The sequence below is a fragment of the Chionomys nivalis genome, chromosome 18 (genome assembly GCF_950005125.1).
Source record: "Chionomys nivalis chromosome 18, mChiNiv1.1, whole genome shotgun sequence".
Classification (NCBI taxonomy): Eukaryota; Metazoa; Chordata; class Mammalia; order Rodentia; family Cricetidae; genus Chionomys; species Chionomys nivalis.
In genome coordinates this window covers 40152001-40288286 of record NC_080103.1, presented here as the reverse complement: position 1 = coordinate 40288286, position 136286 = coordinate 40152001, and the positions used below count along the sequence as shown (strand labels likewise).

Below are 136286 nucleotides of genomic sequence, written 5' to 3'. Positions count from 1 at the left end.
GTGAGATTGCTAGTGTCTGCTCCTAAAAGACAGGACAGAGATTTTTTTTATTTCAACATTTTTTTTTTTTTTTTTTTTTTTTTTTTTTGGTTTTTCAAGACAAGGTTTCTCCTGTGTAGTCCTGACTTCCTGGAACTCACTCTGTACACCAGGCTGGCCTTGAACTCAGAGATCTGCCTGCCTCTGCCTCCTCAGTGCTTTAATTAAAGGCGTGTACCACCACCGCTTTAAAAAATGTGTAACCCAGGCTGGCCTCAAACTCATGATCCTCCTGCCTCTGCCTCCTTCAACAAATCCTACCAGCATGCACCACCATAACCAGCCTGTGTATTTAATAAAACTGAGAAATAAATTTCATGTCCACATCTCTCTGCTAGTTTTTTTTTTAATGAGAAGAAGTCCACTCATAGTTTGCCTTCATTCATAATAACAATGATAATATACAAAAAAAAAATAAGAACCCAGAGTCTGGAGTCCCCAGACCAATAGGACCTGCATTAGAACCAGCTGCAGTCTGAAAACAAATGGCCCTTGGCATTAATTCCATTCAGCTTTAATAACCCTGTCATCTTGCCACCGATTCATCAGCAGGGTTGTGGGTCTTGAATCTAGAGACGTTAACATTGACAGTCTCACTGTTCTTCATTCCTGCGACTGTGTCTTCGAACCTCTCCTGAACACGCCCCTCCTTTCATTGCCTTCTCTCCCTCCCATGGTTTCTCCATTTCCGTATGTCATATCCCCTGAAACTTCCCGGCGCCCACACCTTGCCACCATCTTCAAAAGCACTGCATGTTCAGATCAACCTTGTGCACTGCTGTATCTATAATCCTTACCATCCCATCTGAGTCCAAGCGAATGCGTGCCTCCACTAGGGCCTCTGCTAGATCTATACTGTATCCCAGCTAAGGCTACAGAGACTATAACTCGGCTAGCTTACGTGGGTCAGTTTTGAGATGCTGCTCTGTTCAGCAGAAGCGTGAGGACAAGCCCTCGAGATATGAGGATCCATCCACAGAAGAACCTTTTTAAAAATCTTATTTGATCCAGAAAAGACACCTGACTGGTTGAGGCATCATGAGTATCTGCACCAGGTGTCCGGGATTGGCCGAAATCGCCATCAAGTCCCAGTGTAGGGGGCTTTCAGGTAGCTAATGAATGAACAATTGTTTGCAAAGATGGATTCCCCCAAAGCAGATCTGAACACAAAACTCTGTGTGCTGCAGCTGACCAGTTATCTAGCATCTCAGAGGGGAAAAAAAAATCAAAATGTAAAATTGGAAGTCAACGGTAGAATGTTTGTGATGCACACGGCACTCTGGGTGAGTGCCTACAACCTAATGGCTTGGGGAGCACCTGAAGTCATGGAGAATGGACGAGGGCAGCTATGATCTATGAGTAAGTCACTGGTGGGGACATTGCATCTCCAGTGTACCATGCCACCGGAGAAAGTCTAAAGTCTAAAATCACTCTACCTGTACACTACAATGACAAGGCAACCAGAAGTGGGCCAGGCATCAGTAAGACGGTTGCAGACACTCAGCCCCTTTGTGGTCCATGACTAAGAATCTCACTGCCTCAAATTTCAGAATTCCAGGCAACAGCAGGAGCCTATCTTGGTCCTTAGTTCTATGACCCTTGGCAGTCAGATCTAACAACAGAACAATCCCTCAAAATCCACGTATCCCAGAAATTTAGGAGCAGTTGAGCCATCAACTGTTTGTTCTCAGCTCTAAAACCCAGAAGTGCAGGACTGGTGTGTTGCTCAGCGGGTAGAGGGTTTGCCTACCATACAGGAAGCCCTGAGTTCCGCCTACAGCAACAACAAGAACAACACACACACACACGGTGTGATGGTACACACCTGTGATATTAACACTCAGAAAGTAGAGGAAAGAGGTTGTGAAGTTCAAAGTCATTGCCCTGCACCCAAGCATTGCCCTCCACAACATAAAAAACACTGTGAAAAGACCTTGCTGTTGATTATGACTGCATGAGTGTGTGCGTGTGTGCGCGTGTGTGTGTGTGCGAGAGAGAGAGAGACAGAGAGAGAGAGAGACAGAGAGACAGAGAGACAGAGAGAGAGAGACAGAGAGACAGAGAGAGAGAGAGAGGTGTTTAGAAACATGTACCACAGAGACAACCTACAGTGTGGGTCCTTGCCCTTCATACTGGCATACTGGTTTGAGTAAGCTCTCTTTGTTGTACACACTACAATGACCAGTAGTGAGCTCTGGGGATTTGAACTTACATCTTCATGCTTGTATGCCAAGCACTTCACCCACTGAGCCATCTCCCAGACCCCTATTAATCATTCTTTAAACATCCAACATTTAAACCAGGATGAGATACTCAATATATGGCTTTTAATTAAATGGATTAATAAATTGACAAGGCTACTTTGGATCATAGATTCATAGCCTATCTTCAGAGCCCCCTATTTGCTATTCTGGTCACTTAGCTCCAAAACCAAGCCTTTTCACTCTGTACTTGGGATGGGCTGCTTTGCCAGATCTGAGCTTTATTCCAGATATTGGTGAGCATTGCTATTTATCAGTCATAGCTGTGATGTTTGCTCTGCTAGTTAGAAGCTATGGTTACTACCTTTTAGGACCAGGAAAGAAAATTACTAAGAAGATTTAGTCCTGAACATTCTGGTACCTGGCTGCCTGATGACGGAGGAACACGTCTGATGCTCAGGGTAAGGCACTCTAGCGAGAAGACTTGCTGTGCTTTCTGACTGCAGCCCTTCTGGGGGTCTGTTTATCTGTCTCTTTGCTGCCTCTCTCACTGGACTACAAACTGTGGCAGAGAGCTGACGGCTAACTGAGTGTTTCCACTTCCTTCAGTATCCTCCCAAGAACCCAGGAGAGTGTTTGGCCCAGAAACCATGGTCAATAACCATGGACGATGGGAAGACTCTCCCTGCTAAGTGGGCGGAACAACCCTAAGCAGCGTTAATGGCCAGGATTCCTAGAGTCCTGAAAGCAGCCAGTGTGGAAAGCCTGGTAAACAGGGCCGCTTTGGGCCACACTGGGGCTCAGAAATGACTAAACATTTCATTTCTACAGTTTGTTTTCTTTCGCAGTCGTTTCCACCAGCCGATACACATACAGGGACCTTAATCTTTCACTTGTCCAGTCTGTGGGACATAATAGACAGTACCATAAGGTAGGCTCGAGGCACATTAATGGCTGGGATAAAGGCATTCATTCTGAGCACCGAGGGCCTCAAATTATGAGAAACAACTGAATTCTCTAAGAGCCCAGGAACCGCCCTAAGTGAGGTTTCGGTGGCGATATTGTATCCAAATCCTTTGCTCCCCAAGCTTTCTATTATTGGTTATCATAACTAAAATCAGGAGCAAATGCACAAAGTAAAATGAAGATGAAGGTCGGAGCTCCCGCACAACCCCTGTAATGTAATTTGATAGTGCAGGGAGCTAAGAGGAAGGATTCGATTTTCAGGAGCCCTGCAGCCCACCATGTGTTCTACTCGGGCTCGGCCTTGATCTGCAGTCGGGGCTGTTTATTATGTGACAGACAGCTGTTCCCTCACAGTGCTCCCTGGCTGTTCCTCCACTCCACACACCACCCCTTGTCAAAGGAGGCACCAGCCAGGGCCGCTGCCGCCGGCAGCAGCAGCCTGTGCCTGAAAGGCTCAATGGCAGGACTGAGACAGATCATTCCAGGCCCTCCCAAGGGAGAGAGAAAAATGCAGTCAGAAGAGAAAATTCCCTATTTTCAGGAAGACTACCATGAAACACAGCTTACAGTATGCCCCCCCCCTAAAAAAAACTGGCTTGTACTTTTTATCATAGTGGGTCCCATTTTCAGCTGTTACCATTTTCCCTTCACCCGCTGGGCTCCTTCTGAAATAAAAGACAGCAGCAGAGCAAACCACAGCACGGCTTCTGAGGGGAGCTTCTGTCTGAAGTGCGCAAATCTCACCTGGCTCCCAGGTGCCCTTGCATCTAGTACCTGATCCAGGCCTTGTCACAGGGCTGGGAAGGCTCGTGTGTGTGTGTGTGTGTGTGTGTGTGTGTGTGTGTGTGTGTGTGTGTGTGTGTGTGTGTGTGTGTATAGCATTCTAGTTTGCTTTTATATTGTTCGGATCTAGATGACATGATTAAAATGAAACAGAAAGGTTTTCAGTCTAAAATACAGAAAAATCATCTCTTCCTTGACGACTAATTTTTCTGTCTAACACAGTGTCTTTCTGTGTATCCCAGCCTGGTCTCAGACTTCCAATCCTCCTACTTCTGCCTCCTGTGGCTAAGATGACAGATACATGTAGACCACCAAACCTGCCTACTTTTAGCATTTTGATGACCAATTGAAGTCCAATTGGCTCTCTCTCAGAGAATGCCTGCAGCACTGGGGAGATTGAACCTTCTCCTGTTGCTCCCAGATTAGCAGTTCTGTGACTGCCTCGTGCTCCCTAAATTGCTTTTTAAATAAGCCCTTCACACTCAGAGCAACACTGATCCCGACATATTATTTTTAATGTGATTGGCATCTTTTCTGTTCTAACACAAAGAGGAGAGAGCAGCCGTTTCACGAACATGGAGCGATGGTTCCCGGGGTGACTGCAGCATCTGGATCCCAGCTTCACCCTTGCGACGCTGTCGTTGCCTGCTTGGGTTGACGTTTCCCTCAGAAGTCCCCCATTCGGAGCTGTGTGATTGATTTATGCCAAACTCGACATGACTGACTTCTGCCTGAGAAGAAATATTGCTATTCTCTAAAAGACTATGAAGTGTATCTTACCAACTTGTTTTCGAGGTGAGAAAACTGACAGAAAGGTGGAAAGCCTAGCAATGGTACTACAGTTTGAGAAATCTCTTTATCATGTCTAGCTCCATTAATGTACTGTGGACACTTGGCTCACATTTTCAGTTAAGAAAGGGACAGGGACCCACAAATGCACCAATGCCCATCAAAGGCAATCACAGAGCAAGTCCTATTATAATGACCACCAACTCAATAGAGTTCATGCTGGTGGAGCCTAAGAATTAAAAACCCAGACCAGTTTTGAAGATCTAAAGTTCTCTTTGGTTTTGTTTAGCATCAAATGAGAAATCTAGCTAGACAGCCATAGAAGAGGGCAATGGAGAGTAACAGTGTGCTGTTAGCCCCAAACCTGGGCACAACGGATGTAACACTAGCTCTATGGGTCTTCATGATTGCCATGAACTCTTCTTAGTACAAGTTGGCGGGATCAGCGGCCATGCCCTGCAGTGATACTTCTACCTCCTCTAAGCCAAGGTCTAGAACAATTCCCCACTTGACAAGGAGTCCTGAAAGAACAGTGTGAGCATCAGTAGAGTCATAGACAGATGCTGGAGACATTTTCTTCATCCTCCAGATGAAGGGCTTCCAGAACCCGAGAGATCTGGGTCACTGGCATGCCTGATGGTCACTCGCTGAATGAAGGAGGGATGTGCCGAAGGACTTCTTAGCTGGCCCTAGCCATTCAGGTCCACAGCCCGGCGTATGGAGAACAAGCAACTCCCTTTGATAGATTTCAAAACTCCTGCACTTCCCACCATGGACAACCTTTCAATCAATCAGCCCGGTGCAAGGGAGAGCTCAGTTTAAACTGTGTGGTTAAGTTGAGAAAGACCCCATCCCACAGGAACTCCTAGTTCCTAACTTATTACAGATCCATCCTTGTTGGGAGCACTGAGACCCCAGATCCTGAATTTCTTGTAATCCCCTGATCTGAGTGCCTACAGCTGCTCTGAGCACGAGACCTTCAGGAGTTCCTGATGGCAGGAGAGTGGTTTCTGGTGGGTTTGGCTGGGGCGTGGCTATCTCTATATAATCTGCCCCTGAACACAATAAAGGGGGCATTCTTGGGGAATTCAAGGATGACCCGTGTTGCTGTCTCTCTGTCTGTGTGTGTCTGTGTATTTTAACCTCCAGCCCCCTTGCCCGAAGCTCGCGAACTGGGTGCCAGCGCACAGAGCACAGGCACGGGGGCACGGTGCGTGGCACATCCTGATGGTTCAACAGGTAAATAAATGTGCTTGCCAGCAAGCCTGACGGCCCCTTTGTGCAATCTCTGGAATCCACAGCATGGAAGGAGAGAACTGACTCCTACAAGGTGTCCTCTGGCTTTCACGCATGCAATATGATACGCACACACAAAGCAAATAAAAATGTTAGTAACATAGACTCCCCTTTTCTGATTCACCGCAATAACTAGGATGTAAAACTCGAAGGAAGCGTACGAAACCCATGTGTTAAAGCAGTTGTTGCTCTAGCTGTTGGCATGTTTCCATCAGGATGACTTTTCTGGGGACGAAACAAGCTGAATGACTTTATTAACTCTTCCTAGGTAGCAAACATCACAGCAAGTATGTTCCTTGTAAAATTTCATATGTATGATAATGATGTTAATTACATCTATCGAGATTTTAATCACAAATGGGAATCAAATGACAGCAATCTCCAGGCACAGTGACACTGGCCTAGAATTCCAGCACTCGGGAGCCTGAGCAAGAGGGTCTTGAGCTTGAAGTCAACCTGGGCTTCATACAAACAGCGCCTCTAAAAATAAACAGGAACTGGGAGATTGCCCAGTTAGTAAAGTGTTTGCTGTACAACACGAAGGCTTAAAGTCAACCTCCCAGGACCCGTGTGTGTGTGTGTGTGTGTGTGTGTGTGTGGTTTACTGCAATGATTTTAATCCTCTCTCACACGTGTATGTTTATGTCTATCCTTAATTTTGTTAATTTTATGTTAGTTTTCATTATTTTATCTATATGTTTTGCTTGAGTGTACAGCTATACACCACATGCATGCCTGAGGAGCTTCCATATAGGTGCTGGGAATCAAGCCTGGATCCTTTGCCAGAACAAGTATTCTTAGCCCCTGAGCCAACTCTCCAACCGTATTTTTAATTTTTGTTGTTTGGTTTTAAGATTGTATTTTAATGACAACTTTTCTCTCTTCCCTTTCCTCCCTCTAAGGCCTCTCCTACACCCCTTTCCTCTATCCTTCAAATTCGTGGCCTCTTTTTTCATTGTTCTTATTATATGCATGTATGTATTTGCACATGTATATTCCTAAATATAACCTGTTGCGTTCATATAGTGTTATTTGTATGTATGTTTTCAGGACTGATGCTTGGGGCTGGTGTACTCTTCCCTGGGATGGACCATCTCTCCCACTCTTTTACTCAGCTGCCTGTAGTTCCTTGTGTAGGGTTAAGACTCATGGGCTTTCCCCCATTCAGTTTGGCATATTTGTTGGTGTCCCCCTTGTTCACCTCATTTTAGATAGTCATGTTGATGAGACTTTGCAGGTATAGGGTCTGGTATCATTAGGGAACAATCTCACAGTCAAGTCCCTAATCCTCCTCCTCCTATCGTCTTCCTACCCCCTCTTCTAAAACATTCCCTGAGCCTTGCTTAGGGGCTGGAGTGTTTTGTAGATGTATGACTAGGCTCCACAACTTTGCATTTTGACTGCTTGTTTTTTTTCTGGAAGCCACACTTATTGAATAGCTGAGTGCAATGATGTATGTGTGTAATCCCAGCCCTGGGAAAATAAAGACAGGAAGAGCCCTGGGGTCTGCCGGCCAGCCAGCCAAGTTAATTGATGAGCTCAGGGCTAAATGAGAGACTCTGTCTCAAAAAAAAAGTGATGAGCAATTGAGGGAGGCATCTGACTTAATTTCTCACCTCCATATATACCCATGCACATGCCCCTTCACACATGTGCGCGCGCACACACACACACACACACACACATACACACATACACACACGATGGCAGTTTGAGTCATCAGGGAGCATAGAAAAGATCCCTGCATAAAGGACCAGAATGGCAAGGGATTTCATCTCGGATTTCCAATGACCACCATAGTCAAGTTTCTTAAGCTCAATAAATATAAAGTCCTATTCCATGAAACACTAAATAACCTCTAACTCTGCCTAGCTATAAATTTCCATGATGCATACAGCATAGCATCTTACTGTATCAAAATTTTGGTGAGAGACCACCATTGAATAGTTTTTTAAAAACATAAGGGTTTGAAAAATTCATCGCTGACACTTTGATTATATCCACATGTTCCAACCTGTTCCTATAACACTGTGCTGTCTAACTTAAATCAGCAAACTTTCTCTCTATCTCTCAGAGCTAGACAGAAGGGAAAACGGAAAGCGCCCCCAAAGGGAATGAACTGAATGAACCGGTCGGAACTGAATGAGCACTAAATACTCCCAAACATATTGGGAGAAGGGCTGGGGAGCTAGAGTGCTCGGCGGATAAAGTGCTTGCCACACAGGTATGAGGACCAGGGTGCAGATTGTCGGAAGACACATAAATGATGGGTGTGGTGAGTGGCTATAATTCTAGCGCCTGGAAAGCAGAGACAAGGAATTCCCCAAAACAAGCTGGTTATACAGTATTAGTTGGCTCTGGGTTCAACTGAGAAATCCTGACTCCATGAATAAGGTTGGGAATAATTGAGAAAGACTCCTGATGTTAATCTCGGGCATGGACACACACACAAGCACACACACATGCACACACTCAACTGATTTACAAAACAGCTTGATTTCACAACTGAAGAACATTTTGCAAAATATCTGGCCTCCACACTTCAAAATTACTAAGATCAAAGAGAGGTTGGTGGAGCTGTGGCAGACTAAAGAGACTCGGTGATTAATTGCAATGTATGCTACTGGGTTGGATCCTAGACTGGAAGAAAGGAGATATAGACAGCACTCACTGAAAAACCTGATAACATTTAAATATGGATTACAGATAATAACAGGACAAAAATTCAATGAACATTCCAAGTGTATTGCTTAAGTTATACAAGGGAATTCCTTGGGCTCAGCAAATACACACTGAAACATTTAGGAGCAAAGGTGAATCGTTTCCCTAACATAGTCTAGAAAGATCCCAAAACTATATATAGAAATACAGTGTATATATGAAGACATTTGTATTCCATATGTATATACAGATATGGGCATAAATATAGAGGCAGAGGTGCATGGGAACAGATCTGGAGAAAGGAAAATTATAAAAATTGGTCCAAATCTAAATTTATGCTACACAATGAAGACCCCAGAAATAATCCACTTGTGTACAGATCTTTGACAAGACCAAGAGCACCAAGAACATAGATAGACTGGAGAAATTGCAGGATCTACAACAGACAGCTCTGGGGAGACAGGTCATCCCTATGCAAAGCAAATGAAGTGATATCCTTACTTCTTATTATACACAAAAATCCATCAGCCATTGGTTTGGGGAAGGCTCATCTTTCCTCCTGTGGTTGAAAACGCCCAGGCAACAACCACAAAACCCTGATCAATGAGATTGTCTCAAATAAGAAGCTTCTTCACGGTGAAGGACTCAAGCAGCCCTGTGAAGAAATGGCTGAGAAGATATTCATCTGAAAATGAATTAGTATGCCGAATATACAGGGAATTCAAATGCCTCGATTTTTAAAAGTTCAGTTTAAAAGCTCTGAATAGACGTTGAGCCAAAGGAGATATGCAAATGGCCAACAGCTATGTGACAAAATGTTCAGCACCACTAATTAGCTTATTGGGGAAATCTAAATCAAAACCACAATGAAGTATTGTGATGATTAATTTTGATGACTGAATTAATGGTCTGAGAAACATAGGCAAACGGTAAAGCACATCTGGGTGTGTCTGGAAGGGTGTTTATAGAGACCATTGGCAAGCGGAACAGCAACTGAGGGGGAAGACCCGCCCTGACTGTGCGCTGCTCTGTCCAATAGGCTAGATGCAATAAAGGTAGATGGAGAAGAGGGAGCCACCCAGGGTGCTGCGTCCTTCTTCCTGAGCAGGGGAGGGTACTGCTGCAGATGCAGCCAACGCTGAACTCCACATCCAGGCTCTTTGACTTTCACTGTAGACTCAGACGACAGTCCAAAAGCTTTCAGGCCTATAGCTTTGGGCTGAGACTGCACCATTTGTTCCTCTCATCTGGAGGCATCCAGATTCCTGGGTTGAGTAACTATGAGATTCTCCACCCTGAGAGCATGTAATAGGCCACTGAGATTTCCTAGGGTCCCATCTGCTGTGGAGTTCAGCCTCTAATTACATGAGGAACCCGACTAAATCCCTTTTTATAATGTGTGTATGCGTATGCATGAGAGAGAGAGAGAAAGAGAGAGAGAGAGAGAGGCAATCCCTAGGAGTTAGAGTGTTGATAACCTGGAATATCTGCCGAGCAAAGCTTCTGGCAGTGAACAGACACAGGCCAGGAGAAACACCATGCTGGCTACCCCAACCAAAGCCATAAATGTGGGGCTGCCCAAGTTGTTATCGGACTATACAATAGGTCCCAGATGCCAGCTGTTTCTGGGAGAGGCAAAGGTTTTTCTTTAAACAAAAGGAGTATTATGTAAATGAATCTGTCTGGCTAATGTTTATCTGGCTTAGCTTTGCTGTTACTATCAATAATGTATGTTTTGAATGAAATGTGTTTGTTGGGTATAAGGTTTGCACTAACTGAAAAAATGTCTGTTGGTGAAGGAAATCTAAAAGGAAGTTAAATGTAATTTAGCTTAGAAAAACAATCCCAATACTTTATTTTGGAAGGCAGGAAACAAAAATACATTTGTTTCCTGATTCTGAAAATACAGCCGTGTTTTGGGATGTAAGGGAGGTGGAGGATTTCAGTGGACAGCTAAGTTGAAAAAATAAAATAAAAAATATCAAAATAAATGCAACACACACTTACTTCATAGACAACCCATTAAAAACCAGTTCCCAGAATGCATTTTTACATTTCTCTAGAGAATTGGGAATTGATACTGCAGAAGCATTTGGGGAGTAGATGCAAGTTAAGACACGGTCAAGTCAATAGCACAGGAATGCGAGCTACGGAGCGGCAGTCATCACTGGTTTCCTTGCCCTCTCCAGAGGCTTAACTACGAAGGGTCTGCTTCTCAGCCTCTTTTTTCTCTCCTAGAGCAATATTTCAAATCCTTATGAAAGATATTTTAGTGTATAAGGGATATCTTATGAGTAACAGATAGTAATGCTTTAAACAAGGAGTCCTGTGTCCCAAGAGTCTCCCAGACCACACTCTCTCCTTTTCTATTTTCTCCCTCCCTTCTCTTGTCTGCCTTTATGCAAACAGGGAATCAAAACTGTCATGAATTTTGAAAATATGAAATAGACTTACTGTCTTACCACATCAATGCAATTATCAGAGCAAATTTTAGCTTTGAAAGGCAACTAAAAGCAGGTGGACTACAGATATAAATATATACAAATATATGCATGGTATGAATTAATTCATTTTTAGAAGGTGTGTGTGTGTGTGTGTGTTTGTGTGTGTGTGTTTGCACCAGAGGACAGAAGAAGGTAATGAACACCCTGGAATTGGAGTTACAGGTGACTGTGACTCCATTATGTGGGTGCTAGGAACTGAACTCCAGGCTTCTGGAAAAGCAGCAAGTGTTCTTAAGCACTGAGCCACAGTCTCCAGCCCCATGCATATAATTCTTCCTGCACTGTTCACTGAAGATGGTACATGACAAAAAAATAAAGCCTGATTCTCACTTTGAATTAACAGATAAATGAATATCTTTTTCTCTTTCATTCCCTAGTTCAAGACTTTTGGGTTTGGGGGTAGTTGCTTTTGTTTTTGTTTTTATCTTTAGAAAATAGTATCATGAGCTGGGCTGTGATGATAAATGCCTTTAATCCCAGCACTCTTGGGAGGCAGAGGCAGGTAGATCTCAGTGAGTTCAAGGTCAGCCTGGTCTACAAAGCGAGTTCTGGGGCAGTCAGATGTGTTACAAGAGAAACTCTGCCTCAGAAAACTGAAAGAGAAAAAGGAAATAGTAGCATGGTGTTCAGCAGGTGGATCGTGGAGCCACAAGTATTTAGCAAGCCACATAACCTCCGTGTGCCTCAGCTTCCACACGTGTAAAACAAGAATGTTAATAGCACTGAATTCACAATGTTGTAACAAGGATCAAATGAGATAAACTCAGTAAGATGGGGAAGAAGTAGCTGAAACCGGGTACTTGGAGAGATTCTTTGGACTTGAGCTCACAACAGGTTTACTCACGATAGACAAAGAGAGACACAAACACAAATTTGCATCATCAGATAATTGCTAAGCAAAATGGAGGGACGGGCTATATTAGTATTAAGAAGGAAAGAAATTCTGACTCACAACAAAACACAGATGAACCTTGAGGACATTCTCTTAGCTAAGGGAAGCCAGGTCCCAAGAACAAACATGGTACAGCTTGACTTGCCTGAGGAATCTAGAAGAGTCTATCTCGGGCACGGAGTAAGTGGCACTTGCCCAGAAATGAAGAATGGAAAGCTGCTGTTTCACGGGCACAATGCCTTCCACCTTTGCAAGACAAAAGAAAGTCCTGGAGGTGGCAGGGGAAAAAACGGCTCAGCCCTCAAGAGCTCGCACATCCAACTCTTGTTGAGGACAAGGGCTGGCTTCCCAGCACTCAGGGAGGACAGCTCTCATTTGTCTGCAACTCCAGCTACAGGGCACCCACCCAATACTTCTTATTTTGGGGGAGTGTCTGCATTCTTGTACATGTCCCCCCACATACACACACACACACACACACAGTTAAAATAATAATATTTTAGTTTTTCTAAGTTCTGAAGCCTGGTCGCATAACCATGTATATATACTTAATCTAAAATTAACACTTAAAATAATTGGGATATACATTTACATACATTTTACCACAATAAAAAAATTTTAAAAGCCTAAAGATTTTACCTTTAAAAACAAATTTACTTATAATGTAGAGAATTCTGAGTGATCTACTGTCCACTAGAAGCTAGATTTTACACTAGGCTTCTTCGCTGGGAGGGACAGCGAACAGGTTGGCTTCCAGCCTCCACACTGCCACCCGCAGCTTCTGTGTGGTCTCTGTTTGAACACGGAGTTCATAGAAAGGAGTTATTTTTTTTTTCTTTTTGAAATCTTATGATTCAAGACTAGGCTCCTATATATTCTCTGATGTCTTGTAGATGATTAATAAGCACAGGGGTGAGTGGCTAGGTTCAAAGTGAATGGAACCATGGTCCTTTTCTGGGTAGTTCAGGGGGCTCTGGGTAGGGCCAAGTCCTGGAAGAACGTGCCTGGAACTCCATGTCCAAACGAAGACCACACAGAAGCAGGGTCCCTCCCAGTGAAGAAGGCCAGAGGAAATCCAGCTTCCTGTTGACAGTAGGCCACTCAAAACTCTCCACAGACCAGGAAAGAAGGGAGAAACATAAGAAGCCACAAGCCAGGCACGGTGGCACAGACCTTTAATCCCAGCACTGAAGAGGCAGGTGGATCTCTGTGAGTTTGAGGCCAATCTGGTCTACAGGTGAGTTCCAGGTCAACCGGGGCTGGACAGTGAAACAAAAGGAAATGACTACATTTAAGCCTGAGAATAAATAACGTCTGGCAGACCAAAGACAACTGATGCTCACATAACTACCTCAAGAGCCCTGGAGTCCAGACACTAAGCAGCAGAAGGCGACACAGAGAACACAACAGGGTCACCTCCTCAGAGAAGAGGCTAGGAATTCCAAACACCTCTGAGGAAACTTAGGGAGACGTACACCAGGCTGACATAAACTAAATCAAATTTTTACTCAGGGTATCCTATTTTTAAAAGTCCTAAATAGAAATAGAATATTTCATCATCCTATGAAAAGAAATGGCGCAAATTTAAAATCTCCCAATTTGCATTTGCAAATGTAACTCCTTGAAAAATTTCAGATCCGAGGTTAGAGAGCAGAAGACTAAAGTGTGCAACCAAAATGTTTTCTCTTTTTAATCATTCACTCTGTGTGTATGGCTGTTTGCTTGCGTATATGTCTATGTTCCATATGTGTGTTTGAAGTGTATGGAGATATGAAGAGAGCATCAGATCCTCTGGGACTGGAGGTGCAGACAGCTGTGAGCCACCACATGGTGCTGGGAACTGAACGTGGGTCCTCAGGAAGGAGAGACAGGCTCTTAACCACTGAATATATATAAATATTCTAGAAAATATCCAAAAGATGATTCTGGCTAGGAAAATGGCTCAGTCATAAGGTGCTTGTTGAGCATCACTCAAGTCAGAATCTCCAACACCCACAGCAGCCCCTGTAACCCTACGAGATGTGGAAATAAATGGACCCCCCCCCCCCGGAGCTTATTAGCCAGTCAGCCTAACCAATCAGTAAGCTCCAGGTGGAAGGAGAACCCTGTCTCAAAAAGTAAAGTCAAAAAATATTGAGGAAGACACCTGATAGCAATCTTCAGCCTCCCTGCAGGGAGAAAAATGCTCATCAGCACACATGCACACCCATCACAGACACTCGCCACAGATATGACATCACACACGGAGAGAAAATAAAATCCCAGGTTTAATGATGCGTCCAAAGTACTTACATATTCAGAATTAGCTAACTGCTTTGCTTTATAGTGTTAGGTTGCATTTGTTTGTGTGTGTGTGGTGGGTCCACCCTCACAGAGGTCAGAAGACAACTTACGGAAGTCAGATCTCTCTTCCCACTGTGTGGGTTCCAGGCATGGTCATCGGGTTTGGTGGCAAGCACCTTGTCTCACTGAACCATCTCGAAGGCCCTGGTTGTTTTTCTAATCCAGAGAAAAAGGGTAGATTTAGCCCATATACTCGCCTGGAAGAAAACTCATTACATAACCCAGGCTGGCCTTGCAATCCTGCCAATCTTCTGCCTCCGCTGGAACTGTGAGTCCTGGAACTATAATTATAAAGGTGACCCATTGTGCTGGGCGGCACAGTTATTTTTAAAGATAAGAAATCAAATCGCCAGCATAACTTTGAAAATGTTCAAATTATTCCGATTTAAAGTGCAGATTAGAATAATGAAGTATGACTTTAGCTCATCCATTTAACGTGCTAGGAAATGGCGGCACACGTGCCAATGAGAGGTCAAGGCCAGAGGCATTTCCATCAGCGCAGGTGAGAGCACAGGCTACTGTCATTGTCTAACAAGCAATTAAGCAAATGCGCACAAAAGTTCAGACCCGTGTGCTTTTAGCAGCCTATTTAAGAAATAATGAGGTTGTGCCGGTCTTGAGCATACTGTCAAAATCCCAGCATGGGGACTGAAGAGGTGGCTCATCAGTTACGAGCAGTCGCTGCTCTTACAGAGGACCCAGGTTCAGATCCAAGCAACAGTGTGGGAGCCCACAACTGTCTACTCCAGTTCCAGGAAATCCAGTGCCTCCTTCTAACCTGTAGAGGCATTGCACACTGGCGGTGCACAGACACGCATGCAGGTAAACAATGATACACATAAAATTAAAAATAAATAAATAGCTAGGGAAGCGGTGCGACACACCTTTAATCCCAACACTCGGGAGGCAGAGGTGAGCAGATATCTGTGAGTTAGAGGCCAGCCTGGTCTACACAGCGCAAGTTCCAGGACAGTCAAGGCTATACAGAGATATCCTGAATAGGATAGATAGATAGATAGATAGATAGATAGATAGATAGATAGATAGATAGATAGATAGATAGATGATAGACAGATAGACAGACAGATAGACAGATAGACAGATAGACAGATAGACAGATAGACAGATAGATAGATAGATAGATGATAGGATAGACAGACAGACAGATTAAAATTAGCCTTTTAAAATTCCAGCAAGAAGTGGGAATGTGGACAAAATCCTAACCCTTGCTGAGGTGCAGTTGGCAACTGATGGCTGCTGGGTATAGTGGTAGTTCATTTGTATTTTAATAAATAAAGCTTTCCTGAGGATCAGAAAAGTAAAATAGCCACACTGGCCAGCCTTACAGATCAGACAACAATGACACACACCTTTAATCCCAGTAGCCACACTAGTTTGCCATAGGAACTATGCAGTAGTGGTGCATGCCCTTAATCCCAGAACTAGAGAGGATTATAAAACGGGAGGAAACAGCTCTCAGTCTCAGGCTGAGGTTTCCTGGAGGCAGAATCACCATTTTTCAGACTAAGGCTGCTGTAAGAGTCAGTGCCTGGCTTCTTTGCTTTTCTGGTCTTTAGGCAAGCTTTGTTTATTAAAAGACAAATGACATACCACTACAGCTGGGAAAGGAAAAAATCAGTTTTAAGAGTGTGTCCCTTAATAGGTGAACAAGCTTCAGTAGGCCACACAACCAGAGTGTACAGACAGCACAAATTGGACTTGATAGGGTAGAAGAGGATGCAAAGCTGAGAGGGGAGGGAAGGGAGGTAGGTGTGAGAGACTTGGGAGAAAGGACGAGTATAATCAAACTGCAGTGTACCAAATTCTCGAACTAATTAAAAAGGAGGAGCAGGAGGAAGGGGAGGGGAGGAGAGAGGGAGAAGGAAGGAAGGAAGGAAGGAAGGAAGGAAGGAAGGAAGGAAGGAAGGAAGGAAGGAAGGAAGGAAGGAGGGACTTCAACATCCAGCAATAATTTAACTATGTTACCTAGAAATCTTCCTTCTTCAAAATGTCTGGAAATGTTCCATTAAAAGCACTTTTAATATTTGGGAAAAGAAGGTGGGGAAGGAGAAAGAAAACTGAAAAACAGAAAAAAAGGTACTGAGTGGAATTGAATCAAGCAGCTTTGTAAAAAGACATTTTAAAATTTTGTTAGCACAGCAATTGTGCATCATTATGGAGTTCAGTCTGATGTTTCAAATATGTGTGAACACTGTTTAGTAATCAGATAGATGGCTGTCATTGATGCTCCTGTCACTTCAAACATTAGCTGTTTCTCGTGTTGGGACTATCCAAAGCCCTCTCTAGTAGCTAACATGAAAATAATAAATTATCATTGACCATAGTCACCTGCTGTGCTGTGGAACACTGGAAATTACCCCGGATCTAACAGGGTACCTGATAGCAGTCAGCTATCACCACTCCTTCCACCACGCCCTCCCCAGCTCCTGGTAGCTGTAATTCTGCTCTCCACGTGTGTGGGACCAGCACATTTTGGGTTCACATACACGCGAAACATGTGGTGTTTGTCCTTCTGGGCCTGACTTCACTTCACATAGTTTCTTACAGCTCGCTGCTGCAACAGACAGGATTTCAGGCTCTTTTCAACTCAGTGATATTCAGTTGTGAGTACACGCTGTATTTTCTGCATCCATTCACTTCCTGATGGACGTCTGGTTTCACGTGTTGGCAACTCTGAGTGATGTTTCAGTAAACACGGCAGTGCAGGATACTTGAAGCATACTGTTTTCATTTCAATGGATGTGTATCCAATAATGGGATTGTCTGATCATATAGAATACATATTGCTACTTTTTGAGGGACTTCTATAGCATTTTAAATATGGTACACCTACAGAAATATAGAAACATATTTCGACCAATAATATATGAGTGTTCAAGTTACTTTTTCAATTTTAGGAAAGGTTCAAATGATTCAAAATTCAAGTTTTACTTAAGAAAAAGAAGAAGAGAGAGAGAAAGAGAAGTTGGGTTGAAGACATGGTTAAGCAGCCAAAGGAACTTGCTGCCAGGCCTAATGACTGAATTCTATTCCCAGGTCCCATGTGTTGGGAGGAGAGAACCAATCCCTACGAGATATCCTCCAAGCTCTAGGCATACACACACACGCGCGCGCATGTGTACACATACACACACAAAATTGTAAAAGAACAAATAAATGTAAACAAAATCTTAAAATAGCTAAGAAATACTTAGACCAAGTCACCCCCCCCCAGTAACCAATGCATTCGGTCTCCCTCAGTTGCCCCCAGTCCACACTTATTGCTGTGAACATGCAATTGTAGGCATTTCAGTTCACATGGTAGCACACTGTTATGTAGCTTGCTCTCTTCTGTCTTGATGAGATTATTTCACTTCTACATATTTTTCTCATTATTTTACAGCCTACACACAGTACTTCGTCTAATGGTTGAATTATAATTTCTCTGGCAATATCAATGCTCCTTGATTATTGACATTATTTAAATCAAGCTTCAATAAAACTTTACTGAATGTGAATAAGTTTTACGTATTTGTTTTCAAAAATTCCAAGGAAGAAGAAGAAGAAGAAGAAGAAGAAGAAGAAGAAGAAGAAGAAGAAGAAGAAGAAGAGGAAGAGGAAGAGGAAGAGGAAGAGGAAGAGGAAGAGGAAGAGGAAGAGGAACAACGAGAGAGAGAGAGAGAGAGAGAGAGAGAGAGAGAGAGAGAGAGAGATGCTCAGGAGTGAAATTGCCACCAGGAATTCTGTGTAATTAGATATACTACTGACACATTATCTTAGCTGTTGCACTTACCATGTGTGGAAGAGGCCTTACTCTAAATTCTTCACTTTTTCTGAAATATTTAAATCTTTACCCAATTAGAGAGTGAAAAGCTAGTGTCACTGTTGTTTGAATTTGAATTTTTATGAAGGAGAGTGTATATCTTTCATAGACTTAAAAAATTATATCTTCTTTAAAGCCTGACAGTGGTGGCACATGCCTTTAATTACAGCACTTGAGAGGCAAAGGCAGGCAGATTTCTGAATTCAAGGTCAGCCCAGTCTACAGAGAAAGTTTTAGGACAGCTAGGGCTATACAGAGAAACCCTGTCTTGAAAAACAAACAGAAAGGAGGAAGAAAAAAAAGAAAGATTATACTACCACTACTTTACTAGACCAGCACAATCCCTTACTACATTCTAAATCCGATCCTTACACCCACAGAAAGTGTAGCCATCACACCTCATCAGAGAAACTTCTACTTACAGCAGATGGAGATCATCACCAAAAACCACAACTGGACACAGGGCAGGGTCAACAGATGGTGGGGAGCTCAGCCCCAGCGAATTCATCTACATCACAGCTCCTGCATCAGTGGCTCAGCAATCATCAAAGAAGTGGGGGTGGAAAATATGAAAGAGCCAAAATACCAGGAAGAATATCTCCTAGAAATGGCAGAATAGACAAGACCAGAAAAATGATAGCATCAGGAGACATGCTATCAGGGAAGGAGAAATTTCTACATCATCAGGCTTGCCCAGCAAGCACTTTGATCTACTCTAGAGCCTTCTTGCTCACCCACATCTAAAAAATGCTCAACAATTCTGTAAAAGTACAACTGACACGGAATAATCTGTATGTATTAGCTTGTGAGGTTTGTGTACACCTGTGAACTGTTACAATCAAGATCCTAAGAATATCCACGATCCAGAGAGGTTTCCTTGTAGCTCTGCCCCTGCCCGATTCAGCATGGCCAGCATCCCCTGAGAAAAATAAATCTGTTTTTTCTCACTGTCAATTGGTTTGCATCTTCTGTAGTTCTATACTTCCATTCAAACAGAAATACCCTCTTTTGTTGTGTACGGGTATTTTGCCCGCATATATAAACCATGCGCATGTCTGGGGTCATAGGAAAGTGATGAATCCCCTTCAACTGGGGCTACAAACCATTGTGAGCTGACATGTGAGTGCTGGGGATTGAACCCAGGTCCTCTTGAAGAGCAACAAGTGCACGTAAGTGTTGAGCCATCTCTCCAGCCCCAATATTCTATCTTTAATTATTTATTTATTTGTTTGTGTGTATGAATGTTTGCCTGAATGTACGCATTGCACCATGCACATGCCTGATACTCACGGAGATCAGAAACGAACATCAGATCTCCTGAACTGGAGCTACGGATGCAGTATCCTAGGAGCCAAACCCAGGTCCTCTTGAAGAGTGTGCTAGCTAGACTCATGTCAACAGTACACAAGCTATGTCCTCTGAAAGGAGGAAATCTCAACTGAGAAAGATGCATCCAGAAGATCAGTCTGTAGGCAAGCCTTAGAGCATTTTCTTAACTAATGATGGACCCAACCAAGCCCATTGTGGGAGGGGCCATCCTGGACTGGTGACCCTGGGCTCTATAAGAAATCAGACTGAGCAAGCCAAGAGGAGCAAGCCAGTAAGCAGCATCTGAAGCACGATTAATAAAAACTCAGGATCAGATATTGGGGTTGAACCTGAAGATCCCAAAAGCAACACAGCCAACCACTGGCACTTACCTTGACCTCAGTCTGAAATGGTGATCCTTCCTCCAGGAATCTCAGAATGAGACTGTGTCTGAGAGCTGTCTGCCTCATAGTATATTCCTCTCTAGGGCTAGAATCAAAGGCATGCACCACCTGATTTCTAGGGCAACTAGTGTGGCTACTGGGATTAAAGGTGTGTGTTACCATAACCTGGTCTGTAAGGCTGACCAGTGGGACTGTTTTACTCTCCAATCTTCAGGCAGTCTTTATTTATTAAATACAATTGAAATCTGCTACAAACACCCCTCCATGGCCACTGCACCAGCTCCTGCCTCCAGGTTCCAGCCTTTCTTGAGTTTCTGTCCTGACTTCCTTCAGTGATGGACTATGGTGTGGAACTTCGTTTAAGTTCCTTTCCTCTCCAAGCTGCTTTTGGGTCACAGTGTTTTGTCACAGCAGTGGTAACCCTAACTGAGACACAGAGCATCAAGTGCTCTTAACCTCTGAGCCACTTCTCCAAACCCCAATATCTAATCATTTGTCTAGATGTTTTCAACATAAACTTTATATATATATATATATATAATCAGTAATTCATTCTCACAGTGATGGGGAAGCTCTGCTAATTTGCAACGCAGTAGTGGTCCATGGAAGTCTACAATGATCTCAATGTTCTTGAAATGGGTTTGAAAGCTATAGACACACAAAGAGAGAACCAAAAGACGGGGGGAGGGGGGAGGAGTAAGATAAAAACAAGTGGTGTGATGGAGTGGGACGCAAGGCTGTTCCTTATACTGTTCTTACAAACACCCTAGCTGAAACCCAGCTCGCTCACCACAGAATTCACCATCCAAACGTGCACAGCAATTGTTTTCCCTGCCAATGTGTCTTGGGAATGTGGATGAAGGCATGTTCAGGAGGCTTTAAGCTGCCAGTTACAATATACATACAAATCCTTTGAGCTCTTAAAAGTATGCTATTTGCCTTTTTGCAACTGAGATGGGAGAACACTTTATATCCACTTTGGATTAAGTCCTTTGTCTGATAAACATTTTTGCCTATATTTTCTCCCATGCCACTTCTTTTTCTTTTATTTATTTATTTTCTGTGTATGAGTGTCCTGCACGCATGTTTGCATATGAACCACTTGCATGTCTGGTGCCACGGAGCTACTGGCTCCCTGAAACTGGAGTTACATACTGCTGGGAGCTGCCAAGTGAGTGCTAGGAGCCAAACCTGGGTCCTCTGAAAGAGCAGCAAGTGCTTTTAAGCACTGAATCATCTCTCAGGACCCTTAATTTTTTATCTTTTAATGAATTAGTAATAATTCCTTATTACTCTAAGTATTTAACTCTAAGAATGTTATTTCCATATGTGTATGCAATGCGCAATGATGAAATCAGCTTGGCCGGCAGCTCCATCTTTTTATTCATTAAATCTGGAGACCCCTGACTTCAGCTCCCCGCTCCTACTCCTTTGTAACCTGCTCTTGGGACAACACTCATGCTAATGGTTCCGGGACACTGGAATTCCTTCCTTTTCTCTCACCGTGTTTGGGAACATGTTATAAAGTTTCCCTCTTGCCTTCTCTTGTGGTCTGAATGTAAAACATCCCCATGCGCCGATGTGTGGAACGTTTGCTTTCTAGTGGGCAGTGCTATTTTGAGAGGCTCTGAGAGCTTCAGAAAAGTGGGGTCCACTGCTAAAGGAAGCACGAACTGGGGTGAGTCCTTGCAGACTAGGTCTTGCCCGAGGCTTCTTTGTCCTGCTCTCTGGTTCCTGGATACCTCAAGGGAAGCAACCCTTCCTCCGCACTCCCATCCTGGCGGCTGTCTCACCATTCAGTCGCCATGGAATCAGACACCAGCATTCACCTCGGCATCATGAGCCGAAGTCCTTCTTCCCTCTTTCTAAATGGTTTGCCAGCCTGGTGAGAGGCCTCAGTGGGTGAAGATGTTTGGGACCAAAGCTAACAACTCCAGTTACCTGCCCTGAGACCCATACTGTGGAAGAAAGAAACCTTCCATAAATGATCCTCCAACCTCCATTCAACATGCACAGTCTCTCTCTCTCTCTCTCTCTCTCTCTCTCTCTCTCTCTCTCATAAACACACACACGCATACAATAAATATTTTTTAAATATTCTATTTTTTATATCCATACTATGTAAAAGTTCAATGAAATATAAAGACTGACTTTATATCTGGTTAATTTCAGTGTATGGTATTTTTATTTACATATTTCTATAATTTCTTTTTAACACACGGCATCTCTGTGAAGCCCTGGTTGTTCTGGAACTTGCTCTGTTGGTCTGTAGACCAGAAATTCAATCTGTAGACCAGATTGGACTCAAACTCAAGAGATCCACCTCAAAGCCCACCCCCACAGTGACACACTTCCTCCAACAAGGCCACACCTAATAGTGCCACTGCCTTTGGGGGCCATTTTCTTTCAAACCACCACAGTCATAGACTTTATTACAGCACTTGAAAGCAAATTAAAGCAGCACCTGTGTGAATTTATGTGCACTAGGTACTTGCATTAGGTGCCTATGGAGGTCAGAAGAGGTTAGATCCTCTGGAGCTGGAATCACAGGCAACTGAGAAATGCAGATGTGGGTGCTGGGAGTCAACCCTGGGTCCTTTGCAAGAGCAGTAAGTGTTCTTAACTGATGAGCCATCTGTCCAGTCCCTACTCTTTGTTTGTCTTAGTGTTTTTCTCAAAAATCAGTTGGTTGGAGATACATGAATTTATTAATAGGATCTTTTATTCTCTTTCATTGGTCTATATGTCAGCTTTTATTCCAGTGCTATGCTATCTTTTTTTACCTTGTTCCTGGGGTATATCTTGAATTTAGGTGTCACGGCATCGCCATCTGTTCTTTTTGCTCAAGATTGCTTGATCTGTGTGTAGTCATTACTTCCATATGGATTTTAGCACTGTTTGTTCTAGTTCTACGGAAGCCAATGTTGGGAAGCTGGGTGTGGTTTGAAACTTGGAGGATAGAGGCAGGAGGGCCAGGAGCTCAAGATCATACTCTACTACATACCTTTCCCACATGAGACCCTGTCGAAAGAAAGAAAGAAAGAAAGAAAGAAAGAAAGAAAGAAAGAAGGAAGGAAGGAAGGAAGGAAGGAAGGAAGGAAGGAAGGAAGGAAGGAACAAAGAACTGCCATTGATATTTTCATGGTTATTGGATAAAATCTGCAAATTGTCTTGGGTAATATTGGAGTTTTCACTAAACCAATTCTTCCATTCCACAAGCATAAGATCTTTCCAATTTTTTTCTGTACTTTTCTTAGATTTATTTTTATTTTATGTATGTCTGTATACCATGTGTGTTTCTGGTGCGCTCAGAGGCAGACCACCTAGAACTGGAGTTACAAATGGCTATGAGGTACCTTGTGTGTTCTGGGAACCAAACCTAAATCCTCTGGACACAACCTAAAATCACCACAGGAAAGGCTGTTGTTTTAGATTTATTCTTATTTTTATTCATGTGCGTCTTCAGATGTTTGGGCAATTGCCAGCGGCAGGCAGGGGAGCAGGAGTGTTGATCCCTAGAATATTGGAGTTGTAAGCAGTTGTGAGCACTTGACAAGGGTGCTGAGAACCTAACTTGGCTCTTCCAGAGCTTGCTTGCTTCTTAACTACTGAGCCATCTCTCCAAACCTCATCAGAGTGTCTTATGAGGAACTAACTGTTTAGATAAGATCAGCCTGTGGAAATTGTCTTGGTTGTTAATTGATGTAGGAAGACCCAGTCCGTTGTGGGTGGCATCATTCCCTAAGCACAGTATGATTCAAGAAGTTGAGTAGAAGCAAGCAAAAACATGAATTTATCCTCTCTCTTCTCTGGACTGTGAGTATGATGCTTAATTTCTGTCCTGCCTTTCCTACAATAATAGACCTGGAATTGTAAGCCAAGTAAAACCTTTCTTCTTTAAGTTGCTTTATACGAATATTTCATTATAGCAATAGAAATGAAGCAAGAACATGTTAAGTTCAAGAAACGAATAAATGAGAAGTTGCTATCAATGCCCACAGCCCCTGAAAGTGTTGAACATGAGAAGCCAGCCACATCTTTGCTGCTTCAACAAGAGGAGAAGATGTTTCCTAGAGTAACTGAACCTAGAAAGCTGCGCACCACGAGCTGCTAAATCTGCACTGGATTTACAGTTGGTGGATTCCTCACACTGGATTTACAGTTGGTGGATTCTGAGCATGGATGCTATGCCTTTGTGAAGCGTAACGCTCATGTGGTCCATATTTAAGAAATCAGCTAGTCCATCTCCACAGCTTGAAGTGCTCTTACTGGAAATGTGTGCCTGAGCCCTCTAAGAAGGAGAACAATGACATCCTCGCCATGTATGGCCAGAGCCTGATGATGGTTAATTTCTTACTGCTGAATCAGTTTCAGAGGCCATGGTACCCTGCTGCTTACCAGAGTTCCTACCACCAAACTCATCAGGAGGACCAGAGTTCACATCTATATAAAACTGTGGCTATAGGATTTTAAGGGTTTAAAAGGTAATGGATAGCCCAGCAGTCTAATGTGCTGTGTTAAGCTTAGCATCACCCTTCGAGGTGTGAGTTTGACTAATTTGACAAAAACCACATTCCAGACAGGCTTGTGAGGACACACGTTTGTAATCTTAGCCCTCAGGAAGCTAAGGCATGGGGATGTCGAGCTTGAGACCAGCCTGGGTTACAGATTGAGACCCTGACTCAAAAAAAAAAATAAAAAATGGCCAGAGAGGAGGGGACCTGGGGGAAGAAACCTTCTTCCTGGTTCAGATGACCCAACCATGCAAACCTAGTTCTCTCTCCTGAACCCTGTGGCAGCATAATAAATCTTCTGTTTGGTCCCGAAGCCCATAAGTGTGAGGAAAACAGGAGAGGAAACAGCAGCGGCCAAATTTTTGGAATTTGGGAAGAAGAATGTGTGATCGCCGATTTAGTGTCCCAAGAAATTTAAACCCCCATCTGGCTGCAGGAGAGTTCACAACCGGCGTAACTGGTACCACAGTCCTCCAAACTCAAAATCAGACATTGGCAACACCAGGAAAACCTGAAACTGCATGAGAAAGTTTCCCAATAAGGAAATGTGGGCAGACATGTCTCAGATCCTTCTGGTGACCTACATCAAACAGACCGGTGGGGCCAGGGCGAGGTGTACTGTGAGACCAGACAGACCTCTACTGATCATAAGGCTAGCGCTGAATGCAGACACTCTGAGCCTTCGCCCTCAGCACAGCCACGGAGAACTGGCAGCCAGATGAATACCCTGCCAATGGCACATTCAAAACTCTCTTTTCCAAATATCTCACCTGCCCTGAGCAAAACCTAAAGTCCCAACCTGAGAGTGTCCCCTGCAAATGAGCCAGTCACTTCTGTGAAGCTCGGCGGGCCAGTCACTTTTTAAATTTTTCTTAGATTTATTTTTATGTGTGTTGGTGTTTGGCCTGCATGTATGTCTGTATGAGGATGTTGGATCCCCTGGAACTAAAGTTACAGACAATTGTAAGCAGCCGTATGGGTGCTGGGAATTGAACCCTGGTCCTCTGGAAAAACAATCAGTGCTCTTAACTGCTGAGCCATCTCTCCAGCCCTCAGTCACTTTTCTTTTTCTTGTTTTTTCTCAATTGTTTTATTTTTAATTATGTGAACATGTGTGGGTGTGTGAGTGAGTGTGAGTGACCTCAGAGACCAGGGGTGTTAGGATCTGCCTGGGGCCAAAGTTATAGGCGGTTGAGACTGCTAGGCATGGGTGCCAGGAACTGAGCTTGGATCCTCTGGAAGAGGAACAATGGCTCTGAACTGACAGCCATCTATCTCTCCAACCTCTGCCACTTTTCAAGTTCACGTTTTCTTGTTCGTGAAACAGTAAAGGAATTAACAAGCCCAGTGATGAAATCCCCCCCACAGAAGATAGAACCCCCACCCAACTGTAAGCCAATTGAAAAAGAACAAGCTTGGAAGAAAGGAAAACCTCAAAAATATCATTATAGGTTCAAAAAGACAAAGACCATATTCCACCACGAAACAAAAGCAGACACCATAGAAAAGAAACCTTCAAAGAATGTTGCAGAAAGTGCTAAGACTTTTAAAAATATAACAGAGAACTGGGAAAGGAAACAAAAAGCTAGCTTTGGCGGTGCATAGCTAGGCTACCACTTGGGAAACTGAGGTACGAGTGGCATGCATTTGAAGCCAGCTGAGTTTTGAAATGATGTCTCCAAAACCCAAAGCGACTGGAGAGACGGCTCAGTGGTGAAGAACATTGGTTGCTCTTCCAGAGGACTGGGGTTCAGTTCCCAGCACCCATGAAGCAGCTCACAACAGTCAGTGACCTTCAGTTCTAGGGGATCTGACACCCTCTTCTGGCCTTCACAAACACCATATACACATGGTGCACAGACATACAAGCAGGCAAACGCTCACAGACCTAAGAGGTTATTGTTTTGTTTTTGTTTTTTAATTAAAGAATCAAAAGGAAAACAAAACTATACAGAGATAACTGGAAACATTGAGCCAAGACATAAAACTGAGACAGTCTTTTAGAAAAGTAGATCAAGGAAGCTGGAGAGACAGCTCAGAAATTCAGCATGTACACTGCCCTGGCAGACAGCCTACGTTCATTTCCTAGCACCCACTTCAGGACGCCCAGAACTGCCTCTAACTCCAATTTCAGGGGGTCCTTGCACCCTCTTCTGATTCCCATAAGCTACTGCGCATGTGAGCGCACAGCCACACACAGACACACATTCTTACCATATAATTTTAAATGATTTTTAAACAAAGAAAGAAAAACAAAATATGTCAATGTCATAAAAAAAGCTGGAAAACCATCTGAGAGGTCCAATATCTGAGCAATGAAGAAGAAATAGCATCAATAAAAGCATTTAAGAGTATTTTTGGAAGCAAAGGGGATTCATTCGCACAAAGAAGGAGCCACAGAAATGGTTATACTAGTTATATTGTTAAATTTTAGAACTTTAGAAAAACCTTTCAGAGAATAAATGACCTACAAAAGAGCAGAAGTTTGATTCCTGATGGACATTTACCACAAAATAGTATGACTCTGGATTTTGATTCAAAATAATTAAAAATTTGTGCAGAAAGCTGTAGGCAGCCTTTAAATACAGTGTCATCAGCTGTGGAGTTGTAGCTGTGGAAGCCACATGATGAATACATGGAGCTTCGTTTCATTTGCTCTTTGAACATACTAAAATTTGTCTATAATGGAAGATTTTAGAGGAAAGAGGATAAGCTGGGCAGTGGTGGCTCACGTCTTTAATCGCAGCACTTGGCAGGCAGAGGCAGGTGAATTTCTGTGAACGCAAGGACAGCCTGGTCTACAAAGCAAGTTCCAGGACAGCCAGGGCTACACAGAGAAACCCTGTCTCAGAAAAAAAAAAAAAAAAAAAAAAAGAGAGAGAGAGAGAGAGAAAGAGAGAGAGAGAGAGAGAGAGAGAGAGAGAGAGAGAGAGAGAGAGAGAGAGAGAAGAAAGAAAGAAAGAGGGTACCAGGAATGATTTGATTTCTCGGCTACATGGTAAGCAAGACATCAAAATAAACAAGGATACAAATTCTCAAATGAAATGACTTCCAAAGTAGAATTCTGTACCTGGACAAGCTGTGGAGGAAGCGGGAATAGATGAGAGACTTCCGGCTGATCAATGGCCAATCATCCTTCCAGTTGATCAATGGCTGACCATCCTAGGGATCAAGGCAGCACATTTGAGGACACTTGGCAAAGAAACAGGAGTCAGCTGCCCTCAAATATTTTTAATTTAAAAAAAAAAACTTTCTTGCTTTTTATGTGTATGACTATTTTTCCTGAATTCATGTCTGTGCATTACATGTGTGCAGTGCCTGAAGAGGCCAAACAAGAGCATTAGGGAACCTGGATCCCTCTGGTGAACAGATGGTTGTGAGCTGCCATGTGGACCCTGGAAACCAAACCTGGGTCCTCTGCAAGAGCAACAAGTGCTCTTAGTGGCTGAGCCATCTCTCCTGTTGATCTTCAAATTTCTTTGTTGCTTCCTTTGCGGAGTTTAGTAATTTAGTACAGATGCTGTGGGTGTGTGCAAAAGAAAAACCTCTTAACTTTCTCCAGTGGAGCTTGGGCAGTGTCCTGTGAGACTATTGTCTTTGTGGCTTTTGGATTTGTGGGACAAGTGATGCTTAAAATAAGTCTTAAAGATGCCCAGCAGTTTCGCAAATGAAAAGAAGGAATATCAATTTGAGGTAGAAGGTATGACTGTAAGAAAACAGCATGGTATGTAGAGAACATTAGCACAGAACCAAGCATAAAGACTATGTGGGAACACCAGTTGGCATCCATGAAATAAACTGGTGTTCTCAGAGACCCGGCTTGGCTAGATGAATGGTCAGGAAGTATCTCTAGGTCATGTTTTAATATCGTTGTGGCAAAATATCACAGCCGAGAAATATGATCCTAGGGGAGTGAGAGACTTTGGAGCTCTGAGACCAACAGAGGATGTCTTCATCAAACCCCTCCCCTCAAGGCTCAGGGATCTATGCAGACAAAGAGGTGGGAAGACTGTAAGAGTCAGAAATGGTGGGCGCCTCTAAGGAAACAGAGTCCTCCCGACACAGCAGGACTGGTGCACGTGTGTGCTAACAAAGACTGTGGAAGCATGCATAGAACCTGCAGAGGGCCAATCCGGATGAGGACCCAGCACTGAGAGGAGGAAGGGATATGAGGTTCTAAGAAGCTGTTTGTCACTGCTATCTGCTGGAAAAGGGAAAATCAGTTTTCTTCTATCGAGTGCCACTGGGGTGTATCAACCATACTCCGGGGCAGGCCCAGTGCCCGGGAACAGTTGCCAACACAAAAAGAATTATATGTATTTTTGTGGGCATTTTGTTTGGTTTGAGCATTTTTTCATCTTACTGGATTTTTGTTTGTTTGGGTTTTGGTTTTTGAGAGAGAAACAGACAGAGAGGGGGTGGATGGTGGATATAAAGCTGGGTGAGTAGAGAGGGGAGTATATAGGATCTGGGAGACATAGTGGGAGGGGAAGCATGACCAAATACATTATATGAAAAAATTAAATAAACTTTTAGAAAAGAAATACGGTGCTGGGATCTGGCTCAGTGGGTAAAGTGTGTTCTGTACAAGTGTGAGGATCTGCGTGTGAATGAGAAGAACCTCCAGAACCAGGTGTGGTACTGCACGCCTGTAATCGGCTTGTTAGCCCAGGGCTTCTATGGCGAGATGGGAGGCAGAGCTAGGAGAGCTCCCAGGAGCCTGCAGAGCAGCTAGCCTGGTGCACACATTAGCAAACAACAGAAGATAGGAGTCAAACATGGTACAAGAAGAGGACCAACAACTAAGGTCACTCTAAGAAAAGAACCAGGTACTGAAAACTGTTTTGGAGGACAAGTTAAGGATGGAGAAAACTGGGGGTGGGGGGGGGATAACAAGGTGGCAAATTTCATAGTTTTAAATGTCTCTCCTACTGAAGGACTTCTGAACTCTGCCATATTCTTGATGACTTGTGCTGGCATTTCATATTCAATCACTAATGTTGAAGTCACCCTTCACGGATACTGCATTTATTGAATACTTATCTCCACTGGTATTTTATCTGCAAAAAGACATTTAAGCACCTGCTTCTACAGACACTTAATACATAGCAATGCTGATGGTGTTGGCCATCCAGTTAGTTACAGAGGCAGATGCTAAAGTAATCCATAAATGTGAAATATGTAAATGACATGTGTATATTCATGAGGAGGTCCCTGACATGTAACACTAATGTTTCAGCACTGCTAAGTTTGATTTCAATCTTAAAGATACTTCCTAAGGAGGCTGGAAGGTAGCTCTGTTGGTAAAGGGCTTGGCACAAAGGCAGGAGGACCTGACCTCCATCCTCAGCATTCACTTCACAAAACTGAGCAAGAAACGGCACACGTGTAATCCCAGCACTGGGGAGGCAGAGGCAGGCAGGTCCTTACTTGTCGGGTTCCAGGCCAGCAAAGGACCCTGTCATTTAAAAAAAAATGTGGATAGTGCCTGTGGGATGATGCCAAGGTTGCCCTCTTGCACACTTGCACATATGCAAGCCCACTAACAAATATGCACACACATATTTGCACACACATACATACACACACATACACACATACACATGTACACACACATACATACACACACACACACAAAGAGTAATTTAAAAATTTTTAAAGAACTTTTTAAAAAACACTTAAGTACAACCGTACTTTTTAATGCATGCCATAAAGAGTCAGGGAAAAACTTCAATATAATTTGGTGTTTGCTCATTTTTAATGAAAATGCAAGCCATTCTTGACCTACTCATGAGAACTCTTAGAGTTTTATTTATGATGCGTCCAGCCCTAATGGACTATCAGGGTTAGCAAAATGGCAGAATTACAGGGAAAATACGAGAAGGCATAGGTTCATTTATCTCATATTTTTAAAGGAGTCTTTAACTCCAACAGAGCTTCTATTTGGTGAATTAATAATCCATAACCAAATGATTGAAGTCACAGTTTAACTGAAAACCAGAAGAATAAAACTAGGAGACTGAACATCTAATACCCTTCTTTCTTCATCTTTGCTTCTGCAAGGCGTGTCTATCCCTGCAAGGCGTATCTATCCCTGTAAGGCGTGTCTTTCCCTGCAAGGCGTGTCTTTCCGCATAAGGCGTGTCTTTCCCCACAAAGCGTGTCTTTCCCGGAACTATGAGTCACCACCTCGAACCCTGCAAATCTGTTCCCTAAGGCCCTGCTTGTGGCTTCCCCACTCACAAGGACGAGGTGTGCAGTCCACAGAGTGCTCTCACCCACTAACTACGGTTACCTAAAGGAACAGCAGTGTTGAGGGAGGAACGTTCCACATTGCTTCCCTTCACCTAATTTATCCAACTCTGTGAAGACGGACATGACAACAGGCCTGGCCCGGCTGCCGCTGAGCCTTCTCCGGCTTACATCTTGAATAGTTTTTTCAACAGCACCATTGTAGAACTCCTGAGAATGGTTCCCCAAAGTGGGGTTCATACACTGTGCAGGCCGTGCTTGGTATTTTAGCAGCTACTGAAGTCCCACAGACTTGGCAAAAAGATATATAAAGATTTAAAAGTTGGCTTGCATTTTGAGTCAAACCAAAACTAAACTTTTCCTTTTCTTTTAAGACTTGGGTTCCTTAATACATAATTTTGGGTTTTGTAAATAATTTTTTTAAAAAGCTCTTGAGGCAAGGTCTCCCTCTGTTGCCCAGGCTGGCCTTAGACTCACGGTGATTATCCTGTCAATCTCTAGACTGCCGGGAATACAGGTGTGAATCATCAAACTCATCAGTATTAGTAATCTTAACTTAAGAAAAATTAATATTGCCAGAATGCAGCATTTCCTGAAGTCTACTTACATTATTTGCCTAATTTTTTACATCCCTTAATTTTTTTACATATTCCTTTTGATTGTTTTTCTAAAAAATAAACATTATAAGTTTGCTGCTCTAATAAAATACTTTTGTCATATCTGAGCAGAAGTTGCAAGAGGCGGCTGACACGAGACTGAACGGAAGTGAGTAGCATCTCTTCTGTGCCTTGGCAATGACGAGCCAATGGTCTGAACAATGGTGAAAATGAATTTGCCAGTAGAATTCTCTCTTGGTCTTTGCCTATTTGGGGCTAATTCAGGGTACAGCAGTGCCACCTAGTGGGAATTTGGGTGTTTTCCAGGAAGAATTATTTCACCACGAAAACCTGAAATCTGCTGGCTTTGCTTTATTTTCCACCTGACTTGCTTAGGGTTTTGTTTGACTTCATTTAAGGTCTTGGAGGTTTGCTTTGGTTTTGTTGAGAAAAGGTCTCAGGTTAGCAACTCACTTAGTTCAGGTTGGCTTTAAACTCGGGGTTCTTCAGCCTCAGCTTATGGAGTCCTGGGACCGCAGGTATGGGCCAGAGGAATGCAATGTGTGTGGGCCTTGTTGAATAACCTATTGCTTATGTTGGTCTCGTAAGCAAATGATGGGAGAATTTACAGAGTTCACCTACTAGAAAGAATGAGGGACTGGCAGATGACTCAGTGGGTAAAGGTGCCTGTCACCAGGCCTGACCCAAGTGCCATCCCCAGAACTCACAGGATAGAAGGAGAGAACTCACTCCCACAAGCTGCCCTCTGACCTCCATAAGCACACTTTGGTATGGGTGTGCACACCCTCACACATGAATAAAATGTTTAAATTAACAATAAACAATAGAAAACAATATTTAATATCACAATCATGGACTAATGATAAGAGACAAGTATTTTTAAGTGTGTCAAAACACACATGTAGTCTGTGCTTCAAATTTAGCTTCTATTCTTTCCTGCAGTGTGGGTTTATAAAGGAAGCAGAATGGGGAGTTGACAGAGCAGGGATGAAAATTCCCAGAGGAAGCCGCTCTTCCTCCTCCTGTCCTGAGCACCTGAGAAAGGTACCTAACAGGTGTACTGCTAATTCATGATAAAACACAGTGGAGAAAATGAGGAGATGGCCTCCCGGGAGCTGATATGCAAATGTGGCAGGCAAAGAGAAAATTCAAAAGCTATGCTAATGCCAATGCTCTCATTTCCCTCTGCTGCGGTGAGGTTGGCTTTGCCAGACATTTGATTAAAGCCAGTATGGGAGCAAGGACTTTGTATGTTTGTGGAGAGACACAAATGGGTGCCGTGTAAGTCCAGCTTACTATGATCTTCATAGTCTGACAGTTGTTTCTCCCCAACTAATTCAGAATTGCTGACTAAGTATAGGACTCTCCTGCTTTACTGGGCCAGGAAAACCCACATCATGGGGGCTGGAGAGATGGCTCAGAGGTTAGGAGTACTAGCCATTCTTCCAGAGGTCATGAGTTCAACTCCCAGGCACCATGTGGTTCCCAGTTACCTATAATGAGATCTGGTGCCCTCTTCTGGCATACAGGCATGCAGAACACTGTATACATAATAAATAAATAAATCTTTTTTTTTTTTTTTTTGATTTTCGAGACAGGGTTTCTCTGTAGCTTTTTGGTTCCTATCCTGGAACTAGCTCTTGTAGACCAGGCTGGCCTCGAACTCAAAGAGATCCGCCTGCCTCTGCCTCCCGAGTGCTGGGATTAAAGGCGTGCGCCACCACCACCCGGCTATAAATAAATAAATCTTAAGAAAGAAAGAAAGAAAGAAAGAGAGAGAGAGAGGGAGGGAGGGAGGGAGGGAGGGAGGGAGGGAGGAAGGAAGGAAGGAAGGAAGGAAGGAAGGAAGGAAGGAAGGAAGGAAGAAAAGACAAGTCATCACTGCCCGGAAACAGCCCCACGCTTTGAGGACTCACATGGGTTACCCCAGAACTCAAATTCACTGCAAATATTGGGACTTGAAAGGATGCAGGGAATAAGCATAGGATGCTGTCTTCATTTCTCTTACAGCTGCTGTGAAAAATACCCTGGCCAAAACAAAACAAAACAAAAAAAAAAAGCAACTTAAGGGAGAAAGGTCTCATTTCTACTGACAGATGGAGAGGGATATAGTTCTTCCATGTAGAGAGGCCCAGAGTCAGGAGCAAGGCTGGACCGTCACATCTCAGCTGCACCCAGGAAGCACAGTCTGAATGGGGAATAGATATGGAAATTACTATTTTGTTTTTACTTTTAAGATTATTTTATTTATTATGCAAAGTTTTCTGTCGGCATGTTTGCATGCATGCCAGAAGAGGGAGGGCATCAGACCTCATTATAGATGGTTGTGAACCACCATGTGGGTGCTAGGCATTGAATTTGGGACCTTGGGAAAAGCAGCCAGTGCTCTTAACCTCTGATCCATGTCTCTAGACTGGAAATTACCATTTTATAAGCTTTCCACAAACCTCGTTTTTTGGTTTTTTGTGGGTTTTGTTTTGTTTTTTTTAGAAAAAAAAAAGGAGTTTACATCCAGTTACTCTCAATGGCAGAGCCATTTAGGTTGTCAAATAAAAGTCAGAGGTGGGAGGGATACTTCCCTTTGAGTTGTAGTTGAGAGGGTCCCAGAGACTCCCCGAAAACAATACAAGCTGTTGACATTGCTCTTGGTTGCCCACCAGAGCTTGGTGGTAAGACCCTATTGCTGATGCTATGACACACTTGACCACAGGACATGGGGAAACCAAGCTGGGGCTGACATGGTGCCAGAAGCTGGCTAGCTTTCACAGTGCCGGAAGATGCCATGCAGGCTGCTGAGGGAGAAGAATAGTCAATGATTTTGCCCAGCTATGAACCTGTGAGCTACAATAACAAAAGACCTGGCAATATATGCAGTATAGGCCCAGTGGTGCAATTATGGGATGGTTATGAAGGTAACCAACCACTTTCTACTGGATTTCAGGCCTGCTCCACAGGAGGGAACCCATGCCTGGTACTGAAAACCTGGGCAAGATTTGTGACTTCCCAGGGTTGTGGAGCTCATAAGTCCTAAGGAAGAACCTAATACTTTCAATTAACCGAGTGGACATAGTATCAAACAACCTTCTAAATATTTATTTTATACCCACGGATTAATGCAACTCTCGGCAGAGAAGCTTCTGTTTGCTGTAGACAGCAGTTAATACAGACTCGAAAACGGTCAAAACGCAGAGAATATGGGACTAGTGCTTAGCCCAAAATGAAGCATCTGTCCACACTTGAGGGGAGCCCCAAGCCCCAGGAAACAGTGCAGAAGAAATAACAGAAGGATGGCAAGAGCCAGAGGCCAGGGAGGATTGCTGCGAAACAGCGTCTCCTGAACACGCGGAGCCTTCGCACTCATGAGCTCACAGCATCTGTGATTACCTGTGCCCGAGACCTGTCTAAGGCCAAGCCAAACCACATCCGAGCACTGCTGGAGGAGGAGCTGAAGAGGCCCCGCCCTAGGTGAGGAGTTAACAATTAAAGGCTACGGTGGGAGAGAGAGCTGGTGTTCTCTGGGTGTGTGGCCCCTGGTTGGTTTCCCAGGTTCCCATGGATCATCCCATATCCAGGCACTTACAGGCACCACTAAATAGATCCAGTGGCTTACATTGAGGAGGAGGAGGTAGACATGGGAATTGGGAGGTAGGCATACAGGAATTGGAGGGGGTCAGGGAGGGGTAGACATGCTCAAAATTCATTGTATGTGTGTATGAAATTCTCAATGAATAAATTTTAAATATTACATTAAAATAAACCTTACACTCCCCCATAGTGACTTACTCCAGCAAGAACCCCACACACACACCAAAGATTCCATAGCCTTCCCGAGCTTCTCCATCAGCAGGGCCTAAGTGTGGAAACACATGAGCCTATGGGAGACATTTCACATTCAAACTACAGCAGAGGTCATTTGTAGAAGATTGAAAATGGTGGGAAAGCCTAATCACCTGATCCCTCGTTTAATCAGACATTGCTCGGTGAGTTTCTACTCAGGAAACACTGGTCTGGACTACGTAACAAGATCAGTAAGCCACAGCCGATCTGAGGCCATGTTTTGTTCAACCTGTGAGTTAGGGCAAATGTGTGACGTAAGGGGGGGAGGCAAAGAGCTTGTGGCAGACTCATCAGTGGCAAAGTCTAAAATACTATCTAGCCCTCGACAGGGGCTGTTTGTTCTGTCCACTATAGGAAAAGATCCAACACTCGAAGAATCCATAGCCTAGAAAAGCAACTAGAGCAATAACTATTGTCATTCCCCCTTTTATGACAATAATGTCCATAGGGACATTCAAGGAAGACCTTTGACCCAGGTATCTTTTAAACCGAGCCATCTAGATAGCCCTGCAGAGTACATCAAACCACCTCGGATCAGCCTCGAAGAAGCCTCAGGTTACTGTGGGAATATTGAGTGTACCTGGAAAATAAGACAGAAGGTTCACAAAGAGAAGAGACTGCATACAAAAAATGGATCGCGGCCAGCTCATACAGGGCTTTTTGAAAAAGAAGGACATTAAACAAATGAGAACGACTGAATGTTTGCAGCCCAACAGTTGTGCCAGCCAGTTCTGTGCTCCAGGGAAGTGAACCATTCAAATGCACTGACTGAACAAGAGGCGGGAAAGTCAAGTAGGGTGACACTGACAATAATCCAGAGCTGAGACGGTGAGCATCTTAAGCACCGTTGAGCAGTCACATGGGGAGAGAAAGAACTATCTCGCCCAGATGCCAACTACAAAAATGACTGAGACAGAAAGAGGAGAGAGGCAAATAGCTTGGCAGCAACCATCTGTCAGGCTGCGCCCCTCGTGCACACACGTATATGCACACATGAGTTTTACTTGAGGTAAAACTATCACTCGACATTTATTTTAATGGGATTTTGCCTAAATAAGATGTCAGTATCTGGGAGCTGCGTGGGGAGGCGAGGGGACAGGACCACACTGTGTGATTCAGTAGATCCTCACACTACAGAAATAGTCCTGTAGGACTTATGATCCTATCCTAACCAACAGCTCACAAGTACCAACATGCTGGTCTTGGTTTGGTAGCTTGGTTGGTTTGTTGCTTCAAAAACTCAAGTGCTTATGCACAAGGGAAAGAAGAGAAACAAAATTCAGCTGCTCTTTCAACCAGTTTAAGGCTTAAAGTGCAAACAAGATCTATGTACCAAGAGATGACATACTATGATAGTACAGAACTATATTCTTCGAGTATTTGGGGAAAGTTTGTGTTTAGTTTTATGTTACTATTTGAAGTTGAACAATCTCAACAGATGAGCTCACACATTCAACTCTCTTTTTCAACTCCCTTTCCTGAATAGAAACTTCTTTAGAAAATGTGACTTGGGTTTTACTCCACCATAAAGAAAAGTGAGATTATGTCATTTTCAGGAATAGTGGTAGAATCATAGATTATCAGATTAGGTAGAATAAACAAGACCAGAAAGACAAACATCACATCTTTTCTTTCATACACAGAACGTGGGCCATATTATGTGTTTATATATGTGTATGGATATAACATGCAAATAGAAGGAAAGTATTTAGGAAGAGGAGGGAGATAAACAGGAGGCAGGGGGACAGGAGAGAGTCATTGAGAATGAAAAAGTCAAAGTGCATATTTTGACACAGTGTCATTATAGAACCCACTGTTTTATATAATACAACCTAATGAAAATATCTTTAGTGCTACTCATGAGCTGGGCATATACCCATATACCTCAGTGCTAGAAATCATGCCTAGTATAAGAACAGCTGGTGGCTCACACCATTGTGCCACATTCAGGTGGCCAAGGTGAGAATGTCAGGAGCTCAAGGCCAGCATGGGCTTCATAGTGACTCTGAAGCTAGCCTGGGTTCTATGTGACCCTATCTTTAAAAAATACTACCCATGGGAGCTGGAGAGATGGCTTAATAGTTAAGAGCACTGGATGCTCTTCCAGAAGTCCTGAGTTGAATTCACAGAAGCCACATGGTGGCTCATAGCCATCTATAAAGGGATTTGATGTCCTTTTCTGGTATGCAGGTTTACATACAGATAGAGTACATATACATAAAATAAATAAATCTTAAAAAATTTTAAAATGCTATTCACTATGACCACTTATTATTATTGTTGTTGTTGTTGTACAAAATAGTGGGTTTTATTATGATATTTTCATATACATGTATATATTTTGTATATGCATATAAGTGAATATACATCTATTTTATTTCTTAAGCATAATCTGGGCCTCACTGGAACAGACAGTTACTGAGTCCATCTTAAAGTCAAGAGATCAAAGCCAGAACACAGGATGTAGGGATGTAGCTCCATGGGAGAATGCTTGCCTAGCTTGCCCAGGGCCCTTTTCTATCTCAAGATCCCTCTGAATCCCAAGTCCCACTGCCCTCAAGGCAGGAGACACGACCCAGCCCGCAAGGAATGTTCCAGTAAAGGAAGTAATCAGGGCCGTTAGGCGCACTTTTCTGGGCCCTTCTCGTTCTTCGCTGAACACCACTTACTTCACTTCGTGGATTTATAATGCAGCAGTTGCATTTCAATTTCTCCTGTAAAGCTAGCTGCAGAGAAAAGCCATCAATTAAAACAGACAAAGAGAGACCACAAATTACTTTACCAGTTCCCCCAAGCTGACAGTCTATAGATTATAACCGAATCTTGAAGTGCTTTCCTGGTCAGTTTTGTTAGCCTCCTAAGTGTCTGCGCGAAGTCCTAAAGCAGGTGACGTTTTCGGCCTCATTCCAGAGTTTAAAATTTGTAAGACATACCGTAAGCTTATCTACAGTTTTATGAGAATTTCAGTTGAGCTTTTGGGGGTTTGGCCTGTGTGCTGTCATTCTTCCTTCCCTATGAATACGGTTTTGTTCTGCTGGTATTTCCCACATCTCCTCCCCATCATCAGCATCGTCTGTCCTGACTTATTTAGAAACTGCTGTCCAGCTCACACCAGCCTGCCTCACAGCGAACTGAATTTAATCCCCACCGCACCCCTGTCACCGAGGATAGAGAGCTTAGGGAGGCCCAGGGTGGGTTTGTTCTCTAGGGGAGATCTTCTGATGAAAAGGGGGGATTGGAGAGCGGCAGGTGGGGATCAGTTTCTGGCAACACAGCTTCACAAAGCGCCGTTCCACACCAGTGATGGAACGGCCATGCAAGGCTGCAGGGATGTCTCGTGGTGGGCGGCAGACAGGACTGCCCACAGAGACAGAGCGGTGACGCCTTGACCCCAGCCACAGACCTCGTTCTGCCTCTTCAAAATGCTGTCCAAAGATCTCCTTATCTCCTGACAAAACCTGAGGCTCCTGTGGGGCCAAGACACTTCACATATTCACCTCCCGGTAAGAAGCGTAGAGAGAAAGACTCCTCTCCAGCAAACTAGGAGACCTGCTCCTAGTCCTGATGGTACCTGTAACTAGCTGGGTGGTCTTGTTACTTGACATCCACGAGTCCCACTCCTACAGCTGTACATAAAGAAGTCATAACTCAAATTCTGACACTACCATGGACCCATGATCAGGGTGGAGCTGATAGTCTTGATACAGGTATAGTGCTCCTTCTAAAGATGCTTTGTCTACAGTCTTCTTCCAAACTCTTTGCTCCTGCCAACAGTCAGGAGCAAAGAGTTTGGAAGAAGAAAAAAAAAAGAAATAAAAAAGAAACATTCTCCCCCAACTAAATTAAATCTCACCGCTCCAAAATAATAAGATGCTATAGAAAGAAAATATCAACACCACCACAAATCAACATCTGAGGAACAGCCCAGAAAACATCTGGAAAACAGCATTAAAATGAACCGCGAGATAAAATATTTGATTTCCCACTCACTGATGTTACTAACTGCGAAAGCAGTTAAAAAGTCTTCCGAGGAATATCTTGGCACGCGATGAACAGCGAGAAAGCCAGCTGTTTGCACTTGCTGCATAGCCAGTGCCAACGCACAGACTGGAACCCACAGTCTGCAAAGCACGGAGAGCAAACCACACAGTGCGTGGAGGGGTCCTGACCCGGCTGGAACACTCCATCTGGCTGCCCAGCCTAAATGACAGGCAGATGCGTCCTCTTACTGCGGCAGCCTGCTTACGGGGAGGCAGTCTTATGAGCTGTGTTTCCTTGCTGTATTCTCCTTCGTTTGCTTTTACTGGAATTTTATATTGCGGTCTGGAAAGAACTTCTATTCCAGGCAAGAGTTCCTCTAAACCATAACAGATGTTGAAAACACCATGAAACTGGCCCCCAAAGAGAAGGGGCTGGGGGGTTCCAGGAAGACCGTACCAGTGATAGACAAGAGGCCCCAACTGAACAGGCATGAGGGAGAGAGAAGCAGAGAAGTAAGGTGTGTGGTTCAGCACTAGAGCACTCGGAGGCATGTGTGAGGCCCTGCTTTGATCCCACGTAGAAGGAAGGAGAGGAAGAGGAGAAAGGAGGAGGAACAGGAGGAGGAGTGGGCTGCAGCAAGCTTCTGCTAAAGTCAGATGGTATGTACCCTTCCAATCCCTACCTCCAGAAGACCATTGGGGGATGGGGAATGTAGCTTAGTGGCAGAGTGTTTGACTAGCAAGCATGAGGCCCTAGGTTCAATTCTTAGCACTGCAACTTAGTAGATAAATATAAGGGAAATCCATTTTTAAAAATGGGGGGTCCTGAGGATTGCACCCAGGTCAAAACTGATCTGCTAAAAAAGACTAAGGAAGCTTTGCGATTCTGAAGGGGAAGAGTGGCCAATGCCGCAAAAGCTCCCATTAAAATCAGCGAGTCTTTCTCATTTAGGAGAGGGCAGTCATTTCACTGAATGATTAATTGGTGATTTCCTCGTATGTACAAGGGAAGGTTTGAGGCTGGGCTTGGGAGACACAGTGAAGAGAAAACGCCATGGCTTGTTATGTCGTGTACATTATTCGAGTATCTGTCACCTGTGACCATCAATGTTATGAAAACTGAAAGTATCTGTGGACAAGGCATTTCTTCTGCTCTATCTACAGACTGCAGAAACGTGGGGATGATGTGAGCAAGGATTTCTTCGCTCCAGATTAGGCACAGGTGGCAGGAAATGAAATGATTCCACCCATGCCTAGTTTAGTGAACCAGTAGGTTTAATTGTGTTCTTCCCAGAAGCATGGGTGACTCCATGCAGCTTTGTTACAGAAAAGCCCAGCCCAGCACAAATGATTGCCCATGCGCACTGTGTCTCTAGAGCTCCCTGAATGACTTAAAGGGCTGCTGGGCCAATGGGAGGGTCTCCTCTTTCCAACCATTGTTTCTGCTTTACAGAACCTTGGGAAGGTCCTTGTGAACCTTGTAATTTTAGGAGTTTCCTGAGCCTTGTAAGTTTCCTGATTCTTATGGGCCTCCTCCACTCCTTGGGATGGAGTGCTTCAATTCAAAGAAAATAGCCACTCAATGGTAGCTCTAGCCGACCTGGAGCTCACTGTGTAGTCCAGATTGTCCTCAAATTCTCGCCTCTGCGTCCGAGTTGCTGCAATTACTGTGGCATATGCCAACACGCTGAGCTGAACATTAATTTTTTAATTAGTGATAACAAGATTAGATTTGGTGTCGGGATTGTGGCGCACACCTTAAATCCCAGAACTCAGAGACAGAGACAAGCGGATCTCTGTGAGTTTGAGGCCAGACTGATTCACAGAGGGAGTTCCAGGACAGACAGCACTGTTACACAGAGAAACCCTGTCTTGAAAAACCAAAAAAAAAAAAGAAAGAAAAAAAGAAAAGAAAAGAAAAAGATAGTGACCCAGCACCTATAAAACACCCATACACATAAAAAATAAAAAGAAAGGCTAAATATCAAGGGATGAGGAAGGACATTAAATGCACCCAAGGAAAATGGAGTTGTGGTAGCAGATATAAAGCCAATTGTTTCTCAACCTCTGCCATGAATGTTTAAGGTTTTGGTAGTTGAAAAGCATACAAAATATATTCAATAGTGAAAGTATTAAACCCAGTGTGCGGCTCACAGATTCTATTCCAAAGATTACTCTAAGTGTATGGAAGTTCACCAAACTGGGGAGTCTTCAGTCTGTTTAATTTCAGTGTGTGACCTTTTTTTTCCAATTTTTTAAATAATAAAGTTTAAAATACTTTCAAGTACAATGTTTAGACATTTAAATAAATCTCTTTTTTCTCCAATCCAAAGCACTTTGAGTTTTTGTGATGGAAAGGAGTACTTTTTAAAACCTTTGTGTCTGTTATTTCCTTTCCCAAAGACACTCTGATACACTATCAGTCTTTGCAGCCATTGACTTGGCAAGGACTGAGCACTGCCCCGAGCAGGCACTTGCGGAATGTGTTATACCCAATTCAGCTAGTGTTCATCTGTAAGCTCAGTGCCCAGGAAGCAGAGGCAGGTGGATTAAGAATTTGAGGCTAGCCTGGACTACATAGTGAGCTCCTGGTCACACTGACCCACATAGTCAGAACCAAAAGAATAAATAAATAAATAAATGCCAACCACCCAGTGAAAAGGGGTTTTAATGTGTTACATCTGGTTCTGGAGCTGAAGACATGGTTCAGTGGCTAAGAACACACACTATTCTTGCAGAGAATGATAGCTTGGTTCCCAGCATCCCCCTCAGGCTGCTCACAAGTGCTTGTGACTCCAGCCAGGGGAAGCCTATGCCTCTGGCATCTGAGAGCATTCACACACATGTTCACAACTCCCCCATACACATACATACGCATACTTCATAATAAAATAAACTTTAAAAATACTAATTCTGTAGTGGACTTATGAAGCGGTGCTGAAAACACCCTCTTTTATAACTTTATCAGGAAGCAGGCTAGAACCTTCCAATACTGGTTTACACTAGCTTGGTGTCAAATGCCCCCTACCAGATTAGTTTAAACAGAAAGAGGGGTTAGTTCTATATATAACAGGAACAGTATGACAACTGAGAGTTTGGAGCTGGCTGGCATCAAGCCATGCTGGCTGTGAGCCATTCTCTGCAGCCCTCTCTGAGAGGGCATCTCATTTAGCCTTTTTCCTAATTACAAGGCAGGGGAAATACCTCTGAGTCTGCATCCCTACAAATCCAGAACCCATAACCCATCGACTGCAGAGAAACTCCCAACTGAAACTGCATTATTTTACCCTCAGTCCTGAAGCAAGACTCAAGAGACTCTGCTTGTTGCTGTTGTTTAATTTTATTATTTGTGTGGCCTGTGTGTGTATGTGTGTGTTTGCATGTGTGTATGCATGTATGTGTGCATGTTCACAAGCATGTGTGTGAGCTCCTGTGGAGGTCAGAGGACAGCTTTTATGAGTGGATTCTCTCCTTCCACCGTGGAATCTGGGTATCAAACTCGGGTTACCAGTCTGGCAAGGCAAATGTTTTTACCTGCTGATCCATCTTGCCCACCCTGATTTGCTTTTCTAGGAACCCAGATTTTTGCTGGTTGAGTATCTCACTCATAGTCCTATGAACATGCAGCAAAAATATGGCTAAGCAGTGAATGCATGAAAAAGCATCCTGCCTGTAACTACGAGGAGGTGAGATGGGAGGAGGCAAACAAAGGAAGCCAAGTATAACCAGACAGACGTCACCAAGTTGCCAGGTCAGAGGCCTACAGTCTGGTCTTCTAGGAACACATCTCTAACTGTTGGACTTGCCCTAATTTTAAGCATTGAGCAGTCCAGTGTAGAGAGAGTCAGGTCCAATGTGACTTGCCACCACGAAGGTCTTAGAACACATGATAGTCATACGAGGAGACGCTACCATGTCCTACGTAGCTTACTTAGTAGCAGTTCATTGGCTCTTAGAAGGTCACATTACATTTTCTCCAGCCATACTTGCTAGAGCACAGCAAGAAAGTCTCTATTCAGGAATTGGCACAAGGTTAGAGCCCACGACAGAGGAGTCCCAAGAGAGGGACATAAGGTGGGCTCACTCAAAGATAGCATGGCAAGTAGGAATTTGTGAGCAGGGTGGGGTTCAGTGGGTGAAAAACCACTAAGAGAACCTAGGGGTAAAGGCAGTTCTGGCTAAGCCAGCCCAACGGGAAGCTTGCTGAAGCAGGTGAGGGCCTACCATCACCTGGCGCATGAGGCTGGTGAGAGAGTGACAATGTGAGACGTTCAGGGTCTGAGTTCTCACCGGAATGCCTGAGCTAAAACTGTCCTTTACAAGGAAGAACACAGACACTCCCCTCAAGAAGGTTCAGAAGCGTGAGTTCGTTATTTTCCTAGAATCACAGGGATTTTCATATTGTAATTCGTAGCTCTGTGGACCACCGCTGGATTCATAGCTCAACCTAGCCACCACGTGAACAGCCACATGCAGAAATGCTGGAAGAAGCTGGTTACCATCTCTGCCGATTGCTTTCCTCTCCTACACTTTCCCCAGACACCCGAACACTTAGCCAAAGCACTTTTGTCTTTTGAATCAACTTGTGGGCAGGCATATGCCTCCATGCGGATCAGCGCCTTCGTCTGGCCTTCCCCCTTTTTCATACAGTGGGGATTCCCTATCTTACAACACAGGGTAGGCCGGAAGAGCACCAGCTTGGTGGGGTCTATGCTATCTGCGGTCACCACCCTCTGAACCTTCTTGTTCTTCTCTCAGGTCATGACAGTGTTGATTCCTGCTCGAGGGACAGGCATCTCTTAAGTGGATACATCCCCTTTGCCAGCAGCCTCTGCTTCTTCTTATGTGTCTCTGTGCTGCACCTGTGGGCAAGCTTCTGCAGCTAGCTAGCTAGCCCAGGGCCTGAATAGGTCACTGCGTAGCTCTAATCTCTATAGGGAGTGCTTCCAGGTCCTTGTAGCGAGGTCCTTTGAAAAGGCAGGTGAGGTCGATTTGGGGCTGGTGACCTGTCTGTCCATTGCCAAAACTCCCAGGCTTTTTTCTCAAAAAGAGGACTTCCCATCTTTCTGGTCTCCTGTTTCTTTATGATAATGGAGACTGCGGCCACCTCCCTTCCCTCAGTCTTGCCTTTTTGCATCCTGCTTGGCTGGAGGAGAGGGAAGGAAATGGAACTCTTGCCAGGGTAGTTTCTTAATGCTGAAAATTCTAGATGCAAGACCAGAGAGCTAAATGGAACTGCAGGTAACACAGGCTTGCCTGTCCCCTGAATGAGACCTCCTTACAGTCAGCTCTGTTGATGTCGGGACTATTTACACAGTGTTACATGCTATGGTGTAAGTTGAAGATTTCCAGCAGAGTTAGAGGACTTTAACTATATTTGGTTCTATATCAAAATGCCTAGAATTGCCTCATTATGATTATATTATAATAATTATTACTTGGAAGTTAACTATTTTATCTATTTAGTTTTTTACATTCTGCATGTTCCTTTCAGATCCATTGTTATTTCAGATCAGATGTCTCTCCCTCAAGTCAGAGTATATCTGTCCACTAGATGGCAATGGAGGCCCACAAACATTTTCAGACCACCAGGCATACGACTCTCAAAGTTTCTGATGTGCTTTTAAAACTAATTTTTAGGTGCATGTAGTGGCACAAGCCTTTAATCCCACCCCCCTCAGGAGGCAGAGACAGGTAGATCTCTGTGAGGTCAAGATCAATCTGGTGCATGCTGAGTTTCAGGTCCTGTCTCAAAACCAAATAAAAAGGAATTGAAGAAGGTAGTTGCATGTTTGGGCCTCAAACGTTGATCTTTGTGTAAAAGGCCTTTTAAAATATTTTTAGAATTTGTTTTAGAAATCTCAATTTAACTTTTAAAAGTCCTCTTTTAATTAAGATATGTTAATAACTATTTTTAATACCCTAGCTAAGTTAACATTGTCTGGTTCTTTTCTTTATCACATATACAGTATCCTGCCTGCATTAATGCCTGCACACCAGAAGAGGGCACTGAATCTCATTACAGATGGTTGGGAATTGAACCCAGGACCTCTGGAAGAGCAACAGTGCTCTTAACCTCTGAACCATTTCTACAGTTCTCTTGTTCTTTTCTTAATGAAACAGAATGATATTAACCACCATGATCTTGGTAAAGTTTGACAAGGCAGATTTTGATTCTTTTTTTTCTCTGTCTATGGGGTGTTTGTTTTGTTTTGGGGGTTGTTTTGTTTTGATGTTGTTGTTCTAGATAACATATTCTTTGACGCTCCTAGCTGGTGAGGTGTTTCAGACTATCTGTACTGTTTGAAAGTTTATTGCTGTGATTGGTATGATATAAAGCTGACCAGCCAATAGCTAGGCAGGAGAGATAGGCAGGACTTCTGGACACAGAGAAAGGAAGAAGAGGGATCTAGATGCCTCAGAGACACAGAGAGGAAACAAGAGGTGCAAGATGGAAGAGAGGTAATGCCATGTGATTGAATGCAGACGAATACAAATGGGTTAATTTAAGTTATAAGAGCTAGCTATAAACAAGCCTAAACTATAGGCAGAGCTTTCATAATTAAAAAAGAAATCTCCATGTCATTATTTGAGAGCTGATTGATGGGACAGGAAGAGTTGTTTCAGAGAAGGAATAGAAAGTTCCATACCCCAGGATTCTTAAAATCTCATACTTTGCATGCCCAGCTAAGACTTTGTGAAGAAAATTATATTAATGGGCAGAGGCAGCAGGTACAGACTGGACATTTGCACTGGACTCTGGAGACTTCGGGGCAACTCTCCTTTCTTCATGGAAACTCCTATTAGCGGTGCATGATTTTGGGAGAATATTTGAATTTCAGTTGTCTATGTTATATGGAAATGTCAATATATATAAAATAATGCCTGAACGTGGTAAATGCTCCCCCAAAGTGGGAATAAGGTATGTAAGATGCCTCCATGAATAAAGTAGAAGAGGGTAAAAACACCATTTCCAAACATCAACCTAGGACCTCTACAGGCACACACATACACACCTGAACTAGCACACACACAAATGCCAACATTCATATACACATATGAACACTACACACAAAAAAATAAAAAACAAATAAAATAACCCATATATGAAAATAAAATAACCTTCTACAGGTTGGATCAATACATATCATATGCAAGTATCAAACTATCACACTGTACCCCCAAAACATGTACAATTATTGCATGTCAACTTTTAAGGACTGGATCAATATATATTATAGGCAAACATTAAACTATCACATTATACCCACCCCAAAATAGTTGTGATTATTACATGTCAATTTTTTAAAGTGCTGCTTGCAAAATAAAAACAAACAAAAAACTTGTAATGAAAGCTTACACCAATAATCCCAGCACTTAGAAGGCAGATACAGGAGGATCACCATAGATTTGAGGCCATCCTGAACAAAATTATTGTAATATGTTTTTGCTCTTTTGGCTTTTAAAAAAATATTTGTGTATTTATGATGTACATAGTATCCTGCCTGCATGTATGTCTGCATGTGTGCCTGTATGTGTGCCTGCATGACAAAGGGGGCACCAGATCTCATTCTAGGTGGTTGTGAGATACCATGTGGTTGCTGGGAACTGAACTCAGGACCTCTGGAAGAGCAGCCAGCACTCTTAATCCCTGAGCCATCTCTCCAGCCCTGCTCTTTTGGCCTTTTGAGAGGCCCACCACCCAGCTCCCAAATGAATCACACACAGAGATTTAGTTATGAATGCCCGGCCTTAGCCTGGCTTGTTTCTTGCCAGTTTTTCTTACTCTGACTACCTTTTATCCCGAGTACCTTTGGCCTCTGGGTTTTCATCTTTCTCTATTTCCGTATACCTTTTTTACTTCTGAGTGGCTGGCTCCTGATGTCCTCATTTCCTCGTTCTTTTGCTTGCTCCTTGCTCATCTCCCCTCAGAGGTCTCCTTCTGTTTATACTCTCTGGCTGCTTGCCCTGCCTATCCCTGCTCCTGTCTCACTATTGGCCATCCATCTCTTTATTAGGACCATCAGGTATTTTAGACAGGCACAGTAACACAGCTTCACAGAGTTAAACAAATGCAGCATAAACAAAAGTCACACACCTGAAAATAATATTCCCCAACACAAAACAGTACATTTCACTTCTCAGACCTCCCCATACCCAAACAAAAACGAACATGAAGTTGTGTAGAAACAAATATTTGAGGGACTGGAGATGTAGTTCAGTTGGTAGAATTCTGACCTGGCTTCTATGAGGCCGTAAGTCTGATTTCCAGCCTGACAAGAAACAGTAAGTAGCCCAGAAGCAGTCTGGGATGAGCATACTTATTGGTGTTAAAAAAAAAAAAAAGGGCAGCCTGAAAGCTAGAGAGATGGCACAGTGGTTAAGAGCACTGAATCCTCTTTCAGAGGACCCAGGTTCGATTCCCAACACCTACAGGGCAGCTCACAGAGTCGGGACCTGCAGTTCCAGAGGAATCTGACACCTTCTAACCTCTGTGGGTACTTCCCAAATGTGTAACATTCTCTCTAGCTGAATCAGTATTTCTAACTATTGTTTCTCCATTCCTTTTTTGTTCTTGTTCAAACGTATCTGTCTAGACATTTTGTCTGCATGTTCTGTACACCATGCACATGCCTAATGTCTTTGGAGGGCAGAAGAGAATGTGGGAGCCCCTGGATCTAGAGTTACAGACAGTTGTGAGCAGCTGTGTGGGTATTAGGAATTGAACCTGCATCCTCTAGAAGGAGCACCCAGTGCTCTTAACGGCAGAACCATCTCTCCAACCAAGTTTTTTAGATAGGGTCTCACTCTATGTAGTCCGGCCAGGCCCTGAACTCACAATCTTTCTTCCTCCACTTCTGGAGTGTTGGGATTACAGGATGTGTGCCATACCTGGCCTACCACTTTTGAAATCCAGTTGATTTTATTATTATTATTATTGGTGGGAGAAGTGATAAAGACACTTCAATACAGGCTAAAATGAACATGAAGATTAGGAAAGAGAAGTATTTGACAGATAAGACACACCCAAGAGCATGGTGTAAGCTTCTCTGAAAGTGAAATCACAAACCCTAGATAAACACCAGGAAGCAGAGGGCTCCTCAAGGGACAGTTGCTAAATCTGGTCCTTTTTTTTTTTTTTTTTTTTTTTGGAAGAAAAATGTTTAATTTCACATTGCTTCACATAAATCAGGGTTATTCTGTTTTTGGTTTTGTTTGTTTGTTTGTTTGGTTGGTTGCTTTGGTTTTTAGAGACAGGATTTCTCTGTGTAACCGCCTTAGCTGTCTCAGAACTAGCTCTTGTAGACCAGGCTGGCCTCAAACTCTCAGAGATCCACCTGCCTCTGCCTCCCGAGTGCTGGGATTAGACGTATGCACCACCACTGCCCGATACCTTTTTATTTTTTAAGATTTGATTTTTACGCATATGGGTGTTTTACCTGCATGCCTGTCTGTGCACCACATGCCTTCCTGGTGGCCTTGGAGGCCAGGAGAGGGCATCAGATCCCCTGGAACTGGAGTGGCAGATGGTTGTGAGCCACCATGTGGATGTTCTGAGTCTTTGGGAGACACCAGAGCTCTTAGCCACTGAGCCATCTCTCGGGCCCTGAATTTACCTTTTCCATGATCAAAAATTAAAAAATGTAACCAAATTTTTTGAAATATAAAAACAACCCCTCCTCCTCTTATTTCCAAGACATGGTTTCTTGTGTAACCTTGGCTGTCCCAGAACTAGCTGGGTAGACGATGCTGGCCTCAAACTTAGGGATCCCTTGCCCTTGCCTCCCAAATGCTGGGATTAAAGGCGTGCACCACCACTGCCAAGGATCCTGACTTTTTAATGGTTGTTTAATTTATCCCCTTCCAGGAGCAATGTTGTGTCCGTTTCACCCGTTCCCAGCAGGTGAACCTATAGCCAGATCTTCTGGCGGTATTTCTTCCATGGAGGCTCCTTCCTCTCTGATGACTCTAGCTTGTGTCAAGTTGACACACAAAACCAACCAGTAAAGGCGCCCATTATCACATTAGGAGGTGGCTGGAGAGTTTTTAAGGCCTAAGAAAGCAGTGGTAGCAGCTGTGGGTTCCACTACAGCTCAGGAGGGGCGTTCCTTTCCCTAATTGACTTTCAGCTGGAAATGACAGCAAGCCCTTTGGAACCTAGCTACTGTCCATACAAAAGTACAACTCCAATCTCAGGGGGAATGAAAGACAGTTTACCCTGGGGCCAAATATGTGTGGGCATAGTGTGTGAGAGCGTGGGATGGTAACAAGATTCGGGTACCTAAAATACAGTACTCCACCATGGAAACAGTTACATGAGATTTTACTAGTTACTGAAGAAAGAAAATAATAAATACCAAAATTCTCCAAACACTGTGGTGGGGACCCAGAGTGGGCAGTTAGAACAAAGGTGGGGTACTCTTCTATAGATCTCAGATGTTATCTGATGGCAGTTTTAGCTTTGGATTGGGGAAACTAATGGTTTGCTAAGTATATGGTTGTATTTTTAAATTTTATTTCTTTTTGTATGTTCGCAAAAGAATTTCAAGATAGGGTCTCTCTATATTGGTGATTCTCAACTTGTGGGTCGTGATCTTTTTCACAGGGGTCACTGCTACAAGCCGCAACATTATATGGTAATTGTCAGCCATCTTTTCACAAGTGACTTATTAGAACCAAGGGCTTTGATAAACGTTAAGCCAAAAGGCAAGGGTTTTTGTCAGCATTGCTTTCTGAATAAAGTGGCTATCTTTTGCTGTAGATTTTCACTGTAGCTAACTCCCCTTCTGTTACGGTTTGGGAATTAACTTCCACAGTTCAGAACTGTTTCCCATGCTTTTGGGGCTCACTGACCACATTCCCCTAGCTACATGTGAAAATGGTTTCCCACTGCCAGGCCTTGTTCCTCTCTCCTAGGTAAACATAGATATCTGCCTTCTGCAATTGTCTTTATCAGCAGGCATTGGTCAGCATTTAGATGGTACCGGAGGTCCTTCTGTCTATGTGTTGCTTTCATTGGTTAATAAAGGAACTGCTTTGGGCCTATAGCAGAGCTATAGAAGAACAGAGCTAGGCAGGAAAAACTAAATGGAATGCTGGGAAGAAGAGGCGAAGAGAGGAGCCATGAATCCTCTGCCTGAGACAGATGCCTGTTAGAATCTTGCCAGTAAACCATGACCTTGTGGTGATATACAGATTAATAGAAATGGGTTAAATTAAGATGTAAGAATTAGTCAATAAGAAGCTAGAGTTAATGGGCCAAGCAGTGATTTAATTAATACAGTTTCTGTGTGGTTATTTCAGTTCTGGGCAGCCAGAATAAACAAGCGCCTCCTCCTCCAACATTTAGCGTCTAGGCAAGAGCATTCCATTTAAGATATCCACAGATATCCAAAGACACAGAATTGCTGCTTACCCAAGCTGTTGATCCATAGCTGCTTAGAGAGATAGAAGAGTAAGCATCCCCTGGTTTTACCTCACTTATAGATAAATAAATAAACATGGACAGAAACAACCTGTTGTGAGTAGATCTTTTAACCTTCAGATTCTTGCCCCCTTCACTTATTGTGGTATCTTCAGTTGGACCCTGAGAGGAGATTCTTAAGAGCTGGACTCTTAGGGACACTGTTAGGTCACGTAAGACCATCTGAAAATACAGATGTTTACATTACAATTCATAACAGCAACACAATTACAGTTACTAAACGGCAAAGAAAATAATTTTATCTTTGGAGGTCACAGCAACATGAGGAACTGTGTTAAAGGTTTGCAGCATAAGGAAAGTTGAGAACCACTGCTCTGCATAGTCCTGGCTGTCTGGAACTTGCTATGTAGACCAGACTGGCCTTGTACATGGGAAAATCTGCCTGCCTCTGCCTCCCAAGTGCTGGGATTAAAGGCATGTGCCACCATGCTCAGCTGTTTTTAAAGGTGCTGAGAGTCACCAGGCTGTTAGAGAGGATGTATAGGTGGATAATAAATGACATTCAGAGGGACTAAAGTTGGCCCAAGGTAATTTGGTTTTAATAACTCGACATTATCAGAGGTGCGGTCATTCGGCCTTGGAGAGTCTTTTTAACATAGGTATAAATCTTTTTTTTCCTTCTGGGACTTCACTTAACCTAACTCAAAGTGTGGTCCATATACCAGCACTAATGCCAACATCATCACCTAGAAGCTTTTTAAAAATATTGACTGTGGTGACTCTTGCCTGTAATCCCACTACCAAAAATGCTGAGGCAAGAGAATCTCAAGAGGCAGTTTGAGCTACATAGTAAGCTAGAAGCCAGCCCTGGCTACAGCGTAAGACCCTGTCTCAACTAGCAGCACAACAAAAATGCAAAATATAATCTGTACTGTGTATTGTACCTGGACTCTCAGATACTTGAGAGTTGAGGCAGGATGATCATTTGATACCATTCAAAAGTTTGAGATCAACCAGGCCAACATAACAAGATCCTATCTCAATAAATAAATAAATGGAGACCATCAGGCCACCCCCAAACAAGCCATTCAGAGCCTATATTTTAAAAAGATCCTCAAGTAATCAACCAATTTTCTTGTTCATTAGAAAGGCACCAACATGTATCAGCAAAAAGAAGAGTGAGGCCGGGCAGTGTTTGCGCGTACCTTTAATCCCAGCATTGGAGAGGGAGAGGCAAATGGATCTCTGTGAGTTCGAGACCAGCCCCATCTACAGAACAGATGCCAAGACAGTCAGGACTGGTATACAGAAAAACCCTGTCTCAAGAGGAGTAAGAGTGAGCTTGGTTCTGACGTTTCAAAGTCCTGGCTCCCATCTGCCTGGCGTTGTGCCTATGCCCTGTGAGTATATACTTTTCCTAAGCATGGAACGGGAGAACTGAACTCTGAACTTCTAACCTGCTTGTATGCAAACAAATTCATATGACCCTAGAAATGAGCTGCAAATGCTTCCTGTCTTCCCCAAGGTATGTTCTTTGTAATCGAGGGTCAGAGCTATGCATATCTGTTTTGGTCCTGACGTAAGTTGCTATCCTCGGGCTGAGTACTCAGGCTGAGACACAGGTGTATTCAGTAAATTCTTCTTCAATCTATTCCCTTCAGACTTCCGGGCTATAATTCCCCAATGGCACAGACTTGTGGGCCGTCTCTCCTAGTCCGGGTGGAATACACGGGGTTGCTCAACTTCAGTTATTGCATCAGACAGCTGTGCATTTTTGATCCTCTGCTTCCCCAGTTCTCTTGTCTGCCCTGTCCTTAACCTGACAACTTGTAGTGATTGTTGCCCTCGCCATCACACTGCTATACCAACCCCATTTCCTTCCTCTGCTGTATGGCTCTACGTTTAACATGATGTGGGATGGAACTAGAGAATTGACAGCAGGCGAACAGCAATAATCAACGGATCTGGGTGAGAATGGAGGGCGTTTCCTTGTAAGTGCACGTAGGTTTAGGGTGACTACATGGCAAAACTTCCCTTCTGCGTATGTGGCAGGATTAGATTAAGTCATGGTGAGTCAGAGGGAGACAGGAAAATTATGGGGACTTGAGAAGGAACCCTAATGTAGAAGTCTGATTGAAGCCTCTCATCGGGTAAGAAGCTCAAACTCCAGCATGGTTAACAACATGTCCTGTGAAGACTGGTGACATAGAGCTAGTGTCCCATGCACACAAAGATTTTGGAGATTAAAACAACAACCATCCAGCTTAAGTCTGAATGCTTAAGACCTTGAGCCAGCCAAGGCGGTACACTGTTCCCAGTCATGGCAGTGCGCTGTTCCCAGCCATCAGAAAGAAAAGGCAGGTAGATTTCTGAGAGTTCAAGACCAGCCTGGTCTACAGAGAGAGGCCAGGGAGACACAGGAAGACCCTGTCCCAAAAAGTAACAAACAAATCTCGCAAGAACAACGAGCTGTGCCCACACTTGGGTATATCCGACATTTTTCTTAGCATATCTGTTTCTCCTCACCTTTGTGCCTAAGCCTGTATAATACCTTTCATAAAGCCTGTATAAAATACCTTTGATAAAACTTCCAACTCTACTCCGTAAACTGGCTAGTCCTGAAATTATTAAAGCTACTAATTGTTTTGACCTGAGCTGAGGTCCCTGAAACTCTAGTTACTCCTCAGGCTGCTGAAGGTGGCAGTGGGGAACTATGCCTCCTTCACCTATATGCTAAAACACAGATGACACTTGTTCCTCTCAGCACAGACTTTGCTCTAGCATCTACAACAGCCCTGCACAGCTAAGATTGACCTAGAAGCTGACATATTTGGTGTCTGTGCTACTTTAAAGCCAAATATCCTTTCTTTCCCATGGTTTTTCGAGACAGGGTTTGTCCGTGTAACAGCCCTAGCTATGCTGGAACTAGCTCTACAAGACCAGGCTGACCTCGAACTCACAGAGATCCGTCTGCCTCTGCCTCCTCTGCAGCGCTGGGATTAAAGGTGTACACCACCACCACCCAGCATCCAAATATCCTTTTTAAGGGTTAGCAGAAGGTTGGAGAGTTGACCTAGAAAAGGGACCTGAAGCCTCTCTCTAAGCGAAAATGAACAAACCAGTTTAGCTTAATTTTGCTATTCAAAAGCTGTAGTTCTCAAAACAGGGGTGTTAGAGAGTGTGTGTAGACTCTTCATCACTCTGATAAAAACAGAAAAAGGAGGGGAGGGGATAGGAACCCTTCAGCAAGACTCATTTTGCCTCAGGTTCTCAGATGATGCTTCCGTTCATGGTTGGCCAGTGCTTTGGGGCCTGTGGTAAGTCAAAAACATCCTAATAGGAGAAGGAAATGTCGGAGCTTTTCACCTCGCGGCAGCCAAGGAGCAAGGAGAAATTACAATAGCAAAAGACCAGAGCCAAGGCTAGCTTGTGAGAGCAGGCCCTCAAAGGACACACTTCCTCCAAATAGGCCCCACCTTCCACATCTGCACTAGTCTGTTCAAATTCTAACTTCATGAATGGATTAAAGCACCTATTAGACCCAGGTGCTTAAGATCAGGCACACACTTAGAGACACTTAGACATCTCTCAACCCAATCAGATCACCAACCAAGATTTAATCACACAGAACGTGTTGGGGTCCATCTTTCTTTAGTTTCTGACTCACTAGATTTGGGGTTGTCTTGGAGAGTTTGTATTTCAGACACTATAAGATGCATGTATCATTCTAAAGAACACTAAGTAAATGTGTACGTGCACGCATACACACGCATGTGTGTGCATATCTATGTGGGGGCATATGTCAGTAAACAGGCATGTGGATGTCAGAGACAATCTTAAGTGTTGTTCTTCAGGTACTGGCTACTTTTTTATTGTTTTTTATTCTTTCCTCCTCGTCATCCTCTTCTTCCTTCTTTTAGACAGATCCTCTCACTGACCCAGAATATGATAAGCAGGCTAAGCTGGCTAGCCATTGGTCCCCAGGGATCTGCTTGTCTGTCTCCCTGGTGTTGCCAAACATCATGTGTCATCATGCCTAGTGTGCTCTGTGTGTGTGTGTGTGTGTGTGTGAGAGAGAGAGAGAGAGAGAGAGAGAGAGAGAGAGATCATTGTCTTCTTCTCCTTCTCCCTCTCTCCTTTCCTTGAAAATTGTTTTTCCCCTCATATATCCTGATTATGTTTCCCCTCCCTCTAGTACTCCCAATTCCTCCCACTCCCCTCCCATCTGTATCTATCCCTTTTCTGCCTATCATTTAAAAAACAAATAGACTTCTAAGAAATAATAAAAAATAAAATAAGATAAAACAAGAGCTAACACAGCAGGATAGGACAAAACAAACAGAAGAAAAACGTCCAAGAAAGTGTTAATCCCACTGGTCAAAAATAAGACTACTGCCATAATTTAAAGCCAACTTTGAAGCATGCTTTAATTAAATACTGGCCAGGTAGATGGGCTCTGACCAGGTCTATCTCTGGTTTCCCAGAAGAAAAAAAAATGGCCCTGTGCCACGGTTTGCAGTGATTTAAGTATTTCCCATCAGGTCCAATCAGGGGCAAATGTACATCCTAACCTATTTCCTGCCTGGGAGCCTCCCGCTGTTATGCCCAGATCACGGAGTCCCCCCAAAACCAACCAGGAGACTGAGTTCTGCATGTAAAAGCAAAGAGCCTTTATTCTTACACAAGTTTGCAAACTTAGTCTCTCTGTGTGTCCAACATATTGGACTGATGGGAGAGCCCTGAGCTCAGCTGGGGTTGGGTTTTTATAGTAGCAAAGGTGGGAGTGAGGAATTTCTAAGGTTTAGGACCCCTGATTGGCTGGCATTTGCCTGGCAGTGTCCTGGTGAAAAGCAATGGGTATGTGCTGGCAGGTGACCCATCTTCAATGGTCAGAACATTAAGAATTTCCTTTGGATGGTCTGTTCCTGGGTGGTGCCTGGGTGGTCTCAGTTTGTGGTCTTTATCAGAATCAGGTATCACCCTAGAATAAAGTACAGAGACTCAGGCCTCTAGAGAGCTCATCCTGGCTGGTCCTACATCCCCCCCACCCCACTTGTGATCAAGCACAGCTAGTGCAGATGGGTCAAACAAACTTGTTTAAAAGAATGAAAACATATGGCTTGTTACCGCCCAGGAGCAATAGCTTCCAGCATTTCAGGAACTATTTCATAAATCTATAAAGTACAGTAATTAAAACTTAAAATGTAAACTTTGGCTCCACATAACGGCACAAGAAAGAGATAAGAACACAGAAATCCACTCGTTTGTTTGTACACTCAGAGATCCCATAAAAACTAAACTGGAAGCCATAACACATATACACAAAGAACCTGTGGGGTAAAAAGAAGAAAAATGTATAAATAAAAGTAAAAATAAAAAAATAAGGCCAAGCAAGGTACATGCACCTTTAATCCCAGCACTTGGGAGGCAGAGGCACGTAAATCTCTGAGCCTGAAGCCAGCCTAGTCTACATAGTAAGTTCCAAGATAGCAAAAGCTACATAGTGAGACCCTTGCTTTGGTAAAGTTTGCAGCAGTCACTTTCCTGTAGGTCCTGCATGTCCAGTCTGTGCAGTACTGAGTCAGCAGTTAAAGGCAAGAGCAGTTTCTTGGCTCAGTGGCTAACCTTGCCACAAGGAAATCAAACTCCATAAGGAGTTTATTCAATACCTATATCTTCTCTGAAGTAAATAGGAGCTTCCAGGAGCATATGTGTCTCATTGTCATGAAAGACTTCAACAAAGCATTTTAAATACCATACTTTGTAGATCTTTGAAAAATTTAAAGACCATCTAGTTGTTTAAAATATATCTCTATCTGATCTGGAAAACATGTCTAACATATCTACAAATTTGATTGTTATAGATGAATAACTACTGACTTGATTATCCAAAAGAGTTCATAAAAATAGTTTTCAAAAACTAGAATTTTACCTTACATTTTTAAATGAACTGCATAGGTACAATACCTTAAGACAAGAACAAAAACATATTACATTATAACAAAAATAACCTTAAATTGGTATCAATATTAAAAAAAACCCTTTAAACAAGAGTAAAAACATATATACAGTGTATTGTAACAAAATTACCTTAAATTTGTATCAATATACAAAAGTCCTTTAAACAAGAGTTAAAACGTATATACAATGTAACAAAATTCTATCCAAATACCAAAATCCATGCCAATGCAAACTATCTGAGATTAATAGTTTTTTTTTCTATCCTATATTCCCCTAAATTATAACAAACATCCATGACCCACAAAATAAGCAAAGACAATCCATATTCCCTTCTTTCTTGGGAATGTGGATGTTGTGTTCTCTAGACTGCTTCCTGCTGAATGTAGGTGAAGTATTTTTAGGGTCCCAGAGAGAAAATTTGAGATAATGGGCAGGTCCTGGGAAGACCAGTTATAACCTTTGTTAGTAGACATCACCTGTAAAGTTTCAGGAGGTCTCCCCTGATCAAACCAGATCTATCTCTACCTGGAACGAATCCACAGCCTCTGTTTCCTGTGGAAAACAAAAGCAAGACCACTTCTCCAAAACATTTTTGATTTCCATTTGACAAATTCATTTTTTGACTTTTTAAAAGTTAAAACATTCTTAAAATATCTAGACTGGTTTATTTCAACAGTCCCTCTTTCAACTCCAGATCTCTTAGCAGCTGGCCTTTGCTTTTCAGCAATCAAAATATTCAAAATCAACACAATAGCATACAGAATCCAGACTCCCTGCGTACTTCCCATCTTTACATGGCTTTTTTCTTTTACTTACTTTTGCTGTTTCTTTAAAGACTTTATTATTTAAAACTCTATTTCTGTCTATAACTGCCTATACCCATTATCTTTCTTTCTAAAGTTCACACACATTGTGAAACACACTGAAACTTGTTTAGAAGTTCTTCTGACAGGACCCCCTTATACTGCATATCTTTTAGACTTTTTTGACTGCATGAACAAACTTTAGACTGTTAAGCTATGCCTGGATCCTCTGCCTGCTCTATAGCCTGGCTCTGCCCACTCTTGGGTTGGGTCCTGAAAGCCAGACCTAAAGTTTGTAGCCTGGCAAAGGTACATGACCGAGAACTGCATTAAACCTTTTTAGAGCTCTAGAATGCCAATGCTTGCACTGTAGCAGGCATTTTTTTACTTTTTTTTTTTTTGGTAACTAATTAAAATAGTAACAAGGGCTTGCCAGCAGGCACAAACTCTTAAAGGAGCTAGGTTTTTTTTTAAAGCTTTCTCAGACTCTAGATGGATATTCGAGCCCCATGATGGAATGCCACAATGTGTGACGTTTTATTCTGTTGACTTTTTTGAGGGGCCCACCACCCAGCTCCCAAATAAATCACACACAAAGGCTTATTCTTAGTTAGGAATACCTGGCCTTAGCTTGGTTTGTTGTTAGCCAGCTTTTCTTATATACACGTTTTCCCTCTGGGTTTTTAATTTTCTCTATTTCTGTATATCTTATGCTGCTTCTTTCTCTGTGGTTTTCTATGTAGCTGACCCCTGACATATTTTTATTCCTCATCTTCTTTGGTTCTCCTCCTATTTATATTCTGCTGCCTGCTAGCCCCACCTATCCTTGCTTCTGCCTCACTAATGGCCATTCAGATCTTTATTAGACCATCTGGTATTTTAGACAGGCAAAGAGTCACAGCTTCACAGTTAATCAAAAACAGCATCAACAAAAGTAACACACCTGAAAATAATATTCCCCAACAGGGTAGTTTGTTTCCTGAATGAGGCTCCTTTGGAGGAAACTAAGTTTTCATTTACGAATGATTATCAACTGGAGATAGCTTCTGGGTTAGATATGGGGACACATGTCACTTTCTCTCAGCTCTAGGGTCCCATCTGATACAGACCAGTGCAGGCCCTGTGCATGATGCCTCAGTCCCTATGAGCTCATATGAGCATCAATCCTGTTGATGTAGAAGGCCTTGCTTCCTTGGTGTGTTCCATCCCCTCTGTTACTTAATCTCTTTCTGCATCTACTTCTATAGGGTTCCCTGAGTTGTCAGGGGAGGAGTTAATGGAGATATCCAGTTTAGGGCTGAGTGTTCCAAGGTCTGTTACTCTCTGCACAATGTCTGGCTGTGGGTCTTGTATTTGTTTCCATTTGCTGCAGGAGCAAGCTTCTCTGAAGACTGAGCAAGGCACTGGTCTATGAGTACAGCAGAATGTCATCAGGAGTCATTTTATTGCTACATTCCTTTAGTAGAACAGTAGTATCTGATTTTACAGTCCATGGGTTTGGTCCACGCGCTATCCAGTCTTAGGTTCTTGATCACCAAAGTAATCCTGGGTATGGGCTCCACATCATAGAGTGGGCTTTAAGACAAATCATGTATTGGTTGGTTACTGCCACAAGCTTTGTGAAACCATTGCATTCTCAAATCTTGCAGACAGAACACTCTTGTAGATCCAAGGCTTTGTAGCTGGGCTGGTTTTTATGTATCTGGTTTGGCAGTATACAGAGTACTTTTCTGTATCAGGGGGTGAAGGCTCTATGTAGGCACCGGTTGGACTTCTCCGTGTTCAGTGAGTTGAGGAGGTGTTGTCTTCAGCAATAGAGCCTTGTTGTCAGTTTCTGGAGAGTCACCTATATTCTTGGCAATAGCCTGGATGGTTTGGGAGTTCCTATGGGATCCTTTCAGTCAACAACTTAATTAGATGTAACCAATCCCAGTGCTGGAAGCTTTGGTGACAAGAGATGGTCAGTTTGTACTCTGTCTCCCTCATTATTTGGTAATTTTATTTATATTGCTTTCATAAATGTATATAGGAAGCTTCTAGTATATTAGGTTTTACACTACCCCCAAATTGGCTCTCCTCATGCCCTTCTTCCTTCCCCTTCCCCACTTGATCCTTCAGTTACTGTTGTGTAATAATCTTTTTGTACGCTGTGAAGATGTGTCACTTGGATTGGTTTAATAAAAAGCTGAATGGTCAATAGCTAGGCAGGATTTTCGGGGAAGAGAGGATGCTGAGAAGAAGGGAGATGCCAAGGGATGCAGAGCAATCAACATGGGCATTACAAAAGCAAAGGTAACTGATACATATAACCCCAGCAGCACAAACACTGAGAGAAACAATTAATACGTGGGACCTCCTGAAACTGAAAAGCTTCTGTAAAGCAAAGGACACAGTCAACAAGACAAAAGAGCAGCCCACAGAATGGAAAAAGATCTTCACTAACACCACATCAGACAAGAGGATTGATCTCCAAAATATACAAAGAACTCAAGAAACTGTTCATCAAAAGAACAAGTAATCCAATAAAAAATGGGGTACAGACCTAAGCACAGAGCTCTCAACAGAGGAATCTGAAATGATTGAAAGACACTTAAGGAAATGCTCAATATCCTTAACCATCAGAGAAATACAAATCAAAACAACTCTCAGATTACAACTCTCAGAATGGCCAAGATCAAAAACACTGTTGACAGATTATGCAGGAGAGGATTTGGAGTAAAGGGAACGAACACTTCTCCATTGCTGGTGGGAATGAAACTGGTACAGCCACTTTGAAAATCAGAATGGAGTGGCTTTGGTCCCCAACATTCTCTCAGGAACAGATTGGTGCTGCCAAGAGCAATCATGTCTCATGTCAATAGAATCCTAAGTTATTTAAATGCCATATTCTACATTGAAGAATATTTATCCATTTGAAATATATCTCGGTACATCTAGAAAACCTAGCTAATATGACTACAAGTTTGACTATTATAAATGACTACCTATTAATCTCTATTTCTTACTAATACATTACCTTTTTAATGAGCTACACAAATGCAATACCTTAAACAAAAGCAGAAATACATATACACAGTAAAACAAAATCAACCTTAAATATGTATCAATAGCCAAGATCCACACCAAAGTATTCATTCCTATATCATATCTCTCTTTTTTCTTTTTTTTACTTTTTTTTAGAAATTGACTGTGACCATTAATCACTTATAATCAACCCCCTTTAAATGAAAACAAACATTTATAAACAATCATTTTGGAAATTTGGGTGTTGTTTTCTCCAAATTGCTTTCTGCTATTTGTTGGGCAAAGTATTTCTAGGGTTCACAGAGACCTTTCTGGGGGTCTTGTTCCATCAAACCACATTAGCCTGAAAAGAATTCACAGCTTTTTATGTTTTGTAGAAGCAAAAGCAGAACCTCTTTTCCAAAGCAATGTATCCTTAGACTCAAACTTTAAAGTCAAGATAGCTTTAAAATATATATGCTGGTTTAGTTTTGCAGCTGCCAGAATCAAATATTTCTCTATAGCCAAAAAATTCAAAGAAAACATAATAATATACACAATCCAGACTCTGTGTATATTTCATCTTTACATGGCTTATTTTTCCTTATAAATCCTTTAATCTATGACTGTCTGTACTTTTATATTACTTTTACTGTCTCTTTAAATAAGAGTTCATTTTGTTTTTATAACTATCTATTATTATAACTGTCTATACTCTTTTTCTTCTCACTCCCAAGCCTACAAATATTTATCCAAAATGTGACCCATTCAGAGGTCTTTTTTTTTTATCAGAATCTGTCTTTTTTGCATATCTGTAATCACTTTCTGACCAAGAGACCCCCTCCCTTTTTAATACTAAGCAGGCGTGGCTAGGACAAACTCCACAGCCCTACCTGCTTGCTCTACTCAGTCCAACAAAGCAAAGGTATATTCACTATGTCTGCAAGCCATGCTCACTGCCCCAACTCCAGGGACACAACAAGTCTATGTCTCCATTATGCAATTTATATCATGCTGCTCACAGACCCCATTTAAGTGCTCCATAGCAGAACCAGCATGAACCAAAAGCCAGCTCTTAAAGAAGCCATTCCTCTGCTTGTGGCTAACAAACAGAGCCTATTTTAAAAAAAAAAAATGGCTACCAAAAAGCTGTACTTCGCTCCTGTTTTTGTGGGTCTAGAAGCCCTCTTTTTTTCTTATACTTTTTAAAGGTCTTACATGAATCCATGCCCAGACAGTGGATGCCAATCTGTTGGCATACAAAAGAGTTCCACAATAGCCTGGAATGGAGTATAACAAAGGCTTATTTATCTGGGGATAAACTCACAGAAAGAGTAGCGATCTGCAGTCCTCTGTGTGTGCTGAGAACTGGAACTGAATCCAGCAGCCAAGAGGCCCACACATGCTTTCCATCTGCATTTACAGTACAAGAGACCATGACCAAAGTGGGCCAGTATCTTAAAGACGATTGGCTGAAGGAGTTTCCACAGCAGTATGGATCCATTTGGAGTCTTCTAATTGAAGCCATCCTGCTGTAGGAAGTATTACAGCTTTTAATTACCTGCCTACTGGGGTGTGGCCTCTTATAATGTATACGCAGAAGGCAAACAGGCATCCGTCCCTTTGTTCTCCTTTCCCTTGCTCTTTTTCCACCAGCTGCTTTTTGCTTTTTTTAGATCGCGTGATTCAACTGGTCAAGTGGAGAATTCTGATTTATGAGTTTACCCTGTAATAAATGACTATCTCTTTCTCGATTCTGAGCTAGTGTGGGATTTGTTTTAAGCATCTGATCACTGATTCACCATCCAGTTGAACAAGCACCATTCATTGATGATGCTGTCTTTTTTTCTAGTGTGTATTTTTGGCTTCATTATCAAAAACCAAGTATCCACAGGTACTTGGATTTATTTCTGGACTTTCACATTGATTCCATTGGTCAATGTATCTTGTTTTGTACCAATGCCATGCTGTTTTTATTACTATGTAGAGATGGAAATTTATGTTCTGCCTGGTCCCACAGCCATTCAGTCCCAAAGAAACACACAGAGGCTTATATTAATTATAAACTCTTTGGTCTATTAGCTCAAATTTATTATTAACTATTCTTACTACTTAAATTAACCCATAATTCTTGTCTATGTTTAGCCACATGGCTTGGTTCCTTTTCTCAGTGAGGCATTCTCATCTTGCTTTCTCTGTGTCTGGTTGGTGACTGACTCTTTGCCTTCTCTCTTCCCAGAATTCTTAGTCTGTTCCTCCTGCCTATACTTCCTGCCTGCCTACTGTTACTAGCCAATCAGTGTTTTATTAAACTAATATGAGTGACAAATCTTTACAGTGTACAAGAGCATTATCTCACAGCATTTTCCCCTTTTTTATTTCAAAACAAGAACTCTGAATCTAACCTTCTTTGTTTAGCTTTATTCCTGATCATTATCCATAACAACTTGTAACCAACACTATAAACTAAGACAAACTTCCATAATCCATTTTTTGGGAATATGGGCATAGTTTTCAATGCTACTTCTTGCTAGTTGAGGGCACTGATAATCTTATGGGGACTCAAAGAAAATTAAGGATTTAATTTTCAAGATCAATTTTAATGGTCAAGTCCTGACTGGAGTATTCTGTGAGGCTTGATCACCTCAGCCAGCAGTCTTTAAGCTGTTCTGGATGTAGAACTCAGAGGAAACTACAACAGAGGTTCTCTAAAACATTGGATCATGTGGGCCATCTGCTCCTATTAGAGAATTTTCAGGGTTTTTTTTTTTATCAAACCTGATTTTTCTTAATCAAGATGAATTCACAGCCTCTCACTTCCTGTGGAAACAAAAAGAAAACCTCTTCTTCAAAGTAATCTTTTGTAATCTTTTATCTTAAATTTTGAAGTTAAGGCATTTCCAAAATATATAGGTTAGATTAATCCAGTAGCATTTATGATCAAATGTCTTTTAGCAGCCGTTGCTCCTTCCTCGGCATTTAAACAACTCAAAGACAACACAATAACATGCAGTATCTAGATTCTCTGTGTATTTTCCATTCCTACATGGCTTTTTTTTTTAACTCTATTTATTTCTTTTTAATTTTTTTTTTTTTTTGAGATAGGGTTTCTCTGTATATCATTGACTGTCCTGGATCTCACTATGTAGACTAGACTTACCTTGAACTCACAGAGATCCACCTGTCTCTGCCTCCCAAGTTCTGGGATTAAAGGTGTGTGCCTCCACACTCGACTACTCTATTTCTTTTTTAAAGGACTTTCTCTATCCTTTTACTTCTCTCTCCCAAGTCTACATATATTTTTAAACAAGCTGTAAATCATCTAGAGGTTTTTTTTTCCATCTGAATCTGTCTTTATTGTATATCTCTATCTTTTTTTGACCACATGAGTCTTTAATCAGCTAAGCGATATGGCTAGGATTAAAACTGCAGCTTTGGTGACTGGCTCTACCCATGTAGCTTTTTGAGAGTTTAGCTCCATGGGGAAGGTAATGGTGGGAGCCACACCTACTGCCATAGTTCTGTGGAGTTCCGAGGTCCATGTCACCACCAAGAACCCTGATGCTAGCCGTTCATAAACACCATTTCAGTCTTTGGTGGCAAGGCCTCTTAAAAGAGCTATGAGGTTTTTTGCCACTAAATCAGGAAGCCTCTCTTAAAGGAGCTGTGCTTCTGCTCGCTGTCAGCAAACAGAGCCTACCAGAGTAAAGACAATTACCATGAAGCTGCACTTGACATGTTTTTGTCTGTCTAGAATTCCTTTTTTTTTTTTTCAAACTTTCTCAAGCTTTATGTGGAAGTTCTTTCCAAACATTTGGGAATCATTTGTAGACAGAAGTTTCTCTCCCACCTGGTCCCACAGCCATTCAGTCTCAAGGAAACACACAGAGACTTATATTCATTATATACTGTTTGGTCTATTTGTTCAGGCTTATTATTAACTAGCTCTTACAACTTAAAGTAGCCTACAGTTATGGTCTATGTTTATCCATGTGGCTTAGTACCTTTTCTCAGTGAGCTATTCTTTTCTTGCTTCCTCTGCATTTGGCTGGTGATTGACTCTCTGCCTTTCCTCTTCCCAGAATTCTCTTAGTCTGGTTACCCCACCTTTCTGCCTGGCTACCAGCCAATCAGCATTTTATTAAACTGAGTGACAAACATTTACAGTGGACAAGAGCACTGTCCCCCATCTGTGGTACAATTTGAGGTTGAGGATAATGATACTTCTAGCAGTTCTTCTATTATTTAGGACTGTGTTGCTGTCTTAGTTAGGGCTTTATTGTTGTGGTGAAACACCATGACCAGAAAGCAATTTGAGGAGGAAAGGGTTAATTCATCTTACACTTTCACATAGCTGTTCATCACTGAAGGAAATCAGGACAGGAATTCAAGCAGGATAGAACCCTGGAGGTAGAACCTGATGCAGAGGTTATGGAGGCAAACTGCACTGACTTGCTAAAGAGATGAGGATGAGACTGGGGGATTGGGTTTGGAGGGGAAGGGTGAGAGTGAAGATCTGAAGCTTGCCTACCTGCTTCCCTGGCCAACTTCTCAGGCAGACTTGATTGGCAGGTTCCCAGGGAATGTGTGGAATTGGGGCTGGGGTAATAGGAAGTGTGGGGAGGACGGTTAGAGAAGATCTTTGTGATCTGCTGGAAATGGGGGCAGGGAGGATGTGGAGGCTGCAACATGTGGTCTGTAACAGAGTTAGGGGGAATGGGGGATTGGATTTAGATGAGAGGAGAGGTAAAGATCTATAGTTAGGCTACCTGCTTCCTCTCTCTCTCTCTCTCTCTCTCTCTCTCTCTCTCTCTCTCTCTCTCTCTCTCGGTCCTCAAGCTTGTAATGAAAGCATTTTACCAGCTGGGCTATCTCTCCAGTCTCACAAACTACATTTGTAAAACTGAAAATTTTTTGACAGGCAAAATAGGACCATTGTTATTAGTTATTAAGAGGAACAATGTAAACTAACCCAGGATTGCTTGCAGTGAGTTGGAGGCACTAGAGCTAAATAGGCTTTCTCTCTAGTTCTGCTAATTACAGGTTCGTGACCCTCTGCGCCCGCCCCCTCGAGTTTAGGGAACTCTATTAAGCTCCTACCCCGAGTCCCTATCCTAAAGGACCAAAGAATACACACTTTTTAAAATTTTACATGACACTGAGGCATTCATAAAGAATTGGAAATTTGAAGGAAGGGTTAAATGTCTTCAAAATTGGGTTTGAGGGCTGGAGAGTTGGCTCAGTGGTAAGGAGCAGCAGCTGCTTTTCCAGAGGTCCTGAGTTCAATTCCCAGCAAGCACATGGTGGCTCACAACCATCTGTAATATCTGGTGCCCTCCTCTGGACTGCAGACATGTATGCAGGCAGAATATTGTATACACAACAAATAAATCTTTTTAAAAAAATATACAAAAAAAAATAAAACTGGGTTTGAGGAAAAGCAGAAGGTCATGGGAAAACCGTGAGATCACCGTTTCTTCAACTCGTCCAAGAATTCCTTTCTTCTGAGGATGCTGCTCTCCACAGACACATGAACGTGCCGTCTTTTGATCTGCTTGGGGGGAGCGGGGGTTCTTCCTACAACAATTATTTCTTCAAATTCTTCAGCTTAAAATGCTTGCTCTGCCCAAGGGTCATTGATGCGCACTATTCAGTGCAGCATGTACTGAGTATTGTGATGCACATGCTAGAAGAGTACAGTGCGAATTAATGGGTGGCTGGTGCTCCAGATTGTGGAGTGCTGTGTCTGGTGGCCCTGAGGCAGAAGCTACAGCCCACCTGGAGCTACACAGATAGAAACTTTGTTTCAAAAGTAAAACTGAACAAATAAACAATACCCCCCCAACAACGTGTGTCAACTGATGACCACTCCATGGTATAATTAATGTGAAGGTTTTTTATTGTAGATGGGGGGGGGAGACACACAGAGACAGAGAGAGACAGAGAAACAACATAGCAAGGATAGATGAGGGTTATAAAGAGAAGGAGTAGCTAGGGGAGGGAAGCCTGTGAGCTGGAGAGAATTTAGGGTAGAGGGGAGGTGAGAAGGGTTGGGATGCTAACATGGACTTTGAAATGTAAAACAGGTACCTGTGGTACTGAGGGAGGCTGGAGGAAAACGTGGGTTCTGATATGCTAATAGCCACCACAGGTAGCTGTATTCCCATCCACCAGAGAGAAGGAAAATATTTTTGATGTGGGGGGTGAGGGGACTGGGGACCAGTTTCACAATTTCCTGAGGAATGCTGGTTTTTATCTAATTGCCAGAAATCCTCCTGCAGTCCAGGTTGAACCCATTTTTGGACGTTTGCACTGCCTTTTGGAGTTTGGGGAATTGGAGTTTCCTTTGGGACCTAACACAACCCCCACACAAAAGTAATTAATATATGTCTTATGGAGCTCTATGAAAACGTCGTGTCTCAGTCTTTGTAAGGGCTCTTCCCTGGAGAGACAGCATGACTCTTTATTCCGTATCCATTCACCTGATTAAAAGGAGCCTACATCAAGGAGTACAACATTCCAGAGGCAGAAAGCGAATTGCCCATTATCCCCTTACTCACAGAGTGCCAGCCTTATTCCAAATTCGAAGGACTCCCGGCAAGTGCTGGGGCTTGAACTGTAGGACCTCCTTGATGAAGGAGGGGTGTGGTCTCTACCTCATAAGGATTGGGTTTCTGTGAAGAAGCTGAAAGTCGCCACAAAACCTATGAATATAGAGCATAAAGTAGCCGGAAATCTCCGAACTCCCAAGTGGCACTCCATCTAGTAAAAGTCTATTTATTTGTAGTGTGGCGCGATAGGGTACCCGTCACTAATTCATGGCAACAGCTAGAGGAAGGCTTCGTGTTGTTCTAGAATTACGAAGCTTTAAGGTTTGCATAACCTTCTAGTAAATAGGATTCCACCGCTCCAGAAACGTCATCTTATTTGTTCTCCATTCAGAACCCATACGTTTCTGAGCAGTTGCCTCCCTCCCATCACAGTGTGATGGTAGCCGACTTGGGACCAAGAAACCAACCAAAACCACGTGGGTAGTGCCCCCCTGCCTGCCAGTCAGGCATGCTGGGTGGACTAGGGAGATTAATTCAAAGATTTCACCAAGGTGGTCAAAGCAAGCTGACCTCATACTTCTGCATGCTCCAGCGTTTCCAAATGCTAATAGGCGGAGCCAACCCTCGAGAAGAGGGTGGGAATAAAGTTTGTCTTCAAGTTCTCATTGTACTCGATTTTCGCCTTCCTCTTCCCCTGGCTATTTAAAGCCACTGGTTAAAGTTTTGAATACTACCATTGTTATTGTGTCACACAGATTTCTCTTTGCCTGGGGATTACACATTTTCAATAAACATTAGGCTAGATTGGAACGGGGGATGGGGTTGCAAGAATAAATAACAAATCCAAAGCCAGGCTTCGTCCTCCGAGGAAGAGTACGTGGGTGGGTTGGGACAGCGTGACCCAGGACTACAGACCTCAGTCTGCAGCTTCGCACCCGTCCTCCAGCCCTGCAGGGCGCAGGCTCCACCAGGGAGCGGCGGCCACAGGGCCCCCGTCTTCCTCCCGCTTCGGCGGCGCCACAGCCCAGCCTGAGCGGGGTGGTGGTCGCGCAGCTCCGGCCTGCAGGGGGCGCTGGCGCGGGAGGCTGGCCGGGCCGGGGTCCGCGCGCGTGCGGTGGCGCTGCAGCGCGTGGGTGCCGGGGCCGCGGTCCTGAGTGACTCGGCCTGTGACGCGGACGCGTTCCTTCCTCTTCCTCTTCCTCCGCGGCCCCGCCTTCCTTCCCTCCGCCCATCTCCCTCCGCCGAGCCGCCGCCGTCAGCCGCGCCGTCATGTCGGCCCCCGCCGGGTCCCCTCACCCGGCTGCCGGTGCCCGGATGCCGCCCAAGCTCGGCGGAGCAGCCTCTGGCCTGGCGCCGCCGCAGCAGAACGGTGAGGCGGGGAAGACCGGGGCGCGGCGCGGGGCCTAGGCGGGAGGGCGGGCGGACGGGAGGGCGGGCGGCCTGCAACCGTGGCTTGGGGCCGGGCAAGGCCGGCCCGGGGAGGCCTCGATGGGGCCCCGAGGCCGCGGCGGAGCCCGGAGGCCGCGATGAAGCGAGGGGAACGGCCGAGGGGGGGACAGCAGGGCGGGGTCGCCAGCGTTGTGCGACCGAGGCTGGCCAGTCCTCGCGGACGGAGGCCGTAGTGGATGGGTCAGCCTCCCGGCGCGACCGTCTCCTCCGATCGGGGCGCCGGTCGGTTGCCCCGGGAGACCCCTTGGGCGCCGAGAGCTCTCTGGAAGCCCAGGGCCCCGAGTCCGTGGTCTTTGGAGGGCTGGGTGCAGTCTTGGTACCTGGTGGATCGCATCCTTCCGGCCTCAGGAACGTCGCTTTGATTTTTTTAAGGCCCGGCTAGCACGCTGCCTGGAAGGGAACTTAGTTTGCACTCAAGTTTGTAGACAAAAGAGTGTAAATATGATGCAGAAGTGTCACTAACCCCGACCCTCGTCGGCCTCGGGATCTGTTGTGGTTTGCCGCCGCGGTTGCTGCTCAGGCGTTTGGAGTTTGCTTGTAGTGTTCGAAGGGGGAGCAGGTGTCAACAGGATCTAAACGAACACCTTTAGATTCCCCCATCTGCGGTTCCACTTTAAGATATAGAAAAACGTGCCAGAGTTATTTGGCCCATTCTGAGGCAAGGCCTGCGTAGGGCGGCACGGATGTGGCAGTCATACTGAGGCCATAGGCTCTGAGCATGCAGGAGTTTCTGCTGAGAAATGATCTTACCCTAGAATGCCTATCCCCTAGTCTAGAGATCTGGAATGTTCCTAGATAGTGCTGGGGGAGGGGCGCTCTTTAGAGACTGACGGTAAGTCTGCTGAGACCCTCCCAAAGTCATTAAGGCTAAGAAAATCCTGTCCCGTGTAAAAGAACAAAACCACAGTAGTACTCAACAAATCATTGACCCAGTTTACTCACTGGGCTAATCAAAATTTACTAGGCTTTATCATCTTTTTGATTAACACCCAAAGTTTTGAAAATTGATAATGCCTTTCAAAACTCCCCGAGAGTCAGGTGGAATTCTTATTCACAATTTAAAACAAAACAAAAAAAGACCGTTTAGTCTTAAGAGCCCTAGGTCGTCCTTATTTGTCAATATTCCATGCTTCTTAAATCGTTGTTTAGTATAAACAGCTTCTGAAGGTCAACAGTGTCGTTGATGGTATCACTCTTGCCCTTTACCCAAGTGAAAACATAATTTGTGAGCAGTTTTGAAATAACAACTTATCTGTGTTGTGTGCCTGTGTATAAACCAGTGCGCCCCGGCTGGCACCTGGAGGTCAGAGGACAACTTCAGGGAGTTGGTTCTTTCTGCCAGGTGGGTTTTAGAAATTCAACTCAGGTAGTTTTCTAGTAAACACTACCTAGGCTTTGTTTGTTTGTTTGTCTGTTTTTACACCGCTTTGTGTGTGAAGCCACCAGAACATCATAATTTAGAAGTAGGTCCCAGGCTAGAACATCTCAAATCCATGTTTGACAGATTCAAGAATGGTGCTCTTGATTTCTGAGTGGCATATTTTATTTTAGCCTTAAAAATTTTGTGACGACTCGAAGATGCCATGATATTCACTTGGTCAAAAGGATGTTAAATTTGTAGGAACAAATTCGTATTTTAAAGATGCCCTACGTAAGTGATGCTTGATTTCTTTTTATACTTACTCTTTTCAAATAGTTTTACCAGTCGTTTAGCAGCTGTTGCTAGGCTACCAAATGGGTATTCAAAGTTAGAGTAGTTGATGAAACAGTCCCTCCTCCTGCCCTGAATTATATTCAAATTGCTTCTGGCTAGTCTTGAGTGATTTGGTAGGTAGGGGTGGAAGGAGAGGGAAGGGCTGGCTCTAGGGGTGGGAGGAGAGGGAAGGGCTATCTCTGGGAAGCGGTTGCATCACAAGTCTGGAAGTCTGCACTTAGAAAGTACAAGTCCTTTGTAGAAACTGAAAGCAGTGGATCAGAGAAAAGGGAACTGGGTGGGAGGGAACGGCTGGGAAGGCTGGGGCTGGGCGGGGTGTGGGGGAGGGGGAGATGGAAGGATGGGTAGAAGAGGCCAGGTTGCAGAAAGGTCTTCAAATGTCGTACTAAGGTGTTAGGAAATAAAGACCTAGAGTCTGGTTTGGTTTGGTTTTGTGGACGGGATTAATTCGAGCATGGAAATGAGAGGCTCAGGTCTGGTTTGGTTTGGTTTCTCAGTATTACAGAAAATGATCTTGAGGATTAAACGGCATTTGCAGTTTCTGTTGCACACAGAAACCGCTTTTCTCTGTACTCTATCTCTGGAATTCCAGACATGGTAATAATCATACAAAAGCAGTAGATCAGAAGTGTGAATATAAAATGCCATGGAAAAGCAAATCAATGACAAGAAAAACTGTAAGAGGCAGAATGAGACCATGCCCTTCATAACCTTGGTATGCTGTGAGCTGCATCTGGGCCTGTCGCGTGGAGCTAAAACTCTCGGAATTCTGAGAGCGACAGGACTGCCCTTGTGTTGTTCGTGGTGATCATCTGCTCTGCACCCAATTTGTGACAGGGTGGAGCCCCTGGGAAGCCTTAGGATGGCACTGGTGACCAGAGGTTTGACGACCCTCCAGTCCCTACTTAGTAATGTCTGGGAAGAGAAAGTCGGGCGTGACCAGCATGCTCAGGAGGCACCCCTTCCCCACAGGCCTTGCTTGTGTGCGCCCCCTTGAGGCATGGCTGTTAATTTTTTCTTTTGCTTCGTTGGTGTGGAATTACGTTATATTCCTTTGAAATGTCTTGTTTTGTTTGTTTGTTTTTGCTTGAGCAGTATCTCAGGTAGATGAGGATGGCTTTGAACTCCTGATCTTTTTTCCTTCAGCCTCCCAACTGCTTGAAGATCCTCTTGCTTTCAGTTTGAGATTATGGGGCATGTTGCCATAACTCCCTGTACTATCCTATAGTAAACCCATAAAGGTATTTTTAAGGGGAAGGTAATAGGAAACGAAGCCGTTATCACCACTTAAAGGAAACTTGTGACAGCCTACTCCTTGTGATTGGCCTCTCAGGTGGGGACAGTGTTGTGGGACTGAGCCCTGCCTGTGGGACCTGACTGAACTTCAGGTGGGAACTGTCAGGATTGAATGTTGCTGCTGTCCACTGTAGAACTGCATGGGAAGGGAAGAGCCCCTCACAGCTACCCCCTAGGTCTTCTGTGCAGTGCCAGTTTTTTTTCTCTTATTTGAGACAGCAAATGGCGCCTGGAGAGATGACTTAGCAGCTAAGAGCTCTAACTGCTTTTCTATAGGATGGGTTTCATTCTCAACACTGACATGGTGGCTCACAACTGTCTATAATGGGAGTTCCAGGGGTTCCAGTGCCCTCTTCTGGGTACCAGATTTGCTTGTGATGCATACATGTGATGTACAGGCATACATGTACACAAGACACCCATTAAAATAAAATAATTTAAAAAAGAAATAACAGGTGTTTTAAAGACATTTGGTTTCTATAAAATGTTAAAAGGGAGATGGTGATCTAGTTGGTCAGGAGTACATTCTGGAGTGTTGTGGTTGATCCAGGATCCAGGAAGGGAGGCAAGAGCACTTCTCGCCAATGCCTGAGAAGATTGTGAGGTGCAGTTTATCTTTTGTTTATTGCTGTGTATTTAGAGCCACAAACAGTGCTGGGCAAGTTCGGGTGTTCCCTTTGATGGTCTTTTAACAGACTTCACTAAGTGGCCCAATGATCTTCCCACCTTCACCAAATGCTTGCATTTCCAGACATGGTTATGATTCTTCTCTTACTGCATTTTATAAACATTGCCACCATAAAGCAGACAAATGAGTTTTTATTATCGCTTTTACTGTTTTTCAAAGGTTAACTGCTTGTCCACCACACCACTTACTTAAAGATAGTATGATATCATTGCATCTCCGAACTCTTTTCTGTTTACCTTGGAGATGCTTTGCTCCGGATTTTCACTCAGAGTAGCACTTGATTTATAGAATTATTTGTCTTTCCATACGAAGTATTAGATGAATATATTTTAGTTTTAACTCTTTGTTTTCCCCCTTTGGGAGACAGGGTCTTCCTGTGTAGACCAGGCTGGTCTTGAACTCACAGAATTCCTGCCTCTGCCTCCCAAGTGCTAGAATTAAAGGTGTGTGCCAACATGTCCAGTTTAACTTGGCTTTTTGACATTTCTTCCAAAGCTGAGTCATGGAACAAGACTGCTGAGTGAAATGATAGCCTGATAATGGTATAATTCCAAAATTGTTCCCAACTTGACTTGAAAGATTTAACAGCACATCACTCTCCTTTCCCAAAAATGATAGCACTGTGGTTCATTGTTTTCATGTCAGTGATGCAGAGAGGTTAGACACAGTGCGAGTTGAAAGACTGTTGACTTGGAGATCCTTTCAGCTCGGGGGCTCCTTACCTTTGAGAGCACACACAGAAGTTAAAGAAGTCTCCAATCTGAGGAACTGGGCTCCTCTGATCTCTGCAGCATGCTTCCGTTCACATCTGTGGCCATCTAGCTGGGAGGTCCTCAGGAGAGCACCTCTCTCTGTCCTTCAGAGTCGTCTGAATAGTCCTCACTCTGAATATACATAGATATCTCCCTGTAATAATAATAACAATCTAACAAACAACTGTTTTATAGTGTATGGTTTTAATTACTATGCTTTTCACACACACTTCTCAGTTTTCCAAGACACAATTTTTGTGAACCTCATTTATTGTCCTTAGCAATATTTCAGCTTTCACTTTCAAAGTAACTTTTCTTTTTAAAAAGATTTCTTTTTATCTTTTACTTGTGTGCACATGGGGTGTGTGTGTGTGTGTGTGTGTGTGTGCATGTGCAGGTGCTCAGAGGTCAGAGGCATCAGCTCTCCCTGGAGCTGGAGTTACAGGTTGTGAGTCTCCTGACATGAGTATTGGGAACCAATTCGGGTCCTCTGGAAGAGGACTTAAATTAACTGCTCCTTACTGAGCATTCCTCCAGCCCCAGTTTTTGTTTCAAAAATCCATCTGTAAACCGTGAACTGTTAGATGGGAAAGACTGAAGTGGAATCATCTTGAATGGACTTTTCTAGAAGTGAGGCACGATCCTAGTCATCATGATGGAGACAGAGCACTGTTAGCCTGGAGAAGGGTCTGCTTGCAGTTGGGCGGGCACTTGGCCTTGCCCAGAAGGTGATGCAGACTTTGATTCCTCCGAGCTCTATGGAGAACATACTTACCATCTCTGAGCTTCTGAGTTTAGTGACAGCGGTCATGCAGAGCCTTTGAGAGGATTAGATCGAATGAGGGACTGTTTTTAAAGTACCCAGCCCTGATAGAGAGCCAGCACTGAGAAACTCTTTATTCCATTTTCTTTAGAACACCAGATTACAAATTGTTTTGAATGGCAGACAATGTTTTCATTGTATTCCCAGTAGCAACTTGTAGTAGGTACTGAGCTAAGCTGGATAAGTGAACTGCCTTTATATTTCATCTCTCTGTAGAATATCCTGAAAGCCACTAGCAACCTTACTCCCCTACTGTATTGACGGTTAGGGCTTGGTCACTGTTTCCATCACTTTAATCAGTTACTTTATTCTGCCTTTCACCCTTTCCTCCTCTTTACATGCACTCTTGGAAAGTGCCTGCTAATAGACCATCTCTCTAGTTAGGATTATGCGCCCAAAGCACCTGAAGCAGTCTTGAGAAAAACATGTCCAAGTAGGCAGGAACATCTGTGAAGTCATAGCCTGCCTAACCAGTGGCCAGATCTTAACATGTAATAGGGGAAAGTTTAAGGGAAAGGTTAACTGGTGCTTCAGCTGGATCAAAAATGATGAGCAAGCTTGGCAAGTTGGCACATGCCCGTACACCCAACACTTGGGAGTATTTCTGAAAGTTTGAGGCCAGCCTGGTATAAATAGTACATTTTAGACCAGCCAAAGATATATCATGATGTAGTGTCTCGAAAAAGTAAAAAAAAAAAAAAAAAAAAAAAAAAAAAAAAAAAAAAAAAAAAAAAAAAAACAGTAACCAACTGAATAAAAAATTATGGCTAGATTTTTGATTGTTCAGGTGAGTTTGTGATCTGAGGCCTGGAATTGTGGCTCACACCTTTAATCCTGGCACACAGGAGGCAGAGGCCAGCCTAGTCTGCATAACAAATTACAGGATAGCTGTGGTTAAAGAGACTGTCTCAAACAAAGTATGATCTGGCATGATAGACTTGTAGCAGTTCTTACTGGAGAGGGACAAGAGGGGTCAGCAGTGGCAGAGAGGGTAATTAATTAACATTGACAGAGTGGGGTGCTCTGAAGACGGAGTCACTGGGAGCCTACTGACGGGACCTGTCCTGGATCTCAGCCTTAGCCTAGCAAGACCCCTGCAAGTCTGTTGCCTTCCACAGCTGTAGGAGACATTCTTGAGAGTTCATGTTTTTCTCTTTAAGTATCTTCTTGACAGTATGATTAGTGCCAGATACAGAAGTACTTGTTGATAACTTCGAGTTTGTGATTTTCATAAGGCTTGGGAAAAGGTAAGCTAGCTTTTGCACTTGGAGAGTTTAAAATTAGACCTGTGCACAGGAAAAGGAAGTCGGGCACCTTCTGGAATCTGGAAAGGGCAAAGCATTCTCTCTTGAGGTTGGGATACTCTGGGATCAAAGTAAGCTGTGTTCAGGCAGTGTCCGGGAAGGCCTTTCTCCAGGAAGGGCTGAGCTGAGACCAGAATGGGTAAGAAATGGTCAGGTAAAAGGATGTGGAAGAGCCTGGTAGACTAAGTTGTCCAAGGACTCAGGTGTGGAAGCTGGGCTGCCAGGTGAGGGTTATCGTGTGACAAGACACACAGGGTGCTGTGGCACAGGAGTCAGGTCAGGAAGGGCCTCTGACTCTTTTTTATAACCAATTGCCACAACTTGGCTGCTTGAAATGGAGAGTTTATTATTTGTGGGTGAGAAGTCCAGCTGGCTAAAATCAGGACGTCTCTGCGGGACACATTCCTTCCATGGTTCTTTCCAGCTTTTAAAGGCTGCCCACATTCCTTGGCTCATGGCCCATTTTCTCTGTATTTAGAACCAGCCATTGAGTATTTCCCTGAAGACTCCATAGCCAGGCCTCTAATTCTCTGGACAGTTAAGGATAATAGACCTATTTTAATAAATGTCATCTGACTAAAACCTTAATGCCATTTACAGCCTTAATTCTCCTCTGCCATGCAGCCCCACATAATCACAGGTTAGGACACGGATGTGTGTTTCACTGACTATAGTAAAACTGAATATTTCCTTTTTAAATTGCATTTAGTATATATCGAATATGTATTGTATGGCCCCAGAACGTTGTCCTACATTATTTAGTAATTATAAACAAACAAAAGTGTAACTTTTACTCATCTGTTATGAGCAGATATTTTCTGTATTATTGTGGCAAGGAATGCAGAGGTTTCTTTTGTTTGCGGTACAGTGGCTTTTGTAAAGGTGAACTTTTTGTTGTTGATACTCTTTCATTTGAGGTCAGATACAAATCCCTGTTTCCTTACATAGGGCAGGAAAACTAGATGCTAGAAAAACTGAGGAAGAGCTATGGCACTGTGGTAGACTTGTACCTAGCACGTGTAAGGCCCTGAGCTTGATGGAATTGGGGTGGTAGGGATGGTAATTGAGGTCTGCCACAAAGTCAAAGAAAAGTAGTTAGAACTAAGACTAGAATCCTGTCGTTGGGCTTTGTGGCCATTTGCTTGGCTAAAGCAAGCTGTGTTTAGTTCAGCGAGACCTGGGGTCTTCAGTTAGGAGCTTCTACTACATCTGGTTTTTGATTCGCTTGTAGCCCTGTCACTGCCTAAGCACATAGATATATATTTTTTTAATTTAATTTATTTTTATTTTATGTCTATGGGTATTTTTGTTTGTGTTTATGTTTGCCACATGAATACCTGGTGCTAGTGGAGGCCAAAAGAGATAATTGGATTTCTTGAAAATGGAATTAGATATTTGATTGTAAGCCACCATATGGGTGCTGGGAATTGAACTTGGGTCCTCTGTAAGAACAGCCAGTGCTCTTAACTTTTATGTTTACATAGCTAACTGCACTAATGCTGACATTGATTTTGATGCCAGCAACATTATAGACATTCTTAAACATGTTCACTTGGTGGTGGTAGCACACACTTTTAACCCCAGCACTCATGAGATAGAGGCAGGTGGATCTCTGTGAGTTCAAGGCTAGCCTGGTCTACAGAGAGAGTTCCAGGACAGGCTCCAAAGCTATACAGAGAAACTCTGTCTCAAAAAAACAAACAAAAACAAAACATATTCTATCCCAAATCACTCATTTTTTCTAAATACTTTACATATTAGGGCCTTCAGGTCTTTGAAGACAAAGTATTATATACATCTTAGAAGTAAGTTAAATGAGGCACAGAAAATAATATGGCCAATAGAGTTGTCTTAGCAACTGGGTCTGTGACTCAGACTTATAATCCAGCTACCTGGAAGACTGGCAGGAGGATCACAGGCTGTGGCCTACCTAAGCTACAAAGAAAGTTCAGGTTCCTTTTAGCTCAGGACCAGCATACCTGCTGGTGTATAGAGGTCTTCAGTTCAGTCCCGGTATCAAGGAAGAAAAAATGGCTGGAGTGGTGACTTAGTGATTAATAGCATTTGTTCTTACAGGACCAGGGTTCAATTCCCAGCAACCCACAGCCATCCATAACTCCAGTTCTAGGAGAGTCAGTGCCTTCTGACCTCAGGGTCCCAGGCACACACATGATACCTGTACATACACATGGTCAGAACACTTGTACACATAAAATAAGTATATCTAACTGTTTTATTTAAAAGATTAAAATGCTTCTAGAATACTTCACTTGCTGATAAAGAGTAAAATATTAGCATTGGGAAGATAAGGCATTCTTTAGCATTATTGATGGAATGTATGAATTGGGAGTCCTTTTTGAAGAGAGCTATAACAGTGATCTTTTTTATTTGCTTGTGTTTTGAGACAGTCTCTTGCTGTGTAGTCTAGGCTGGTGTGGTGGTTTCAAAGAAAATGGCCTCCAAAGGGAATGGTGCTATTAAGAGGTGTGGCCTTGTTGGAGTGGGTGTGGCCTTGTTAGAGGAAGTGTGTCACTGTGAGGGTGGGTTTTGAGGTCTCCTATGCTCAAGCTACTCCCAGTGTCACAGTTTACTTCCTGTTGCCTGCTAGATATAGCATTCTCAGCTCCAACACCATGTTTGCCTGTACACTGCTATGTCCCACCATGACGATAATGGACTGAACCTCTGAACTGTAAGTGAGCCACCACAGTTAAATGTTTTCCTTTATGAAAGAATTGCTGAGGTCGTGGTGTCTCTTCACAGCAATAGCTAGACAGCTAGTTAAGACAACTGGCCTTGAACTCATAATCCTGTCTCAGGCCCCTAGTGCCAGGACTACAGACAAGTTCTCAATGCTCAGCAAAGTGGCCAATTTTTAAAGCACAAACCCCCACCTGTCCTCTTAATTGATCATTGAAGTTCATTTCTCTAAAATGATGTTCCTTGATAAGGATTTAGTAAACTCACCCATAATGAAATAACTCATGTACTTGTTAAAAATAAGGATTTACACATGCTAACAGAAGAATGTCTAGGATACATTACATTAATAGTTGTAGAACCCCGCTACGGTTCATTCTTCCAAAGAACACATAGGAAACTTCCGTGGACTGCTACTGCATCTGGGTAGTAGAATATCAGTTACCAGAGTGAGAAAGGGATTTTTACTTTATACTTCCTTATATAAATTGTTAGCCCTGCCCTCTCCCACAGTGCTGGGGACTGAACAAAGGGCTCTTCTGCTTGAGTACTTGATCAGAGAAGGACTAGCACCATTTCCTCTCGGTCTTCTTAAACTTCAAAATATTTTACTCTTTGACAATTTCATAGATGTATATTGTTCATATCTACCCCTCCCTCCTTTCTCTCTTCCTGTACCCACCCTTTCATCTTCCCTTCTTTTGTTATTCATTGAGTCCAATGAGTGCTGCCTGAGTGCTTGTCCCCCTGGAGCATGGGCAGCTTCCCAGGGGCTGCCCCACAGAAGAACCCTGTAGCCAGCAGTAGTCCTGAGCCCCTCCCCCATCCATGCTGGAATGTTGACCAGCTTGATTTTGTACAGGAAACCCCAGCTGCTGTGAGTTCCTGAGTGCCACAGGCTGTCTCATGTCCAGAAGACAGCTCTCTTCCCTTCTCTTCCACATCCTCTACCTCTGACATTTAAAAAAAGGTTTCTTTGCTCGCTTATTCATTCATTCATTCATTCATTCATTCATTCACTCATTTATATGTATGGGTGTTTTGTTTGCGTATATGTCTGTTCACCACTTGGATCCCACCAAGGCCAACAAAGAGCATTGGATCATCTGGAACTGGAGTCACAGTTAGGAGGTACCTTGTGGGTACTGGGAATTGAACCTGGGTCCTGTTTAAGAGCCAGTGCTCTTAACCTCTGAACCATCTCTCCAGCCCCCTCTTAATTCTGTCTTCTCTTACTCCTCCAGGATGTTCTCTGAGCCTTGGAAGGAGTTGGATAAGGCAGATGTGCTGTTTAGGTTTGATTACTAAATTGTCATTCATTCTTAGTACGTGGACTAGATATGACCAGCAGGTATTAATGCTGCCACTGCCAGAAGAAGTGTAGCTCTGATCTGAGTATAAACATAAATAAATGCTTAGCAGTTTGACAACACGACCATTTAACACAACAATAGTAGTAACCTGTGCATGGTGGCATATGCTTAATCTCAGAGTCAAGTCAATAAGTTCTAGACTAGACTGGTCTCATCTATATAATGAGTTCCAGCCAGGCCAGCTAGGACTATGTAGTGAGACCCTGCCTCAGAATAAAACCAAGCCATGTGTGTGTGTGGTACATGCCTTTAATCTCAGAGGCAGGTGGGTCTCTTGAGTTCCCACCCAGCCTGCTCTACTGTAGTTTCAGACCAGCCATGTTCACATAGTGGGATGCTGTCCCAGAAAAGGAAAGGAAACAAAACAGCACCAATAAAAGTAGATTTTCTCCTAAGGCCGATGCCCTGCCCAGCCTTGGGGTTCTATCCAGGTTTACCATATCACGTGCAAGTTCCCTCAGATGAAGCAAATCAGATCAGAAAGGATTTGGTTGCCCCCTAAAGCATCGTGCCATGGTTTCCCATGGGCCTGTCTTAGCTGGAAGGGCTGTACTGCAGTGTGCAGAAGCCAGCACTGGGTATGAGCGCTGATGCCCTTTGTCCTTCAGCAGTCTGCACAGCACCTCTGGCAGTGGAAGAGCTAGCCAGCAGGGGGTTGGCTGGGAGTTCCAGATTGACTACTCTGAGTCCTGCAACCAGAGTGTGTTGTCTTCTGCATAGGGTCTTACCATTTAGTTGTAGTGGGCAACCAAGAGCATTGGGAATAGCCTGTGTTGTTTGGGGGAACTCTGGGACCCCCTTGATGAATAACATTTAGGGGGATATCCCATGCCTGGCACTAAAGTTTTTGTTTAATAAATTATGTCTTTTGGAAGCTTCACTGTCCAGTTAAATTCCTTCTTGTATTTTTAAAATTAGCTTACAAAGTCATGGATTTCTATAAAGCTTTTTCATATACCCTTAGTTTGGTCGACCTGTCTATTACTCTTCCCCCGCCCCTTCCTTTCTTTTGTCCACTTGCACACACTTCCCCCACACCCTACCCCCCTGTTTCTATTAAGTCAGGGTCTTGATTTGTATCCTTGACTGGCCTGAAACTTGCTTTGATCAGGCTGACCTCAAACTCAAAGTTCTCCTTCCTACCATGGCCTTCAAGTATGGGATTAAAGGCCAGAAGAGGGCATCCTGTCCCCTGGGACTGGAGTTACAGACAGTTGTAAGGTGCCATGTGGGTGCTGGGAATCAAACCCAGGTCTTTTTGGAGGAACAGCTTGCGCTTTTAATTGCTAAGCCATCTTTCCAGCCCTGATTTCATTTTGTTACGGAATATTGACTTGGAAGCCCATCAGTTGTATGGTCTGTCACAGATTATATAGTCAAGCTATTGTCTGGGCTTTCATTATCTCAGGACTGCATTGAATCTGAAAGACTGCTTGCTTGTACATTTGTGTGGTTGTTGGCCTTCAATTCTCTTTGGCTGTTGACCAGAGTCTGTTCCTTCCTTACCACATAGTCTTCTTGTCTGTGTTACAAGGTCAAAACTGAGGTGTGTGTGTGTGTGTGTGTGTGTGTGTGTGTGTGAGAGAGAGAGAGAGAGAGAGAGAGAGAGACAGAGAGAGAGAGAGAGAGAGAGAGAGAGAGAGAGACCAGAGTTAAGATTGGGTTAATCTTTAAAGTGGTGTATTAACACCTTTGCTGCTCATATCATGAGTCCTGATACAAGGTAAGGGAGGACTGCTCAGGGTTGGAGTAGCAGGAGGATGGGGATCAGCAGTGGTTCTCAACCTTGCTAACGCTGTGACACTTTAACACAGTTCCTCATGTTGTGGTGACCCCAACCATAAGATTATTTTTGTTGCTACTTCAGAACTGTAATTTTGCTACTGATATGAATTGTAATGTAAATATTTTTGGAGATAGAGGTTTGCCGAAGGGGCCACAGCCCACAGGTTGAGAACTGAGTGACATGATATGCCTATGACAATCGTAATATGCTGGGGTTATGAAGAAGAAAATAAACAGAGTCCACATTAGATAGGAGCTATTTGCACATCAACTCTTTGCAACACTGTAAATAAATAGTTGCTTTTCTTTTTCAGGTCCAGCACCAAGTCAAATGCAAGTTCCGTCTGGGTATGGGTTGCCTCATCAAAACTATATGGCCCCCTCAGGACATTATTCTCAAGGACCTGGGAAAGTGACCTCATTGCCATTGGATAACCAGTGTGATAGTTACTATTCTCGTCCGTATACAGTACCATCACAAAATGTGGGGACTCCCAGCTCAGCAAGCCAACCAGGAGCACAACAGATGTATGGCAGAGGTCCTCCTGCCTCTCACATGGGGGGATCTACTCCAGGATCTTTCCAGGGAGCTCCGGCGTCAGCATCCCATTCCTATACGAGTGCCTCCCAGCCATATTCCTCTTTTGGGAATCGCTACAGTAGTCCTGCCACATATTCCGCCAGCTCTTCTGCTTCTCAGGGATACCCCTCTACGTGTAGCCATTATCCCGTCTCAGCTGTTTCTAATGTCGTGTATCCTAATGTTTCCTATCCCTCGCTGCCTGCTAGTGAGCCGTATGGGCAAATGTTTACCTCACAGAGTGCTCCGTCTGCCAGGCCAGTTAAAGAGTCATATTCTGGCCCAAGCACAGCTGTTACCTATCCATCACGACCTCCGCCTCCACCTTCCCAGCAGCACCAGCAGCAGCAAAGTCATTCAGGATACAGTTCTGGACCATGGTCAGCTCCTGGCCTTCCACCCGCCCAAGATAATCTTATCCGGAACCAAATGGGATCCTTGGCTCCATCCAACAACCACCCAGCAAATAATGGTAAGTTGAATATGAAATTCACCAAAACATGATTGACAGAACATTTCTGGTCTTGTAAAAGATGTTATTTCCTGATAGGAAAACTGGAAATTAGCTTACTAGGGCACTGTATTTGCTTAATTATTTGTGGTATTTTTGCCAAATCTCTCCAAACCATTCTTATGCCCCCTTCACAGTTAACTCCTCAATGTTCTCTTTGGGGAGCCTGGTTCCATGCCTTGACTCTTGAGCTCTCAGCCAGTGTTCAAGGGTGTCTTTTATGCCATGGCTGTACTTGTCCTTAACATGGATTGACTTAGACAAACTGAAGACTATTTTGATGATGTGTCTTGCTGGCCATGACTTTGTTTTCATGCTAGCTCAACTTAGGTAATTATTTTTCTAGTCATAGCCCCATTATTATAGAAAAAAATGGTGGTCAGAAGCATTATATTGGCCTCCTTTAAACTATGTTTCCTAGAGATAAAAGTTGCTTTCTGATTCTCAAGTTAGTACACTGTGATGAAGGATGAAGACAGGGAAATGAGGAATCATGACTCCTTAGTGGTTGGTCTTTCTGTCAAGGGGTAGCTAAATGTTTAATTAAAAATTTTACATATATAAGGTGTATGTAATACATATGATAAAATAGAGGTGTGCATGCGTGTTAGTATTTCCCAAGCCAGGAGATGTCACTGTGTCTCTGGCTGACCTAGAACTCTATATAAACCAGACTGGCCCAAACTCAAGAGATCTGCCTCTAGAATGTTATGATTGAAGGTGTGCATCACCATGCCTCACCCAAAACAGATATATTTTTAAGTGTTCTGTTTCTCTAGACTATTCTTACATAAATTGAAGCTGTGAACTTGAATCTAATGATGTGCTCTTGAAGAGAGTGAAAATATATGCACATCGCTGGGCATTGGTGGTGCACGCTTTTAATCCCAGCACTGGGGAGGCAGAGGCAGGAGGATCTCTGTGAGTTCTAGGCCAGCATGGTCTACAGAGGGAATTCCAGGGTACCCAGGGCTACACAGAAAAACCCTGCCCTGAAAAAAAACCAAAAAGGAAAAAAAAAAAAAAAGAAAAAAGAAAACCACAGAATATTAGTTGATAAAGCTGTGGTAATTTTCTGAGTGTGTTGTTTTAGATTATAAATATCTACACAATCATTTGTCAGAGTAATATGGAGAGGATATCAGATTTCTTGAGACTGGAGTTGCAGATGGTTGTTTGCCACCGTGGATGCTGGCAACCTGGGTCCACTGAAGAGCAGCCAGTGCTCTTAACCGCTCAGCCATCTCTCCAGTCCCATTTTTATTTTTAATTTTTCCTTTTCAGAGGAATTAATAAAGGAAAACATAGATATTTTTCTCCCAATCTTTAGCCATCAGCAGTGTATCTACAAGGTGGTGGTGCTATCCTATGGGTGTATAGGAACACTTCTGTAACAGTGTGATGGATTCCTGGAGGATACAGGACCAGCAGGGGCAAGCCGGAAGATAACTGCAGCTACTTCAGACAAGTGTGATGACAGAGGGTAGCACTTGTCTCAGAGATGTGTTATAGTTGGAGGAGGAAAAAGAAGATTCAGAAGGTGGCACGACAGAACTCCAGCTTGGACAGCGTGGATGCGGGCCCAACACTAGCTGAGAATTGAATCTCCCTCTGGGTCCTAGAGAATTCTATGTGCTAAAAGATAGGGGTTATCCTTTCTGGGGTTTTTTTTGTTTTTTGTTTTTTTTTTTTTTGAGAGAGAGAGTTTCACTATGTAGTGTTGTTGGCCTGGAACTTTCTATATAGACTAGGTTGGCCTCACGCAGAGATCTACCTGTCTTTACCAAGTGTTGGGATTAAAGACATGTGCCATCATATCCAGCAAAGATTGATTATTTATTTTATTAGTTTGTTTATTTATTTATGCATGTCAGTGTTTGCCTGCATGTATGTATGTGCACCATGTTCATGCCTGTTGCCTTTGGAGGTCCGAAGAGAGTGGTGAATACCCTGGAACTTGAGTGCAGGCAGCTGTGAGCTACCTGTGGATGCTGGAAACTGAACCCAGATCCTCTGCAAGAGCAGCAAGTGATCTTAACTGCTGAGCCATCTCTAGCTACACTGCATTTACTCTTATAGTATTCCTTTAAAATAATAATAATGACAGGTTTTCACTGTATAGCCCTTGCTGACCTTGAATTCTCAGAGATCTGCCTGCCTTTGCTTCCTGAATATTGGGATTAAAGGTGTAAGCCTCCCACCAGGGATAGTGTTCTTTTAAGGCTATAACTAAATACAAGTTGACCAATTTATTTTACATTGGCAGTTTCTATATGTTTGCTTCAGTCAAACTGTTTTTGAAAACGGCAGACTTTTTGTTGGCCTGCTCTCCAGTCCTCAGTGTTGGTAGATGTATCTAGCACCATCCTCTAGATACTTGGAAGCCAGCCATGTGCCAGGATCTGTTCTGATGCTGGGAGCTAACCGTGGGTAAAAGGCAGATTCTTAGATTTCAAGCTCGCAGTCCTCTTGTGGCAGCAGACAACACATGCACAGTTGCTGTGTCAGGGCAAGAAGCAGAGGGTTGTGGTCCTTGGAGCGGTCGCTGTGCGCACGTTGGCCTGTTACTCTTGCACTTTAGGGGAGAGTTCTCATAAAACGGTATTTTAGCTGCAATCTGAAGGATGAGTTTTTAATGTAAGAAGTAAACTTGTGGAGGGGGGGGAGTTATATTTAAATGAAAAAGGCAAAACTTTAAAATTCTTTGTAAAAAATAGACTATCTCCAGAACTTTGAACTGATCCAATTTTATAAAGAAAGTATTCATAGTGTTAGCCATAAAGCGTAGACATGGAAAAACTCTTAAGTCATTTCTAATAAAAAAAAAAAAAGAAAGGCAGTATAAAATGAAACAAACTGGAAAGTGAGGAAGGGATTGTATTTTTCTGTGCTGTACAAATACATGCACAATTTGATGTGGAAAAGACTACAGCTAAGAGAAACTGTGACAGTCACGGAGGATGTAACTGCAGTCAGAGGAAACCCACAACACGTGCTAGAGTGGGAAAACGAGAAAGTGACATAACTGAGGGCTCAAGGAAGATGGAAATAACAGAAACTCTGAAGGAAGGTGTGTGGGGGGGGTCGGTGTTTTTAGGAAAACTTGGCATTGATGGAACAGAAAATAGAGATACTCAGAAACACAGCTGTTTCAGGTCTGTTTGCTTTAGAGATGACCTTCTCAAATTTTGTGCATGAATTACCTAGATCTTAATAAAAGTCAATGTTGATTACTGGTCTAGTGTGAGAGGGCCGTAGAGCCCATATTTGAGCAGGTTTCAAGGAGGTGTCTCATACAGGCTCTGTAGGAAGGCCCAGGAGATCACCATTTCCTACCTCAGATCCGTAGCACTCTGGCAGGTGATAACGTGATTGAGGTGCTGGGCACTAACTCTCTCGACCAAAGATCCGCTTCTCACTGGTGATGATGTATTCTTCTTCTCACTGGTGATGATGTATTCTTCGCTGCCCACATCCTCCCTGCTGAAGTTGTGGCACTTGCATTGAGAACCTTGCCCTAGGGATGACGAGGTCTTGGGTCTCCCACGGAGCAGTCTGCTTCTAGAAGTAGTGAAGCAGCAGCCAGTCTCTGTCTTGCATCTCCTTTCCCTGCTGTGCCCAGCTTAACTTCTGTTTATTGACACGTGCAGTAGAGCACATTTTCGTTAGATGTACACCATATTTGTACGTGTGTGTGTGTATTTACTCCTGCACTAGTAGTCACTGCTTACCACTACACTCGCCATAGATTTTCCAGCACTCTCTGGCCCATCGGTGGTTTTCACTACTATGAACCATAGATACTGCATTTTAGAGGTCCAGCCTACTAATATGGTGAGACCATTGCTTAGTTACATTTGAAATAGGGCATCTGGTAAGAAACAGTAGGCAAGGAGTGGCTATTAACATTGCCAAATGAGAGGTTCCCTTTCCTGATAGCCCCTACGGACAGAACTCTGAGCTGGGGCAACTCCTTATTGCCAACCATTTCCTAGGAAAAGTCACTGCCCAGTGAAGGCCTGTAAACTGGTGTTGAGGTTTGTAAACCCTCTGGCCTTGTCCTGAGGATAAGACTGCTGGCTTACCTCCCCCTGACTCCTGCCTGGAGCTATCATCTGCCTGGGCTTGCATTTCTTTTCTCTAAATTTACAACTGCCCCACCATCCTTTTGCAAAGATTCAAAGATCTCTCTCTCTCTCTCTCTCTCTCTCTCTCTCTCTCTCTCTCTCTCTCTGTGTGTGTGTGTGTCTTTGGAACAGAGTCTTTTTTTTTCTTACTCTAACACATTTCTTGATCACCCAAGGTGCTGCCAGCTACGATCTTTTCCAGAAGTCTTGCACACTTTTCCCTAAATACCTAATCTAGATAGAAGATAGTCACTAATACGCTCATCAGAATAAACGGAAAACACCATTGTACAATGTAAATACTGATTATTCTGCTAAGCTTAAATATAATCAGTGTGGATTACTTGATCTGTTACATCTGGTTGCCATTACAGAAAAACTATCAGCGGTCTTTTTGGTATATTTTCAGTAATTTCTGCCATTTTTTTGAGATACAGGATAAAATGGGTGGGCAATGAAAGGGCTGGAGGGCCATGCGATGTCACTTATGATTGGGATAAAGAGAAGTGGATTTAGTGCTCCCACTCCCTGTTTTTACACTGTTAGTTAACTTCGAACGAGTCTGTTTGGGAATAGATTGTGTCTCCTCCAAACTCATGAGTAAGTTCAGATGCAACATCCTACTGGAGTCCCAGGGCAGAATCTTTTTTATTACAGAATGTAGCAGTATTTGGAGGTAGGGTCTTTAAAGAGGCAGTTGTGTTCAAATGAAGTCGTTAGGGTGGACCCACACCCAGTGTGAGTGGCATTCTTACACAAGGGTTCGAACCCAGCCATGCACAGAGACCATAGAAACTGAGGGGAAAGACACCCTTGTCTACGTCTCAGGGAAAACACCAAGGCACTTCATTCTTGAACCTCTGTCTTCTCCACTGTGAGAAAATAACTTTGTTGCTTTTGTAAATAAAATAAATCAAAATGAGATGTGAGCTGATTTACAGAATTCAGAGAGCCCATTACCCCTGTCCACTCTACCTTGGTCACCTTTGTGTAGTACATGGTTGTTGGTTTGTAAAGAAAAACATTTCATTTTGTCTGAAAAGATGGTGACATCTTTGAATGTTTTAGTAACAATTGTCATTACAGATCACTAAAATATCCGGAAACAGTTTTTTCTCTTTGTGGAAATGGTTTGTTTGGACCACTTTATGCCACCAAATCAGTGTGGTGGCACTGAAGTTTCCATGGAACTTCAAATCCATAGCATTTTGTTAGCAACTTTATTTTAACATGTTGTGGGTTGTCGCTGTGGGTAAAATGGTTTCTTGTCTTCAGTTGCAGACTCTCTGTCTTACCCTGTTACAGAAAATATCCAGCCCCCCAAGCCCAGCTCCGTAGTGTCCACAGTCTTACCAGGACCCTCATCAACAAGAATGCCTCCTGCTCCAAGTCACCCAGTTGGGCCTATGCCCTCAGCTCCACCGCCCCCAGAACAAATGCAGACTAAAGGTATGTGAGAAGCTAGTTATTTTATACACTCCTATCTCAGTAGCTGACTTGAAAAAGCTAAACTGTATAACCATAATTAACTGAAAACACGAAAAAGTAGTTTATAATCTGAACTCAAATATGACAGTTTAGCCCTTTGTGTTAATTTATTTGATTAGATATTTTATATAATTTGGATCCACTAATCCTTATGTCCTGGGATGTTGAATTTCCTTTCTTAATCCATTGTAGACTCTTTTTCTTTTTAGGGTAATTCAACCATCATCATCTTACTTAGTGAACCTCTGTGTCTCATTTGAAGATTTCTGGCTTGTCATTATTGTTAACCATCTATAATTTTTTAGGGGAGAGGTGTCAAGGTGGGATTGTAACCTCTACTTGTTTCATTGGCAGATCATGCAGTTAATTTAATATTCTTAAATAAGAAGGTGACAGACCTGACATTGACTGTTTGGGTCCTGTTGCTTCACACTGTCCTTTCTTTCTGAAGTTTTCTTGGTTACTTCCTATATGGCAAAAGTTCCAAAGTATTGATGTTTCTGTCTAATCTCTTTTTCATTTGATCAGGGTTTGTATTTCCAGTTCACTTGGACTATTTTAAGGACTGTACTTACTATGTGTGACAATCTCTACCCTTGACTATGAAATAATCTTCTGTTATGTTCTGAATCTCAAAAAAGAAAAAGCACTGTAAAACCTTAGGCTGCTTTCACTGCTTCTGTTTGTTGAGTGTTGATGTATCCAGTGGAAACCTTTGTGATCGGTTGCTATAAACTTCCTTACTTGATTTGTAAGGAATCAACACTGAAAGTATTCACTGGTTCCCAAAGCTGGTGAATCTAGACATAGAGTCTAGTTCTTCTCAGTGTTTGCTTCCAGAGGGAACAGTGGTAAGGAAGACTTTGCTTAGCATGAACTTGAGTTCTGAATGGTGCCTTCTTGTGTCTTCTCCATTGATGGTGTCTTCAGTTAGCATTTTACAATGCGCTTTGTCCCTGAACCTTCACAGAATTCCTAGTACATTTTAGAAAGAGAAGAAGCTCCTAACATTTATTGATTACTTACAGAATTCAAGATACTTCATATTTTTGTTTTGTTAGTCCCCATATTAATCATATGGCACAAATCTCTGTTTTGCAAATTAAAGAAGAGTTGTAGAGTTGAAATAACTTGCCCAAGATTACAAGTTAATAACTAGCAGAACAAAAAGTTTCTAATTCAAATTTGTCATATATTCTTTCTTTAAACTATAACTGATTTTTTTTTATTGTTGCTGGCTGTTGACAAACTCTTGTTTTTCCTAAGATCATCTACTTGCATAAATAACAGAGAAATGTAATACAGGAGATGTGTGAATCTGTAGCCCTTGTTACTCCTTTGTTTTCTAAGTAGCAGATCACTTGTTGCCATTGAGTAGGTCTAAGGTATGACCTAATTGTTAATGTGAGTCGAGATACTGTGGTTGTGCTAGTTGTAGTCTGTATGTAGTCTTGAAAGCTGTGCAGCAAGTTCTCCATCTTTAAAGAGGGTGCTGGGGTCATGTGACCACTACTGACATCTAGATCCCAAGTTCTATCTCTGAAGACTTAATCAGCCACGGATTGAAAATATCCGGAAGCATCTGTATCAAACATATGCAGCATTGTTTTGTTATTGTTCCCTGAAGACTACAACAGAGCGAGTATTTATATAGTATTTACTTTGTAGTGGGTATTATAATTAACTAGAGAGGATTTAAAGCATATCAGACAATATGCATAGATTATATACTTGTACTATACTATTTTATATAGGGGACACGAGTGTACAGGGACTTTCAGGCCTTTTTATGGAAGCTAGGCATGGTGGCACTTGTAGATTTTATTTTTGTATGTGTGTGTGGTGTGCATGTGTGTATGCAGGTTTCTCTGTATGGGGGTGGAGGGTGTGCATGTGTGTGCCTGATGGAAGTTAACACTGGGTGTCTTTCAATACCTCTCCACTTTAATTTGAGGCAGGATTTCTAGCTGAATATGGAGCAAGACAATTCTGTATAGTCTAGCTAACTACCACACCCAGGAGTCCCCTGTCTGCCTCCCTCCCTGAGTGCTGGGATTATAGGTGGCTGTTCCACCTGCTTGGCTGGTATATGGGTTCTGAGGCTATGAACTCTGGCCTTCATACTAGCACAGCAAGTGCTTTATCAACATGGAGCCATCTTCCCAGCCTGCACTAGAATTATATCCAGTGTACCTGGGAAAATATCTGGTGGTTCTAGAAAACATTCCCATTTGTCTTTAAAAAGAGTTAGTATACAGAATCTGGTGTGAAGGCACATGCATTGACTTCCAGTGCTCCAGAGAAAGAGTATGACCTACATAGACAGAAAGAAGAAACCAGGGCTTGCAGGTAGAAAGCCAAGCCAGCCTCAGCTGCACTTCAGGTTTGAAGCTAATCTGGATTACATTAGACCCTCTGAAAAAAGTTGGAGAGAGAGAATAACTGATAATGATTTTAAATTAAATATACATAAAATGTTTTCCAGGTACAGTGGTAACTAATATATACAGTATTTATGTATATATTAGTATACATGTACTATGTGTCTAAGTAAGTGATGTGCAGGACTTATTAACTCCTTTCAACAAGCATTTGAGGTAGTAACTACTCCATCTTACAGATTAAGTGAAAAACAGGCCAGTTAGTTGTGGGAAGCAGATGAAGTCCTGAGTGAATGTGCAGTAGTTAACATGAACATGACCATACCCATGCCTCAGACTCATGGGAACTGGCAAAGCCTTCCCCAAGTCAGGCTCAGAGAAATGGCAAAGCCTTCCTCTAGTCTGAGAACGAATCTGACAGTATGTACATAGAGCATCAACTGTAGATCTTCCTCCTGGATGTTTACAGCCAGATTGCTCCCCTACAGACCTCCCACCAAGACTAGCCATCCCCTCCTCTGGCTGTACACAGAAAACAGTGCTGAGTTTCCGGGTCGCTTAGCCTAAGTGCTCTCCATCAGAGAGAGCAAAGCCCACCCGATCTCAGCTTTTCTGTATGTCTGTCATTTCTTCAGTGTCTGTAGTTTCTTCATTCCCGCGTCACCCCAGTCAGGTTTCCAGTACCTAGCCATGCTGGATGTGGCAAGTGGCGCCTGACCAGAGACCCTGGACTGTGGGGAGCTTGCATCGGTCGGATGAGGGAACGCCCCCCAGAGAAGTTCGCAAATAAAGGTAAAGATAAAAATGAAGGGAAAGGTGGGGTACAGTTGTGTTAGGTGTAAAACACAGGCAGGAGAATCTAGGGATGGGAGTCCTTGTAATACTTTGGAGGAGGTTTGGGGAGCTGTAAGCAGAGAGAGAACATTCCAGCCCCACAGTTCTTAGGTTTGTTCAGAAGACAGCCCTTGGCTTCCAGAAGAAGGGACAAGGAGTTTGACTACTTGGGAAGATAAGGAAAAAGCTAAGAGACACAGGACTGAACAACCAAGCGTATTCCCATTTTCACTTAGAGTTTTTGGAGTCTTCTATGTGATTCCGTGGATCCGTGACTGTTTCTTCAAAGGAGGGCAGGCTCTGCAGAGTCGGATCTGCAGAGCTAGAGAGGCAGATTGAATTCACAGGGTGGGCTTGCCCTGACCTGCCTGATGCCATAGACCCAATCCTAAGGAAAGTGATTATGAGGGTGAAGACACCCAACCCAGGGACTGGGAATGTAATGTCACTCCGTTACCACAAACCTTGTTAGGTTGAGAGATCTAAGGAAGACATTAATGGTTTTAATTGTTTTCTTGTGTTTGAGCGGATCTGATCCTCAGAGTTCAAACCAAATGGTGTGCTGTTATGAGACTACCTTTAAATCCTTAGAGGAGACCAAGCAAGCCTGTGCAGCCTGTGGGCCTGTGGCCCTGTGTACCCATGGGCTTGTTCAGTGCATCCTCAGTGGCAATGCCTGGCCTCCTTCTGACTGGCTAAACATGGCTAAATCTTGCCACAACCCAGGGGATTAGCTGCCATCCAAGCCTGGGTTTACAGAATTGTGTGAGCACTGGTAATGAGAGCCGTGGAGCTGCTATAACTGCACACATGTTCCTGGATCCAGGACTTATGAAAGATCCAACAACCTAGTACACGTCCTATGAAACTTACCAACAAGTTAGCATAGCTGCCTTCAGGGCTCAGAGAGAATTGTCCTCTAAAAGGGAAACCTGTGGAGAACCTTGGGAAAAGCCAGAATTGTAGCCAGCCTTGTGGCCTGGTTCTTTTAAGCTACAGTGCCACCAGATGGCTGCCGTGGTGCCACCAGTTGGCTGACCCTGAGGCAGGAAAGGTACTTAGCTATAACTTGGCTTTTGAAAATGCTGACAGGACTTGTAAGGAGATGCTTGGGGATCGTCATAAGTGCTTACATTTATAAGAGATGGTTAGATTGAATGTGGACATATGTCCTAACCACCCTCAAAAATATCTCTTATAGCAGTCCTTTAGTAAGTTATATGCTCTGAGGGGAAAATGGTGCCTCTTACACATTTGGAAAAACTGAACATTCTACATGTGCTTGCAGCCACATAGATTTCAAATTAAAAAAAAAAAAATAAGCCATGTCCCTGTATCCAACATCTCCCATGGTCTGCATGGCCTCCCAGGTTTATGCAGAGAGGAATCCATTGGGCTAACAAATGCTGTTCACAAATGGGTATTCATCAGCAACCTTGAGAGAGCCTGGGAATGGCTGCTACCCCTTCAAACACTCAGCACTATCACCCCGAGAGTCCCCATGCATTGGTAGGGCAAACCAATGACCATCAGCTACCAAAATGGACCACTGATCAACTCTATTAGGCAGCCTCAGGCAGTGCGGGGCGGGGGAGGTTGAACCTTAATTTCACCACCTGACTTAGACTGGCCCCTAACATGGAATGGATCCAACTCAGCAGGCATAGTAGGACTTATTTTAGGCAAAAGTAGCCAGAGTCTGCAGGGACTGGAGATTCACCCAGGGGAAATAGATGAAGATTGTGCCTGGGTAATTAAGGTTCTAGTTAAGTTATATCAAACTTGGTTTAGTATACAATACACCCAAGTTAAAAATTGCTCAAGTACAGAATTTCCCCAATATTAGTGCTCATGGCTTAGTCCCATAAGGACGGAGGTTTTGGGTCTTCAAACCATGTTACTGAGTACAAAGAATAACAGACAATCACTCAGAAATGAGGCCAAACTTAATTGGTAAAGCTTTTCTTGAACTTATTGATACCAGGGCAGATGTGCCCGTGGTTGTGGAATGACACATGGGCCTCCGGCATAGCCACTTCAGCCAACCACAGCCAGCCTACAGGGAATCTGAAAGGCTTGGACACCGTTACAAAGTTCACTGTGGTCAGATGCCAGGATACTGGAGGTCATCATGGTGCTGAAGGCAATAGCCCTGCCCAAGATGCTTATAATTTTATGAGGCTGACATATTTGAGCCAAATGGGCAAAGCCTTGCTATTGTTAGATAATACACCAGGACTTAGTCCTCTATGGGATTCAGGTAGAATACAAGTAGCAACTACTCCCATAAATCCTTGGGGTGATGTAAAGATTGGGAGTGGGGTGTCGCATGACTGCTGGTTTTTACTAGCAGCCTTGGTCAGTGCAACACGGAATGTCTGAGGGAAGTTGGCCTCCCAGATCACTTGGCCATCAGAGAAAGCTCACTGGGTGGATCAGTGGCCACTCACGGGAGGTAGGGGTTGCCTCTACTACTTTGATGGAGAAGCCGTTATAGGGTAGTTATTGGGCACATAGACCAGTTTCCTAATTCCGAACACCAATCTTACCTTAAGAAAGAAATCCGATCCATAGAGGCTGTTAGGATTTATAATTTACAGGAACTATAAAGAGTCATGCAGGCAGTGGGTCACCGCCACCTGTTACTCTCCCTCACATCTTTATTTCATTGTAGTTGACTTCAAAGGTTGTTTTTCATCATTTGGCTACATCTTGACTCTCTCGGATTTTGCTTTTCCCCTCTCCTGCCCAATCATAGTCTGTCGTAGCCCTTGCCCAGGGTGTGAAAGCGGCCCTACTGTGTGTTAGGAATTTACTGATGAAAGGCTAAGGCTTAGATTGTGCACTGGATGGTGATATTCTAATCAGCCTTCTGGTTCTTCTGTATGGACAGTGAACTTTGTTGGAAACTAAAAGAGACCTTTCAACCTGTTTCTCCAGAAAAGATTACGAAGGCATCTCCATTCCAGTACCTAGGTAAAATTATAGAGCAACATGCTATATGCCCTCAAAAGCCAGAAGCTCGCAAGGATTTTCTCAAAACTCTTAATTTTCAAGAATAGTTGGCAGATGTAATTGGCTCAGACTTGTACTTAAACTTACTACTCAAGAACTTTCTCTGGTTTTCCAAAATTTAGAAGGGGACACTGATCCCTCTTCTCAGTGCCGTATTACTTTTCAGGCTGGGGTGGCTCTAGCTGTATGAAAGGGGCTGTGTCCAGGTACATAAATGGGTCCCAGCCACGCCTCTTTCACTAGCAATCCTGAAATCACTCATGACCCCTAGTGGAGCACTCTGGCAACTGCAGAGAATTTTGAAATAATTGGATTTAGGGCATTACTTATCATCCAGGGTTTTGAATTTGCTATGAGTAGGTGGCAAAGGGACTCACACTATAGGAATTTACTTCTGGAAGAGCCAGAAGTAAATGCCGTTCCATATTCAGGAGATCAACAACACTGGCTCTGGCAGCAATCCACTGCCTGGCAGTGCTCTTTGGCTAATTAATTACTTGTTCAACTTGATTCCATCTCCCACCAACCAAGATATTGTGTTCTACACCCACTCTTGGGGTTATTTCCCTGAGGTCATACAATCTTCACCCCTTGCTTTAGCTAGAACTGTCTTTACAGACACTTCTAGCAACATTATAGCTGCCTGATACTCTTGCTTGGGTTCTGAAGTAATGCACAATGTACTCCATGAGCTGAACTCTGCAGTCTGCATAGTTTTGGATGGGATTGCCTTCCCTTCTGTCAGTATTTACAGCCAGTGCGCCTGTGCAGTAGGAGTAGGGCAAGCCTACATTGGTCATGCTCCAGATCAAGATCTATCCCGTCTTTTCTGTAGGATCCTGAAACTCTCGTTTCCATGTCAGTGTCCTTGCTATGTTTGACGTATTTGGTCACATTCAGCTCTCCCCAGACCATTGGCTGATGCTAATGCATGACTGACACCTTGGTCTCAGGATCCGCGCTCTGCTTCCCTGTTGCTGTGCCGTCTGCCTTGCTACCCATGGTCATCATTCTCTGTGTCATCAAAATGCTTCCTCTTTACAAAATGCATTTGCCATTTTTGAGAACAGACTAGGTCAATAGTTAAGCAGTTCACCCACCCGCAGTCCTTTCACGTGTGACGGCAGCATTGACCACGGAATGTTGTCCTAGTGTGTCTGGCCGATGGATGTTCTTCATGTGACTCCTTTGGGAGAGTACAGTTTGTGCATGTTTCTGTTGCTCGCTTTTCTCATGTTGTTTATATCCTGCTTACTCTTGGAGGTCACCAACATGCCTTGCTGCACTTGCTGTCATGGGCCATCCACAGCAATCAAGATGGGCAGTGCTCCTGCATATGACTTTTCTGCATTACAAAAGTGTTGTGCTCAGAACACGGACATTCCTTACAACCCTCAGGGACAGGCTAATGGAGAAAGGTCCCATAGATGACTCAAGGAACAATTAGGAAAACAAAAAGGGGAAATTCTCTGCCCCTACCAATTTTCTAGATGGGGCTTTATTTACATTAAATTTTAAATCATGTGGAAGATGGCCTTTCGGTCACAGAATGGCACTGGTCACTAAAGGAAAGGGAAATAGAACCTAAGGTGCTATAGAAACATGTCGTGACAGGAAGAGAGGTTTGGCCTGTTCCCCGTGCTAATGTGGGGAAGAGGGTATTCTTGTGTCTTCCCTGAAGGTGTGAACAGCCACTTTGGGTACCTTCAAGGCGTCTAGAGAGCTGTGGATGCAGTGAAGTTCCTGGTTGCAGGTGTGAAGAGGCTGAGACCGGAGCCCACAGAGAAACCCAAAGTGTGGCCCTTGAAGCCAGTCGAGCGGTCTCCAAGGAGGAGGCCTCCTGCACAAACTTCAAGGAGGGCCACACCACCAACATGGGGTCAAATAAAAAGGCTGATGCAAATGTCGGAGGAGGGAGCACGAGGCCTGGGGTTGGGAAATAACCCGGCGGCTGTATTTCTGATGTGTCTGGTAATCATATCCATTCAGGTAAGTCCAGTCAGGGGAAAAGCCTACTGGACCTGCAGCCCCAGGCCACTGCTCTTCAGCTAGTGGCGTGGTCACACCCTCCATATCTGATTACACCCTTCTGGAGTCAATTGGAGTCCCGGTGGGCTCATTTCAACTATTGGGGGTGAGCTGCAAACCTTAGATTTACTGTTGCACAGATGACTACTAACATGAGTGTGAGTGACAGCAGTCCCTTAGAGTGACAGCCAATGATGGGGAATAAGCTGAGCCCTACCCCCAGGGATTTGGACCCACAATGATAGTGAGGATTTGGCCCAATTATGTCAGCACACCCTAGGAATGCAGAAGGCTATGTAAGATTGTTTTTCTCCTAATATCACAAAACAAGCCTCAGGCTTCAGTCTGTTTAACCTGTTAGAACATTTCTTTCGCTTTTATTGGACACAGCGGCTGTTATGTTCTTCCTCTTCTCATCCTTGCAGTCTGGTGTTGAGCATTACAGCGAACCACCTCTGGACTAAGCGTGGAGAGTCATCGGGAACATCTAAGAAATAAGAAAGGGGGAGATGTAGGGAGCAGAGGAAGGCCTGAGTGAATGTGTATTGTTTGACATGAGCATGGCCATGTCAAGGACCCCAGTGCCTCAGATCCATGGACATGGCAAAGCCTTTTCTGGGTCAGGCTCGGGGCCAAAGCCTTCCCCTGATCCAAGCACGAATGTTGACAGTGTGTACAGAAAGCATCAACTGCAGCTTCCTCCTCAACTGCAGCTTCCTCCTCCCAACTGCAGCTCCTCCTCCCAACTGCAGCTTCCTCCTCTCAACTGCAGCTCCTCCTCCCAACTGCAGCTCCTCCTCCCAACTGCAGCTTCTTCCTCCCAACTGCAGCTTCCTCCTGGATATTTACACCTGAGACTGCTCCCTCACAGAGACACCCCACCAAGACTAACCCCTCTTCCTTGTGCTGTACACAATAAACATGCTGAGTGTCAGGGTCGCTTAGTAAGTGCTCTCCATCAGAGAGAGCAGAGCCCACCTGATCTCAGCTTTTCTGTATGTGTGTCTGTCATTTCTTCAGTGTCTGTAGTATCTTCATTCCTGCGTCGCCCAAGTCAGGTTTCCCAGACTCCAGGCTACTGGGCACAGCAGTTAATAACTTAAGCACTAACCACTAGTACATGGTTAAACCTAAATTGAGCCCCAAGTCCCAGGTGTTTTGCTTATTTGCTTGTTTGAGACAAGGGCTTACTATGTAACCCTGATGGACCTGGAACTCATTGTGTAGCCCAGGCTGCCCTTGAACTCAAACTCAATATTCGGCTGCCTCTGCCACCCCCCCCCCCCCCGAGTTCTGGCAGAGTCCAGTGTTTCTCTGCACTGTCGCGCTGCTCATCTGTTGAGTCCTCCTTTCTGTTTTTGCTTTGCTCTCACTGCACACTTAGGAAATGGATAGTTCTTCTACAATAGTGCAGGCTGATAAAAGCACACCCACTAACCTCCTTACCTCTGCCGCCTCAGAGGATGGGACAGAGACTTTCTAACGCGCTTCGCCTGTGCCTGAGGTACCTCAGAAAAGGAAGGCTTGAGTCTGGGTGCCTTCATTAGTCCCTTAAGGAATGAGGAAACTCTCTGTGTAGTTACACAGAGAGGTTTTATACCTCAGTGCAGTATTTCAAAGTGAAGTGTAGGTAAGTCAAGTTACTGTGGCCTTTGTTAAGTGGGGGGAGGGAAAGGCTGTTGGCAAGGTTCTTCTCTGAGTGGAAAAATAGTATCATTGGAATAGGCACTTGAGTGTTTATAAAGCTGGTATTTCGTGGGAGTCCTTGTGAAGTCTTCTGATGTGGGTGCTTTGAAGATAATCTTAGGAAAGATAAAAAATTGCTCAAAGTTAAACTCTTGAATTAAAAAATAAAATAAAATGCCCTTCACAGTGTGGGGTTGTTCCCTTGAGACCAGTTCAGGTTTTTGTTTGTTTTGTTTTCAGAAACAGTGAAAGACAGTAAAGACAGCTTTCATTAAACTGTCCCAAAGGTTGTGTTCTGCAGAAGACCTTTAGTAATAGGTGATTTAATCCAATTGTGGTTTTGGATTAAGAGAGGTATCACCTCTCTTAGGTGCACCTTGGGCATGCGCTCCACATCAGCTACATCCCCACACCAGGGGATGAATGGGGTAGGATAGGGTGTGTGCTTATTTTGTTTTATTTTATTTTGCAAGCAGGGTGTGAAATTTGACCCCGGGGTTCATAATTTTAATTTTCCTGTATTCCAGAAGAAATTAGGAAATAGGAGTTGGCAAGGAAAGAGGATTTATTTAATTTGGACACACTGGAAAGGAAACAAATGAGTTTTTCTTCAACTTCCTTAATAGCAGTATTCCATGTTAGATAGGGAAGACATGCCACAGCAAAATATGCCTGCAAAGGTCCAGGCATTGTCAGAACAGTGAGGTTTCTGAGAGAGCTCAGTAGGAGAACCCCCAGAGAAATCTAACTTCTTGGTGTATTCCTGAGTGTTCCTGTTGGCACTGCTGCTGGAGGAGGGTCCTGCTAAATTCTGGAGTCTGGTGACTGCCGTGCTCTTCGCTGTGTCAGACCCTAGGAGTGCTCTCTGCCTCCTGCTTTTACTAAAGTCCCAGCCTGAAAGTCTTGGCTAGCTCGGTTCACTAATAGAAGATGGGTTACTTTCCGTAGGGTTCCGCGTGGGCTTCAGAATGACCTCTAGGAGGTGGTGTTCCAGTCTCCTGCCCATGTGTACGGGTTGGAGCTCTTACAGAGGGAAGGCTTCAATAGAAGCACTGTGCGATTCCTGGATGCTGGAGTAGGCTATGGAACAGCTAGCTGCTTGTTGCATTCTAAATATACTGTATGTATCTGAAACAGGACCTTTAAATGTGGAGTGATATTATTCCAAAGCTATTATCATTTTATCTACTAATATTCCCAAGCTTTTAGTGGAGCTTACTTGAACAAGCACAGGTAAGCTAATTTCTAAACACATTAAAAGTCATGGTAGGAGAAAGGTATGTGATGTTTAGTTAATATAGTAAATGGACAACCCCAATGTATTCTAAAGTCTACAATACATAATACTATTCTCTGACTTAAATATTAGTTTAAGTGAATTAAATGATTGTTATATGAATTTTTGTCATTGTTTAGCCATCTCATTCTCTCAACTAGGCCTTGGATTCTTTTCTAATTGAAGTAAATCTGTTTAAATCTGGAGGAGAGGAAAATATTTATTTTATAATATGTATATAAAGTTGCTTTGTATTGTGGCTCTTTTGAGTAGCATTAGCAAACAGCCGTACTAATCCAGTCATGAAGAATGGTTCTTTTCTCACTGTTTGCTTTACTGGCAACAAACAGAATATCTTCTTTGTCTTGTGTCATCTTTTATACACACATTGTGTACACTGCTAGTAGCCCATTGAAGAAGTGTGACATTGTAAAGTAAGTCATTAAATTTAAGGATTTCTTCTGTGAAAATCCTTTTGCTATTGTTCTATTTAATTGTAACTTCGTTGTATATTTAACTTATGGCCTAATATTAGCTGAATTTCCATTTTAAGTAGGTGGTTAGAGGATCGTTGTCACTGGATTCGGAAGGTGTCAGTTTGTTTGTCATGTAATGCCTGAAACTATTTTATTTTGAGTTTTACCTTTTCAAATGAATTCAAGATAACTGCTATTTTAACTGTACTAAATGTTCCAGCTGGCCAGGTATGATAATTCACACCTGTAATCTCATCACTTAGGGAGCGGAGGCGTGTGGAGTACGTCTCTGTTCAAGACCTGGCTGGACTACAGAGTAAAACCAGCTGGAAAAAAAAAAAAAACAAGAGTAAAATAAACCCCCAAATCAGCAAAATTAGCAGATTTCCCATGACTCTCTTTTTATTAGTGGAAAGTTGAAAGCGTTTCAGATTAACCTTAGCCACCTCTAACCTCAGTCAGATGTGTTTGTCACCAGCCACTTCTTACTCTCAGGATGAGTTCTCTGTATCCACATTAACCAAAAAGACCACCCAGAAAATAATGGTGAGAGCATCTGAGGCAGGGAACCTGTGATTGGTGACACTCCCCAGTGCTTCAAGTGTATTGAGTATTCATGGAGATTCCAGCTCTGTGTCTGGAGTTTTTCTTTCTCAGAATAGAGCTGTAAGATTTTCCTTGTTAGCCTGTGTTCACTCCTATTTCTAAAGTGTTGTCATTTTAAAGCTAGATTAGTTGTATTTTCCTTTAAAATTTTATGGATGTTAATTTTCACATCTTGATTTCATCAGATTAAGTAATAACATGTAGTAATTGTATGACAAAGGAGGTCCTACAGACACACCAGGTTATGTCTTTCCCACCATCTGCCTTCTTGGTGGACTTCAGACATACTGATCTTATTTCACACTCACGTGTAGGCTGTAGGGTAACACCGCCAGGACTGGGCATTACATGAAATCACTTCTCTGTCATTGTGAACTTAAGGCCACAGTGTCCCCAGTGAGCAGAGAACTGTGCTCAGTACAGTTTTTTAACTGTCATTCTTTTCCGTTATGGCAACTGAGCTGCCATCAAGGTGGGATTAGCATACAGAAGGAACCTAGTATTGAATGTGTTTAGGATGCAGCCATACAAATTTAGTTCGGTAGAAATGATCACTTTCTGCCAGGAGTGTGTGTTCTCAAAGGACGTGCACCCCAACAGCCCCAGGGCTGAAGAAGGTAAACGGAGATAGAACTCAAAATTATTTTCTGAGAACACCACTGTGGGTTCCAAAGTCAGTGTAATATATGGTACTTTTTTCATGCTTGAACCAGTTAGTTCCAATTAAAATTGCTTTTACTAAACTGCTTTGCATAGATTTTTTTAATGGTTCTGGTTTTGATAATAATCTGCTGATATTAATATGCACGCTGGGAATGTTCTTTGGAATGTCAGAGTTCTTTCTCACTTTTAATGTAAAGATTTATTTCCTTGACTTTCCTGTTGGTTTGACTCTTGTGTTTGTGCTTTCCACTTTACAGGCATGCAGTATGGTGACTATGTTAATAATCAAGCTAGCTCCACACCAACTCCCTTGTCATCAGCTTCCGATGATGAGGAAGAGGAGGATGAGGATGAGGAAGCAGGTCTGCTTTAGCTTTACACAGTTTCCGTCTTCGCCTGTTTAACTGCCTTTATTTTACAATCTTAGCCTTTAGAAAATGTTTGAAGATTGAGCAAATTGAACGACTCGGTTTGGGTCACATCTTTGATGCTGGTTGAATGTTTTCTTCTTTTAGATATGTCTGTCTTCCCAAGCAATGTGCAAAGGAATGAGGCCCGACTGAAGCCCTGCTGATGGCTGTAGCACCCTTTAGGAATAATGTTCTGCTTTGCATGCTTCTTCAGACTAATCAAAATCATTACGGACTTTGTAATGTGCTAGAGAAATAAGATACTGCTCTCTGGGATCTGGGTCCCCTTGGGCTCTCTTAGCATGCGCTTGGAAGAGCCACCTTAGTATTTGCCTGCTCTTGGAAAAGCAGCTCATGTTACATCACTAAAGAGTGTATATGGTTGCGTGGTGACCACCTGCTTCTTTTTATTTTTTATTCTTGATAGGTGGAACACTATTAAAAATGAGACAGTGCAGTTCTTGCACTAATACCCACACTTGGAAAGTAGACGAGTGAGCCACGCTCGCTCAAGTTATTTTGTGTGAGTGTGATTTTCTTCCTGCTGCCTTTATTACTGATGGAAGGATTTCCTGCAATTTGTCTAACCGAAAGCGGCTGGTCTGTGTATATGTTTTAAACTATTCAAATCTTTATTTTGAAGGGGATAAAAATAAGAGATTCCAGTTAGGAAGAAATTAGCCTCAATATATAAAACATCATTTATTTTTCAGAAATGTTTTATTTTTTATTTTAACATGATTTCAGATTTTTAAAGTTTAAAAGATATTCCCTTATATGTTTTGCCCAAATTAACCACCTTTATAATTCTTGATGTATTTTTCCCTTTATTGTCTGAAAGTAAATCACAGACATGAACTTTACTACCAAATACTGAAGTGTATTTTGCCTGGTCACCAAGGTAGTACGGTTACAAAAATTGAACATTGGTGCTGTAATGGCTGGTGTATAGTTCATGGTCAGTTCTTAGTAACTGTCACAATTTCACTTTTTAGAACTGTTTTCCTGGCCCAGGGTCCAGTCCATAATAGTTCATTGAACTTAGTTGATATGTCTTCAATAGCTGTTGATGCAAAACACTTGGTTCATAGGAAATAAGAGAATTTTTTCCACGCCCAGTTTGAGTTACTGGCTTAAGAACACAGAGTTGGGTTTCCCTAAACACCATGTTCCAATGTGGTAATGGTTTCATGGAGTTTTGATAGTAGCTGAATAAAGGAAGTCATGAATCAAGGTGTTTCTCAAATATATTGGTGGAAACAGCAGATAGATGGGACACAGGGCACAGTGGGGAGCCTCTGCTATGGGGCTCAGATGCAATCTGATTGATGTTCTTGTTGCACTGGTGGAGGCTGAGTCTCTACATGCCAGAAGGATTTGCTCGATAAGTCACTGGGCTGTCAGCTCACACTCAGAGGTGGGAAGTAAACAAATGCCCAGGAGGGAGCAGCCAGCTCAAAGTCAGTTCTGCTTTTAGTCTAGCATTCCTGCTTTCTAAAACCTGTCAGTCTCGTAGCTTGTTTAACACAGCTGTGGCTTGTGTCTGGAAACTCCATTCACACAGGCCCATTATTTTATGAAGTGTTCTGATGACCCTGTTGTGACTTACTAAGGCAGAGTATCTCGTAGCCCAGGTTGGTCTCACATTCTCTGTAGAGTCGAGGCTGACCTTGAGCTGCTGGAATGGCATGTTCATAGCCACACTTGGTTTAGAGCATGCAGCTCGGAGAGATTTCTACAGCAGTGTTGGCAGTGCCCCTGGTGATGTCTGTTAACACGGAGCATCTGCCACACGGACTCTGTGAAGTCACTCTTTTCCCTGTTGAAGTTAGTAAGTACTTTAGAGAGATTTTTTGAGGTGGGCAAATATACTGATTTTTGGTGTTTGGTTCTGTGCGTGCACACATGCTGATGCATGGGTCTGTGTCCAGGCAGAGGTCAGAAGGTGCTTTGGATTTCTTGGAGCTGGAAATGCAGGCTTGCATTGGCTTGCTGTGTCGATGCTGAGATCTGAGCTCGGGCCCTCATTGTTCAGCAAGTACTCTAGCGGCTGAGCCATCACTCCAGTCCTGAATACCGTGTTCTTTATTCAGCTGTTACCCATTGCTTTAGTGTTCATTAATATTTTCAAACTCTCGGGGTTCTATAGTGATGAGTTGGACTTATTTTTATGATGACCCCTTGATGGCATCTTGTTCCGGATTGGCTGGTGGCAGAGCCCTCAGATGAGCTCTGATGTCTGTCTTCCTCCCTTTAGGTCTAACACTGTTTGGACATGGGGAGGTAGAAAGAGAACGAGAACATTCCTTGATTCTCACTGGTGCACCTTTCATGTGTCTGTGACTAGGTGAACCCTTCTGGCCCTGGAGGGGTGCTAGTATAAAACCTATGGTTACTAATAAAGAATGGTCAGAGGTGTGGGATAGCCACTTTTCTCACCCAGTAGCTGGTGGACATGGGGTCTGCCTTTCACTTTTCTGCAAGTTTTGTGTAAGATGTGTGGAAGCAAAGATTCCGTTTATACAGTTAACTTAAAATTGAGCAATGCTAGGAAATAGCTTGGTCTTTGTTGATCCCACAGGATAACTTAGGCCTTTTCTTCAGGCTTCAGTGTTGTTACATTTTTCTCAGTTTCAAAGATTCTGTGCTCTTTTTATTTCTTGTGGAGCAGGGTCTCCCTGTGTAGTGCAGGCAAATGTTCATTTGGCCTCCTCCTCTTTCCTTTGCTTCCTCAGATTGTAACTCCTTTTTTTTTTCCTCCTTTGGTTTGCAAAGCTTCTTCAAAAGCTGGGACAAAACCAGCATAGACTGAGGGGAAGTTCTTCTCAAGAACGCCATTCATAGGCGTTTCCCCCACCTGGCCTCCTTCTTACGTTTCTGGTATAACGAGACTGAGGAACCTAGAGCTACCTAGGGTTTATAGGGGGTAGAAAATCCATCAAAACTGTTCATTTATCTAACATTAGCTTTCACATTGAAATGGCCAAGGTAGAACTTCCCTAATCTGAAGCGTGAAGTGGTGCAAAAGCAAACGACTCTGCTTTCCTCGTGATAGCTCACAGGTAATCCTGGATGCATGAGAAATAGATAAGATTACGTTTTGACCCCATGTTTAAGGTACACATGAAATATAAATGATTCTATGTTTAGATTTGCTTTCAAAGACACCTCATCTTTTATATATAAATATTTAAAATATAAATATATGAAAATATAGAAAATATTTTTTAAACTGAAAGCTTTCTGGTCCCATGTATTTTAGATAAGAAATGTCAGGTCTGTATCTTTGTTCTCCTCCCCAAATGCTTAGGGTAGAGCGACAGCACTTATAACCACAGGACAACTGGAAAAGGCAGTGGTTTGGGATTTTAAGCGTTGCCTTACCTGAAAAGGAAGTGCTTTTCTACTGGCATAAGGGAAGGATTGCTCAGCCGAGAGTGTCCTGGCCTTGAACACAAGGGGAAAGGAGGTGTATTGACTGGTGGGTGTTTTGTATAACTACATTGTAAGGCCAGAGGGAAGATAGGATGGTACAGAAGTCTTGAGAAGTGAAAGTACAAGCCAAGTATAAGCCATAGTTTGAAGGGTTACAGTGTGAAGGTTATTCAGATGGTTTTTCTCTAGGGTTGTAGGGAATTCATGGAGATGTGGAGATGTCTTTCAGCGTGTTGAGAATGTCAACATACAGGTTTCATATGTGTTTGCATGTGTGCATGTTCAGTACAGTGCTAACTGGTGGTGGCAGAGATGGACTGAATGCACTAGAATGGGTTAACTAATCCTCTGTTCATCTGTGCTGACTGCTCCTGACTCTCGGTGGTCACAACTGGCACTGCTTCAATCCTGTGACAGGACTTGGACTTCTGAAAGTAAATGAGCAGACTTAAAATCACTAAATAAATTAGAACAACTGTTTCTATAAAAGTAATAATTGAGTCGGGCTGTGGTGGTGCAGTGGGTCTCTAACCCCATAGGGGTCACATCAGATATACTGCATATCATATATTTACATTATGATTCATAGCAGTAGCAGAATTACAGTTAGGAAGTAACACCAAAAATAATTTTATGGTTGGGGTCACCACAGCATGAGAAACTGTATTAAAGGGTTATTATTATTATGTAATATGAAAAGTGCATTTGGGAGATTGAGAACCACTGGTATAGACCTACTAGCTTAGATTCACCCTCTGTCTCCTGAGTGCTGGGAGGCCTGCAACACCATGTCCAGCAAGAATTATTATTTCTTAGTAGTTACAGTTAAACCATTTTTGGTCATAGAATATACCATAGATTGTTGTTGGTGTTTGTTTTGAGACAGGGTCTGAGTATAAGCCTTGGCTGGCCTGGAACTCACTGCATAGACCAGGTTGGCCTTGAACTCATAGAGATCTGCCTGCCTACTTTTACCTTAACCGAAGTATTTTATAGCAGTTTTATTGGCATATAATTCATACCATAAAATTAAATTACTTAAATTTACTGTTCAGCAAGTTTTACTATTTTCTTACTTTGTTACCCATCACTGTTCCAGAACATTCTTATCACCCCAGAATAGAAACTAGCAGTCACTTCGCATTCTGCCTTTCTCAAACATATAGCTCAGGCAATTGCTGTGTTTTTTGTGGCTGACTTCTTTTCTGAGCATAGTATATCAGGTCACCCACAGTGTCGCCTGTGCCAGCACTGTCTGAGCATAGGATGTCAGGTCACCCACAGTGTCACCTGGGCCATCACCGTCTGTGAGCATAGGATGTCAGGTCACCCACGGTGACCTAAGTTCTGAGTTGGTGGACATTTGGGTTTTTCCATCTTTTGGCTGTAACTAGCCTTGCTTCTATAAACATTTGCCAGCAAGGTTTTTTTTGAAAGTTTATTTTCATTTATCTTAAGACATTTCTTGGCCATATAGTAACTATATTTTTAGAAATTGCCATATTGTTTTTTTTTAAAGTGGCTACACTGTTGTACAATTCCATGAAGTTTCCAATTTTTCTGTATCCTTACCAAAAAAATGCTCTTATGAGTCTTCTTGGTATTTAACTACCTCGGTGGTGTGAAGGTGGAACCACAGTGTGCTATGTCTTGATTCCCATTGCTTTCATAGCTGGTGACATGAGCATCATCTCATGTGCTCTCTGCCTTTCATGTCCAACACCAGAGAGTGCTGTGTCCTCAGGAGAGTGGTGTGGTGAACACCAGAGAGTGCTGTGTCCTCAGGAGAGTGGTGTGGTGAACACCAGAGAGTGCTGTGTCCTCAGGAGAGTGGTGTGGTGAACACCAGAGAGTGGTGTACGGGCTTTCCCCTGCTGGCCAGCTCTGTGGCTGAGCTAAACAGGACTGAAGAGTTTTTGTTACCCCAGAGAACCCTGTACTCATTAACTGTGGCTCCCCCTTTTACTCTCCCCTCAGCCCACAGTGACTAGTCTACCCCAACTCTGTAGATTTGCCCTTCTAGGAGTTCACTGAAATAGGACTGTGTAATGTATGTGCCCTTTTTGGTCTGGCCTTTGTCTTGAGCGTGTTTTTCAGATTTGTTCACGTTGTGGCAGTTGTGAGTACCTAATTCTTTGACTGAACTGTAGTTGATTATGCTAGATACAGTGCATTTGGTTTCGCCATCATCTGTTGGTAATTATTTGAGTTGCTGTGTTTTTGTTTGTTTGCTTGTTTGTTGCTTGTTTTGAGATAGGGTCTTGTTATGTAGCCTAGGTTGCTTTCACACTTGATGATCCTTCTGCCTCAGCTTTCTGAGTGCGAGAATTACAGGCATGTACTACCACACCTGCCTTTAGCATATATATTTTTTAGTGCCAGTACTATAATACTTTTATGTTTTGGTGACAGGATCTCACTAGGTATCCCAGACTTAAGCTCAATATTGAGCCTCCTAAGTCCAGAATTGTAGTTGTGTGCCACTGTGCCCGCCCAATACTGAGAGACTTTTGATCCCGTACATCAGTCAGCATTTTGCTTGAGTTCTCTATGTGGACAAACAGGAAGAACTATTCGTTTCCATTCCTCATTAAGAGACATGGCATGTGTATACATAGCTTTCTATTTAATCACCTTAAGATGGGCGCTGTTAGCAAATACAGCTATTCTTCCAACAAGTCAGGCTTGGCGGCAAGTGCCTTTACCTACTGAGCCATCTAGCTAGCCATGTGCTTGCTGGAGGTGCTAACTGACCCAACATTATCTAGCAGGTAAACGACATACTCTGCACTTGCAGTTTTCTGTTTTGAAATCATATTCTTTGCTGTGAATAAACCAACCCTATACACATAACTGTTGATTATATCCTTAGTTTGTATTATTTGTATAGTTAATTCTTAAGATTATCTGAAGGGATTCAGTGAAGGATAGCTAGCATGCCTGTTCTTTTTACATCATAGTTAAAAATCAACTGAAACATAGTTTAAACTCTGTCAGCCTGGGTGTCCAACAACAGAAGAGGAGATAAATAAAAAGTGATTTTTATATACAATGGAGGCTTTTGTTTTCAGCCATTAAGAGTGTTTGTTTGTAGGGAAAAATGAGTGTAATTGAGATAATCATATCAAGTGATTATTCTAGGACGTAAACCAGTCCTAGAAAGACCAAATTTGTTTCCTCTCATCTCTGACTCCTCCATAGATGTATAAACTCATGCACATATAAATGGCATGAAAGTGAAAGTAAAATTGTCTGAACAAAGGGAGCTACTGGACAGGATGTGCTCAATATATGATACATACTATATAAAAAGTTAAGATAAGAACTTTATTTTCAAAAAGGAAGGAAACAAAAAGCTAAAATCCTGGTCGTATCTGTACCAGAGAGTTTTGTCACTTTGGTCTCAAGAGAGGGGCCATATCCATTTTCTATACTATGTATCAGTGTCTACGCTCTTGTTCTTGTCTGAGATTCTCAATGAAGTATTTGTTGAGTGAATGAATGAAAGAACTGTATCTTATGTTCTATTTTCCCATGTGTCCTAGCACCACTCAGCCTTTCTTAATCTAACCGGTTTGAATGGTCACAAACAGTAAGTGCTCATTGTCTGATTATCTGTGTTTACTAGCATGGCTTCCATTTATATTCCCTTATCCAGTATGGTGGGTATTGTTTGATCTGTATTCTGCACAAGGATCATGGAGGCACAAAAATACTTTCATGTTATGTGGAAGAAACCCAAGCCATAAAGTCTTCTTCTTTTATTTTTTTAGCTTTTTATATGTGTGAGTGTTTTTCCTGAATATATATATATATACAAGATGTGTGCTCATAGAGGTCAGAAGAGAACATCAGATCCTCTGGAACTGGAGTTATAGCTAGTTAGGAGCTGCCATGTGGGTGCTGGGAATCGAACCGAGGTCCTCTGGAGAAGATGTCTAAACTGCTGAACCATCTCTTGAACCCCAGGGTCTTTTATGAATATATGTAACAGCTCTGCTGTGCTAAAAGTCATCTTAATTATCTTAAACTTCCTAGTACTAATAGAGTGTGTTTGATACCTTGAGATTGATAGGTGTAATATTTCAAGTGTGGTTCTGTTAAAATATCTGCTAGTCCTAAATTTATATTTGATTATCTTTAGAATTTGTTTAGTCCTAAAGCTAATATATGTCTAACTGAATTTTACTCCACTCATCAGCTGCAGATTCTCTCCACCATTATTTGTTACTCTTTTAAAATAATTTTTATTACATTTATGTATTTGTCAGGGTGAGCATGTGCCTGCCATGGCCAGTTTGTGGAGTCCAGGGAACAACTGTCCAGAGTTGGTTTTCTCTTTCTTGGGCTCAAACTTGGGTGGTCATTTGTTCAGCCTATCATGGCAAGTGCCTTTACCTGCTGAGCCATTGGATACCGCGCGCGTGCGTGTCTATGTGCGTGTGTATGTGTGTGTGTGTGTTTTCAAACATCAGTCATTTTAGTTTTTACAAGAGTTGGGAATTCTAGTTCAGCAGAGCCATCTTTATTCACATGCCAACAGTAGCTATGATGCCCTGCCCAACAGCGTCTGTTTGGACTCAGCAGCTGTTTGCTTTTCCTTCAGGTGCTGACAGCTCCTCTCCCACAAGCAGTGCTTCACCCTCGCCCAACAGCTACGACGCCCTGGAAGGAGGCAGCTACCCAGGTAACTGTGTCAACGTTAAGCTGCTGGCCACCAGTCACTCTAAAGGTGGCTGTGAGCAAGTATCAAAAGCAGACTGCATTTTTATCGGAAAAAGTGGGACATTTTTCAGCTTTAAAACCATCCTGTGACAACCCCTGAAGAAATCTATTGTTTTGTTTTTCTCTTTTTTTTTCTTAAAAAAAATTAATAGGGAACAGTATTCTAATTTTTTCTTCTTTTAAAAACTGGTTCCTTGTTGGGTGTTGGTGGCTCACACCTTTAAATAAAGGACATCCAGTCACTAAATTTTCTTAGGCACTTAATGATGCCAGATGTTGTTCTGGAAATCTAGACACCATTCACACTCTACTTACAATTTATCTATGCAAATAATGCCGGTTTCTGGGTGATTGTAGGAAATGTGTAACTCCTCTCCTGGGCATCTTACATTAGCAGTCAGATAAAGGGCAATTTAGAAAAGAGAGTAATTTATGTAATTTATAATCTGAATTGTCTTGCTTTGTTTTCTGCTCCTTAGCCCCAGTTCTGCTGAGAGAATTAAAAAACAAAAATATACACTACTGTGTTAACTGTGTGTGGTATTATTAGGAGTGCTAGCTGAAGAATTTATTATTGAAATTATCCATAGGACAAAGCAATACATAAAGTAAGATTGACAGAATATTGATAGATGTTACAGTTGGATGATTTGTCTATGTGTTTTGAATTTGTCACGTAAAACATTTTGGAAAGAAAACAGTGCCAAGGGTTATTGCTTACCATCCTGATTTGGGGTTGTGAACATTTCATTTTTTTTTTTTTTTTTTTTTTGCTAGATATGCATTCTTCTTCAGCAAGCAGTCCTGTTCCTGATCGTGGCCCAGAACCTAACCCCACCCTCGCCCAGGCTCTGTCTGCAGCTCCTACTCCCACTGCTCCTCACCCCACAAAGGTAGCAAAGCCTTTTGGCTATGGCTACCCCACTCTTCAGCCTGCTTATCAGAATGCAGCACCACCACCAGCCGCTGGCGGACATCCCAGTGGCCCGGCATACTCTGGATATCCTCAGGTGTGTTTCCAGTCATGTTTGATAAATTGATAAAAATTGTAAAATACCAATTGGAGCACATCTTTGATGATCAGAGCTTTACAGAGGTAGAGGCTAGATGGAAAAAAACTAGCTATAACTTGGGTTTTCTTTATTGTATCTTTAGGTGTGTTGTAGTTTTGTACAGGTATTTTTTATAATCAGGAAATTAAATGGTAATTTAAAATTTATTTCTGTATATCTGCCACGTGTGGATATCCACAGAGGGTATTGGGCCCCTTGGCACTGGTGTTATAGGCGGTTGTGAGCTTTCCAACATGGAACCTGGAAAGTGAACTTGGGTCCTTTTGAAGAGTCAGTGCTCTTAACTAGTGAGCTACTTCTGCAGCCCCTAATATTAACTTTTTAAAAATTTTATATCACTAAGGTGCCATTCACATCAGAAAATAAGAGAATGTAACTTAATATTTATTGTAGACTCTGTTCTTTACTTGAAGACTCTGATATGAACAGAAGTGCTTTCTAGTTGGTGATCTCAGTAGCTGTGTTAGTTATTTTTCTCTTGTTGTGATAAAATGCTGTGACTCAGAGTGACTTAGGGAAGAGTTTATTTTGGCTTATGTCCGCAGGGGGGAGTCATAGTGAGGAATACATGTCATGAGGTAGCCAGAGCAGGAAGCTGACTGATCTCATTTCATGACGTGGGACACGGGAAACTGAAGGAACAAAGTGAGAGTGGGGTGGTGTGATATATTTTTAAAGCAGCTCTCAGGAACATACTTCTACAGTGAGTCTTCATGGCCTAAAAGTTCCATAAATCCCCCAAATGATGCCACCAACTGGGAACCAATGTTTCAAATTCATGAGTGTCTAGTGGAATTTTTCATTCAGACCAGCAGTGTGGTAGCTCAGGATCATCTGATGACTTTCTTGGGCTGTCTCTCAGAACCTTTCAGTTTAGCTGTCTTTAGAATGGGAAGTAGTTCTTGTTTTTATTTATTGAGAAGAAAATAGAACATAGGGCAATGAGCAAAATGACAAAAGCATTTCCTTTTGTACTTAGCTTAGAAAGAAAACATGGGGGCTGGAGAGATGGCTCAGTCATAAGACACTTGCCAGGCAAGGACTGGAGTTTGAATCCCAGCATCCACTGCCCTGACATCCCCAGAGCGAGCTGGCTAGTGAGACTAGACACATCCATGAGCTCTGGATCTGACTGAAATCCTTGCCTCAGTGAATACGGTAGAAGTTTTCACCTAATAGGTTTTAGCATTTGGTGATGTCTGTGTACTTTCTACTCCAGATGTCTACTGTATGTAGACAAACTATAGATCCTTTTTTTTTCTTTTGTTCTTTCCTTGCTAAAAAGCCTGTGGTTAGAGTGGTGTGTACATCCTAGATTATAATATAAATAGTAGCAAAAGAATTAAGTGGAAAACTAATTTAAAATATTGACTACAGGTGAAGAGTGAAGTGAGAATCCTTGAATATACTTTTTTGTAAAGTTTTCATATCAAAAGAATACAATCTTTGGTCCACAGTTGAAAGAATCTATTATTTGTAGCTTACAGATGGAGAGTTCAGACTATGCTTAATATATTTAAATAATGTCAAAAAATAGCATCAACTTTTTGTTGCAAGTGTACAATTATTAAATATAAGGCTTGTTTTGTTAGTGCTGGAGAGACAGCTCAGGAATTAAAGGCACTGGCTGTTCCTACAGAAGACCTGGGTTCAATTCCCAGCACTTCCATTGTGACAAGCAACTCCCGGCCAGGGGATCTGGTGCCCTCTCCTGGCCTCTGACAGCACCAGGCACACAAGTGGTGCACAGACGTATATGCAAACAAACCATTCATTCACAAAAAGAAATTTAAGTTTACAAAAGTGAAAATACAGAAAAGTCGTTTCTGTATGAATCACATACTAAAATTAAAGATTTGTCTTGTCGTAATTTTTGTTTTTTGATACGTACCCCAAGAGGCAGTAAGATTAGAAAAATAGTATTTTTCATGGTAGTAGAACTTATTTCTTCAGCTTTAAGGATTGCTTTTTATCTCCTTGGCTGAATATTTTTTGTGGTTGTATAAATAGAGTATTTTGAGGGAAAGTCCATAAAGAACTAACTGCTTATGCAAATGACCTTAAAACAAAAGAAGTGTAAATGTAGGTATTGTTTTTGTTAATTTTTGATTTACTTAATTCAAAGATTGAGTAGTTTTAAATTATGACAATATTAATTATTTTGGCCTAAGATAAAGCTATGAAGTGCATAGTGAGTGGCTCACGCCTTTAATCCTAGCACTCAGGAGTCAGAGACAGGCGGATCTCTGTGACATTGAGGCCAGCCTGGTCTACAGGACAACCAGATCTGTGTAGTGAAACCCTGTCTCAAAACAGACAAAACAAAAGAAAAATGAGAAAGCTCTGAACTCCTAGTAATACTACAAGTGTAAAGTGGAGCAGAACTCTGGATACATGTTCATTCTAAGGCACAGGCTCACGCTGAAACATGCTAAGTAATAGAACTTGAAAATGCTTCTACATTTCTCATCCCTGTCCAATGCAAACTATATTATTTCATGTTGAACAGCTTGACATTATGAATAAAATTGGTTTTGCTATAAATGCTTACTTATGCTTTAAATTGACTGTTAAGATATGACAGTGAACAGATGTAAATTCTCTTGCCATCTTGAGTTTTCTTCGCATTAAAATCTAGCATTCAGAAACTTGTCTTCATGTTTGTTGTATAATTTTCCTTTTGCTTTGACTTTCTCTCTCAGCATTATCCGGGCGTGAACCAGCTGTCCTCTGGTCTAGGAGGACTGAGTCTACAGAGTTCTCCACAGCCAGAAAGCCTCAGGCCTGTGAACCTCACCCAGGAGAAGAATATCTTGCCTGCGACTCCTGTTTGGGCTCCTGTACCTAACCTGAGTGCAGAGCTCAGCAAGTTAAACTGCAGCCCAGAGTAAGTGCTCTTTCCCCTGGTGTTTGCAATCAGAGAACTTTGAAAACAATGCCTGACTCCAGACTCCAGAAATAGGCAATGTGGTGTCGGTCCTGTGATTTTCTTCATGTGGACTTTCTGTTTTGGTTTGGATAGAAGTAGATGTAAGCTTCCCTCAGTTTGACTGTGTGTGAGAGTGTGTGGGGTCTGTGTGTGGGATCTGGGAGTGTGTGGCACACTGTATTTGTGTTGGGGTTGTGGCGGCACGTGCCAGAGGAAGACGTCAGGTGTCCTGCTCTGTCACTGTGCTGTATTCCTTTGAGACAGTCTCTGCTCCCCACAGTGGGCACACCTGGCCACTCCTGCTCTTTCACATGGCTACTGGAGATTTGAACTCAGTTCCTTTGCTTGCATAGCAAGCACTCTTGTTGCTGAGCCATCGACCCAGAACCCCTGACTCTTTAAGTAAGGTCATCTTTGAAAATTTCCTTCTTCAGACTTTCCTTGCAAAGGCAGTGCTAAGATGGTTTTCATAAAAGCACCAAGGAGTATAGGCTGACAGCTGCTACCTGTCTCTATGCCAAGCTGTTCTTGGGTTGATTATGGCCTTGCATTAGTGAATAGCTACGCATTTTCTAGGAGTTAAATGTAGTGTGTGCATGTGTGTGAGAGCTTGGCTGGCTGCAGTCGTGTATGTCTGTGGTCCGAACTCTTGGAATGCTGAATTAGGATGATTTCCACTTAAAGTTCTGGACTACTAAAGGACTCTTGTAGTCAGGGGAATTGTGTATATGGTTTTTGTTTGGTTATGGTTTTTTAAAGTAGCACCCTTCAAAAGTAAAAAGAATAATTAGTACTGTCTTTAGATTAGGACAGATCCAGGTCTTTTAATGTGATTCTAGGTGGGCGTGGCTCTAAGGCGCTGAGACATTCTCTTCTAAGCAACAGTGTTGTCATCAGTTAGGAATTCAGGCGGAATAGTCTTTCTCTAAAATGCTCCCAGCTTTTGGAATGTTTTCATCGACTTCTTTGGTCAGACATTTTTGATTGGCAAATCTGAAATACTCCAGCATCTGAAACCTCCTGAGCATCCTGTCTTTACTTGAAACATTTTGGATGGAGCCTTTTCAGTCTCCTATTTTCAGAGTGGAGACGCTGGAGCCTGTGGTACTAGGACCTACACAGAGGGCCCATCCTTGAGTCAGTAAACATTTCCTGGATGCCTTCCAGATGTGAGTAAGGCAGTCCACAGCACAAGTTTCCTGAGCTCTGTGGCATCATAGACTTACGTTCTATTCAGAAAGCTGTGATTCGGGAGAGTGAAAACGCTCTGCGATTCTGTACTGCAGTGCACCAGGCCTGCGGAAGCAGCCCTGCCTGTCCAGATGTCCAGCACAGTGGGAATGTACCCTGGAGTTCAGGTAGATGCTGGCCCTCGTGTGTGGGCTTAGGCCCGAGGCGAAGCCGTGACTGGAACAGTCTTGTGTTAGGAGTGTGTTAGCAGGGACACGGCGTTCAGGACAGCGCGTCTGCTGTAGCTGCTGCCTTGCTCTACAGTGCTCGTGTTTATTTAGAATGTGTTGTGCTTCTCAACTGTGGAAATGTGGGCTCAATTTAGGGCTTTTGACTTCTGTTACATTCATGCCTGCTTGAGTGGTCTTCCTCCTGCGCATAGCTGTGGTAACCTGCAGAGTGCTTCTCAGCCCTTCCAGGTGCAGATGCCCCATAGCTAACATACTGCATGTTTGTGTCTTTTCAGTTCATTTCGATGTACCTTGACAAATATCCCACAGACACAGGCTTTACTGAATAAAGCTAAGCTTCCCTTAGGATTGTTGTTACATCCCTTCAGAGACCTGACGGTAAAGTACATTTTAAATACTTAGGTTCTGGTACATGTCCAAGGTATCCAGACTTCTTTGTTTTCTGAGAATGTTTGTCTTCTTTTGTTAGAGTTGGAAATAATCATTTCTGGGCTGGTGATTGATCCCCAGGATCCACGTGGGGAAAGGATAGAGCCGACCCCCACAAGTTGTCCTCTGACCTCCACATTCAGGCCGTGGCAAGCACACCCCCACACATTGTGGCCCATACAAAATAAATAAAATGTAATACATTTCCTTTAACAATTACAGTTTCTGTAAGATTCAGGTCAGCAGGTCTCGCACCTGCTCTGTGCGGGCGCTGGTGTGCAGTGGCCACAGCCTCCATCTCCTCCCAGCCGGGCAGATGTGAACCACAGCTGTGTGCTGCCTGCCTGACATGTGATCAGCCAGTTCTGTGAGGCAAGAAAGTCTGGGCCTCACTTTGCCCTTTAGTTGTAGCTGGAAGTTGCAGCCACCATAGACAATGTGTAAAGTTTAAGAGTCGTTTTTAAACAGTTATGTCCAGATAAAGAGGGGAGTTATCTGATTGACACTAAATAACCTTGTGACCGTGGGGAAGCCTAAGAACGTCAGATCTGCTGAAGGAAAGCAGTTGTGTTACAGTACATTTGGGTTAATAGGCACCTGCTAGAGTCTTCCACACCTTTTGACATTTTGTGTAGATAATGTTAGCAGTAGCTGACAAAATAGCCTGGTTGGCCAAGAAAATAAAATTAAAATTTTAAGGTTTAGAAAAACATTTAGACAGAGACATTTATACTTAAGCTACATTTCTCTCTGTCTGTCTCTCTCTCTCTAATGGGACGCTTACTTGCCGGCTAGGATGGATGGAAATATCAGTGACTAGAAATTGAAGTAATTATAATGCATAACCAGTCCTGGGAGTTTATTCATTCAGTAAATACAATGTAATTTAAACACTACTGCAGCCTTTGTCATTAAACCAAAACAGTTCAATTCTTCTATGCATAGCTGAGATTTTTTTTTTCTTTTTTTCTTTTTGTTTTTTTGTTTTTTCAAGACAGGGTCTCACTATTTAGTTCTGGCAGTTCTGGAGCTCACTATGTAAAACAAGCTGGCCTCAAACTCACAGAGCTCCACCTTACCCTGCCTTTTGTGTGTCACTGTGCCCAGCTGCTGAGAGTTTTTCTTTAAGTACAGTTTCCATATAGGATATCTTCTAGAAATATGTATGCTAAGTACTAATAGTTATGTCCTCTGGATTCTAGAATTATGAGTAAATTTCATTTTCTCATTTTCAGTTTATTTTTCATTTTTTTCCCTCACAAGTGGTGTGGAGCTATCACTACGATAAGATAGTAGTGTAGACTTTTAAATACAAAAGTTAGGTGTTGATTTTTTTAAAAATTCCAAATGAAGCATATAAAATAATAATGGCTGAATTCAGGGACATAGAATAGTGTGTGATATTTTAATGTGTTCTGTATTTTCTAAATTGACTAACTATAAAGTTCTTTTCCAAACTAAGCATAGAGGTATGTTTTCTGTGTCACTGACTTCGGTTTTTGTCTACTGTGGGACGGCTGTCAGCCATGTAGCAGCCTCCCCTGCCTGCTACCAGGGGCAGACACTCAGCAGACAGCAGGACCCTCTTTCATCCTGTGTGCTGCTCCGTTGCTGCTAGTTCTTGAGGCCAGCTGACAGGTCCCAACATTGTTTTCTTGGCTAACCAGGCTATTTGGTCAGCTCCTGACTGTTTTTATACCAGTATGGCTTGCGTTTGTGGAAAGTGATGGTTGCTCATCTTGCTGAGCATGCATGTCACTAGGTTTACTAGCACACATAGTATCTTGTACATGGAACAGGCGTGTTTGTGTCCTGGTTTTCACTGTGGTCTTTGTGCTGCTACAACGTCTTTACTTTCTTTCCCAGCAATTGCCAGTGATAACATCAAACACCATTGTGAGGTGCCGATCGTGTCGGACGTACATCAACCCCTTCGTGTCCTTCATTGATCAGCGCAGGTGGAAATGCAACCTGTGCTATAGAGTTAATGACGGTGAGTGTCGGTGTCCTGTGACACCTTTCTCTGTAGTTTTTTCTCCTCATTGCTTTCAAGACATGTAATGGAGAGAACACAGGCAAGGGAGCCTTCATTCTGCTCTCTGGAGAGATACTTGACAATAAAGAGAGAGACGGGGCAAAGTAAAACAAAACAAAATGAAATGTCACTTTAAAAAGCCACTGGGGGGTACATGTGTTCACATGTACCAACAGTTTGTGCGTTTGGTTCGGTGAATTCAGGCTGACTTTTGTAGACACAGGCATGTGTCTTCTTGTCCTTTATACCCATTTTTGAGGTCCTCTTCTAACGCTGCTTCCCAGTTGTGCTTGTCTGTTTTTTTTTTTTATATATCATGTGATGTAATAAATAGGACATGAATCTAAGGAAAAAGGTGGCCCATGTCCTGTTTTTCTCAGAAAATACATTTTTTAAAAAGCTTAAAAGTTTAAAGGCTTTCCTTTTTCAGTACACATCCTAAGTATTGGTGATGAAGGTGTGTGCCTCCCAGTGAGTTGATGCTAAATGCTCTTTGCTTCTTACTTTTGTCTAGTTCCCGAAGAGTTTCTGTACAACCCCCTCACTCGGTCTTATGGAGAGCCTCACAAACGGCCAGAAGTTCAGAATTCAACTGTGGAGTTCATCGCTTCCTCGGACTACATGGTAACTCTTCAGTGTCCAAACTGGTTATGGAACACAATTAAATGAGTCAGTTCTTTTAAGAACATCTAAATTTTGAAGTCTATATTTTTAAAATATTAATATGAAAGTTTGTATATAACAAATAGAATCGTGTGAACATTATCGCCATCTTCAGTGGCTCCCCCAGTACAGAGCAAGATGAATGAATGACTTGTTCAGTTTTTCTTTTTCAAATTCAGTCATACAATTCCATCTGTTCTTTATAGTGATTCTAAATCTTCTTTTCTACTTATAAAAATGGGTTTTTGGTTACATAACACTCTTTTGTTTTCTCATTTTTATTAAAAATAGTACTAACCTTTTTCCCCTCTGCTGTTTTTACTTTTGTTTTTTGTTTTGTTTTTTTTTTGTTTTTTTTTGTTTTTTTTTGTTTTTGATTTTTCGAGACAGGGTTTCTCCGTAGCTTTTTGGTTCCGGTCCTGAAACTACCTCTTGTAGACCAGGCTGGCCTCGAACTCACAGAGATCCACCTGCCTCTGCCTCCCGAGTGCTGGGATTAAAGGCGTGCGCCACCACCACCCGGCTGTTTTTACTTTTGATTGCTGGCAAGTGCTGCAGCAAGTCAAGGGAGACAGCCAGGAGCATCCAATGCTCTGTGGATTGTGCTGGCTCTTTATTTTTGTGATTTTGATGATTGACTTAGCCTAAGTCGACTAACCTGCAGTGTTCACGGCCAGTTTCCACCTCACCACTGTGTAGTTCTCACCTTTAGAATTTGTCGTGTTCTTCTTAGCTCCGTAGTCCTTAGGCATCTTAAGCTAAGTGGCAGCACAAATAGGCTTCAACTTTCTCATGTGAGTTCATGACCTTTGGTTGGCGTATTTTTAAGAAACCCTTTATGGACTGAGACTGCTGCTCAGTGTTAGAATTCTTGCCTCACATTTGTGAGATACTGGGCTCAGTCTTCCAGCCCTAGAGACTGAACATAAAGGAAGGAAAAAGATTCCATATGCCCTTTTCATTCCTTTCTGTAACTCAGTTACAGCATAAGTATATTATCCATCTATACACCCATTTCTCATCCTCTTGCCCCTTCCTGTCCTGGAATGTATTAAATCCTAATCCAGGGGCTGGAGAGATAGCTCAGGGGGTCAGAGTGGTCACTGCACAAACATGGAGACCTGAATTCAGAGTCCAGTACCCACGTAAAAAGCTGGGCATAATCATGCAAGCTCTTGGTGATGAGGGGAAGGAGTTGGAGAGAGGAAAATCATTGGAGCTTATTGACCAGGTTCAGTCCCAGATATTGTCTCCATCACTCAAGCGAAGAGCGAAAGAGCAACACAGATCTGCCCTACACACCCACCCCCCCCACACCACTCACACCGTTTATAGACACACAATCTTCTCATCTGAGAACCACATCGTTTTACTCTTGTGAGTGCCACTATGCTTCTCTAGCAGATGGACTTCAGTGAACGTCTGTGCCCTGCACCATCACAGGCCCCTTCTGGACACTTCCCCTATGTTCTGGGATCCAGCCACTATCGGATGATGTAGTAGCTGATACTAATGCCAATTCTCAGACTTTAATTTTAATTTTTAGTTCAGTATCTATGTGGTGTTGGTTGTATGACAGCATTTGAGGCCAGAAGAAGTAGTTGGATCCCCTGAGGCTGGAATTACAGACATCTGTGAGCCACTTGACATGGCCCTGGGAACTGAACTGGGGTCCTCTGCAAGACTAGTCCACACTTGTAACCACTGAGCCGTCTTTTTCTCCTCAGTGTTAGTGTCTATCTAGGATGTGCAAGGCCCTGGGCTTAATCCTCAACAAAACAAAAAGTAAAAATTTAAAAACTAAAATCCTTGGGGTTGGAGAGATGGGTCAGTGTTTAAGACCACTGGCTATTCTTACAAAGGAGCAGGGTTTGGCTCTCAGCACCCACATGGAGCTCACAGCTGTCTGTAACTACATTTCCAGGAGATCTGTGCTCTCTTGGGGCCTTTGAGAGCACTGCATGCAGGTGGTGTGCTTAGATGCAGGCCGAATACTCAAGCACATAAAGTAAAAATACATAGATTTTAAAACTGAAAATAAAGAAAGTATACATAAATATTTAGACAGGTTAGCATTCTCTAATAAGCTAGTAGCTATTCCTTTAGAAGATATGCTAGTCAGCATTCTTTCCATAAAACACTCAGCATACTTAGCCATTACAGCTGCCTTTCAGTCTAATTTCTAGGGAGCTTTACAAGAAAAATAAACTAAAAAAGGGCATGTCATTTTCATTCGCTAGAACTGCAGTTCTATTGTGTGTGTGTGTGTGTGTGTGTGTGTGTGTGTGTGTGTGTGTGTGTGTGTGTGATAAGAGAATCAGTGAAGGGGGCTGGAGAGATGGCTCAGTGGTTAAGAGCATTGCGTGCCCTTCCAAAGGACTCAAGTTCGATTCCCAGAAACCACGTGGTGGCTCACAACCATCTGTAATGAGGTCTGGTGTCATCTTTTATCCTGCAGGCATATATGCAAACAGAATATTGTATCCATAATAAATAAATATTTTTTAAAAAAAGAGAGTAATCATAGTGATAGGAAAAAGGAAGTGTGTCCACTAACTAAATGATGTCTTTGTTTCTTGCAGCTTCGTCCTCCGCAGCCTGCTGTCTACTTGTTTGTTTTAGATGTATCTCATAACGCAGTGGAGGCTGGGTATTTGTCAGTTTTATGCCAGTCGTTATTAGAAAACTTAGACAAGTAAGAATATTTTTATTCATATGTGGGTATATAAGTGTGTGCGTACATTTGAATTACTCTTGAACAATTTATGGATTTGTTTTATTTTGTTTTTTTTTTACTAAGTTTTGTTAGATTTGGCAATGTTTGCCTAATTTTATATAATATAAGGATTCTACTCCTTGTTATGATTTAATAACATAAATATCTTAATTCATAAAATAATAAATGCTTTGATATTTTGAAAGAACTCTCCCTCTGACTAGCTGAGCTAGCACATAAGGACTCTAGATGACAGTAGCATGTACTAGGTTAAGTGACATTAAACAGGCACCGAGAAACACATGCCAAATGGTCTCACGCGTGTCTAGACTCTTAACAGCTGCTCTGTTCCCTGTGTACTGGTTCAGATACCTTTCCTGACTCCTGTAAAAAGTTATGTGTTGTATCCTTAGGCTTAGCCTATTTCATTATTTTGTAAACAGTGTGACTGAGCACTTTGAATTTCAAGTTGCCATTTTTGTCACTAGGCTTCCTGGAGACTCACGGACAAGAATAGGATTCATGACTTTTGACAGCACTATTCATTTCTACAACTTACAAGAAGGATTATCCCAGCCTCAGATGATGATTGTATCTGATATAGATGGTAAGCATCAGTGTAACTGTGGGTTTGGAACTTTAAGTTCTATCTTGTCACGTGCTGTGAGCATGACTTGGTGTACATTGACATTTGTTTAAAATAGCTGTTTTCTTTGAAATGCTTGATTTTAAGTTTGTGTGTGTGTTGGATGTATATGTATGGAGTATGTGTGTTTACTAAAGCAGAATTACAATACACATAGCAAGTGTCCTTGTAGAACCAAAACATGCTACTTTATAATGTCCTCTCGACTGTTCTCATGAAGTGTTTTTTTTCCCTGTAGATGTTTTTCTGCCCACACCAGATAGTTTGCTTGTGAATCTGTATGAAAGTAAAGAGGTGAGAATAATTTGTTTTCTCAAAGTATCAAGACTCTTGTTACGTTAGCTGTTTCCCTTCTTAACATTTGTTTAGTGGTCTATTGCTGTCAGACTCCATAGGGAGCATCTGCCAAGTCCTTCCTGCACAGTCCCCAGAGATGGAGTTGCCTTACTTTATTCTGGAATGTTTTAGAGAAGGAAACCACCTTGCCTTCTCAGTAATTCAACCTTTAATCTTCCCTCAGCTTATAAAAGACTTGTTGAACGCATTACCAAATATGTTCCTCAATACCAGAGAAACACACAGTGCCCTCGGACCTGCGCTTCAGGCTGCCTTCAAGCTAATGTCCCCCACGGGTGGCCGAGTATCTGTATTTCAGACACAGTTACCTTCCCTGGGGGCAGGACTTCTGCAGTCCAGAGAGGATCCAAATCAGAGGTCAAGTACCAAGGTATTACATGTCAAGTGTTTGTAACTTAACCACTGGTGTTTTCTTCCTCCCAAGGACTGAAATTATCCATTTCCTCCTCTTTGCTTCGTCATCAATAATAAAACCAAAAAGAATTTAAGCCAGATTGCCTTTATTTGGGGGGTTAATGTATTCTTTTTATTATTTAGTTAGCAGAACATAAAATTTGGCCTGAAGAGATGGCACAGTGGTAAGAGCACTGGCCGTACGTGCCTGCTCACCAATCCAAACGTTGATGTGGTGGCACACATCTGTAGTTCCAGCAGTTCTGCAGCTCAGGGTGGCATGCGTGCACTCACACAGATAAATGCACTCAACTAGATAAAGAGATTTTTTAATGTTTAGAAACACACCTTATCTTTTATTTACAGATGAACAAAGTAGTGTCTTGCCAAAGGTTGAATGGCTATTTAATGATAAAGTTATGGCTTGGTTTTTAGTCCCCATTGTCATTTCTATTACATAAATGAAAAACTTAATCAAGCTATTATAATTTAACATGCTTATGAATAAACTTTTAGATTACATAGGGAATACCAATCATTGTCTAAAATTTAGTAGAAAAAAAAATGTAAGCCTTCAGTGGTCCTACTATCCGGGCACTAATGCTTAGTTAACACGCACAAACTAATTTAATCTGTCTTCACTCACATAGACATGTTTTTGCTCTGGCCTTTTTCATCATGATTCTGAGATCCCCAGAACTCTAAAGTATGTATGAGTGCGTATATGTCAAAGTACTCGGTTAACTGTCCAGTAGCTGGGGCAACTCATTAAGCCTTCCTTATCCTGTTAGCAACAGGATACCATAAGATCCTGGAGCACTCACTCTGGAGCCAGCAGATAGATACATAATGAAAACCTTATGCGTGTGTATTATGAGCATTGAATCACTCATCTTATATAAAAATCTAAACCAGTGTGCCATATAGTGCTTTTCCCCCACTAGGGGTGAAGGTGAGGGGTTCTCACTTGATAGCCCGGGCTGGCTTTGAAGACTCAGTTCTCCTACCTCAATGGTCTGAGCCATGGTGCCTTGTTGTAAACACTAGGCTTTTTTACTGTTGGAAATCTGGACCCATACTCTGTTGGTTGGTTGATAATGGAATAAAATAAATATTTATACATTTATAAATAAAATAAATGTATCTTGTTATAAGAGACATTACTATGTGTATAACCAAAGGCTCTTACCTTGTGATCTGTTGACTTAGGTGGTGCACCATCTTGGCCCAGCAACTGATTTTTATAAGAAACTTGCTTTAGATTGCTCAGGACAGCAAACTGCAGTGGATCTGTTCCTTCTAAGTTCACAGTATTCTGACCTTGCTTCTTTAGGTAAGAAGATGTCGTTGTGTTACCTACTTAAAGATTTCTAACATATAATTAAAGCTGTGCCCTTCAGTAAGCATCCTTAGTCCTGGGGGAGGAAGGCGCGTGGGTTATATAGATAGTGTGTATGACATTTACCAGTGAACTTTACAGCCTGATACCGAAAGAAATGCTCTTACTATTCTGCTTTGTAGCATAGATCCCTTCACTATTCTGCTAAACAGTAAACTTCAGTGCCTGTTGTGTTTTGTGTTTCAGATCTCAGTCTGTCTGATTCCTGTCCATGTTGGGCTTTCCCAGAATGGTTTCTTCATAACGTGGAATGTGTGTACTTGTTAGACAGTAGTTTATGGTGACTTGTTTAGCTAATACTTGATGTCTTTCTCTCTAAAGCGTGCATGTCCAAGTACTCTGCAGGGTGCATATTCTACTATCCATCTTTCCACTCTACTCACAACCCTTCACAAGCCGAGAAGTTACAAAAAGACCTCAAACGGTACCTCACTAGGAAAATTGGATTCGAAGCTGTTATGAGAATAAGATGCACTAAAGGTATGGACTTGTGAAAAGTGTGTGTTCCATTACACTGCTGCGTTAGGCTGTAAGCGCTCCCAGACCCGTGGGGTGACTGTTCATCGCAGAGAACTTCCTGTTAGATCCAGCCAAACCCTGTTTGAAATAGTTATTGAGTGATCATAGACCAGTTTCATTAAATAACTAGAATAAGTGAATAAAAGCAAAATCTTTGTTTATATAAGAAAGCAGGAGGAAAGCACACATTAGAAGTTATTCGAGAGTAACAGTGAGAACAGGGAAGGTCTCTCCTGTAACAGCCATTTAGTTGGTGACTTCCTTTGGTTATGTGAGTGTTTGGGGGGCGGACTCTCATCTTAAATCCAAGGTAAGGAACCCTCTGTTTCTTAATTTTGCATATTATATTTATGTCTGAGCTGGATCTGCATGTAGAATATGATAGCAAGGTTAGATATAAATGTAGTATAAATAGGACCTAGGTTCCCTCTATAGAACCTGCACTGTTTAGTTAGAACCTCTTCCTAGAGTCCAGCCTCACTCTGTAGTTACGCAGGGGTGCTACTCACTGAGCCGCGGCTTTATCTGATGGTGAAGATGCTGCCATTGTCTTTATGCCAGCTCTCTCTTCCCCAGGTCTGTCAATGCACACTTTCCATGGCAACTTCTTCGTCCGGTCCACTGACTTGCTCTCTCTTGCCAACATCAATCCCGATGCTGGGTTTGCAGTGCAGCTGTCAATTGAAGAGAGTCTGACAGACACTTCCTTAGTGTGCTTCCAGACAGCCCTGCTATACACATCAAGCAAAGGTATGTTGTCGGAACTGAAGTGCCTGTAGCCTTCTTCTACCTCGCTTTTAGTAAAGAGGAGAAAAAGAAAGATATGCAGTGACGGTAATGGCATTTGTACTAACTGACTACATATATATGTTCTGTTTCTTTCTCATTTTAACTCACATTTGAATTTTTAAATAATACACCTTAAAGTGGATTTATTACTATTTATGTGTGTGTGCATGTGTGAGTTTATGTGCACCACATGCAAACAGGAACTCATGGGGCCAAAAGAGGGTGTTGAATCTCCTGGACCTAAGAGTTACTAGTGGTTAGGAGTCAGTATATGGCTGCTGGGACTCAAACTGTAATCACATTTAACCACTGAACCATCTTCCAGCCCCAAATAACACACTTGAAAATACTTTATTGCATTTATTCATTTACTCTGTGTGTACACTGATAGGCAGACATGCCACAGTGTGCGTGTTTAGGCCAGAAGACAACTTATAGAATCAGTTCTCTCTTTCACAGGTAGGGCCCAGAGGTCAAACATAGGTCATCATGCTTGATAGCAAGTGCCTTTACCTGCTGAGCCATTTCATGGACCGTGTGGTTTCCTTAATTTGTGGAAAATTCATGTTTAGCATCATGTGTTTCTGGCAGGCACGGTGACCTTCTATTGTCTTTGCACTGCTGCCCAGAAAATAGAGAACGGCCGAGAGGAAGGCCTTCATTTCTGCCTTGACAGTCCACGGTTTTCATATTTTAATCAATGGAGTATAACTAGAATAATAATGAAGGTAAACTAGAAAACTCTGGAGAGATGGCACAGCAGTTAAAGCACTTGCTGCTTCCATAGGTTGGGTTCCGTTCGCAGCATCCACATAGGGCAGATCACAACTGCCTGTTTCTCTAGCTCCCGAGACCCAACACCCTTTTCTGGACACCGTGGGCACATGCACACTTACATGTACAGATGTACATGTACTGTAATTACAAATAAAATCTTTGAAAAAAAATCAAACAAGCTGGAAACTAGCATTCAACTATATGTAAGATACACGTTCATAGCTTACAGGGTTGGAGATTTTTCTTAAAATGTATTTATTTTATGTGTGTGAATATCTTGTCTGTCTGTCTGTATGTATGTATGTGCAGCCTGTGGAGGCCAGAGAAAGAATTGATTTCCTATGACTGGAGTCACAGACAGTTGTGAGCTGCCATACGGGTGCTGGGAACTGAACCTCTGTCCTCTGAAGGAATTGCAAGTGTCCTTGTCCTCTGAACATCAGTCCAGTCTCTGGAGAATATTGTATTTGAAACATGCTAACTAGACGGGGTGGGGGTAGCTCAGCACTATAGTGCTTACCTAGCATTTATGAGAACCCGGGTTTAATCCCAAGCACCAGAAATAATAAAAATAAGACACTCAAAACATTAATTATAAAGCCTTTTCTGTTTCAGAATGTTATTGATGATTTAATCTAACAAAACAGTAACTTGTGTGAAATTGGAATCTGTTTGCTTTCTTTCCTAGCCTAGTGTGCTTTAATGGCATGTTCCATTTTATTAGGTGAACGGAGAATTAGAGTGCATACTCTGTGCTTGCCAGTGGTGAGCTCACTCGCAGATGTGTATGCAGGCGTGGACGTGCAAGCTGCCATCTGCCTTCTGGCTAACATGGGTGAGTAACATGAAAGAGCAGGTGAAATACGCTTTTCTGACCTTAAAACAAAACTGGGGCTTTTTTTTTCTTCTTTTTTTTTTAACTTCAGAAATCCATCAATTAATTAAAAAAGCATTTTAATGCATTTTCATTTATTATAGAATGAATTAGGCTGTTCTTATATTTTAAAAATAATTTCTGATTTAAAATCTACTAGGAGGGGTTGTGTTTTGTAAAAACCAGGATCTCCTTCGACTAATATGTAAGCTGTCACATGTCCACCCAGTTGAGTGTGACTCAGGAAAGAGCTGCCAGACAGCTAAGCAAGTGTGGCTCTCAAAGGTGTTGTACTAAGTGACACAAGGTGTCCATGTGACATTTAGTAAAGCGGACACATTCATATGATGGAGACTAGATGGCCAGGATGGGGGCAGAGAGAGAACCTTACTGCAGAGGAGCCCCACAGGGAATAATTCTGGGGTAATGAAACTGGCGTGGATATTTATTGTGGTTGTGGTGACATGTCTACGTTTGATGCATAACTGACGCAGGACTGCATTCAGAAAAATGTGTTTTACTCTAAGCTTAAATAAGCCGTCAGTAATTAATACATTCCTGAGGGGTTATTTTAATGTGTCTCTTTATGAATAAACATAGACATGCAGTGAGCCTTGCTGTTTTCCACATACACTGGAGAAATCAGCTATCATTACTAACTTGGAGCACAGTTATAATAGCACTTACAGAAAGACCTCCTTTTCCTTTCCACACTTCGTTTGACATTATGAACTAAAGACTCAAGGATTGTGTCATTGGCCCATACCACTCCTCCTCCAGGATGTGTGTGTGTGGCGGGGGGGAGATCTGAGAGAAGAGAGTACTTACTTACTGGGATCTGTGGCTGAGTACTCTCTCGCTTTGCAGCTGTGGATCGCTCGGTGTCATCAAGCTTGTCGGATGCCAGGGATGCCCTGGTAAATGCTGTGGTGGACCCCCTGTCTGCCTACAGCTCGGCGGTGTCAAGTGTGCCACGCTCCACCCTGACAGCACCAAGCTCGCTCAAGCTGCTCCCCCTCTATGTTCTGGCGCTTCTCAAACAGGTAGTTCTCTATATTTCATAGCTGAACAGTCTCTTACAAGCTCTCAGGTGAATGAAGAAGTTAAACTGATGTTTTTAATAGTTAGCTAGAGAATTATATACTTTGTTGTTATAAGACTTTTGAAAAACGGGGGAATGAGTGGAATACGGAGGTGTGCAGATGCGCCATGACCGTTATCAAAGCCTAAGTTCTTCTCCCTTGATTTGAATTATGAACTAGTCAGAGCCCACCCTCTGGAAGAGGCGCTGAGCTAAGGTCTACCACTTACTGGGCGCCTCCATTGTTTGTCCTGTTAAAGGTGTTGTCTTTGTGCCGTCTTAGTTCACTTCACACTGCCCTAGCAGAGTTTCCTTACCAGCACAGGGTAGTTAGAAAAACTGATCTGCTTCCTTACCTATTAAATAAATATTGGCTGAGTCTTGAATCCCGGCAGTCAGTTTTCTGTTTACTTCCTCCATGTGTCTTTTTCCTTGCAGAAAGCATTTAGAACAGGTACAAGCACTCGCCTGGATGATCGTGTGTATGCCATGTGCCAGATGAAGTCCCAGCCGCTTGTTCATCTAATGAAAATGATTCATCCCAACTTATACAGGATAGACAGGTTGACAGATGAGGTATGCATTGTCTTGATGTTCTGCCTAAATGATAGGTATTTTTCAGTAGTTTTTCATTCTCTTCTTCCCCATGGTGGTAAACATTCAAATAATGACTTTTAGGGATCTAGGTTCACGATAAGACTTTCAGATGCTATCAGCCAGTGGGTAGAGTGTTTAAAAATAGTTTCTTGTGAGAAGTAATTTGTCCTGGGGTTGGTTTTAATGTTTAATTCAAAGCTAAGTTACAGAGTGATCTCCATTTGTATTTGTAGCGATTGGCTGTTTATGATATGACAGGTGCAGTATTAGTTACATAGTAAACCCCGTCTGTTTTCCAATAATAACAGTGATGCACAGCTGCATAGTCTCTCTATTTTTCTTCATGTTGAAGCTGTATTCTTTGGGATAGTGTTCGTTCCATACATAGTACCATGTTGTTAGGGGGAATGTACAACACGGCAGTCAGCTGTCGTAGTCTTGATACACACTGACCTGAGAAGGGAAGGAAATGAAACATTTATATTTTATATAAGTGTATATTTTCACATTTTTACTTTTTAGATTTGAACACCTTCATTCTACTGTAAAACTGTGGCACATAGTCAATGTATTTTCATTCTCTAAAATGTGTCGTAGATGAGTGTTTTACAGAGGTGGTCTGACTCCTCCAGGCTGCTGACAGCAGTGACATGCCAGATGACTCACTGAATTCTGCCTTTTCTTTTCAGGGTGCCATCCATGTTAATGACAGGGTAGTACCTCAGCCCCCGCTTCAGAAGCTGTCTGCAGAGAAGCTGACCAGAGAGGGAGCTTTCCTCATGGACTGTGGCTCAGTAAGCACCGCTACTGACAAAGCTATGCTGTGACTGCAGAGTGCACACACAGACTAGCCCTGGTACTGCCCGGCACACAGGGGCACGAGGAGTCCCTGACTGGCCCGGGAGCCCAGTTTACTTTAGACTCTATATTTGGACATCGATTAATATAGTTAATAGTAAATTATGGAGTTATATGTATTCAGAATAGAAATTCTACCATCAGAAACTTTATCATCAGAATCATAAAATTCAAATGGACCTCAAGAATTTCCCCTGTGGTTCCGCTTCTGTCCATTGCCAGAAATTCTGACGGTTGGAGGTTAGAGAAGTCACTCACTGCTCAGGGGTGGTGGAAGGGGTGACCAATAGTGTAAACTGCCACAGAGCTCACAAGTTGAAGTAGAAAGAGTAATTAGGAGCCAGATAGTCTTATTAATGGAGTACATTCCTATTAGGGAAATAAATGAAGGGTCTGGGAAGATGGTGGCTCACTGGTTAAAGACCCTGGATTGGTTCCCAGCAGCCACACGGCAGCTCCCAACCCATCTGTCACTCCAGATCCAGGAGCTCTGACATCCACTTCTGGCCTCTGGGGACAACCCACACAAGAGGCATGCATACATGCTCATAGGCAAAATACTACTACACATAGAAAAATAATTTAAAGTTTTAAAATTTTCATTTTATGTGTATGTGTATTTTGCCTACACATTTGCACATGCACCACATGCCTGGTGTCTGAGGTCAGAAGAGAGCGTTGACTCCGCCTGGAGCTGGAGTATGGATGCCTGTGAGCCCCCTGGTGTTGCTGGGCACCAGACCTGGGTTGTCTGCAATGCTGGCACATCTCTTGACCACTGAGCATCTCTTCAGCCCCCAGATAAATACCTCTCAAGTGAAGCCTTGAAATGTAAGCAGGGAAGATAGAAGTGCTTTTGGTTCTCAGAACTCAGTTCACAATGTTCTAATTTTATATACCCTTTTATGTTTGTTAGCTTTTGTGTTTGAGACAGTGTAAATTACCTCTTTTATGTATGATAACTGAGAGAATTGGTTGTGATGGATTTTTTTATCAGAGATTTAATATTCTATTACTCCCCACCCCCTTTGTTTTTTAGGTTTTTTACGTTTGGATCGGCAAAGGCTGTGACACTAACTTTATAGAGAATGTGCTTGGGTGCCCTGATTTTGCAGCAATACCACAAAAAATGGTCAGTGGATTTTTGTTGTATGGATTTTGGTCAGTTTCTTGAGGAAAAGTAAACTCTGGATATGACACTGATGACAGACAAAATTATCAGTTTTATCCAAACCAATTTGGTGAACAAGTGAATTTATTGGACCTCCTTATAGGAACATGGGTGAGGGATTACACACAGAAGTGTGGGTGGCTCAAACACGGCTGACTTTCCACCTCATGGATGATAGTCTTAGGAGAGCTTACTCATGGAACCCTCCAGTTACCTGCCTCTCATTTTCTTTGTTACCTACAGCTGGGAGGCAGGAGAGGGCGTGGGTACCCTTCCTCCCCTGAGGAAATGCTAACAGACTCATTGGTATTAGCATTTAGCATAGACCTAACTTGCCATGGTATTGTTCCACCTTTCTTGTTTCTGTGACTTCAGACCACGGTTATCTCTCCTCAGTGATGGAGATAGAATGATCATAGCATGTGTTAGGCCTGGAGGCAGTAACTTTATGTCAATGGTTTTTTACAGTATTTTTATCATATACATATACATTTCTTTCATTTTAGCATAAACTTTGTGTAATGTTTGCCTTTTCTTCTCTCACCGCTCCCTTTTTTCATACTGGGTTTCCTTATATAGTTATGGCTAACTTGGACCTCAGTCTAGACCAGCCTGCCCCAGTTGACAGTCTTCTGTTCCCGGGTGCTAGGATTATAGGTGTGTGCTGTGCATCTCACTGTCAGCAGCGGTGGGAGCACATGTTGCTGGATGTGCAGCCTGAGGACTTTGTCTCAGGGCTCTGCTTAGCACAGCTGCGATTCTCATTTTTTGCCACACACAAGAATGTCAGCATCAGTCAGTGTGAAGCAGACTTGGGAGTTTGGAAGAAGGGGCTTTAACAGGACTGTAAGTGTGAGCACTAAGGGGAGGGGAGCACTCCCGGAGAGAAGAGCAGTGCCCGCAGCTCGGCCCGTGGTCAGTGTGGCAGTGCACCTCAGCACCTGCTGTCCACCCTCAGGAAGCTGCTGAAGTGTTGTTGTTTAAAGGATTTCTAAGGAGCCCCTCCTCCTGTGAGACTAAAGGGTTGTTTGTAAGAGACACTAGAAAATAAGGTCAAAACTAGGCATTCACTGTTCCTCTAGAGATCCAGGTTTGATTCCCAACACCCACATGGTGGCTCACAACCATTTATAACGCCCACTTCTGGCCTCTGTGAACATGGCATGCAGGCAAAACACCTATATACATAAAATAAATAAACCTTTTCTTTTTCCAGTCAGGTCCAAGGAGGGGACTTTTCTTTTTTAATTAGTTTTTTGGGGTTTTTTTTTTTTTTTTTTTTTTTTTTTTTGGTTTTTTGAGACAGGGTTTCTCTGTGGCTTTGGAGCCTGTCCTGGAACTAGCTCTTGTAGACCAGGCTGGTCTCGAACTCACAGAGATCCGCCTACCTCTGCCTCCAGAGTGCTGGGATTAAAGGCGTGCACCACCATCGCCCAGCTTAATTAGTTATTTATGTGTGAGTGTTTTGCCCATGTGTATGTCTGAACCATGGGCATGTCTGCTTGGTGCCCATGGAGACCAGAAGAGGGTGTTTGATCACATGAGAGTGGAGTTCCAGACAGTTGTAAGCTGCCATGTGAGTGCTGGGAATTGAACCTGGGTCATCTGGAAAAGGTGGGAGTGCTCTTAACCACTGAGCCATCTCTCCAGCCCCCCCTCCAAAATAAGTAAATCTTTTAAAAGAAAAAAAAATAATCAAATGGAATTCTCAGAATGTGATTTTTCAAGTAAGTTATGTGTAATTTTAAGGTGAATTTGGAGTTTAGTGATAGCCCTCTTTATTTACACATTGCCCTTTGGAGAAGCAGGGTGCTGAAGGTCCCAGTGCACACCAGTTGTTGCTTTACTGATTGTCTGGAATATTCCAGGAGGCAGGTAAAATAGCATCAATAGACTTACCAGCAAACACACCTTTTTTCTCCTACACCTAAAATTTCCTTCCTGTGGTTACTCCTGTTGGGGCTAGGGGCAGAATGCAGGCTTGTGATTGGCTGCCTGGAAGCCTCAGTTCCAATTCTGCCCCATCTATTTACCAAATGGCAAAGATTGGAGATCACACGCTTTATGACGCACCAGATTATTTTCCTCCAAAAAACTGTACATTGTGAATGCATGCATGGAAACCTCTGTGTATACATGTGCATATGGTTAAGTGCTGTGTTGTTACAGCCGTTCTGTTGTGTTTACTAAAGGAAACTGCCGCCTGAAGAGGGAAGAGCATGTTCAACGTTAGTGTGTATTTGTGTTTTCTAATTGTATTTCTTTTACCAGACGCATCTTCCAGAGCTAGACACGCTTTCATCGGAGAGAACTAGATCCTTTATAACATGGCTTAGAGACAGCCGCCCACTAAGTCCCGTCCTTCACATAGTTAAGTAAGTCTTCTGTACCTTTATGATGGCATCGTCTTTCCTATGCTTCTCAAATTTCAGGACTTTGGGGTGGTGCAGATGTGGCTGGATTAACCTCTTGTGTGTTCCACATCGTCGTCATTTCTACAGTGTACATGCATCCTTTGGAATAACACGTGTGCTTAGGTAAATGCTGTTTTCTGCCTTTCAGAGATGAGAGCCCTGCCAAAACAGAATTTTTTCAGCACTTGATTGAAGACCGCACAGAGGCTGCGCTCTCTTACTATGAGTTTCTGATCCACATCCAGCAGCAGATTTGTAAATGAAGTCCACCAGAGCGTGGCAGGGTGAACGCCCCACAGCTAGAGAACGAAAGCACGACCCATGGAGAAGCACAGGAGACTGACGCGAGGTGCTGGAAGACAGGATGCACATCGCTCTGTCTGAGGCTCGGACCAGAGATGAAGGGGAGAGGGCCTGAGTCCTCCAGACAGTGCTGATCCACCCTGCGCTCCCGAGTTGGTCTCTGCCTGTTTCCAGGAGTGCAGCGGTGCAGCTCTTCTGCAAGCCAGCAGACTCGGGCTGTGCGGTGACGCGGCATACTCTAGAGACAGTCGTCTTCTTACAATTAACAGAACATTTCTGAAGTGAGCTCCAACGAGAGATGCCAAAGGGCAGTGGTTCTGCGTCACTTGTTCGTATGGATTATTTTACAGGAATGATTCATATTCATGAAGTGAATTCAGCGTTTTCCCTGGAAAGGACTAGAGTTTCAGAACATGAGCTATAGAAAAAAAATATATAATGTACATAAGTGTTACATTTGTAAAGAAAATGTAAAATGTAACTAAGAACACGAATTGCTAAACCGTGCTGCATTGCTGGATGACAGCTCTTTGTCACAGTTAAGGAATGAGGTTGACTAATGCATATTATGAATTGAGTCCACAGAAGAAACACGAAGCTCTTTGTAATTCTGTTAAATCTTTTATGTGGATTTATTTATGATCAGCCTACTAATTAAAAATATTTTGCTTGACAGTTGGTTTGTTTCTCTGTTTGTGGAGGGTTTTTGGTTTTGGTGAGGATTGGTGACCTTTTTTTAAACAGTAGGAATCTTGACTTTACCGCTTGCAGAAGATGCAATCCCGAGTTGCGATCATCAGTAAATCTGTACGTCGTCAGTAGTTTGTAGACACCTCCAGGTGGTGGCTGTTTGTACTTAAAACATGATGTTATTTTCCAAGTACTTTTAATGACTAAGCATAATCTATCTCATTTAGATTAAGGATTTTTTCCCTACCTATTTGTAAAGAGAAATTTTTAAGAACATGTGACTTTCCTTTTTAATTGACTTGAAGATTATTGAACTCTGAGAGATTTTTTTTCTGATCAAACTGTCATTCACAGTAGGTTATCTGCTGTGAAAATTGATGATGATCCATTGGCTTGTGAAGTGGAATTTTATTTTATGCACTGTGAAAATCCCTGTTAGTTAAAGTCAGACTCTTGGCATATGTGACTTTTCCTGGAGTTGTAACTTTGTAGGTCCCTTTCCTTTGTTTCTGTTTTTTCAGAACAAAATGCTTTTGTTTTGATTCTGGTTTGGAAGGTGATGTAGACTACGAAGAGGCGGATTTTGAAGAGATAGAGACCCAGTTGGCAGCAGTGGTGATCTGAAGCTCATAGCTGCACAATTTGGTGAAGTTCCTGGCCTTTTCTCTCTGAGAATAGCCATCATCTCAGAAGACAGCACCCCGGGGTGCCTGCTTTTCCCGCAGATAAACACAAAAGCGCTCTCTCCCACCCCCTGATGGAAGTGAGTTTAAATGACTCACCCTAATGGGTGGCAGAGCTGTTCTAGAAACTTCTCCCCACCCACAGCCCCCACAGGTCTCTGCTTGTCTCTGCACCCTGCTGTCACCGTCACCACCAAGGAGCTAACTGCGGGTCCCTAAGGACAACTAAATGCTGTTTGTGTTATCATTTATCATGTATTGCTGTGTATGCGTGTGAACAAGAATAAGTGTGTGGAGCTCAGAACAGTGGGAGTTATTTATTCGTCCACTCTGGCCTTCACGCTTTCATGGGAAGAGCTTTGATCTCACTGCAGAATGAAAGTGTGGCATTTCTACTTCAAGACGAATGTTTTGTCTTCATAAACTTTGTTATTTTAAAAATTACTAAATCACTTAACCTATCACAAGGCAAAAAAAAAAGAAACCCCGTAACCACAGTTCTCAACGTGTGGGTAGTCACCCTTTGGGGGTCAGCACAACATGAGGAACTGTATTAGGGAGGTTTAGAATTGTTGATGGAAGGTGAGAGGAGGGAGGGAATTGTGTCTCATCTGTCAAGTGTGATGAGGGCTGGGAAGTTAAGCCGGGTGAGGCCGTTGTTCTCAGCTGTTTTAGATAGTAACAGAGGCTCTTCTGGATGGCAAGAGAGTTGAAGGCCTAAAGCTCAGTGACTATTTGGGAAGAGAGCCATCTGAGCAGTGGTATCTGAGTCAGTGACTGACACTTGACTTTTCTGGAAAACTCCAGAATCTCAGCAGAGAAGTGGGAAGTGCCTGCTACCTCCAGAAGAGCAAGGTTGCCCTGACTATTGGTGTTTAGCATGTCTGACAGGCAGGACCATATCTGGTGGGCATGCCTGCAATCCTATGGTCAGGCAGGACCAGGAGGATCAGGCTCAGTGGCAAACCCTGTGTGTACTGAGGCATCTCACAGACAACCCCCACCCCACCCCCGGCGCTTTTTATTGAGGATTTTAGCTGGAATACAAAATAATAGCATTCATTATGGCATTTGAGAGCACATCTCATGGTACCTTGCTCATATTCCCTCCTTCACTTTGCTCCCCATTGTACCCCACACCCCGATCATCTCTCCACAAAGTCCCCTTCTTCCCCACCTTGCATACACGCACACGCACACACTGAAATCTACATGAGAATAAATAGGAACTAGATGTTGTAGTGCACACTTTTTAATCCCAGTGGGCGAGGCAGAGGCAGGTGGATCTTCGAATTTAAGGCCAGCCTGAGCTACATAAGAGCTCCAGGTCAGCCACGGCTGCACAGGAAGGGCCTGTCTCAAAAAATAAAAAAAAAAATTAAAATGGGGGTGGAAATAGTTTGTGTTTCTCCTTCACTGACTCTCACCATCATACACCATCTAATGTCTTGTTAGGAATGTGTGTGTTTAGGTTCTGTGTATGAGAGAAAATATATTTGTCATTCTGAATCTGACTTAATGAAGATTACTAAGAAATATATGCACAAATGGTAGTTGATATTTTATTTGGATTTACTGGGACAACTATTCTTTGCAAATCCTGCTTTTTGAAGAAAGATTAATTTAATTTTATTAGCTTGCCCAGAAGCACATATGCAGGTCCCATCCACCCATAGGTTACCCAGGACCTGACAGAAACCACCCTGTCCTTGATAGTGGGGCTAGACATCCCCTTAGGGCAGGGAGGGCAGCGTTTCTGTTGCTACCTTTATTTTGTTGCAAATATGATTACCTTTCCTTGAGAGCCACTTAGGTTGCTGTAAGATTATTTTTATTAGTGTTTGGTGACATATATGTACACATTTTATACTTTATTTTTCTGGTTTTCTATAATGAGATTTTAAGATAGCTCAGAAAGGAAATAACTATGACATCGCAAAAACAAAAACAAAAAAACCCAAGTATGTACAGTGTAGGCAGACTTTCCTGTCCTGCAGCTGTTCTCAAATAATCATTCAGAGGCTTAGTATTAATTATAAATATTCAACCAATAGCTGAGGCTTATTATTAACTAGCTCTTACATTTTAAGTTAACCCACATTCCTTATTTACTTTCTGTCATGTGGCAGTACCTTTATTAGCATGGCATGTTTATCTCCTGCTCCCTCTGCATCTGGCTGGTAACTCCTGACTCTTCCCTTCTTCCCAGCATTCTCAGAATGACTTTTCCAACTAACTTTATCCTGTTCAGCCATTGGTCAGTCAGCTTCTTTATTAAACCAATCACAGCCACACATCTTCATAGTGTGCCAAAGGACAGTTCCACAGCCCTATAGCCTGACCTCTACTTTGCTTACAACCCTTACTGATGGTAACAGATTAAGAGAGGAGC

General features: G+C 42.8%; 1 protein-coding gene across 3 annotated transcripts; it reads left to right on the top strand.

The window, feature by feature from the left end:
* Positions 1-68035: 68035 nt before the first annotated feature.
* Sec24b (SEC24 homolog B, COPII coat complex component) lies at positions 68036-133196 on the top strand. Of its 3 annotated transcripts, XM_057792972.1 has the most exons (25): positions 68036-68321; positions 81151-81888; positions 87360-87503; positions 90593-90715; positions 100765-100869; positions 108959-109039; positions 109855-110087; positions 112853-113037; positions 114776-114878; positions 116796-116922; positions 117479-117588; positions 120210-120322; positions 120832-120950; positions 121228-121283; positions 121510-121716; positions 122949-123072; positions 123460-123618; positions 124234-124407; positions 125948-126058; positions 126965-127140; positions 127617-127754; positions 128465-128569; positions 129673-129765; positions 132076-132179; positions 132367-133196. In XM_057792972.1, exons 1-25 carry the CDS (start codon positions 68222-68224, stop codon positions 132479-132481), a joined length of 3843 nt encoding a protein of 1280 aa, XP_057648955.1. In that variant the 5' UTR covers positions 68036-68221; the 3' UTR covers positions 132482-133196. The 3 variants fall into 3 exon arrangements, with proteins under 3 accessions (XP_057648955.1, XP_057648956.1, XP_057648957.1); XM_057792973.1 differs by lacking the exon at positions 90593-90715 and having other exon boundaries at positions 68037-68321; XM_057792974.1 differs by lacking the exons at positions 90593-90715; positions 100765-100869 and having other exon boundaries at positions 68037-68321.
* Positions 133197-136286: the final 3090 nt, after the last annotated feature.

Coding starts and splice junctions, on each gene's coding strand:
- Sec24b (XM_057792972.1), top strand. CDS start 68,222: ATGTCGGCCCCCGCCGGGTCCCCTCACCCGGCTGCCGGTGCCCGGATG. Junction 110,088..112,852: donor CATACTCTGGATATCCTCAG/GTGTGTTTCCAG, acceptor TTTCTCTCTCAG/CATTATCCGGGCGTGAACCA. Junction 116,923..117,478: donor GTGCTATAGAGTTAATGACG/GTGAGTGTCGGT, acceptor ACTTTTGTCTAG/TTCCCGAAGAGTTTCTGTAC.